The 144,179-nt window shown below is 45.6% G+C and overlaps 3 protein-coding genes across 4 annotated transcripts in view; 1 reads left to right on the plus strand and 2 right to left on the minus strand.

The window, feature by feature from the left end:
• Positions 1–3,764: 3,764 nt before the first annotated feature.
• On the minus strand, positions 3,765–6,190 carry LOC135369125 (uncharacterized). Its single transcript, XM_064602789.1, has 12 exons — positions 6,178–6,190; positions 5,992–6,084; positions 5,755–5,847; positions 5,518–5,610; positions 5,280–5,372; positions 5,042–5,134; positions 4,803–4,895; positions 4,565–4,657; positions 4,326–4,418; positions 4,088–4,180; positions 3,849–3,941; positions 3,765–3,772 (listed from the first exon to the last, which is right to left on the minus strand). The coding sequence occupies exons 1-12, from the start codon at positions 6,188–6,190 to the stop codon at positions 3,765–3,767; spliced, it is 951 nt and encodes a 316-aa protein (XP_064458859.1).
• Positions 6,191–48,788: 42,598 nt separating this feature from the next.
• LOC135369196 (uncharacterized) lies at positions 48,789–112,242 on the minus strand. Of its 2 annotated transcripts, XM_064602829.1 has the most exons (12): positions 112,156–112,242; positions 109,087–109,152; positions 99,280–99,309; positions 92,051–92,148; positions 83,605–83,760; positions 69,514–69,784; positions 64,095–64,236; positions 60,922–61,049; positions 58,743–58,860; positions 57,928–58,107; positions 53,364–53,483; positions 48,789–49,033 (listed from the first exon to the last, which is right to left on the minus strand). In XM_064602829.1, the coding sequence occupies exons 4-12, from the start codon at positions 92,124–92,126 to the stop codon at positions 48,842–48,844; spliced, it is 1,383 nt and encodes a 460-aa protein (XP_064458899.1). In that variant the 5' UTR covers positions 92,127–92,148; positions 99,280–99,309; positions 109,087–109,152; positions 112,156–112,242; the 3' UTR covers positions 48,789–48,841. The 2 variants fall into 2 exon arrangements, with proteins under 2 accessions (XP_064458899.1, XP_064458900.1); XM_064602830.1 differs by lacking the exons at positions 109,087–109,152; positions 112,156–112,242 and adding an exon at positions 100,647–100,670.
• Positions 112,243–143,202: 30,960 nt separating this feature from the next.
• The window catches only part of LOC135369127 (glycoprotein 3-alpha-L-fucosyltransferase A-like), a 1,170-nt gene continuing 193 nt past the window's right edge, over positions 143,203–144,179 (plus strand). The window contains exon 1 of the mRNA XM_064602790.1: positions 143,203–144,179. This exon is cut by the window's right edge and continues 193 nt beyond it. Within this exon, the coding sequence (XP_064458860.1) occupies positions 143,203–144,179 (977 nt within the window).

Here is a 144,179-nt window from a genome sequence, read left to right on the forward strand (position 1 = left end):
GACCTTTAGGGGGTGGTCTGATTCATAGTACTGTTTAATGAAGGACCACTGAACCTTCTGTTGAGCATTCCCAATCTGCAGGTCATGCTTCAACAGCAGGTTTCGTGTTGTTTTCATTAAATGTGGTGGATCAAAAATAAAATATACTTTGGATTCATCGACACAGAAGTAAGGTTTGGATGGGGAGATCTGAAGCTTTCTAGACAATGCACAGTTGCTGGCACCCTGGTCACAGACAACCGCTTTCACAGAGACATCCAATGATCGAAGCTGTCGAATGAGGTCCTGAATCAAATCTTGCAGTGTGTCTGGTGACACGGTAGACTTCGAAAATAAATAACACAAGGGCTGAACCCAGGATTTAGTTAACCCTGAGAGTGCAACAAGCAAAGCCGAGTTTGCCATCTGGGAGTTCCTTTCTTTTCCTGTGTCTGCAAAGCCGTAAACAGTGTCTGATCTGGAAGCGTACTGCAGGTGCTCCTTAATGGACATCTCATCGAATAACAGTACACATGTGCGATCTTTTGGTGGCAGCCCCTCGAGTTTTGTCTTCAGTCCTTCGAGAACTGAAGGCATGACTCCAGGTTCCAAAGTAATTTCCTTAAGCCAATTTCTCAATGAACTCTCAAATGGCAGAGCCAATACTTCGCTTAGGTACCTGTAAGCTTGAGGGCCCTTGAAGTGCAGATTGAGAGCAAAGCTCCTGAAATGGGGAGGCCACCTACGACCAAACTTGTGTAAGGGCTGCAGGCACAGCTGAGCACGGAACAGGCCAAGGGCACGTTTTGAAAGGTACCTAGACGCTCCATGCACTATCTGGCCCTTGGTGAGGCCCCCAAAATGCCTAGTTCCACGGCTTCTGAACAACGAACGTCGCAGGCGTTCCCTTGTTGCCTGCAGGCTGTAGATAAGGGACGCATTTCTTGGTGTTCTCAGCTTTTGAGGACGCCCCCGCCTCTGAGTAGTGGACACAGAGCCTGCGAAAATCAAAGCATACTATTATTACTGGAATGCAAAAAAGACAGGAGTGCTGGCTGACGTTAAGCTGACGTTAAGCACACATGGGCAGTATAGATAGCTACCTACTAATTTAACATAAACTATGTTTCCGTTTCTATCACCTCCTCTTACATACAATAAAGATTTACAATTTTGACATGCAAATCTTGATACAAACTGTGGTGGCGTGCTTACCAGTGCCTTCCTGTTGGCCCATCTGGTGCAAGGGTGATGCCAGAGGGGCATCCAGCGGTCCTATGCCTTCCTCGCGTGTAGAAGAAGCCGGAGGGGTAGATGGAAACCGTCTCTCGGCAGGCGTTGAAGGTCCCGCTGAAGAAAATGAGTATAATGAAATAGTCTGATCGAAATATTCCTTTGTCGCTCTCTCTCAGTCAGTTAATTGATGTGGCAATCTCATAAGACAATCTTCTGACATTGCTGTTTTTTTTAATATAAAAAAAGTTGTGCACTTACCGGTAGCATCCAGCGGTCCTATGCCTTCCTCGCGTGTAGAAGAAGCCGGAGGGGTAGATGGAAACCGTCTCTCGGCAGGCGTTGAAGGTCCCGCTGAAGAAAATGAGTATAATGAAATAGTCTGATCGAAATATTCCTTTGTCGCTCTCTCTCAGTCAGTTAATTGATGTGGCAATCTCATAAGACAATCTTCTGACATTGCTGTTTTTTTTAATATAAAAAAAGTTGTGCACTTACCGGTAGCATCCAGCGGTCCTATGCCTTCCTCGCGTGTAGAAGAAGCCGGAGGGGTAGATGGAAACCGTCTCTCGGCAGGCGTTGAAGGTCCCGCTGAAGAAAATGAGTATAATGAAATAGTCTGATCGAAATATTCCTTTGTCGCTCTCTCTCAGTCAGTTAATTGATGTGGCAATCTCATAAGACAATCTTCTGACATTGCTGTTTTTTTTAATATAAAAAAAGTTGTGCACTTACCGGTAGCATCCAGCGGTCCTATGCCTTCCTCGCGTGTAGAAGAAGCCGGAGGGGTAGATGGAAACCGTCTCTCGGCAGGCGTTGAAGGTCCCGCTGAAGAAAATGAGTATAATGAAATAGTCTGATCGAAATATTCCTTTGTCGCTCTCTCTCAGTCAGTTAATTGATGTGGCAATCTCATAAGACAATCTTCTGACATTGCTGTTTTTTTTAATATAAAAAAAGTTGTGCACTTACCGGTAGCATCCAGCGGTCCTATGCCTTCCTCGCGTGTAGAAGAAGCCGGAGGGGTAGATGGAAACCGTCTCTCGGCAGGCGTTGAAGGTCCCGCTGAAGAAAATGAGTATAATGAAATAGTCTGATCGAAATATTCCTTTGTCGCTGTCTCTCAGTCAGTTAATTGATGTGGCAATCTCATAAGACAATCTTCTGACATTGCTGTTTTTTTTAATATAAAAAAAAGTTGTGCACTTACCGGTAGCATCCAGCGGTCCTATGCCTTCCTCGCGTGTAGAAGAAGCCGGAGGAGTAGATGACAACCGTCTCTCGGCAGGCGTTGAAGGTCCCGCTGAAGAAAATGAGTATAATGAAATAGTCTGATCGAAATATTCCTTTGTTGCTCTCTCTCAGTCAATTAACTGATGTGGCAATCTCATAAGACAATCTTCCGACATTGCTGTTTTTTTTAATATAAAAAAAAGTTGTGCACTTACCGGTAGCATTCAGCGGTCCTATGCCTTCCTCGCGTGTAGAAGAAGCCGGAGGGGTAGATGGAAACCGTCTCTCGGCAGGCGTTGAAGGTACCGCTGAAGAAAATGAGTATAATGAAATAGTCTGATCGAAATATTCCTTTGTCGCTCTCTCTCAGTCAATTAATTGATGTGGCAATCTCATAAGACAATCTTCTGACATTGCTGTTTTTTTTAATATAAAAAAAAGTTGTGCACTTACCGGTAGCATCCAGCGGTCCTATGCCTTCCTCGCGTGTAGAAGAAGCCGGAGGGGTAGATGGAAACCGTCTCTCGGCAGGCGTTGAAGGTCCCGCTGAAGAAAATGAGTATAATGAAATAGTCTGATCGAAATATTCCTTTGTCGCTCTCTCTCAGTCAGTTAATTGATGTGGCAATCTCATAAGACAATCTTCTGACATTGCTGTTTTTTTTAATATAAAAAAAGTTGTGCACTTACCGGTAGCATCCAGCGGTCCTATGCCTTCCTCGCGTGTAGAAGAAGCCGGAGGGGTAGATGGAAACCGTCTCTCGGCAGGCGTTGAAGGTCCCGCTGAAGAAAATGAGTATAATGAAATAGTCTGATCGAAATATTCCTTTGTCGCTCTCTCTCAGTCAGTTAATTGATGTGGCAATCTCATAAGACAATCTTCTGACATTGCTGTTTTTTTTAATATAAAAAAAGTTGTGCACTTACCGGTAGCATCCAGCGGTCCTATGCCTTCCTCGCGTGTAGAAGAAGCCGGAGGGGTAGATGGAAACCGTCTCTCGGCAGGCGTTGAAGGTCCCGCTGAAGAAAATGAGTATAATGAAATAGTCTGATCGAAATAATCCTTTGTCGCTCTCTCTCAGTCAGTTAATTGATGTGGCAATCTCATAAGACAATCTTCTGACATTGCTGTTTTTTTTAATATAAAAAAAGTTGTGCACTTACCGGTAGCATCCAGCGGTCCTATGCCTTCCTCGCGTGTAGAAGAAGCCGGAGGGGTAGATGGAAGCCGTCTCTCGGCAGGCGTTGAAGGTACCGCTGAAGAAAATGAGTATAATGAAATAGTCTGATCGAAATATTCCTTTGTTGCTCTCTCTCAGTCAATTAACTGATGTGGCAATCTCATAAGACAATCTTCCGACATTGCTGTTTTTTTTTAATATAAAAAAAAGTTGTGCACTTACCGGTAGCATCCAGCGGTCCTATGCCTTCCTCGCGTGTAGAAGAAGCCGGAGGGGTAGATGGAAACCGTCTCTCGGCAGGCGTTGAAGGTACCGCTGAAGAAAATGAGTATAATGAAATAGTCTGATCGAAATATTCCTTTGTTGCTCTCTCTCAGTCAATTAACTGATGTGGCAATCTCATAAGACAATCTTCCGAGATTGCTGTTTTTTTTTTAATATAAAAAAAGTTGTGCACTTACCGGTAGCATCCAGCGGTCCTATGCCTTCCTCGCGTGTAGAAGAAGCCGGAGGGGTAGATGGAAACCGTCTCTCGGCAGGCGTTGAAGGTACCGCTGAAGAAAATGAGTATAATGAAATAGTCTGATCGAAATATTCCTTTGTAGCTCTCTCTCAGTCAATTAATTGATGTGGCAATCTCATAAGACAATCTTCCGACATTGCTGTTTTTTTTAATATAAAAGAAAGTTGTGCACTTACCGGTAGCATCCAGCGGTCCTATGCCTTCCTCGCGTGTAGAAGAAGCCGGAGGGGTAGATGGAAACCGTCTCTCGGCAGGCGTTGAAGGTACCGCTGAAGAAAATGAGTATAATGAAATAGTCTGATCGAAATATTCCTTTGTCGCTCTCTCTCAGTCAATTAATTGATGTGGCAATCTCATAAGACAATCTTCCGACATTGCTGTTTTTTTTTAATATAAAAAAAAGTTGGGCACTTACCGGTAGCATCCAGCGGTCCTATGCCTTCCTCGCGTGTAGAAGAAGCCGGAGGGGTAGATGGAAACCGTCTCTCGGCAGGCGTTGAAGGTACCGCTGAAGAAAATGAGTATAATGAAATAGTCTGATCGAAATATTCCTTTGTTGCTCTCTCTCAGTCAATTAACTGATGTGGCAATCTCATGAGACAATCTTCTGACATTGCTGTTTTTTTTTTATATAAAAAAAGTTGTGCACTTACCGGTAGCATCCAGCGGTCCTATGCCTTCCTCGCGTGTAGAAGAAGCCGGAGGGGTAGATGGAAACCGTCTCTCGGCAGGCGTTGAAGGTCCCGCTGAAGAAAATGAGTATAATGAAATAGCCTGATCGAAATATTCCTTTGTTGCTTTCTCTCAGTCAATTAATTGATGTGGCAATCTCATAAGACAATCTTCTGACATTGCTGTTTTTTTTTAATATAAAAAAAAGTTGTGCACTTACCGGTAGCAGCCAGCGGTCCTATGCCTTCCTCGCGTGTTGAAGAAGCCGGAGGGGTAGATGGAAACCGTCTCTCGGCAGGCGTTGAAGGTCCCGCTGAAGAAAATGAGTATAATGAAATAGTCTGATCGAAATATTCCTTTGTTGCTCTCTCTCAGTCAATTAATTGATGTGGCAATCTCATAAGACAATCTTCTGACATTGCTGTTTTTTTTAATATAAAAAAAAGTTGTGCACTTACCGGTAGCACCCAGCGGTCCTATGCCTTCCTCGCGTGTAGAAGAAGCCGGAGGGGTAGATGGAAACCGTCTCTCGGCAGGCGTTGAAGGTCCCGCTGAAGAAAATGAGTATAATGAAATAGTCTGATCGAAATATTCCTTTGTTGCTCTCTCTCAGTCAATTAATTGATGTGGCAATCTCATAAGACAATCTTCTGACATTGCTGTTTTTTTTAATATAAAAAAAAGTTGTGCACTTACCGGTAGCACCCAGCGGTCGTATGCCTTCCTCGCGTGTAGAAGAAGCCGGAGGGGTAGATGGAAACCGTCTCTCGGCAGGCGTTGAAGGTCCCGCTGAAGAAAATGAGTATAATGAAATAGTCTGATCGAAATATTCCTTTGTTGCTCTCTCTCAGTCAATTAATTGATGTGGCAATCTCATAAGACAATCTTCTGACATTGCTGTTTTTTTAATATAAAAAAAAGTTGTGCACTTACCGGTAGCACCCAGCGGTCCTATGCCTTCCTCGCGTGTTGAAGAAGCCGGAGGGGTAGATGGAAACCGTCTCTCGGCAGGCGTTGAAGGTCCCGCTGAAGAAAATGAGTATAATGAAATAGTCTGATCGAAATATTCCTTTGTTGCTCTCTCTCAGTCAATTAATTGATGTGGCAATCTCATAAGACAATCTTCTGACATTGCTGTTTTTTTAATATAAAAAAAAGTTGTGCACTTACCGGTAGCACCCAGCGGTCCTATGCCTTCCTCGCGTGTTGAAGAAGCCGGAGGGGTAGATGGAAACCGTCTCTCGGCAGGCGTTGAAGGTCCCGCTGAAGAAAATGAGTATAATGAAATAGTCTGATCGAAATATTCCTTTGTTGCTCTCTCTCAGTCAATTAATTGATGTGGCAATCTCATAAGACAATCTTCTGACATTGCTTTTTTTTTTAATATAAAAGAAAGTTGTGCACTTACCGGTAGCACCCAGCGGTCCTATGCCTTCCTCGCGTGTAGAAGAAGCCGGAGGGGTAGATGGAAACCGTCTCTCGGCAGGCGTTGAAGGTCCCGCTGAAGAAAATGAGTATAATGAAATAGTCTGATCGAAATATTCCTTTGTCGCTCTCTCTCAGTCAATTAATTGATGTGGCAATCTCATAAGACAATCTTCTGACATTGCTGTTTTTTTTTTTTTTTTTTGTCGTTGTTGTTGTGAATCGGAAAAAAAATGTTCGCTTACCAGTGGCTTCCTGCGGTCTGATGCCTGTCTCACGTGAAGAAGAAGCCGGAGGGGCAGATGGAAAGAGTTCCCCCATATGCATTCAATGGCCTGCTAAACAAAGTTATACATTTATTTATTGTGGTGCTCCAGGGGCCTTGCAGCATTACATAGAGAAAGCAAATGTTCAGCTTTTTTCAGCAACAGAAACATATTCACGCAAGGAGCTGTTGTGTAGTCTTTAAACTATATATCACTGACAAGCAGGCGTCATGCCAAGGACCAATCTCACCTGCTGTCACTGATGAACGGCTGAGGGGCACTGTAGGAATTGCTGATTGTGAATTATAACTCTGCTTAGAGCACAACTCAGCCGCACCAAAATTAGGATAGCCTCGCGAACAGATTAGGTGACATGTGAAAAGTGTATCAAAAACAAAAACGAAACTTACCTGTCGTCTCCTGGGAAACCAAACAATGAAAGGCTGCAATTGAGGCTCGAGTTCTTGGAACCTCTGGCTCGGCAGTTGACACCGCGTGACCGTTTTGGGACTTCAGGTTTCCGTTTTGCCATTGCCACTCGGACTCCGTCAAGGGACGAACATGGTGAACGTAACAGCACAACCGTAAAAGACAGACAGCAAGTGAGGAAGCGCTTAAATAACCTCGGCTGGTCATTTTGAGTCCTTTGCCGTGGCCTTGTGTTCGGCTCCTCAGTGAAGTTCCTTTATGTCCCAAGGCTGATACCCACGGATATGGTCAGTTCCCACGGTCCACCCTTTTCTAGCCACAGAGTCGGTGCCGTATTAGACCAAGGCTGAGTTGCAATCCCCGGTGTTGTTCTTTGTTGGAACTTCTCCGACGTGGGTGTGACATCTGCATATTGCTAGTCGGGTTTAGAAGAGCTTGCCGATATCCGAGAAGGATAAACACGTTTAGCCAGACATGTTATCGCTTCTTATCATGTACGCGAACAAGATATCACGTAACTTCGCATCTAGATATAGCACAGCGGCACAACAGTCCTTTCAAGCACTTCATTATAAGCATTTGACTTTGTTCCTTGCAGTGCACCAAGGGTTGCAACGAAACGGAACCGTTTGTGTCGCACGAAACACCGTGTTGTCACTGCATTCGAAAATGCGACGGTGCTCGAAAATGTTCCTCACGCTGTACCTCACCACAGCATCCCAGTTCCGAACTCGATTGTCTGTCATACGATGATATTTGTGCTAAGAAACAGTACAATACGAGCAGAGGAACTTCAGCACACGAAGAAATCAACGAAGACACTTGTCCCTCACCACAATACGATAATTCGGTGCTGTCAGCTGTCATCCGACATTGCTGGAATCGCTGCTGCGCGAGTGTACGCCCGGTCAACGGCCCGGTCAAATAGTTCGAAACTTTGTCAACCAATCGGGACACGCAACACCGCTCGGCCAATGGATATTAACTATGATGCCTGACGTTGTAATACGCAATAATACCACGTGGCTATGACGTTTAGTATTTTTTTTTAGGGCCACGGATACGGCTAGCTGAGGAGGCCTGGTATAGAGGAGGCGTTGTTCTAGCGTCTTGTGAGACGGAATCGTCGCTGCTTTAACTTTGTGATGGGAAGACTGTTTTTGGATTTTCCGTCAGGAATCTTCGTGAAATGATGACAGCAATTGATGTGGCAATCTCATAAGACAATCTTCTGACATTGCTGTGGAGGTAGTTCCTGCAGAGGTGAGGCGAAAGTGTCGTCCGGATTCGCCGTGTATGTCCAGCCTTAAAACTGCAATTGCGATGTGCAGCGTCTTATGCCCTCATGTGGATGTCGACAGGGATCGATTTCAGGTAAGCAGTTTCAGTTGTCCACATGCTTAAACGTTTGCCAGTGTTTCTCACGTCACCCATGGCACACCGATAGGAGAGCAATGGGCCCGATAGCACGGTCGGGGTTGGGGAATAAAGTTTCGTTTCTCGTCGCTCAACGGCATTCGCAGTACAGCGTTTGCGTCTTCTGAAATCCAATGTCAGAAGGTAAACTTAATGTACTGTTGCAACTGAGACCTGGTGCACATGCGGTACTCAACGAGCGCCGGATTTAGAGTGGTAGCGGAGTGAAAATTTGTGGTACACTCAGTCAAACCGTGTGCATTGCCTACATGATAATATGACGCGGTAATTTGTGTGCTGTTACATCCTTCCCCTGGTATCATAATGAGGGCTTATTTTGATTGTGACTGAGCCACAGATGACACAGTGTAATCGTGGTGCGCTTCATCTGACCGCCTGTAGCGGACTCTTAGGGCACTGGTTAATTAAGAGACGCGCTCTCATAATTAATGAACAAGCCTCTTTGAATTACCCTTCGAATTTTTTCGGCGACTGTGGAATGAAATCACTGAGAAAGGAGCATTATTGAACGATGAATACTGTTATTGTTCGTGCAATCAGGCCTAAAAGCTGAGATACTGCTATCAACTTGACATGTTATCTGTTTTGTCATCCACATATTTGACAGCGACTTTGGAGAATACGTGAAACTCTCTGATGGTGATGAAATTCCAGACAAGTCCCGAATTCGAATTGTACAAGATGCGCAGAAATTCCAGCCAGGCTGTCCAGTTTCCGATGCTCCAGAAGCTTTGAACGAAGAATACGACGTCCCATTGGGTACGGCGCTTGAGGTATGGCCCAAATATGCCCACGTACATGAAGTGGAGGGGTTATAACTGGGCATGACTGTGCTTAGCATATGGTCTCTAGCGCAGTCAGTATTACTTTTTGCTGTTTAACAAGGTGAGGGGAATTCACAACCTGTCAGTAACAATCTGTTTGATCTTCCACTTCAGGAAACCCACTTGGACAATTTACTGCAGCCATCTTCGTCTAGGGGTGCTTCTAGTTCATCCTCCACTGCCACGTGAGTTTGTACCATCATTCTTGTTTCATACATCCTTCTAAAGCCTTCAGTCAGATGACAATCTCTGTTAGCCTGTGGGTCTTATGGTCCTTACGTATATCATTTCTGGTGCATAGGAACCATATGTCTGATGATGATGATGGAAATGCTTACCACCTTCCACAACTCCGAGAGCATTTCGTCAGAAGACTACGCACGTGATTTCGCAGGCTAGGTCTCGAAAAAAATCAATTACAGCAATTACAGATATTCAAACAGCTTTTATAACCGAGGAACTTGTGTGCTCACACGATCCACACCGAAATCAATGCTCTTGGTCAAAAGTTTCCAGGACAAACGTTTATTCTAGCACACGGGGACAGTAATTCATTCGTGAGTAGAGCGCACAACCGCCACAATCCGTGGAGAAAGCTGCTGCGCGGTGTACCATGAACGAAGGTGGTGGGCAGTATAGTATTTTACTCATTGCGGTTCGCGGTCTGCTTAGCAGCCTTTTGGGCCATGTAGAAAGCGCCAATGTGGCAGGTAAACGAACTAAGTGCGTCACGGATTTTCTTGGGAGCTTTCAGGCCTGGTGTAATACATGGATGCCTAGCTCTTTTCCTGGCTCTTCTCGGGCTCCTTACTGTGTTGTTTGTATTTTGACAGCCATGCAGAGTTCAGTAGTCTGTGCCTATTATTTATAAGTATGTTTAGTGTATGTTCACATACACTGTGTACATAGATTCCTAGCATGCATTTTATATGCATTCAATATGCTTCATGATGCTTCATGCATGCATTCACGTACACTGTGTGCATAGATTCCTAGCATGCATTTTATATTTTGGATCTTCAGCTGTTTGCCCACTCTTTGTTATGTACTTAGTGCATACATGTGTACATTGATCCAACCAAGGCACGTCCTGAGGACGCCCATATGATACCACCAACGAGACAACCAGATATCCTGGATTGTCCGAATGACGTACTATGGGACATCATTCGTACTGCCATTGCAACAGCAGGGGACTTCATTTGGGCAATCCTGGCGGCGTCCTTTGTGACATTTTCAGGATGCTTTTCTGGGCATTCCAGGACGTAACTGCAGTGCGCGCCCTCCACTCGTATGCTCTACAGGGTGTCCCTGAAAACGTGTCATTGAATTCTAATAAACAAAACTACGCCACCCAGAATCACGCGGTCGACGGCATTTGTTCTTACTAGGTTTCTGTCCCTTCCTGATGTGCATGCCATGTAACCTAAGTGTAATTACGCAAATTTTTGCGAATCGAACTCAGAAATTTGCTAAGTAAAGGTCACTGTTTTACCCCACCATGAGCGTGCCGGATTTATTCAAAATCATGATAATTGACAGTGATATTCAGTATCTATACTGTCGGGAAGAATAGCCGAACATCATGCTTCTCGGCCACTGGAGTATAATGCGCAAGGACTTTTTGAACGCAGTCACTGTCAGTCCGACGGTAAGGGGTTGGAAACCCAACCCACAAAGCGATAGAAGTAGAAAATGTGACAGTTCAAGAAATTGGGAGAGGGAAGGTATTGTCACAGCCGGGGCTGGACGCGATAGCTATGTCTAAGCTATGCCTGTGTTATCTCTTTTTACCATGCCGGTGTGGGCTGCGTTTCCAAACTCCTTTCGTCGGACTGACAATGATTGCCGAAAGATTCGTGGCGCGCTATCCTCCGCGAGCTCCATAGAGCATGAATTTTTTCCGATACGATAGCTCCTGAATATTCCTGTTAATTATCGTTAATTTGGATAAATTCGGCACGCTCTTCGCATTGGCGGGGTAAAAAAGTCACTTTTACTTGGCAAATTTCCAGAGTTCAGTTCGCAAAAATTTATATTATTGAACTTAGGTTACATGACATGCACATCAGGAGGTGGCAAAAGCCTAGTAAGAACAAATGCCGTTGACCGTATGATTCTATGTGACGTAGTTTTTCTTCAGATTAAAATTCAATGACACGTTTTCTGGGAACCCTGTATGCACATCTTATAATTCAAACTACTCCATCACACAAGCCTGTTCACAGTGAATAGTAATTTTATTGAATATTCTGCATTCCCACACAAGAACATCATCTGTATATCACGTAGCAACGAGCTAGCTATGTACCATGTCAACATCAGTTCGTTGAATGAGAAACTAGAACTACGAGACAAATGGGTGAGTACCCTGAGAAACGCAGGAGGTTAATTAAGTTACAAGCATCAAAACGGGTATATAGAAGCAAGCTAGCCCAGACACTTCGGTACGCCAAAAAATATGAAAATTGCTCCCACCCTAATATGAAGATATTACAGTGTAGAGCTGACATGTAGTATAAACAGCAACTGCCACCAAGGAATGTTGGAGGCACAGTTTAAGTGGGCAATTGTACTCAAACAAATTTGCACACAATCTTCCGCTTGCCCTTTTGGCCAACCCAGCTGAACTCTGCAGCAATGCAGTCCGTCAGAAGCAGTGCTGGATTTACAGTGGTGGGGGCCCCGGGGCACTGCGCTGTGGGGGCTCGCTCGTGCATTCTATGTATTATTCTATGTATTCGTGTATTATGTGTCTATAAATGTCATCGTTTTGTTTCTAAAGGACGGCGGCCGTGTGGCACACTAGTCCGAGATTTTTCAGCAGTCAGGTTTTGTCATATTTTGAACATTTCGTAGACAAGTGAAATAAATATTCTATTCACGTCTATCCAATGTGTTATTCGGGGTCGATATGCGTGGACGGAGGACCGACTTTTACCAAGTTTCCGTCGCAAAACAGATTTCCCTTGGACAAGACCTTCACTGGTGGGGGTCCCTTTGTGGTGGGGACCCCGGGGCAAGTGCCCCGTCTGCCCTCCACTAAATCCGGCACTGGTCAGAAGTATTTTTCGTGCAGATTGCTTTACTTCACTGCGCCGAAGCCGAGCAAGCTCTTGAACCTGAAAGGTGGAAATGTTCCAAAAGCTCAACGCACCAACCAAAAAAGATTGCCACTGACTTCTGGCAACACAAAATTGAGACTTTTCCTGTTCTATGCTGACGGCTGATGGTGTCCTCGCGGTGTGACGATGTTTCCTGCATCTGTTGTATTCGGCATCATGAGCTCATGTAATCTAATGACACTAACGGTTTTACACTCTAATTTGAAAAGAAAAAAAAATCAGAAAACTTTTGGCTCTGGACTTGAGCTCATGTAAACATATGACACCTATAGTTCGAGCAGTTTCTGCATAGCAAAAATGTCTGAATAGAAATAACAGACCCGTACCACAATGCTCCTGCTCCAGAGATTACGAGTTGGCCTAAAACTATGCGATGCAAATCAGTATTTCCTAGGTGTGTACACGAAACATGGGCATTTAATGCAAATGGTGTCAGATAAACATCGCAAGATAATGTTGGAAGTTCTACAGATTTTAAAAGCTCTGAGCGGTGCACGGCTACACATCATGAATGCAGTTCATACAACAATAGATAAATATCTGGTGATTACTGCACCTGATGGCTCAGACTTGCGACTTGAAGATCAACTGTCCTACACACACCGCTTGCCCATTGTCGTAACATAGCTCGTGCAAGACTTCCGGAACAAAATGCATAATGGAGCCATCACACCATAGAAATAAAATGCCGTTCACATTCTTATGCGGTCAGAGCACGTAGGTCTGAGGAGTTGCAGGACAGAAGAAAACACAATTCAACAGGCTGCGTCGACGCCAACACGCTAACAGACGTTTTCAAGTTGAAAACAGACTCCGAGTTGATGCCGATGCTACTTGGTCGCATATAACTATGAGTGCCCTGTGGCTACGTTTAGTTTTGGTTTGAAACACTAGGAACGCTCATGACTCGCAGCAACTATTGCATAATCATTTTTTGCAACCTACTAAAGTACGTGGAGTTGCGTGCACAACTTCGTGAGCTTTCGGTTGTATATTTATTTTATTATTGTATTTGTTTTATTATGTTATGTTATTTATTTATTTATTTTTATGTGCATGAATTATTTACACACGTTTGCGCATCTCAGATAGTTTCGAAAATAGTATGTTGAGTACACAGAAATCTAATAAAGCGAAATCAACGCAGTATTCGAATTCCCCTAAGGCTGTGGAAAACTGAAGTCACTTTATATCCGAGCTGCCTAACAGTGCTGAAGAGCGTTTGACAGCATTTTATTTTTCTCATCTCACGCAACAATGAGACACGAGGAACGCTTCAATCCCCGTGTAACTTCGACTTGTCTGCTTAGATGTTACTCCAGAAATCTTGCAGTGAAATTTGCCAATGAACTGTACAACTCGGTTCATACGACGGTGCACTTGACATTAACCATTTTAATATGCAATTGTACGTGTTGTACGTGTGTTGTGCTGTCTGGAACGACACACAATTAGTGTGAAATCATTTGTCAGTGCGATCCGATTCAGGCTAGGCACCGTGCTCTATGCCAGAAAGAATGAATCATCCAAGAGATCCATATGTAAAACTACGTAAAAACATAAAATCAAGTAATCAGAAATAAAACGAGTATTGGCCAAGTATTAAACTATTTCTGTAACATGTCAATAGAGCGTAGCCGTTATGTGACACATACAATTTTGTTTGTGGATAGATTTCATTTATTCAAGCAATTTTGACTTTTTACTATACATTACGTACAATGTATTTTAATGTGGCATGAAAGTCGGAAGAAAATTACACCTACCACGTGCTTAGGGAATTCATACCACATGATTCCAATGGGAAATTCGGATATGACATGAGACATGACCAACGGGATGTCTGTAGGATATCTGCAGGACGTATGGTTTTATTGTCCCAAGGGACATCGCTAATAGACATCCAGAAGATATCCTATTTATGTCAGTTTCTGACAAAGACATATTGACCATTTCAGGACGTCTTCTGGACATCGATGGTTGTGTGGTAACAAGTGATTTTATATTTGAATTCTGCACTGCTTTCAGTAGTTGTGTGTACAACCGCCAGTGTGTACGCGCAGTTATGTGCAAGGCTAAGCGCCTTGTGCAGCTTGAAAATCGACACCGCATGACAAAACGTGCACAAAATAGCAGAAGCACAGAACACTGTCGATGCTTTGACATGCCTTTGATGCAAAAATGCTGTTGTAATCAAAGTAGAAGTAGTCATCAACAGGCTGTGTATGCACTGAACATGTAAAATGAGTCTTGGCTAATTATTAAACTATTTCTGTAGCATGTCAATAGAGCGTAGTCATTATGTGACACATACAATTTGTTTGTGTATCGATTTCATTTATTCAAGAGATTTTGACTTTTTGCTATACATTACGTGCATTGTATTTTAATGTGACATGAAAGTCGGAAGAGAATTACACCTACCACTTGCTTAGGGAATTCATACCACATGATTCCAATGGGAAATTCGGATATGACATGAGACATGAGCCACAGGATGACTGTAGGATATATCTGCAGGACGTATGGTTTTATTGTCTTAAGAGACATCGCTAATAGACATCCAGAAGATATCCTATTTATGTCAGTTTCCGACAAAGACATATTGACCATTTCAGGACGTCTTCTGAACACCGATGGTTGTGTGGTAACAAGTGATTTTATATTTGAATCCTGCACTGCCTTCAGTAGTTGTCTGTACAACAGCCAGTATGTAGCGCAGTTATGTGCAAGGCTAAGCGCCTTGTGCAGCTTGAAAATCGACACCACGTGGGAAAACGTGCACAAAATAGCAGAAACGCAGAACACTGTCGATGCTTTGACATGCCTTTGACGAAAAAATGCTGTTGTAATCAAAGTAGAAGTAGTCATCAACAGGGTGTGTATACACTGAACAAGCAAAATGAGTCTTGGCTATTTATTAAAATATTTCTGTGGCTTGTCAATAGAGCGTAGCCATTATGTGACACATACAATTTTGTTTGTGGATCGATTTCATTTATTCAAGAGATTTTGACTTTTTGCTATACATTGCGTACATTGTATTTTAATGTGACATGAAAGTCGGAAGAGAATTACACCTACCACTTGCTTAGGGAATTCATACCTCATGATTCCAATGGGAAATTCGCATATGACATGAGACATGAGCCACAGGATGAGTGTAGGATATATCTGCAGGACGTATGGTTTTATTGTCCCAAGAGACATCGCTAATAGACATCCAGAAGGTATCCTATTTATGTCAGTTTCCGACAAAGACATATTGACCATTTCAGGACGTCTTGTATGTATGTACGTGCAGTATGTACAGTATGTACGCGCAGTTATGTGCAAGGTTAAGCGCCTTGTGCAGCGTGAAAATCGACACCACATGGCAAAACGTGCACAGCATAGCAGAAGCACAGAACATTGTCGATGCTTTGACATGCCTTTGATGCAAAAATGCTGTTGAAATCAAAGTAGAAGTAGTCAACAACAGGGTCTGTATACACTGAAGAAGTAAAATGAGTCTTGGCTAATTATTAAACTATTTCTGTAGCATGGCAATAGAGCGTAGCCATTATGTGACACATACAATTTTGTTTGTGCATCGATTTCATTTATTCAAGCGATTTTGACTTTTTGCTATATACATTACGTACATTGTATTTTAATGTGGAATGAAAGTCGGAAGAGAATTACACCTACCACTTGCTTAGGGAATTCATACCACATGATTCCAATAGGAAATTCGGATATGACATGAGACATGAGCCACAGGATGAGTGTAGGATATATCTGCAGGACGTATGGTTTTATTGTCCCAAGAGACATCGCTAATAGACATCCAGAAGATATCCTATTTATGTTGTGTGCTTCAAGTGCAAATATGTTCACTTCCACCTTCTTTTTAGGAGATATATGTGGAAAGCTCCAGATGTGCATCAGGACAGCTATAGCAGCATGCATTTGACATTAAGGTCGTGGGCCCCACCTGTGTTTGCTGGAATTTGTACGTTATCCTCTCGTGCTTATTCAGTACATGGACTGTCATACTGGTTATTTTGCACATTGTTCTGTCGTGGGTATTTATACTGTTTAGAACGGCACGCGGAATTTACCTGTGATAAAAGAAAGCAAGCCCCCACATGGTCTCCTTTGTTGCACGTATGTCACTAGTGTTGATTCTTTTCTGATTACACATTGTTCATGAGGTTTTGCTCTTGGGTTTGCTTTCAACAGCGATTGTGACATTCTGTGGCTCGACATCGCGATGGAAGGAAGGTGCAGCGCGAGCGCCCTGCCGTGTTATGCGTAACGGTGACGTACCAGGTGACGTCATTGTGACGGAATTTGTAGTAGGCCCCGGAACGGATGGATGGCGCTGACGGTCTTTATCATAAATACGTGGTGGCCAATGCAAGCTTCGCTACCATTTATATTTACCTCCAGTCATTCATCTGCTTGCATGTTTACAGGTAACTTTCTCAGCGGAGCCAGAAACCCCTGCGGTGAGACAGCATGATCACTGCAACCCACTATTCAGAGCAGACAAATGCTGTGCAGCCTCCTTCCAGATTCCTCTTTGCAGCATTGTCTACCATTCGGGCCCTGCAAATTGTTCACAAGTTTCTTTTTTTTAAATTCGATTTCAGTTATCTTTATCATGTACATACAAACATGATTTTGAAGAGGCCATTTTCTTGTTGATACCTGAATAAGCAAGGTTGCTTTTAAGAGCTGCAGACGTTTGTTCCTTATGTTATAATCATTACTCAGGTGGATTACGTCGATTTGCACTCACCTGAATCGGAGTGTCATACTGTGTCATTATTTTTCTTCTCTCAAACCAGGGCGGCCCAAGTGTGTGGCAGCAAAAGTCTTCCTCCGAGGTCACATGCATGAACAGCGCCAGCAAGTGCTCTGCAGTTCTCCTCTAAAATACAGAAACCTACGTTTGATACACAATGTCGTCAGGAGATTTCGTTGCTGCTACAACTGTATACTTTGTTTCTGTACACACTCTGTTGAGTCTACAACTCTGTTCAAATTGCTCGGGGCATCCTGTAAAGTCTGTGCAGCGACCTCAACCCGTATTTGCTGATAACATTGGTGTCAATACAGTTGTTAGACGAGCTGTGTGGCAGTGTAAAATAGAATACATCCTGTGCTTGCATACGCATAAAAATTATGTATATGTAGATGTTTCAGTTATTAGCTCTTGTGTATTTTAGATATTGTACTGTTTAGCTAAATACCTCATGCTTGACAGCTGGTGTTGCTTGTGTCGCTCAGTCCATAGGTTAATCATGTATGTATTACATAAGATTGGAAAGCCTCTTGGACAATAACTGTGCTAAACAACGAAGTTATCAGAAATAAATACGATGTGCAGAATATGCTGCAGTTGAGTTTTTTGTAGGCATGCTTGTTGTTAATGCCAACTGTTCACATTTACGACGTGCTTAACATCGAATACCTCATAAAACACAAATTATTGCGTAACACATAATTTTAGGCAAACAATAAGTATTTTGACTTAAAGCTCAGCTCCGCCGATTTTCGACTGCGACAGAATGGAGCCATGCTTGGGCTGTGCGTTCGTTTCCGCACAGGGAGCATACATGTGAAACATTTTCACCCATTTGTTTGTAGTTTTTAAGAAAACAATTTTTTAAATTTCCCTGGCACGGCGGTCCTGTGGTCGGCAAACCCTGACCAATCCCGGCTTCGTCCTGGCTTAGCCGCGCTCGTGGCTTGGCTAACGCCAAATCGTCGATGCGATGGCGGAGATCTATGGGCGAAGGTGAATGTTTTGGGTGTGTTCCGTGATAATTGCTGTCGTTAATAGCCTCAAAGATAGTTTTGCCGGTCTTCTTTAACAAGCCTTACAGGATGGCCTCGTTGTGCAACGACGGCCGTCGTGAGCGGACATTCTGTGCCCGCACTGTGCTTCATGCTACCAACAAGACCTAACACCTAACGTGTGACGTACTCGTACAGGTCCCGACAAAAGTTTACGGAACACGCGAGCGGTGTATTTTCTCCTCGGTACGACACCCTAGCGGCAAGCGGAAGCTGGCGAAATCAGGCCAGTTCACTGCCTCAGAGGGGTGGACGACTGCGCTCTTAGCGACACACAGCGGTTTCGGTATGATCAGTGGCGTATCTAGGGTGTGGCAGGTGTGGACAGGTGCCATGGGCGCCAGGTGAACAGGGGCGCCATTATGTGGTCGGGTGTGAATGTGCCAGGTCAGGCACTCAACCTGGCACATTCATAAATGATCTAAAGCAACCGCCATTAGAGAGGTTGTAGTGTGAAACCTAGTGCGGACCACACGAAAACGCATCCCCAAGGACATCATGTTAACCATGTTGCCATGGGCGCAGGTAGCTCTAGATACGCCACTGGGTATGATTACTGTTGTATGTGCCCGCGAAGTGAGTTGGATTCTACTGTTGTGGTCGCCAATAACACGTGATTCAACGATTGTTGAGACAGTGAGCTCGCTGCTATCATCGTGATAACAAGGATGAATCATGGTGGCAACACTTTATGGTGTATTGCTTTTATTGGAAAGCTATGATTTGTGGACAAGAGAAAGAAAGATATCTTGTAAACAGTTGCTTTGTTATGGACGACGCGTGACGAGCTGATAAACAATTGACGCTGACATTGATAATTGATTGATTGATAAACAACTGACGTTAGTCACGAGTTGTTGACGAGCACAACAGTTAAATCCAACTCACTTCGCGGCACATACAACAGTAATCATGCCGAAACTACCGCTGAGTGTCGCTAAGAGCGCTGTCGTCAACCCCTCTGAGGCAGTGAACTGGCCTGATTTTGCCAGCTTCCGCTTGCCGCTAGGGTGTCGTACCGAGGAAAAAATACACCGCTCGCGTGTTCCGTAAACTTTTGTCGGGACCTGTACGCATTCTCAATAGCTTTGGCAGCGCACTATGCGCGGACTTGCTGCGCGTGCAGAAAGCACCACCAAAGCTATTGAGAACGAGAACGAGTACGTGCTTGAAGACGAAGTATTTCTTATAAGAAACGTGATAAAACGGTGCGGTGGTCCCCGATAGCTCGTGACAGCTATTTCAGCACGATACAGCGGCCATGACGGAGTGTAAACACAAACTGGTTGCCAGGCAGAGCTGGCTAGGTGTGGCTATCCAATCCGCACAGTTCCAAGTATAACGTCACAAGTGGAACCGCCGCCCGGTAGTTTTTCTCAAATTTCTCACGAAGGAGTATGCCGAGTTCGCCGCTGTGAAGCAGTGTTGAACGCATGCGCAGTAGTTAGTCATGCGAAGCTCAGTGCGCGTCCCGAATATCCGATGTGTTCGTTTAAATCAGTGAACATTAGGGACTCGTTCGAAAGATTCGTTCATGAATCATTGACGTTAGTGGATCATGTGACCCTGATCATTACTAGTTTCTACGCGGAGCCTCTACCGTAGCCACTGAGGCACCAAATTCGAGGTAGGCAGGCAGCGGGGACTGGTTGAAGTTTTCTCAGCGCTGATCATTACTAAGTACCTGGAAAACATGTCCGCTATCCCACATATTAGCCACAAAAAAAAAAGCTTTTTCCTGTATATCTGACAAACAACTTGGAATTATCGAGTGCAGATCACCACCAACGTTAGGTAGAGCGAGCCGAATATAAACCAAAAATCAGCAAATACATTTTTGATTCTGAAGACTTCCACCCATACGACGTCCGCCACGAAGCTCGATATCGATGCGCCGTAGCGAACCAACGCTAAGATTCCAAACGAGACTTGCAAGAACAACGCCATTATACGCAGGGATTCGCTGAGCACCGAAGAACCCATGGACCAGTGTGCCGTTTGAGAGCAAACCATTCAGCTGCTCTTCGATTCAACCCGCGAGTGAACGGTTCTCCCTCTCCTTCGATTCAGTTGACTTCCCTATCGTTCTTCGCTCCCCGGCGTCGCGACTCGTTCCCGTTGCTCCGGTGATTGAGCTCTCCGTCGTGGGGCGCGTCCAATCAGAAAGCGGTAAGCTCTCCGTGTGGCCAATCGAGCTCGTGGCCTGTCATATTCAAGCTTCAGAGGAATGCCACAAGATGGCGCCCGCACCGGAATAATAGAATAGAATAGAAATAGAAAGAAAAAAATGGAAACGTAGGTCGCACTGGTGCGACCAGCTTTTCCAGGACGCTTGACGTGCGGCAGCACTGGATGAATTTGAAGATTATATCGGTACGTATCTCCTTGAGGTTGGTCGTCAGTGCACACAGCGCAGGTTGCTGGTGCTGCCCTTGGCCAGCTCCCCAGTACCTTCTCAACACTAAATGGTCAGTTATCAAGTTTCGCGAGGGCGTCCTTCAGTGATCGCTGATTACAGTTGAAGCGTCGGCAGGTGACCAGCACTTGCTCCGTGTCCACCACAGTTCCGCAAGTTGAACAGTTCGGCGATCCAACGGCACCTATCTTATGAGGGAATGCTGCTACGAACGGGACGTTGAGCCGCAGGCGATGGATGACGGACTCTAACGGCCTTGGCATCTTCGATGGGATGCAGTTGGGGTCGATCCGCGTGAGGAATGTGTGATTCATGCAGTCACCTATCCACGTGGTCTTAGAAAGCCGATTACGTAAGGAGGCCAGCAAGTACTTCGCACCGGATTGCGTGAAGTAGATTTTAGTTGAGTAGTTGTTTTATTGTGAGTAATTCGAGCAGCCTGGTCCGCCTTCACATTTCCACTGATACCACAGTGCCCTGGGATCCACCGGATGGTGATGCTGTGGCCCTTTGTTTCAAGAGAGTTGTATGCTGCCATAACACTGTAGACAACGGCGCGAGTTAGGATATCGTCGAACCTTGCATTGCTTTGAGGCCAGATATTGAATCAGAGAAAATGACCCATGATGTCAGGATTTCCTATGACGCTATGTGTAACAGAGCTGCCTCGATGGCGTATAGCTCTGCCGCAGTTGAGGGAGTCCTGTGAGAGCCGTCATCTTGCCATTGTTGATTAACGCAACGTGGCCTACGGCAATGTCGGACAAAATCTACAACAACGTCGTCGCAGCCCACGAGAAGCTCAAAGCAGAGAGGGAGGAGATGAAACGTCAGCTACAACACTTGCCACTAACTCCACCGCGATTCCGTGCTACAATGGCGACGTTCTCACCGGTGTCACTGACTGGCTCAAAAACGTCGATCGCGTCGCATCTTTTGCTCATTGGAACCCTGCGATAACCATGCTCAAACTCTGTAACACGGTTACGCGGTGCAGCCAAGGATTGGCACAATGCATACGGTCAACATATCCATGATTGGGCAACGTGGAAGGAAGCCCTGACCGAGAGATTCAGGAGGAAACTGTCTATGCAGGAGGTCTTTGGCTACCAAGACCATAGAAAGGTTCTCCCAACTGAAACCTTGGTCGAACCGAACCAACTTGAACCAACTGAAACGCAGCGGTACTGCGGAAGTGACAAGCCCACATCAAGCATCGCAGGGCAGGACGTACTACATGCCCTATGAGGCAGTAATCGGAGAAGGCGCCAGCACGACAATGCTGCGTGTTGTATTTCATGCTTCGTCACACGATGCCGAAGCAAAGTCACTGAACGACAATTTGGAAAGTGGCCCCAACTTGAACTGTGAACACTGTGGCATTACTGCTGAACTTTAGGAAATATCGGGTGGCTATGGTCGCTGACATCGAGAAGCCCTTCTTACAGATTGGCATCACCAACGCTGACAGAGATGCACTGTGTTTTCTGTGGCTGAAGGAAGCTCCGACAAACGCTCAACCTTTGCCAGACATCGGCCAGATAACATCGGGACGTACAGAATGACCAAGGTCCCTTTTGCAGCCACGTCGAGCCCTTTTCTACTGGCAGCTGCATTACAATACCACCTGCTGAGCCTGAAAGACGGACACCTTGTCATTTGTACGATGCTCATCGAGTCGCTGTACGTTGACGATCTTCTGAAGGGAGCAGCAGATGAAGGAAGTGTCGGGAAGCTTTAAAGTGAGGCGAAGAGCACATTCCAAGCTGCTTCTACGGGGTTACACAAATGGGCGTCCAATAGTCCGACCATGAGGAACGTGTTCGAGGAGGAAGCAACAGCAGCGATGCCACAAGGTCAAGTGGCGGGTGCACTGAAAGTTCTTGGATTGTCTTGGAATCCGGCGACGGACAACCTGACATTGGCAGTGGACAGTGTCAGACAGTTCTACGAGCAAGGTAAAGATACGAAACGCTTCGTATTACAGACGGCAGCAAGGCTGTATGATCCAAGGAGATTTATTCCGACATTTCTCGTAACCGATACGCCCTGTTTTCAACGCACTTGGCAACTTTAACTTGGATGGGATAAGATTCTACCAGATGACATCAGACACCAATTGGCTAACTGGATCGCAGATACAAGTACCGCGATTTTACGGCTATGGCTGAAGTGACGTCGCCGGCAGCAGAGTGCTGCACGTCTTTGCGGATGCAAGCACGGCAGCGTACGGCGCGGTAGTGTACCTGTGTGTAAGGGACTTAACAGGAAGGACGACGACGACACTGGTTCGGAAGAAGTGAATAATCGCTCCACTAAAACAACTGACGCTGCCCCGTCTAGAGTTGATGGCGGGCCTCGTGGCATCACGCCTATTTCAGTACATCAGCGTACATCAGCGTGACCTCAAGCTTGACGTTAGCGGCGTGCTTTTCTGGAGAGACCGTATGATCACACTCCATTGGATCTAGGGCGATGCAGTAAGATGGAAACGGGAACTTATGGCCAGAAAAGCCCCAACGACACAGTTTGCATGCGAAGAACTTGAAGAAGTGAAATTCCAGATGCTAACCACAGCTACTTAAACATCCACAATACCGGTTGTACTTGGCATCAACAAGTACACCTCCGTACTCAAGCTTCATATAGGACAGCATGGGTCCTGCGCTATATTCATAACCTGAAATCGCATGTCAGGAGGAGTGGAGTACTATCAACAGAAGAGATCGAAAGGCTCAAGTTCAATGATAAGGACTGTTCAACGGATGACGTTTCCGCACGAACTGAAATGTATCGAAAAACTTGCGGGCAACTCGCCATTAAGGGACCTAACAGCATTCATCCACAACGACGGGATTATCAGGGCTGGCGGACGTCTACAGTTCAGCCCTGGAACGTACGATGAGCAACAATATCCCAGGATCATGCCTGGAGATCGTCATTACACGAAGCTACTGGTTCTTCGGGCTCATCATCAACTTTTCATGCGGGCATCAGAGATACACTCGTGCAACTACGAGAGAAGTTTTGGGTTACCCGAGCTCATCGACTTGTAAAAAAGGTCATTCACGACTGCGTGACCTGCAAGCGCTTGAACGCCAAGGCATCAAGCGAAACGGTTGCTCTTTTGCAAGTGGACCGAGTAACCGAATGCGCACCGTTTGAAGCACTTGGTACCGAATGGTACCAAGAAATGTTACATCGTCCTTTTTGTATGCGCAGTCACGAGGGCAATACATCTCGAGCTGTCCAAGGACATCTCCAGCAAGCGTTTTCTACAGGCTCTACGACACCCAGTCAACACAACATTGCAAATTCAACGCTGAAAATACGTTCAAAATCAACCATGTGAATGAAGGGTAGACGTTAACAAGTAACGTTGATTCAACCTGGCTAATGTCACAGCCAGAAACAGCGATCAGAACGCATATTCCACGTAACTGAAACGTAGTTTACGCGTGTATTCAGTAGTAAGTACTGGACTCTCACAGTGCACAACGCTACAAGGCTTCTGGACGCAATTAATTAGCAATTAGAGCTAATTGGGACCCCCCCCCCCCCATTAATCAGCACCCTCCAGGGAGCCACCACACTAATTGGGGAACGTCTAACTCGTGTCCAGACCACCCGAGCGTTGTGCACTATGAGAGTCCATAAAAAATAAAAAAATAGATAGAGATAGAGTGGAGAGAAGGAGTTTAGTTGAAGATCAACGACGTCATCGTGAAGAAAGCGGCCCGGAACGGCCACTGACCGTCGCTGGGCTACGGAGCACAGAGGCAGGTTGCAAAGCATCGCAGCTATGACCACAAGTTCCGGACATCCTGTGACGTCAGCTGTGACGACATCATGACATGTCTGGGCAGGTTAGGACAGCTCTGGACATGCAAGGAGAAAAACACTCGTAATACAGAGGCTGGGAAAGCAAGAGTATGCAAACCATCAATAGCTAACAAGAAAATAGAATTAGTTACACAACAAATGATCCCACCACAACAGGAGCGCAGAACGATGCGACTGCTCCATCCGAGACTCAGGCACAGAACTGACTCGTAATGGTTTTTTTCTCCTGTATAAAGCCCCGCAGCTGCATCCCCTAGCGGGTACTTACTCAACTAATCTCACAACAAAATTATTAAGAATCACGCCAGCGCTACTCCCGTTCCCAAGGCAGAAGATGATAGAAAATGCTGGGGATGCCCGGACAACAGCATTCAGCACCCGACGTGCAGTGGCACGAAAATCGCAAACAAAGCGGAAAGAAAGTTGGCGAAAGCATTAGTTACACAACAAATCAACTCACCACAGCAGGAGCGCAGACCGATGCGACTGGTCTCCGTGACAGCCAGCCAGAAACTGAGCGAGCGCGGGGAGCGGACGTCTGCTTTCCGCGACAGCCGGAGAGAAACTGACTGGGGCGCCGCTCCGCGGCCGCTACGCAGAACTCAGGGCAGCACTATCGTCAAGACAACAATGTTCCTTGTCAAAAGAGAAAAAATACAAAGCGTCAACAAAGGAAAACATGCATATCGGATCATGTCAGGACACGTCAGGACAAATCGTACGACTACTGGGTAACAGAGGAAAACAAACAAACACTTGAACAGAGTGAAAAAGACACTCACCATCATTTTTCCCGTTCACAGCATTCCCTCATTGTAAATCCGCTCGTCACAAAATCCACCTGCATCGTCGAACACCATTCACGAGTGACGAACCACACATCCGCACCCCATCAGAGGCAGACAGAACCCCACCGAAGTACGCTCTTCCACTGACGGCCAACGCAATTACCAGGAGCAGAATTTGCATGTCCAGACCCGTCAGTGTCCAAGAGAGAAGTGAATCCTCGCGCTCCCTGCAGGCCGTTGTCATTGGTCGTGACGTCATCCTATTGTTTCAGGGCTACCTTGTTTTTTTCGACTAATGCTCCTCTAGACAACGTCAACCTGAAACAATGGTCTCGCGGTATGACGTCATCATGCAGGTGCGTGGCTCAAGGACGCGTACGCTCTAGACATGGGACCTGTTATTTATTGAATCACTATCCCAAGATTATTTCCTTTATTCTACTATAATGATTGCATAGGGAACTATTGCAGAAGAGCACCATAGACAAGAGGAGATTGTAGCATTTCATTCCCAAAGTCTTACTGAAAACGGGAACTGAAAACTTACGGGAAAAAATAATGGTTCAGCAAGACATGTCCATCCCAGCCGAGAGTCATGCAGCTAAGTGAATAATGACGCTTTGTTCCTCCTGAATAAAGTCGCACACCTGTCCCCCTCGCGGTTACTCTCTGAACTAAATGAATCGCAATATTATTAAGAATAGCTCTACTCCCAATCAAGGCAGCACTATCGTCAAGAATATTTCTTGTACAAAAAGAAAAAAGCTACATGTAGAAGGAAAGCATGTCAGAACAAGCCCAGGCATGTCAGTGCATGTTTGTCAGACACAAGGGGAAAAAGCGAAAAGAAACAAAGAAGGAAACCAGCATCAAACTATTTCTAAGCACACGCACTCCTCTTATTCAAAAACAGTGCTCATCATAAATCCGTCCAGGGCAATACACACCATTTTTCTATTGGTACACTTTTTTTTTCCAGTGACGGTCAATGCATTGCTACAGACTGCGTGACGTCATCACATCCTGTCTGAAGAAGAAGACAGCGGCAAAGACTCCTATCATTCATTGAATCGCAAGATTATTTCCTTTGTCCTACTCTTAATGACATTGATTCTCTCATTAAAATTCAACAAAAAAGCACCCTACATATTAACGATTTTCACCCCAAAGGCTCATCATGGTCATTAGAAATACAGTAAACTACCACTGCTCTTTTAAAATAATAAGTGAGACCACTCAACATCATCACCAGGCTTATGTAATACATGACCCTTTCTATGCTCATACATTCATTGTCTGAGGGTACGTGCACGGTAACGCGTGCGCTTGGAGACTGGGAGGTCCGCGGTTCGAATCCGCGGGCCGGCTGTGCCGTCTGGGGTTTTTCCTGGGTTTCCCTCAGATGTGTAATAGGCGTATGCCGGCACAGTTCCCCTGAAGTCGGCCCATGGACGCAGCTATCCTCCCCCCGAGCGGATTCCGCTCGGTCTTCCACCTCACCCTTTCCTCTCCTCCTCTCCACCACCTTTCCCTTCCCGAGAAACATGCCGCCTAATCAGGCAGGCAGACCTCTCGGGTTCCTCCCAACGACACTCCTCCTCCTCCTCCTCCTCCCTCTTTTAAAATAATAAGTGAGGCCACTCAACATCACCTCCAGGCTTATGTAATACATGACCCTTTCTATGCTCATACATTCGTTGTCTGAGGCTACACCTGCGAGCAAAAAGGCGCGGAAGCCGGGGGGCAAAGTTCCATTCGCGCATTCCGAGCAAAAAGGCGCGAAAGCCGGGAGCAAAGTTCCATTCGCGCACGCCAACGCACAAGACAGAACGCCTTTACGGGAACACGATGGCATTCGTATACTATATTAATGATTATTGCATTGCAATTTTTAGAAAAACTACTACAAAACTATAATTTTAGGAGCCCATTAAAATTCTACTTCCTATGGAAACTATAATTGCCCTATTACTTGGATCGCTATTAATGAAGCGCTCCAATTTTTTCTCTCTTCCCCTTTCAGCCTTGTCATGCAGGGAAGCAGACTCACATCCAAAATAATTAATTTACACTGAGGGTGCCATGCTTCAGAAATTCCTATCCTGCGCTCAGATGCAAGCATTTCTTCACGGATACCTTTAACAGCTGACTTCCTCAACATACCGAGCTCCTAACAACATCTAACAAACAATCAGAGAAACCCTCTTCTCAGCTGTACCATGCGACTGTCTTCTTCGTAAAATCGGTCTGAGGACAAGAGGTAAAATCTGAGGAAAAGAGCGTGCGTGCGTGTGCTTTTTTCCTGATTTGTGACGTCATCGTGGCATGTCTGGACTTGTTTAGCAGTGTTGCAATTTTACCCGCTGCTAATATGTTGTTGGTGTCATGTTGTGCTAGCCGCGTGGCGATGTGAGGTGACCTGAGGTCTTAAGCCTTTTCCCTGCTCACCTAACGAAATTTGTGTATCCCTGTGCTGTGCTTTCTTTACGCAAGGGTAATGCGTCTGTGTATGTGGCACTATCAGATACCAGACATGAGTGTCTTTTTCTTGGTTTATTGGCATATGCTTCAGTTTTCTGAAGGCAAGCACAAGTGCGCGCAATTTTTCGCTGCTCTCTTCCTCAGATCACCGATTTTACGAAGAGGACAGTCGCATGGTACAGCTGAGAAGAGGGTTTCTCTGATTGTTTGTTAGATGTTGTTAGGAGCTCGGTATGTTGAGGAAGTCAGCTGTTCAAGGTATCCGTGAAGAAATGCTTGCATCTGAGCGCAGGATAGGAATTTCTGAAGCACGGCACCCTCAGTGTAAATTAATTATTTTGGATGTGAGTCTGCTTCCCTGCATGACAAGGCTGAAATGGGAAGAGAGAAAAAATTGGAGCGCTTCATTAATAGCGATCCAAGTAATAGGGCAATTATAGTTTCCATAGGAAGTAGAATTTTAATGGGCTCCTAAAATTACAGTTTTGTAGTAGTTTTTCTAAACTGCAATGCAATAATCATTAATATAGTATACGAATACCATCGTGTTCCCGTAAAGGCATTCTGTCTTGTGCGTTGGCGTGCGCGAATGGAACTTCGCTCCCGGCTTTCGCGCCTTTTTGCTCGGAATGCGCGAATGGAACTTTGCCCCCCGGCTTCCACACCTTTTTGCTCGCAGGTGTAGCCTCAGACAACGAATGTATGAGCATAGAAAGGGTCATGTATTACATAAGCCTGGAGGTGATGTTGACTGGCCTCACTTATTATTTTAAAAGAGGGAGGAGGAGGAGGAGTGTCGTTGGGAGGAACCCGAGAGGTCTGCCTGCCTGATTAGGCGGCATGTTTCTCGGGAAGGGAAAGGTGGTGGAGAGGAAAGGGTGAGGTGGAAGACCGAGCGGAATACGCTTGGGGGGAGGATAGCTGCGTCCATGGGCCGACTTCAGGGGAACTGTGCCGGCATACGCCTATTACACATCTGAGGGAAACCCAGGAAAAACCCCAGATGGCACAGCCGGCCCGCGGATTCGAACCGCGGACCTCCCAGTCTCCAAGCGCACGCGTTACCGTGCGCGTACCCTCAGACAATGAATGTATGAGCATAGAAAGGGTCATGTATTACATAAGCCTGGTGATGATGTTGGGTGGTCTCGCTTATTATTTTAAAAGAGCAGTGGTAGTTTACTGTAATTCTAATGACCATGATGAGCCTTTGGGGTGAACATCGTTAATATGCAGGGTGCTTTTTTGTTGAATTTTAATGAGAGAATCAATGTCATTAAGAGTAGGACAAAGGAAATAATCTTGCGATTCAATGAATGATAGGAATCTTTGCCGCTGTCTTCTTCTTCAGACAGGATGTGATGACGTCACGCAGTCTGTAGCAATGCATTGACCGTCACTGGAAAAAAAGTGTAGCAATCGAAAAATGGTGTGTATTGCCCTGGACGGATTTATGATGAGCACTGTTTTTGAATAAGAGGAGTGCGTGTGCTTAGAAATAGTTTGATGCTGGTTTCCTTCTTTGTTTCTTTTCGCTTTTTCCCCCTTGTGTCTGACAAACATGCACTGACATGCCTGGGCTTGTTCTGACATGCTTTCCTTCTACATGTAGCTTTTTTCTTTTTGTACAAGAAATATTCTTGACGATAGCGCTGCATTGAATGGGAGTAGAGCTATTCTTAATAATATTGCGATTCATTTAGTTCAGAGAGTAACCGCGAGGGGGACAGGTGTGTGACTTTATTCAGGAGGAACAAAGCGTCATTATTCACTTAGCTGAATGGCTCTCGGCTGGGATGGACATGTCTTGCTGAACCATTATTTTTTCCCGTACGTTTTCAGTTCCCGTTTTCAGTAAGACTTTGGGAATGAAATGCTACAATCTCCTCTTGTCTATGGTGTTTTTCTGCAATAGTTCCCTATGCAATCATTATAGTAGAATAAAGGAAATAATCTAGGGATAGTGATTCAATAAATAACAGGTGCCCTGTCTAGAGCGTACGCGTCCTTGAGCCACGCACCTGCATGATGACGTCATACCGCGAGACCATTGTTTCAGGTTGACCTTGTCTAGAGGAGCATTAGTCGAAAAAAACAGGGTAGCCCTGAAACAATAGGATGACGTCACGACCAATGACAACGGCCTGCAGGGGGCGCGAGGATTCACTTCTCTCTTGGACACTGACGGGTCTGGACACGCAAATTCTGCTCCTGGTAATTGCGTTGGCCGTCAGTGGAAGAGCGTAGCTTCGGTGGGGTTCTGTCTGCCTCTGATGGGGTGCGGATGTGTGGTTCGTCACTGGTGAATGGTGTTCGACGATGCAGGTGGATTTTGTGAGGAGCGGATTTACAATGAGGGAATGCTGTGAACGGGAAAAATGATGGTGAGTGTCTTTTTCACTCTGTTCAAGTGTTTGTTTGTTTCCCTCTGTTACCCAGTAGTCGTACGATTTGTCCTGATGTGTCCTGACATGATCCGATATGCATGCTTTTCTTTGTTGACGGTTTGTATTTTTTCTCTTTTGACAAGGAACATTGTTGTCTTGACGATAGTGCTGCCCTGAGTTCTGTGCTCCTGGTTACTCGTACTCTGTGTTGATTTGTTGAGTGCCTAGTCCTCTTATTTGCCGTTGATGGAGTTACGTGTTAGGATATTTTGTTCTTTTGCAAGTCTCATTTAGTAAGACTTTGGAATTCCTACGATCAGCTTTCATGCATGGTGCTCTTCTGCAATAGTTTTTTATTCAATCGTTATAGAAGAATAAAGGAAATAATCATGGGATAGTGATTCAATAAATAATAGGTCCCCTGTCTAGAGCGTACGCGTCCTTGAGCCACGCAGGTGCATGATGGCGTCATACTGTGGCTTCATTGTAGATTGACCAAAGGAGCATTAGTGGAAAAAAACAGGGTAGCCCTGAGACAATAGGATGACGTCACGACCAATGAGAACGGCCAGCAGGGGGTGCAGGAATGCTCTTCTCTCTTAGCCTCACGACCAATGAAAACGGCCAGCAGGGGTCGCAGGAATGCTCTTCACTCTTAGCCTCTCGGAGGTGATCGCCCCAGAGGGCGCTAGGAGCGCGTATGAGTAGCGGCCGCGGAGCGGCGCCCCAGTCAGTTTCTCTCCGGCTGTCGCGGAAAGCAGACGTGCGCTCCCCGCGCTCGCTCAGTTTCTGGCTGGCTGTCACGGAGACCAGTCGCATCGGTCTGCGCTCCTGCTGTGGTGAGGTGATTTGTTGTGTAACTAATGCTTTCGCCAACTTTCTTCACGCTTTGTTTGCGATTTTCGTGCCAGTTCACGTCAGGTGCTGAATGCTGTTGTCCGGGCATCCCCAGCATTTTCTATCATCTTCTGCCTTGGGAACGGGAGTAGCACTGGCGTGATTCTTAATAATTTTGTTGTGAGATTAGTTGAGTAAGTACCCGCTAGGGGATGCAGCTGCTGGGCTTTATACAGGAGAAAAAAACCATTACGAGTCAGTTCTCTGCCTGCCTCTCGGATGGAGCAGTCGCATCGTTCTGCGCTCCTGTTGTGGTGGGATCATTTGTTGTGTAACTAATTCTATTTTCTTGTTAGCTATTGATGGTTTGCATACTCTTGCTTTCCCAGCCTCTGTATTACGAGTGTTTTTCTCCTTGCATGTCCAGAGCTGTCCTAACCTGCCCAGACATGTCATGATGACGTCACAGCTGACGTCACACGATGTCCGGAACTTGTGGTCATAGCTGCGATGCTTTGCAACCTGCCTCTGTACTCCGTCGCCCAGCGACGGTCAGCGGCCGTTCCGGGCCGCTTTCTTCACGATGACGTCGTTGATCTTCAACTAAACTCCTTCTCTCCACTCTATCTCTATCTATTTTTTTAATTTTTTATGGACTCTCATAGTGCACAACGCTCGGGTGGTCTGGACACGAGTTAGACGTTCCCCAATTAGTGTGGTGGCTCCCTGGAGGGTGCTGATTAATGTGGGGGTCCCAATTAGCTCTAATTGCTAATTAATTGCGTCCAGAAGCCTTGTAGCGTTGTGCACTGTGAGAGTCCAGTACTTACTACTGAATTCAACGTATACCAATGTTGAAAAAGTGGAATAATCAACAGCAAACTGACAACGTGTAATTAACATGCGATGAAAATGCAAATTACAGGTAACTACATTTTTAATTATTATTGAATACATGTTATTTCTCGACGCTTTTATTTCACAAATAGGCATAATGTCCTGATAATAGTCGTAAATAATGACACAAGAATATGCTTGCCGTAAGGTTTTATTCTCCTTACATTTGATTAGCACTGCTACATTTTTCCATACTCTCTCTTGTGAACAATAATGGCAGTTAACTGACCGTTCTAATTGTTGATATGAACTAGAACCTCGCGGGAAGCCACGTCGTTTCGGCATCCAGGCTGTCTTCTTTCTTTGCGACTACGCCTGCATAAAAGTGAACACAAACAAAGCAAAAGATCAATTCGAACAGCTAAGAGAAAACTTACGTTACATCTGTGTACAGGCTCGCCCTTTGCTCAACATCTGCCTTTCTTTCACGCATCGCTCTCTGTCCTGAACTACAAGTGACGATAATTATCACACGAATTTGAAACGGCCAACAACGCCGAAAAACAATTCGGGAGCCCACCATGTAATAGTGACCCTATTTGCACACTCTACAAATGTAAACACAATTATGAACTCAAATTCGTCGTGCACATACCTGCGCTTTCTGCGAATCACTCATAAACCGCACACACTGGACTTGCTAGCGGCGGCGATAATCTCTGAGCCAGCTTCCTGGTAGTAGAGAGCCCGTTGTAACAGTCATAACCGATTGGTATATCCCAACAGTGAAACCTGTGCTTACCGATATCACAGTCCCCAGCCATGCCCGGTTCGAAACCAAAACAAGCCACGAAGCAAAGAAGAAGGAGCCGCAAAAGCGAAATAAACTTGAAACGCCAGCATGGCGATTACGATCTGAGGAGAATGGCGTCTGGTGCGGCTTCCCCGGTTCTCGCTTTGAAAGGAACTGAATTTCATTGGATCCTGGAAGGGATTGGATTGGATAATGCAGTTGCTTTACGTATGATAAACCAACGTGATTTCTACGTGTGCACTTTGCATGTGAAATCCTGAAGTTAAAGGGACTCTGACCAGAAACTGTGGGAGCTCTTTCGTACTTCCAGTCGATAAAGCACCCAACAAGGACTCTCCATGCGAAAATTCATGCATTCAAACCCCACGGTTTCTCTAAACTCGAATTTTAAACATTCGACTTCATCCGAGTGCAGCACGCCTAGCGTCAAACCGAAAAAACATACGTTTATATAGAATATCCACCCCGGCCCACCATCAAGATGACGTCAACACGGGGGCCACTCACAACACCCACAATTGGCTCAAACGCGTCACGTGGTCACGCAATGCCTGTCAATTTCCTTCATGAAACGGCATTTCTATGTTAATATGTTTTTGTTACAGAGCCTCAAAAAGAAAAATATACCCTGCATTTATCACCTGCAACAGTTTCTACGATTTTCTTTTCAATCTGTACACGGCGTTCCATATATGCTTCTGTATCCGGTCAGCTGTAATGGATGCCGTATGCCGAGCTTGCGAACTGCGAACTTGTGTGACTCCCGGTTCATCCTCTTTGTTCGGGTCATTGGGTTGGTGTTGGAGTTGGTCGCCATATTATGAACGTTTCACCTATCGTTGCGGTGTACTGTTCTTGACCTGCTGCGAAGCGACGAACTGCAACGGCAGTCACTCGCCTCAGCGAAATTCTGTCTGGTGCACCTCAAAGGAGCATGGGGTCCTGATGATACCTTCAACTAAAGAAACCAAGTGTGCCCTCGTGTGGTCCTGACGGAAAAGTAGTTTCAACAAGGTTAACAGATTTATTTTTCAGTAGCAAGTCTACGTACTGAAAACCGTGCAAGTGCAGTCGATCATTCTCGTAGCCGTTGTGTAACGCGTATGCTTTCTTACGTATCCCACAGAACCCTCCACTTTTTCAACCAAGTTATCTGTATGAGATCCTTCTGATGGCTTCTTACTAGGCTATGGCGCTCCGAAGCATTGAGATGACGAAGCGTCGTGGTAGCTGCACCTCTGCTTTCGAAAGATGAAACAGTCTTTCCACACTGTGCTTACTGGCTTTGTATAGAGTCTGGCAAATCCGACAGACTTGGACTGCCTTTTTCAAGAAAGTTTGAAATGTAAGTATGTGTATATTGGTTTCACATATCCACCACATATTGAGCGTGTGTATGATTGTACTTTATATGCTACAGCATATCAGCGTACATTATTATTCAACACGTAGTGTGGCAAACTCGACATCAGTCACACAAAGCCAACAATTGCCTTTTCTTCAATTGCTTATTTTTATCATATCATACCAACCAACAAAGTATATTATTTTAGTATAATCGTCTGATATTTAACAAGTCACAGTTTTACCATGGTTTTGGCGCACTATAGCCCGAGTTGCTTATCCGCCATTAAATTGAATCATCATCATCTTCAACTGCCATTATTCAATTGAAGTGCCAGGTGGATATAATGATATGGCGAGATATATTTTTTGCTGTCATCCTGGAATTGCTCATTTCAGAAGAATAGTCATCGTGAAGTTTGTTTTCGTTTTCGGAAACATTAAGAGGACTAAAACCAAACTCGTCTCTTTCAGAACATCCCTTATGCACCTGCATTGCAATTCCAATCTGTATTGCAAGAATGACAGACCACTCAACAGAGTTAACATCTGAAAGTGAAAGAGCTGGAACGAAGATACGTTAATCTGTGTGACAGGTGCTTAGTATGTGTGTTAGTCGAGGACATAGGTCTCAAGCTCATTCCTGTCTTCAGAAGAGGTGACAACTATGCTCCTTCTATCTATTAACCAGCTCCACATTTTAGGGTTCCCTGTAAACTAGTGGAGCACATCATGTACTACCACATTGTCAACCAAGTTGAGCCTGTCAATTTCTTTTTTTAAATTCCAGCATGGCTTTCGAAAAGGGTATTCAGGCAAAACTAACGTAGTGGAATTCGTTCATAGCATTTTGAACTGTCTTGATTTCTGGGTCTACGTAGATGTAGTATTATTTTTATTTTGTAAGGGCATTTGACACTGTGCTCTATGCTCGCGTGTTGGCCAAAGTAGCCTAATTAAAATTTGATCCGGCTACCTGGATATGCAGTTTCTCAACTAACCGTAACCGTGGCGACAACTCGTGAGGAGAACCTATCATATCGCCACCATGCAGCATTTGTTATGTTACAATCGCTTCACATTTTAATCTAGCCAAAAGCAAGGCCTTTTGGTGATCGGTCTTGTATGATTACATGCCCCTCCGTTATGCAACCCCACACTGGGTTCTTCAACCTGTGAGAGATAAATAAATATATTGCCAAGTACATTGTTTACTAGGCTCTTTATTCCATTTAGCCACACTACCACAAGCAATTGTTAGAGTAGTGGTGCAGGGGACATGGCACAGCGTATGCACGAGGTAGCTCCATTTCAGAAGCCTGAAAACACCCAAAGCAATTAGTGTGCTAGCATCAGATATGGTGCACAGCATTACGTATTTGCGTTTGCTAGGGCAACTAAGAAGGGTGGATAGAAAGGCAGTTACAACCTGTTTCCACAAAAGACACTCAGATTCATTAGCAATTTCCTCCAAGAGAGCCAAGGCTTTTTCTAGATTACTAGAACATGGGTACATGGTTATAAAGAACAAGAATTCATCTACCAGAGGTTAGTGTTCCTCACACCCTGCTTTCCATCAACACTATTAAAAGATGTGTCCCCCAAACCTGCACAAAATACCTGGAGAGTCTTTACTGGACACTGTTGCTGTCCTTCTCACCAGGTGCTCTCTATGAACCTGATTCAGAGTTCTGGACGCACTGCCTGAGCTAACTTCAGCATGCTTTCCAAACACGAATGGTAACTGCCATGAGGAGTGTTGTACTTACTGAAAGCAACGTGAAGTACTGTACCTTGACAGGTAATGTTGATATCCTTCTTAAGACCGTAGAGAGATGTTCCTTGCTCCCTTTATTCCAAATCGTACTATCAGACGCAAGCCCACTTGCCACCAAGCCAATGAGTTGTGCCTCACAGAGTCAGTGCAGTCAAGGGAATCTATCACTGAGGCTCAGAAAAGCTGTTTTCTATAGGGATCTGATCCAGGACTGAGTTGTGAGTAGCCCCGTGGAAGCACCAGGGTTTCTTCGAATTTTAGATGAGACAGCTTTTGTTTTCCTCCCTCTTCTTCTTTTTATGTAGTAGCTGATTACTTTAGCCTTGTACTGCTTTGGAGATTGAAGATGTGGAGATGATGTAAGAGGTGGAACTAGGCTTTAGGCAAAATGAGGAAAAGTGTGACTATGTACAAATCTTCTGAGAATGTTTATGTATCATTCACACAAAGAGAGGATAGGTGTTACATCTTTTTCCAGTTTTGATATTTATTTATTTATGAATATATCTCAAAGGCCCTCGCAGGCAGGGGGGCATCAACATGGGTCACTTAACAAATACGGAAGTTACAAGGAACATACATATTTGGAAGACAGACTCTGTTTTTCGTTCGTTCATCAATGTCACGAAAGGAGTGCTCATCTATCGTTCCGCAAGATTCATTAAAAAGGACTAGTGTTGTGTTTCAACACAACATATTGAACTCATGAACCATGCATCATCCTGAGAGCTATAAATCATCCTAAACACAGATGCTGAATTATTTTAAATGCGATAGACGAGTTGTGCGAAGAGGTACCTCCAGTTAGGATCTTGGGTACTTGAAGCCTGTGGCATTTTCTGTGGGAAAGGCTTGCCAGACCCTCTTCACTGCACAGGCTGGGATGACCATGCTCTTGTTTTTCCCAAGCGTGTGCCATACTCACCTTGCAAACTGGCGATACGCAGTGTATCTGCATAGTCTACACAGATGTACATAAAATATAGTTTAGGCAAATAGGTAACCGGTTACAGTACAGTGTGTGTGCTGTGTCATTTCTACATGTACCTGAGAGCAACTGCAGTTTACCTGCCGACACCCTGTACATTACTACACATGCTGTGTTCTTTTAGAAACCAACATTGTTTTACTTTTCACTGAATCGACAATCAAGAACACTCAGTATCGCTAAAAACCTAGGCTAAAACCTTATGCACAGGGCAATACACAAAAACGTGACTCAGGACACAGCACACTGACAATTACAAAATTGCCTATGTTGCTTTTCTCCAGTTCAGAGTTGTGTACTGTATAGTCTTTTTATGTGTTGCGCCCTGTACCGGAGTTTTTAACGACTTTAATGCAGGACCAAACCAGTTTTGGGCGCCCAAATTTTAACATGGTTCGACAAGGACACATGTGACTTACTTGTGAATATAGTCGCGCATATGCAAGAAGTAGGCTCAAGCATAGAAGTTGGGAATCCTCGTGGGTTGTAATGCACTCATACTGCAGTCATTCGGCAGTGTTCTCGAGCTCCTTGCAGCACAAGCATTCGATCTCCTTCGGTATTATGACACACCAGCCACACCGGCACCATGATCAGTAAGTGCGCATTAGATATCAGAACACGAAATTTCAGAGAACGTTTACATGTTCGATCACAGTGTGCGTTAAAAAGCTCATCGCTTACCTGCATGCCCAAGAATTAGAGACAAAACGTAAAGCAGGCTTCACCTAAAACGGCTCCCATAGAGCCTATGTATTCTGGAACGAAAAGCGCGTGCTACATATTCCGCTGGCGGCGCTTTGCATTCGTTCTCTAATGGCATCTTGCCTCTGCCAGGACAAAACCTTTGAGCAATTTTTTGGGCATGAATAGTGGCATCTTCAAGGTTCCATTCGGGTTCCAAATTTTGAACCTGTAAAGGAGCCTTCAATCGCCCCACGAACGCGTAGCGGCGAAGCCTACGTCCAAGGCCACGCGCAACCACAGGTTTGGGAAATGGCTCGCCGCAGAAGAGACTACAACAGATAAAGAAGGCAAACAAGAAATAACAATACGTGGAGCAAAGATTTGTGTGTTACTTCACGTGGTAAGGGTATAGGATATAAACAACTAAAAACTTGACAGCTGTTAGGAGAACTAACATCGTTGAGGTTGTAATAAAGAGCAAACGTGTGTACATTATGGCTGTTACGAAGCCTATTGGTATCTGCTAAACTGTGAGCAATCAAACAAAACATAAAGGTGTGGTCGGAGTGCAAGGTACAACAAAAACAATAAATGATGACGATGAGATGGGGTGTTTCACAACGGAAGTGCGTACCCTACCCCATTGCACGTCGAACATTATGTGAAGATGATGAAGGAAGACATGTACTACTTTGCATAGGAAAATGTGATATCTGAGGTTCTACGATCTGCTAGGGTTGTCAAACCAAGTTTATCGAGGAGTAATAAGTATAACTATAAGTTGAGTGAATGGTGGCTTGGATATGTCGCGGTGACGTAGATGGTGTCGTCTAGACGAAAAAAATGCTGAAGGCTGAAGGCTCGGCAGTGCAGAGATCCTACGGATACGCATGTAAGATGAGGGAAGTAGGACAACCATGCACGCACGCGCATGACGCTGAACTATAAAACCGATCTATATATTCCGAAACTCCGAGTGGCTGAACACACCGTTTGTATAGACTGCGGTTTTGTTTCTTCTTTCGCGCTCTCTCCTTTTCCTTTTTCTTCTCTTTTCGTTTTTTTTTTTTTTGTGGGTGGGTGGGGGCTTATTAATCCCTGAAGACAATTTATGATACAGCTATAGGATGTCAGGCTTCCTCGCGAAAGCGCAACTGTAAAAGGCGGTCACGTGTTCCGTTTGTATTATAACACATTACTCTGCTCTCTTTTGATCACAATAATGCTCGTTGCCTTGTCAATGTCATCTGAATTTTTTTAGATACTGTAGATATGTCGTTCGCCTGTTGTTTGATTTGCGATTTTGTGGCGACTTTCTGTTGTCGTCATCTCTCAAAATCTACCGTATTACCGCGTATTATCCGGCATGCCGGATTTTCCGAGGTCGACCAACTTTCGCGATCTGCCTGCCTGGTCTATCCCGGCATGCCGGATTAAACGAGGTCGCCGGCACGTGGTACAGAATGACTGAGACAAGTAATTCTTACAAAACCTTTATTGTACAACGACATGCTATCACAAACAGAAGGCTATATGCAATAGTACAACAAACTTATAAGGCATTTATGTCCTCGTCATCAGAAGAATCGCAACTTTCCGCGTCAGTGAGTCCAGACCCGTTTTCTTCGTCGTGGATCGGGCTGGGCTCCATCGTGCCCGTCGTCAGAACATCAGCTAAACGTCCATGTAGACTACTGGAGTCTGCTTCTGCCACAAGTCCACACTTGATAAAAGATTGACGAATCAGCTCCTCGGGAACTTGACTCCATGCCTCTTTGACCCATTGTGCAATGGTGGCATATGAAGCGGAGCGGCGTTTTCCCGACTTCGTGTGCTCCACTTCTCCATTCCTCAACCATTCCGTCCACAGGCTCCTCATCGCTGTCTTGAAGTTGCGATTCCAAGCTACGTCGGCAGGCTGAAGAAGTGGTGTGAGTCCACCAGGAATAATCGAGAGGCAGGTGGCGTAATGCTGCTTGAAGCTTGATTTTGTTGTAGTCTTCAGATGCGCTGGCGCACTGTCCATCACCAGCACTGATTTGGGTTTGAAGAAGGCACCCGGTCGTGCAGCCCAGACCTTTTGCTTGTAGGTGTTCATAAGCTCAGCAGTCATGCTCCCTTTCATTGCCACGGAAACAACAATTTCTTTAGGGAAGTCAACCTTTGGCACGTTCTTGAGTCCTTTGAATATTATCATCGGCTTCAGTTTTGTACCATCGGCCATTGCGCTGAGAACAACAGTGTATCGAAGCTTGTCCTTGCCGGTTGTCCTGCATGTTACGTGCTTGACTCCCTTAAAGTCGTACGTCTTATTCTGTGGCAAGTCAAAATACATCGGCGTCTCGTCCATGTTTCCAATGTTCTTCAGTTCAATTCCTCCAATTACTGATTCGTGAAACTTGAAAAAACAATGGCACAGCTCACGCGCATTGTCCGGAACCTTTTGCCCAACACTGGTGACTGACCTGTTGACAACTTTGTACCTTTTGGTGAACCTTTCCAACCAACCATTGCTTGCCTTGAAGTTCGTTGCACCGTCGCTCTTGCTTAGTAAGTCTTCGGCCCGCGCCTTGATGTGGGATGCAGAAACAGGAATACCTTGCTTTCGTTCTTCGGATATCCAGCTAGCAAGGCTTTCCTCCATCGCAGGGTACCTTGCACGTTTCTTTGCGGTGTCCTCGGAAGAAGGTATGCACCTACGTTTCCTGATGACCAAGTCGTCGTCGGTCCTGCACGCTTCGAGCTTGTCCTGCTGCCTCAACCAGTCCTGCACGCACGAACGAGGAATGCAGAAAAATCGTGCTGTTGCGCTGATGTTACCATGAAGTTCGGACAGCTTCTTCAGCACGTCCAGTTTGAACGAGATCGTGTAACTACGCGTGTGCGTACGAGCCGGAGTCGGACCTATCAAAGTATCTATCAAAGTTTATCAAAATAAGCACAATTTCAGACAACGAAAAAAAAAAAAGAACATATCATGCTGCGTTCCTGTCTTTTATTTTCCATACTTAATACAGCTAACGCCGTAGTGGCTCAAATCTATCCCTATTGCAGCCTAATGCCGCGTGCTTTTCGACAGCCGTACTCCTGGCTTTTCTTTTCATCAGTGGAGAGGGAGTTAGCAGGTATGCTGCTTTATCAGCGTATTTCTTCCGAAGATTTACTATCTTGATCCAGCCGTTGTACATGCTCGTGCTTTCAGCAGACTGCTTGGGACTGTGTTGTTCGCTATCGCGTCTTTTTTCATTCGGTCATCTTTGTTTCTGTAGGTGTGAAGAAAAGTTTATTGACTAGTTGATAAGCAACTGCGTGCACCACGTACAAGTCAGTTGAGCATCGATTGCTAGTACGTATGAGTGGAATAAATATGAATGAAGCACGATGAACATTTGATTTACACGTAAGAGTTAGTGACGACTTCATGTTGGGAAAAACTTCGCATGGCTGCATATGCGATCACAATGTCCTCCTTTTAACGTTGAAGCCAAAATAATCGGGGATACTTCAAACCACTTTACTCGAGTTGTGACGCAACATTTGCCTCAGCTTGCCGTCGTCTGGATCTTTGGACGTCGTTCCCGATTTCCGTTCTTAGCTCACCTCGCGTCATAGAGTCCACATCTAACATGCGTGACACGGATGCCACTGCCTCTTGGATGCCACCTTCTTCCCAGTACGTGACGTCACGTTTCTGATATCTCCTAGCCTGTAGCGCAGATGAATTTTCTTCTATCCTTTAACATATTTTAGTCCATCCCATGCTGCGTCCCATTTGTTTGTTCGCCGATTATGTAGGTTCTCTAAGGCACAATTTTTCTTTTCTAGTCCTTGGCTAGAAAGCCATCCTAGTCAGCGCTGCTGCATGTGGCTCACCGCGGCGTGATGCGAAAAAACATGTATATACGGGGTCACGCTCTACTGTCCGTACTCCTTGCATTTGTTTCGCAGATCTAGAAACATAGTTAGGACGTTTAACGTCCCCTGACGTAGATCTTTCCCTGCAGTATCTTGCTCAAATTTCTTTTACCACAAGTCTGAAAAGATCCCATAAGTGTACTAGTTTATCTCTGGTGTCTGAGGAAAGGACTGGAGTCACAAGACGTGGTAGATTATCAAGAAGTAAATCGACATCCTTTCCTGTTAATGATGTGAATTTAACAACTTCCGTTTTGCTGTCAGTGAGCAGTATGACGTTCGGCTAATATCCTTTACAATGTCCACCAGTTTTCATACGGACGTGTAATATATTCCTTGCATATTCCCATACAGATTATCGAATACCGTTTTAGCGATTATTCGTTCTATGGCGTACAGGCAGTCTGAAGACATATAGGAAGGCCCATCAGTTCGCACTCCCGTCGCAGACTCCCAGAATTCTCAGCCGCAGAAAATACGGGCACAAAAGCTCTTGCATACAAGAACAATAGCAAGAACGCGCGCAGAGCGAATAAGCTTTGGCAACGTCCTAGCATACTTCCTACTCAAGACAAGACCGCAGTGCTATCAGGTCCAGTAGATATCTTGATGAACACGGAATGATTTCATTGGATGAAGTATGGAAGAAAAAAAAAAGACACTAAAATCAAACAAAACAATAAGTCGGTCGTTATTTTCGTGCACGGGTTCGTTGATAGCTGCTTTAATTGCCCTCGCCTTTCTGTCTGTCATGTGGTTAATGCAGAAGCCGTGATGAAGCGGGCAACTCAACAAGATACAAGAATTTTGAGCAAGATACTGCAGGGAAAGATCTGCGTCAGGAGACGTTAAACGTCCTAACTATGTTTCTAGATCTGGGAAATAAATACAAGGGGTACGGACAGTAGAGCGTGATCCCGTATGTACATGTTTTTTCGCATCACGCCGCGGTGAGCCACATGCAGCAGCGCTGATTAGGTTGGCCTTCTAGCCAAGGACTAGAAAAGAAAAATTGTCTCTTAGAGAACCTACATCATCGGCGAACAAACGAATGGGACGCAGCATGGGATGGGCTAAAATATGTTAAAGGATAGAAGAAAATTAATCTGCGCTACAGGCTAGGAGATATCAGAAACCTGACGTCACGTACTGGGAAGAAGGTGGCATCCAAGAGGAAAGATGCCACGTTTAAGTGTCGAACTCAACCAGGGCATGTCACGCATGTTAGATGTGGACTCTATGACGCGAGGTGAGCTAAGAAATTTTAACGACGTCCAAAGGTCCAGACGACGGCAAGCTGAGACAAATGTTGCGTCACAACTCGAGTAAAGTGGTTTGAAGTGTCCCCGATTATTTTGACTTCAACGTTAAAAGGAGGACATTGTGATCGCATATGCAGCCATGCGAAGTTTTTTCCCAACATGAAGACGTCACTAACTCTTATGTGTAAATGAAATGCTCATCGTGCTTCATTCGTATTTATTCAACTCATACGTACTAGCAATCCATGCTACACAACTGACTTTTAGGTGGTGCACGCAGTTGCTTATCAACCAGTCAAACTTTTCTTCTACAGAAACAAAGATGAACGAATGAAAAAAGACGCGATAGCGAACAACACAGTCCCAAACAGTCTGCTGAAAGCGCGAGCATGTACATCTGGATCAAGATTGTAAATCTTCAGAAGAACTGCGCTGATAAGACATCACACCTGCTAGCACCCTCTCCACTGACGAAAACAAAAGCCAGGAGTACAGCTGTCGAAAAGCACGCGGCATTAAGCTGTAGTAGGGATAGATTTGAGCCACTACGGCGTTAGCTGTATTAAGTATGGAAAATAAAAGACAGGAACGCAGAACGATATTTTTCGTTGTCTGAAATTGTGCTTATTTTGATAGATTTTGAGAGATGACGACAACAGAAAGTCGCCAGATAATCGCAAATCAAACAAAAACAACAGAAAGTCGTGATTTCTTAACTTTTTTTGTAGTTTCGAGGTGAACGACATATCTACAGTATCTAAAAAATGCAGATGACATTGACAGGGCAACGAGCATTATTGTGGTCAAAAGAGAGCAGATTAATGTGTTATAATACAAATCGACCACGTGACCACCTTTTACAATTGCGCTTTCCTCGCTAGAGAGGCTCCTGCGTTAGCGAGGAAGCGTGACATCCTATAGCTGTATGATAAATTGTCTTCAGGTATTAATAAGCTCCCCCCCAAAAGAAAAAAAAAGGAAAAAGGAGAGAGCGAGAAAGAAGAAACGAAACCGCAGTCTGTTCGGTGTGTTCAGCCACTCGGAGTTTCGGGATATATAGATAGGTGTTATGGTTCAGCGTCATTCGCGTGCGTGCATGATTGTCCTACTTCCCTCATCTTACATGCGTATCCGTAGGATCTCTGCACTGCCGAGCCTTCAGCCTTCAGCATTTTTTTCGTCTAGACGACACCATCTACGTCACCGCGACATATCCAAGCCGCCATTCACTCAACTTATAGAACTATCGTGCCTCAAAATACCTTGTTTCTACAATCAAACTGAATGTTGGTTCGTTAGGCACACTTTAGCCCGCCAATTTTAGTCAAATCTTTTATTTGTGTATGTCTCAAATTTTGCAACCATGTCAATTTTTTAGTGTTTTTTTTTTTGTGCGCTATTTCATAAATACGATTGTACATTCGGTCTACTCGAACGAGCTTCGAATTCTTCCGGGAGTCAGTATGGAAACACATGAGGATATACAGGTTGTCCTTTGTTAGGTGCCACAGTTGTTATTATAAACTTATGAGAGTCCCGGACGTGCCGTTTGGGCGCCTAACATACCTGGCCTCTCGGATATCTTTCCTAGCCAGTCGCATCAGTGTTCGATGGTTAACTAAAATGGTATACTTAATTAGCTTCACTAATTTTCAAAGATAAGAGATTGACCGAATGACAACATTGAATCCCTTGGAGTCATTGTTCATTCTCAATGACCGACACAGTGGTGAATTATGAACCTATCCTCGATAAACTTGGTTTGACAACACTAGCACATCGTAGAACCTCAGATATCACATTTTCCTGTGCAAAGTAGTACATGTCGTCTTAAGCTGTCGTTGGTCCATTTTCTGCCATTCATTTTAGTTCTTTCATGTTCCATGTTCCAGCTCCCGTGGCTCAGTGGTTAGCGTGCTGGCCATGTCACGTCGAGACTGGGAAGTACCCGGGTTCGAATCCCGGTGCCCGCTGTGCTGTCTGGGGTTTTTCCTGCGTTTTCCTCAGACGCTTTCAGACATATGTCGGCGCAGTTCCCTTAGAAGTCGGCCCAGGACGCATATTCCCCCAGGGCGTGAGTCGTGACGTTGCCCACATACGTGAGGCCGACAACGGCAAGCCCTATCACCACCACCACCTTCATCGTCTTCACATAATGTTCCACGTGCAATGGGGTAGGGTACGCACCTCCGTTGTGAAGCACCCCATCTCATCGTCATCATTTATTGTTGTTTTTGTTGTACCTTGCACTCCGACCACACCTTTATGTTTTGTTTGATTGCTCACAGTTTAGCAGATACCAATAGGCTTCGTAACAGCCATAATGTACACACGTTTGCTCTTTATTACAACCTCAACGATGTTAGTTCTCCTAACAGCTGTCAAGTTTTTAGTTGTTTATATCCTATACCCTTACCACGTGAAGTAACACACAAATCTTTGCTCCACGTATTGTTATTTCTTGTTTGCCTTCTTTATCTGTTGTAGTCTCTTCTGCGGCGAGCCATTTCCCAAACCTGTGGTTGCGCGTGGCCTTGGACGTAGGCTTCGCCGCTACGCGTTCGTGGGGCGATTGAAGGCTCCTTTACAGGTTCAAAATTTGGAACCCGAATGGAACCTTGAAGATGCCACTATTCATGCCCAAAAAATTGCTCAAAAGTTTTGTCCTGGCAGAGGCAAGATGCCATTAGAGAACGAATGCAAAGCGCCGCCAGCGGAATATGTAGCACGCGCTTTTCCTTCCAGAATACACAGGCTCTATGGGAGCCGTTTTAGGTGAAGCCTGCTTTACGTTTTGTCCCTAATTCTTGGGCATGTGAAGACAGGCGACTCATGCTGTTTGCTTCATCTGCGACCGATGTTCGTAGAGCTCTAACTTCGTCTCGCATTCGCGGCATCGGCGACGTTTCGAAAGCCTACCGAGCTGTTCAGCACGCAGAATTTTCTTCTCGATCGCAGAAAGGTCAGAAAGAAGTTCCGGGCTCGAAGTCTCCGCATTTCTTCCTTCGACGTCCATATTGAAGATCGCTTTCCGGACGGATGCCGTCGCTCTCACAAACTCACTAACAACAGAACTTCCGGTCCGGGCGCCCAATGAAACGTGGACCTCGTGCTTTCGTCACGCACACGGAAATTGGCGGATGTCCACTACAAAGAGGCTAGATTTCGGCCCCGATTCCGCGAGTTGAGGAGGAAAAGCGAAGCCGGTTTTCAGCTCCCCGTTTGGCAAACTTTGCCGCCGCGCACAGCCAAAATATTTCGCGTGTGGCTTGGAGGCATATTATACCTTCGTAATAGATGCAAACGAAAGATTTGTCGAACATCTGGTCAGAGTCCCTTTAAACTTGTGCAGAAACAACGTTGTTCGTTCTACGTTGTCGGTTACGTTAAATTCCAGCGTAAGTATCAACGCTGTCATAACGTGCTCCATTCCACTGCTGGTATATGAGTGTTGAATCAGCGTTGAATTCCTGTATTACAATTCGCACGTTGAAATTTTACGTAAAATCTGCGTGAAATTCATGTTCTCAATTCACGTTTCACATTGTTCATCGATATTCAACGTGGATTTTACATTCTGTCAACCATGTGTGTTGACTGGATGCAGTTCGTCTCACGGAGAGGGCTATGCCGTATTGTGTATTCTGACAATTTCTTATCGTTCAAGAGAAGTAGGAGCGAACTGAAAGAGCTGTGGTTGGTCTTAAGGGATCCGATGGTGAAAGATCATTTCTCGATGAGCAATATTGAATGGCGGTTCATTATGGAGCGGGCGCCCTGGTGGGGCGGGTTTTACGAACAACTTGCGCGATCCGTCAATACATCGGTGAAGAAGGTACTAGGAAGGAAGCTCCATTATACGAAAGAGATAATCACCATCCTTACTGAAGTGGAAGCGGTGAATAACTCACGGCCTATAACGTTCCTCTGCAGCAACAGCTCTGAAGAAATGTCAATTTCCCCTGCGACTTCCTCGTCGGTAAACGTCAGACGTCTCTACCTACCCCACAATACAGAGAACTTACCTCAACGAAACTACCATTAGACGAAACTTGGACAAGTTGACAAAGCCTTGCCCACTTTGGGAAAAGATGGCACAAGAAATACTTGGCCGAACTGCGGTCAACTCCTTCGTCGAGAGTTTTCAACTCATCAGCGCTCAAACCTGGCGACATAGCCATCATCCACGATGAGAAACAAGCACAGCCGCTCTGGAAGTTGCGTAGGATTGTGGACGTATTCTGCGGCAGAGATGAGAAAGTCAGGGCTTGCACCATACGCCTACCTGATGGGGCTTTGCGAAGAAGACCGATGCAACTGCTGTATCCGCTAGAACTCGCCGATGGTTAAAATGCGCGTAAGCCCTTTTTTTTTCGGGGGGGGGGGAGGTTGTTAGAACGTTTTTGCGTGTAACAATTTTGTGCTGGTGGATGGAAACGTGTTAGAAAGGGAAGACGACAACGACCTGCAAGGGCACGTGAACTTTTTGTGTGTATGTGTTTGTTGCTTTCTTCCTTCAGGTACCGCGAGACATGATCGCAAATAAATGATGCTGCGATAGAATGCTTGAGTCCCTGTCTTTGAGCGAATCTCCCCAACGAACGATTTCACACCTTTCTCCTGGCTCGGTAATCATTCTTCCGCTCGTTCTGTCCCCAATTATGTGGGTAACTGGTAAAACTGGTTTACGGCGGCAAAGAGACAAGGCGCTGACCCCTACTGACCTGCAACCTAGAATTAGTTATCCTTACGTCATCGGTGATGTGACATCATACTTTATCGTCCCCGTTATACACGGAGTGGCAAGCTAAGGGGGCGTGCACACGGGCAGATTTTCAGCACCAACTCAGACCAACCCGAAGCAACGTCTTTGGACCAACTTCAACACGGTACCGTCTCCACGTTCACACGTACCAACTCGTTAGCTCCGCCCACAACCAACCTTACGACAATCGGGGTGTATGGGTTCAAGTACAACCGCTGGTGACTTTCTTTTAACTGTCATTAATCAAAACGAAGCCTTTTTATTTCGCCAGAAGGTCACCAGTATCTCAAAAAATGCCTATTCATATGTTTATATGGCGCTAGTAACAAAAAAAAAAAAAAAACTAGTACCCCTGCAGGATTTGAACCCATGCCAGGCAGTACGACGGGAATGAAATCGCTTGACGCTCTCGAGGGTCACGTGGCAATGCTCCTCACGTTAATTGGTTAGACCACCACCAACTCTCCGAAGTTTTCGCTCGGCGACAGATTCCCAGCAACTCGAGTTGGTCATGGTTGGTGATGTCGGCCGACTGCACCAACTCCAAAGTTGGTCCAAGTTGGTGTAGAAAGTTTGCCTGTGTAAACGCCCGCCAAGGGTGAATGCGCAGCGCCATGTTTGTGTGTTTGTGTGTTTTTTTCTTGTAGACAAATTGCACACACCAAAACCTTTAGCGCTATTCAGTAGAGACACGTACTTTCAAGAGACGTCTTAATCTGAGAAGTTTAAGGATGGCCTTCTGTATTCCTTTAAGCACATATAAAAAAAATGGAATGTGGGAAGTGCTTCCTGGTTGTATGGAGTAAACATATGGAGTAAACAATATAATAACCGAGTTTACGTTGCGAGACAACTGAGTGTGGAGTACACAGCACAGTGTGATGTTCCTCATTCTGGCAAGTGTGAGGATAGCTCAAGAAGTGGGAACTGTGGCACAACTCATCATAACATCTGTTGGGGCCAGGGAACAGGACGTGCATACCGTGATTTGAAGATACTACACTCCTAAAAATGAACTTCAGCACATAGCACGCTCCTAGCCAAACCATCATCCCGAATGACAACGTTCTCGGCTCTGATTTGTTGAAAATAGGAGGCGGAGCCTATTCTGTGCCGTGCATAATGGCCATAGAGTAGTATCCGCCTGCCGTTTCCAACAAATCTTGGGCGAGAACGTTGCCATTCGGGATGATGGTTGGCTAGGAGCGTGCTAGCGAGAAAAGATGATGACAACTTAATCGCAGTGAGAGAGACAGCAGACCATACAACAGAGGCTAGCAGACACTATGATGGGCCTGCGGAAAGGTCCTCTGAAAATAATGACTCCACGTGGGAGCTCTCATCACTACAATTCGGAGTTCTGGAAAGACAATCAACTTTGGAAAGCATCCTCCGATTAGGTTGGACTCGTTATGAGTAATAAGAAATCGGCTGTAAGTACCAAGAAAACAACAAATCGTGGACAAAAGTACCTCACATTTCTTCAGTTTCTTCTTTTATTTTTTGCAGTCACAATATAAAAACAGCTAGTGATGCGGAGGAAGGACATCAGCGCCCTCCGCTTTAAGGAATTCGATGACAGTTTGCAGACGATCCCTGACTTTGTCGTTGTTATTCGGACAATTCCAGTCGAAAGAGTCTCTGTCCACGTCGAAGATCGCCCATCCTTGTCGTGGGAGCCCAGAGATGTCGGCCACTGCTTTTTTCACTTCTCGGAGCTAAAAAGAGGTAAAGTCCTTGTGTGAGGGTAGAGAAGAGGTAGAATTTAGGTTCGTGCTTTCTTTTTTTTTTTTTTTTTTTCCATTTCCCTTCAAGATGGCGGTGGCCCCAGGAAAAAAAGCTATATTTCTGTAGATTGAGAACACCTGGGGTCCGCGATATCACATGGCAGTGCTGGCGAGAAACGCATGTTTTACAGCAATATGGTTCACCAAAAAGGACAAAAAAGGAAAAGCACTTTTTAACACTGTGAATGAATAACACTATAAATAGGATTCACATGTAGCGATGACCTGAAAAATAGGAACACTAGCAGTATTAACAACACAACTTAAGCCTCTACGTACACTCTAAATCGTTTCACACCTTTAAAGGTGTAAAATATGTGTATTACCAAAGATCACACCCCTTTCACACCCTACAACTTCGTTTTGGAAGTTCCTGAGGGTGTAACATTGGTGTACTACACCCTCAGGTGAAATATGATGATAGTGTGTCGCCTGGGTGTAGAAAGGGAGTATGTTTGTTTTCGTTCACATGAAGAAAAGTAAATATATACAACAACAGGGAACAGGAACTTACATTACAACAGTGCATGGCCTGGATTTACAACAAGTCTACCATCTGGTAATGCATGCAGATTTAGAAGATCTGTTGAGATAGTGCTTCAATTTCTTAAAACACGTTGCTCCTCATTGCAAGACAAAACAAATACATGATAGTGCTCATCATACTCAACTGTAGTTAATGTTTGAGTGAGAAAAATGGTATCAGAGTTAATAACATGTATGCCTGCAATCTCAATGAACACGGGTAAGTCCTCCTCTGAAGATTCTTTGGCAACAACAGCCAACAGCAAATGTGTTATCATTACCAACCGCACTTTTCACATAGACTATAGATTCTGCGTGAATCTACTTGGAACTATCAGTAGATGTGGCATTTGTGATGAAGGGCTGCGACCACACATACATTTGATAAAATTGATGTCTTTTTGCTAATGAAAAGGTTATGTTCTTAAAATGTTGAGTTTTTCTAGCAACATCTTTAAAATGCTGGTGTTCCCCCTCGAAATGCGTACAACCATACCGACAGGAAAGGACCAAACATCATGATGAGTCGCGGATAATGAACAACGTAATGCATTTTACAGGGGTTAGATATTTGTGGGTACAACACTTCAAAGCCTTGAAGAAACGAATAAATGCAGCGTTCTAAGTAATGAATATGCATATGGGGGAGGTGCCTGTCATGAGAAGGTCTACAGTTTCACGAAAAGCTATATACAGCTGCCATGCTTCATTGCCATGCACAGCTGCCATGCCATACATGATTGTCTATATGTCGGCTGTGCATGTTTACACACATATTGAATCACCTTGATGTGCATACATATATGGACCTCAATGTGATTATACGCAATATGCTGGTAATTGTGTATACACAGTTACCAGCTTATTGCCAAAACCCAGCAGTTTTATTCGGCGTTACACCCTTTACACCCCAATTGCCATGAGGGTGTTAAAATACACCTTAAAAGGTGTGCGCCATGAACATTTTGATTTGCACCCTTTAAGGTGTAAAACGATTTAGAGTGTACATTGCCCAGTACATGCGTAGCCGTTTCTTAGTGATCCTATTGAACTCGGGCATTTCGAAAAGGCGAATGTGTTTGTTTAGTAACGTGAGAAGCTGGTATCGAAGCATGTAAGGCCCGTATGCCGTTCTACAACGTGGAATTTTCCTCCCTTCCGTAATACGAGTTTGAAAGGCTTGTTCGGTCCTTTAAAGGATTGCAATGTGTTAGTGAAATGAGAATCAAGGAGCTTTACAAGGGGGTGTAAGTATGCATGTGAATCCACGTTATCACAATTCTTTAAATTTGGATATCACCATAAAAACCAGGAACGATTATGAAATCCAGTTGAACGTTTCCTCTACCCATAACCCTCCGGCAAGTAAAACATTGACGCGAATAACATGAAGCTACGCTGTTGGCCCGTATTTGCCATAATTGCAAGCAACTGCAAGATCCTCTTTCTATCTACACGGCTTATGTTGTACCTCATGTTGGATTTTCAGTCTCTCGCCTAATGAGGGGCACTCTCAGAAGAAGCACCAGGCTTTCGACCCATAATTACCAGCGTAATTAATTGCCAGTGACAAAACATGTTGAGCAGCTTTGCATTCGCCATCGGAAGCGACTCCATCGTCGCCAGATGTCCCATGTACATGAAATATTGCGGCTGTGCTGTGCGGGCAATTGGACGCCACTAATCGCGCACTACAAAAAAAAAAAAAAAGCTCCCGTGGCATAGTGGTCAGAGTGATCGCTGTCCACGCCGAGACTAAGAGGTGACACGGGTTCGAATCCTTTCCCCGGCTATGCTGCCTGAAGTCTTCCCTGGATTTTCCGAAGACTTTCCAGGCGAATGTCGGCACAGTTCCCCTGAAGTCGGCCCAAGATGCATACTAACACCCTATCCCCCACTCCTTCCTGCCGTCCTCTTTCCATCTCTCCACGTCTGTACACCGCTCATAGCCACAAGTGCTTCGCGGACTAACACGGAATGAAAAACTACCGCAAAATCAATCGAAAAAGCTCAGATGGAATTGCAGCGAACCTTCGCACATCGCCATTGTCTATAGAACTTTCATAGTGACTGGAAACCAAGCTCGCGAGCCGCAAGGAGTGAACTGCATTGATAGATACGATAGGCAAACACGTTAAGTACGATATCTCTCACTGACGTAGCCACAGGGGTGTGGTTCAAACCCTTCGAGCCAGAAATTGCGCCTTTGGTAGTGCGCTTGGGAAACGAAAATGGGGGTGAAATGGTCCTTCCCCAGAAATGTCCCCACGGAACTCATCCCGAAATGTTCTCCTGGATAGACCACTGGTATTTCCAACAAGTGCGCCCTTCTCACATGTCGCAGCACACACTGTTGAAATTGAACTTCACCACAGTGCACGCTCCTAGCCAACAACCATACCGAATGATATCATTCTGTGTCGTGATTCGTTCAAAACAGGGGAAGGAGCCTATCTGGGACAAGCATAATCTGTCTGATAGGCGCCTCCTCCCATTTTCAACAAATCAATGCACAGAATGATATCATTCGGAATGATGGCGGGCTAGGAGCGTGTCACGTGGGGAAGTTCTGTTCCTGACTTGCTGAAAATGGGAGGCGCATATTATCTTAGCGCACATTATCTGGGACACATTATGCTCGTCTCAGATAGGCTCCTCCCCATGACTTGAAGGAATCATGACAGAGTATGATATACATTCGGTGTGGTGGTTGGCTAGGAGCGTGCTATGTGGTGAGGTTCTATTTTAACAGTGTGGAATTCAATTTGATACCAGGGTGCCGAAGCGAATTGACGTTAACGCGTGGAAAGGCCATGGCCCACTGCCCACTCTGTCGAGTTTGGGGCCTCCAAGAATTGGACGCTGTCACAAAGTATCGCCTTGCTCTCCCCGATTACTCTCACTCTCTCTCCCGCCTTTTTTTCCAGCCTCTCTCCTTGTGATTGTTATATGCCATTGTCGGGTACCTCTGCACCTCAGCGCGACCAGCTGAGGTCGCCTGCGTTCATACAGGGTGGGTGCTCTAAAAAGTCAGTCACATTTTCGTGCATGACCCCACACTTCCTTGACTGATACCTCTTTGGCGCGCAGACTTCCGCTACCTCACGGTAAAGAATCTATGCCAGCAGAGAAACCGGGGGGGGGGGGGCGCGTTTGCTAGGGACAAGTACCACGTGCATGCTGGGATTCGTCCATTGAACACTATGTTCGAGTCTGGAATTGAGGGGCGTGCGGACAACTGAACCCCCTCCCCCTTAGATGCGCGCCTGAGTACAATACGATCTCTTCGCAACGGAGCAAAAGAAAGGAAAGGCTGCGGCTCAGATGCGAGCAGCTAAGCTCGTCGAAAGCGACACTCGTTCTCATTGTTCTCGTGGTGTTCTCTGGTATCAACGAATGTCCGTATCGCGGTACGTTACTTGTACTTCGCCGTCAGTGAAGCGGTTCGAGGAGGAGCGGTTCGCGGTCGAAACTGTTAAAGCTCGGTAGTGTCATGCCTTTGCAGGAAAGACGTCAACACGAATAAGTCGAACAAGCTCGCATGATTCCGATACTTCGACACGTGACCTATAGCCGTATCGTGGTGTGAACTGGGATGATATATGTTCCCTGTAGCCGTTCGACAACATTTGCAGGCACCCTCATAACTTGGTTTCCACTAGTTTGCGTGAATCTTCGTCACGAGATTATAGCAAGTAAAAACAAAAACATATGTGAAAGGAGAAATCCAACTAACCTTTATTAATAGGGTTTGTTTGTCGTCGTAGATGACCTGGTATGACTTCATGTTGTTATAGGACACCATGTACTTTTCCTGAGTGGACATAACCGGTGTTGCGAGATCAGTGGAACAGGCCTGCAATATAAAAAACGTCCCAAATAACGCAACATGAGGTTATCCTTGCGTAGAAGGCGGGATGAGCAGCAAAGGACCCGGGCAAACAACTAAACATCGTGTTCATTTTCTAAACTTTCTCTCCACGACTCAGCATGCGAAGGGAAACTTCGTTTCGTTTGGTTTTGGTTCGTTTGGTTTTTGGTTGGTTCGAACTTGCAAAGATCAGTGTAAAATGTGTTTTTTTTTTTTCGCTCGTAGTTCGTGTCTAGGCTGAACTGACGCCTTCACAATACACTGCGCTGCAGGAAGACAACCGGATTTCAGCAATGCATAGCAGCCAGTTATAGTGAATCGGTTTTAGTCAAAAGAATCGCGAGATGCTTTTGCGGATGTCCAATGAGAAGAGGGACTGACTCAGAACAGAATCGTGCGATTGGAAAGGGGGCCCGTTCGTGAACAGTTTGAGGGAAGATAAAAAAAAGCACTGGCGATCTAGCGGTAAATGAGAGAAATGCGTTAATATTAACCGCCTTTTTTGGTCCATGCTTGACTTCCAGGTATCCACTTCCCGTTTAAACCCAACTTCCGGTTGTCCACATCTTGTGTACACCTGACTTACTGTGCCAACTCCACTTCTGGTCTAACCTGACTTCCGGATTCCCACCTCCAGTCAATGCTTGATTTCTGGATTGACACTTTCAAATACCATGTGTAAGTACACTAATTAATTAATTAGTGTAACTAATTACACTGGAATTAATTGATCCTTAATTAGCCTCGATTACTTTCAATTACCCTTTAGTTGCCCGTTGACTACATAAAATATTGAAACAAACTCAGCATAGTGTGAAGAAGAACAAGAGACGGAACAAATGGAACTTGCGGTCAGAATAAATAGCACTTGCGGTTGAAACCATTACATCCAGTCTGTGGGTTGATAAGGTTTGTTCTGGACGTAATACTGATGGACTACGCGATCGTTACACAGATGGCTCCCCCCTAGACAGACCGTCTCAATAAGGATGTCAAGAGGGAGCGGAAGAGACAAGATGGAACTAGACCAGTACACACGAAGTTGTCGTGTTCGCTTCCCAGGGCCGAGGAGGGTTGAGGCTCGGGTAGGAGGCGCAGGGAGAAGTGACGATGTCGATGGTTGCTCTGCAGGAGCAGCATCGTCAGCATTGCAGGCCAGCTCCAGCTTGTCAATGGAAATGACATCACGACGACCACTAATGACTACAACATATGTTTTGGCTGTGCTCCCCAGAAACCTGAAAGGGCCATCATAGCGTGGGTCAAGTGGCGTACGGGTGGCATCACGACGGAGGCAAGAGATGCATGCAGGTTGTCAGGTCCTGGCTGACGAAGACTTTGACATCAGCAGGAGCACGCGGTGGTGTCGGTCGCAGCTGGCTCGTTGTCGCGCGAAGCCTCTGCTGGGATTCTGGAACGTGCGCGCCGGAGGCATGAGCGGTAGCGTGTCGGGACTGTCCACGCAATCGGAGTGTGGTGCCGTAAACCAGCTACGCACAGGAGCGGTGCAGGCCAGTTTTCAGGGAAGAACGTATGCCAATGAGAACCACAGGAAGAACTTCCGTCCAACGAGTGGTGTCTTGGGTGCGAAGAGAAGTCTTCAGCTGCCGATGGAACTGTTCAACGAACCCGTTGAGTGAAGGATGGTAAGCTGTCGTGCGGATCCGTGTCATGCCAAGTAGATTCATTTGGTCGGAAAAAGTAGATTCGAACTGACCTCTCAATGTTTTAATGATGGACGGTACGCAGAAACGTGCAATTCATCCGGCGACCAGAGCTTGGGCAACGGTAGACAGGTTGATGTCTTCTATCGGGATCGCTTCTGGCCAGCGTGTAAATCTGTCCACGCAGGTTAGGAAGTAGGTGGACCAGTTGGATGGTGGTAAGAGACCCACGAGGTCAACGTGAACACTACGAGTAAAACGACGGGACGGAAGCGGAATGTCGGGCACAGGGGTGATGGCATGGTTTATTCTGGTAGTAGTACTGATGGACAGCGCAATATGCTCATGTGCGTCAGCTGCACTACAACTGTCGTCGTCGTCGCTACAAAATAAATGGAGCATGCGGTTGCGGAGACCGATTGTCCAGAGACTCCCTATTCGGGTGGAGCTGAGAAGGGTTAATCTAAACGTTATGAAGTCAGTACTCGGAGCACCGTTGACCAATCGCAAACACACATGACATACTCCGACCTGCCTGTATTCCGCGCGCTTTATTCGCCGGCTGTATTCCACGGGCATTGCTAGGCCACCCAGGGCCAACTCAAGCAGGAGATATATAGCACGACAGGAAATAAAATACACATATGGCTTTGTATTCCCCGAGTTCGTAACAGTGACTATCTTCAGGACTAGTGATCAACTCATTGATGATTAACCGTAACTATGGCAGGGTTATCTCGTTAAAGGGGCAATAAACAGGTATGCAAGGTGCACTTTTTTCTAATGCAGTGTGATTCGTTTCCTACAGTGACGTTTAACAAACATTTTTGTCGCAAGAAAAGTAAATAATATCTCCGAAACGATCGAATATTCACTGCACTCACAGCCCTCATAAGCCTCATAGCCCTCATAAGGCGTGCTGACAATACAGCAACGGCGTACGGCGACCGGTGACGGCAAGGCAAATTGCGCCATTTCCTCGCCGTTGTGATGCCGTCATAGCCTCCGCGGCACCGCAAAAGAAAGCTGAGACGTAACTTCTGGCGTGCCGTGACATCGCCCACTCTCCATCGACCAATGGGTGTTGCGCCATGAAAACTGCCCCCGTGTGTAGCCATGGGAGAGAAGGAAGGGAAGAAGATGGTGATAATGAAGGACCCATGTTGATCGGATAAGCAGGCGACCACGGCAGGAAGATAGGCAGTGTGAACAACAGCGACAAGCGGCCGCGGCACGGCGCCTTGCCGTTATCGTTAGCCGTCTATGCCGTTATCGTATGTGTGAACCAGCCTATACCCAGCCTTGCGATGCCCTGGCGAAAATAACCACACTTCATTCTGACGTTGCGCACCATCAGTACCATTCAAAATGTGGGAGTTCTGTGCATTGATTTTGTTGTAATATCGGGAAGTAAGGTCAATTCTAAACATATTTACACTCCTCAATCCCAAGGTAGCCAGATCAAAAGGTACCAAAAGCCCACAATGCCCATTTCATGTGCGCACTATGTTTTCAGCGCTGTATTGCTCCGCGGGGTCACAGCGATGTTCCCACAACCGGTTCCCCCCCACCCCGATGCTTGTGTCAACGTGGCCCGTCATTGGCCACGACTCTGAAATCTCCCCCATCTCTAGTGACCCGAATGCAGCTTTTCTATACAAGTTCCGCAGACAGCGGCAGCCCGTGACAGCCAACATACGGATGTCCCTCTGGGTCGTCTTTTCAATGTACAGAGTGTTTGGTTCACAGACACGATGTCTTTGGATGTCAGCCGACAGATTATGTTTGTTGTTGGCCCAGTGTGACACCGCCTTTACAGGCCATGCCTCTTCAATGCTCCTTCAACCCCAGATACGCAGAATTGGTTGCCTTTGTTTTCTTTAATTTTTCTTTCTTATAGATAACCTTGGAGGAAATACGTTCCACATAGATGAAGCCCCCCAGAAATATGTTGGGTTTTTTCAACGACTGCAACCCATTTCATTCTCAGTTTTGTGCTACCCGAATTTCCTGTTGTATTTGCAGAAGTGAAAGCCACTGTCAACCGTGGACAACTCTTGTATGTTGAATTCTGCTATTGTTACGTTCCCCTGCTTCCACTGTTACCTTCCCCGTAACGCGCAGGTGTGAGGAGACACTATTCCATTTCACCACGCTACCGAAAAAAAAAAAGCCGTTTAGCACGCCTCCTGGTGATGAAGCTCCACAGTCATAACCACAAAATGGAGTTTCTTGTTGTTTCCATCTGTATGTGCGGCAGAAGAGCTACTATGCGGGTATTGTAACGTATTGTATTGAATTGTATTGCGAGTACTGTGTAGTAAGTTCAACTGCCATACAGCGCCATTTCTGGTCCGCTCTTTGGAACGGTGAACGCTTTGCTGCTTTATCTTTGACGCGCCGTGGGTCACAATCACTGCTACATCATCTCCAACGATGGAAAATGAATTCCACTATTAGTTACTGAAATTTCACAATTCTAACTTTCGATAACCTAATATTTACTGCAACATTTTTTTTTTACTCAGAGGGATTGCAGTCTTGAAATCTGATCCCAGCTTGCAGCTTTGCCGTACTGACAGACTACGATGAACACATGTCCGCATCACTACCTTTGCATTAACTTCATTACTTACTTGTCATAACACAATTCACCAGTCTGTACCAAGAATTTTTCTACAGCTACCGTTACTTGCCAGCAGGACCAAGTTGCATCATTTTTGTCACATGCTCATCATAAACCAATCGACGATTTCTCTACTCACCCCGGTGTAATCAGCTACTGTCATGCTCGTTGCCTTCTTGCTTGAGCCGGTCGTGGTCGAGCCAGAAGGCCAGTCAGACGGAAGGCGAAACATCTGAACTGCTAGACCGAGCGTCAACATGTAAACAGGATTCCTGCTCAGGTCAAAGCTCGTGGACTGCAAATCTGAGATGACTGCCTTCTGCAATGGAATATTCCAGTTTGCCTGAGGACCCGTTCTCAGCGTGCCACAAAATAATGTTTTACTTTCCATCACTTAATGTTGATGTAACACAGGAACCCGCGTACACAGAAGAGCACCTTTTCGCATGCTAGAGAACACAATGAAGAGAGCACAATGCAAAAACTAGAATGTACGTGAGGAACAAGGTACCCGTGCATCCAGGGGGGTTCCATCTCACGTGTAATATGGTTATTAATTCTTCCTCGTTCTCCTTTGTTCCCCTTCGCCGATTTCTATATAGGTACATAATTTGGATATAAACCACATCCCTATGCTTGGTGGTTTGCTTGTTTTTCCTGGTGTTCTCTGGATTCCTTGTCTATCATACACGAGTACCATGTTGGTTGCCCAAACCACCTTGTACAGTGAACACCACTCACTTCCATTACATTGATGGGGAAACGCTTCTACCTGGTATATATCTTAATTTATGTAACGATATGAGGAACACCAGTCAAGTAAGCAGGAATTACCGCAGCACTGTTTCTCCTGCCATAAGCTCCGTGAGCACGAACTCACTGCGACACACACAGAAGCGAAAGAGTAAATCCAATAATCAATCCTCAATCGATATAATATCAATATGATCTTACCATACTGCAGTGCTGAAAGGATGAGCTGTCCCAAATACTGGCCCCAGCGGTTCCAGTGAAGCTTGTGGTATCCCAGTAGGATACGTGGGTATGGATGAGGATGATATCGTAAGGGAAACTGAAATATAGATTATATTTTTGTGTATGTACGCCACCGTGATGTACGCGAAACATGAATATATAATTGTCATTCCTCATTGTTCCTGAATGCCGTACCCGGACGTTCCGCACAGCATCTGCCTGCAATATTTTGACTCCATTATCGGGGCCCTTGTAACTTTAGCGCGGCCCGTTCGGCTGTGGCAGCATCATCACAGATGTGATTAGCTCCGACCCGCGCATTGAATAAAGGTTTCCGGCTTCGTAAAAATTAAGTTGACATTCCTGTAGACGTTTAGTGTACTCCCTGTACCTCTTGTCTGCTCTTTCTAGACACGTAGTCTATTGGGGGTTTCACTTAGTACGTAGTCACTCTGTGCATCCCTGGTACACTGTAAAAAGTGGCGTTATGCGTAAAAAATACGTTCGCGCGACCGTCAATTGCGGAATCAGTTGTTGGAGCGCAGCGAACCGGGAGAAGAGGGGAGGCTGGCGGACGCCAGAGGTTGATGCACATGACGCGAGTGGAGTGCAGTTGGTGGCACATGAGGCTTGCTTTTGCCGGTTGCTGGTTTCTGCCATGTCAGATTGAGTGCGAGTGTCGAAATCCAAAATGGCGTGGCTGTCGTTCTCGACAGGTAAGTTGGTTATGTTTTGTCCGTGCCATTGCTGGTCAAGATTTTTCCGTACCCATGTAGCACATTGCGGGATGATAAGCCTGCACGTTTGCGGCGGGTGAGGAGAAACATGTATGTGATGTTAGACATAAGGACCGGTTCGTGGACTGTGCCGTGGCCGTGGCTCGCTTGATCTCTTCCCCGTGGGGAAAGGACTAGGTGAGCAAGACTTTGAGGTGTCTGAACGATAGAATTATATAACACCGCAACAAGGTGGAGAAAGAGGGTTCACGGTTAGGTAGTTATGTGCCGATGCCATCTAGTGTATAGTGTATTGTTTCATTCAAAGGATTTGCATCATATAGGCGTGTCATAGAAACAAAAACAGTTGCACAGAAGAAAGAGAGTTGTATCGACGAGAGCTTTTTCGTGGCATGTGGAAAGCCATAGCTCAACAACCAGTGTCTAGGGGACAAACAAACGACAACACAAACAAGGACTCTTTCTTCCGAAGCTGGACGCCGAGGAAGCAAAACTCAGCTTGAGCGGTGGCAATACTGTGGCCAAGTTTACTCAGTGTGTATCTTGAAGACGAAGAGACTGGAGGTCGGATCCAGAAGGCGGAACAGAATACACAGGAGGAAGATGAGGGACGAAGCTTGCATGAGGAATCGATAACGAGAGGATAGAGAGGTAGCAAGCGAGCTGGTAGTATAGACCCATAACTTAAAAACCCGAGACAAGGTCCTTGTCTGTGTTTTTTTTTTTTTTACCCCTAGTCTCGGGTTTTTAAGTTATGGATCTATACCATCAGCTCGCTTGCTACCTCTCTACACTCTCGTATGCGGAAAGCGATCGTTGCATCAACTCTTATCAGCACTGCGGGAAGCAGGGTTGTCACGAGGCTTCGAAGAATGGAACGACGGCCTCCTCTGAGCAGCCCAATACTCGTGCGTCTACGAGACCAGAGAGCTACACCACGGCGCTGCCGACCTGTTCATTCCCCACGAGACCACAATAGGGCAGAGCCCACTGGGGAACAAACCTATGCCCTGCTTCGTACACAAGGTGGTAAGCCATTAACAGAGCCGTCATTAGGATGAGCCTCGGATGAATCTCGTACGCCAGCATTTTCAATAGCTTGTAGTACAGATTTTGAGTCAGTGAACACTGCCAATTCCTGCGGGGTAAAATCAACGATGTGCTGCAGAAAGAAAAGAATGGCGTATTATTCTGCAGCTGTTGATGTGGTTGGGTACGAAAGGCGTTGTTTTTGCACTACGACTTCGGATGGCGCGACGAATGTCGAGGCGGACTTGCCATTCCTGAAGGCGAGGTCGAGAGCTGGATCCGTGGAGCTTCGGTGGCAAATCCAGCCATTTCGTGAGGGACCGCACCTTGCTTTTCGAGCCACCAGTCGAGGTGATGCAAAACCATTCACGAAAAGTTCGAGCCCCACTTACTTCTTAACGTGCTCCATCCATCTCTTGAACTGGTTGGCCCCTCTCCGTGCTGTTATGCCGATCACGATGAGGCTTTTGTGATTAACGCCGGGATTAGGATCGTGTTGGTCGCACATACTTCGGAACTTCTGCAAGCCGAAAGAGACGAGCAAGTGCTTACAGTGCCCCCACACATCCACGTTACATACATACCTGTTCATTCTATTTACATCTGCTCTTGATAGATATGCAGGGTGTTTCATCAAGAGTGATCAAAAATTCTTACTGGCGACGTACGCTCAGCAATTACCTTCTGTAAGCTTTTACCACCACTGAGGAAGACTTTGGGACCTTAGACAGTTTTTAGTTGCGGGATTTTTTTTTCGATCGAACATGGAAAATTGGCAGGCCAACCTGCTTTTTTTAAAATGATATATTAACTCCTCCACTGATAACCGCAGACCCAGCAAATACTGTGCGCAGTGTCGCGATAGAAATAGTGAAAAATAGTAAAAATGACTCTTTAGCGCCGCCTGCCTGATTGTTGCAAAGAAGAGTGCACAGAAGATGCGCGGAGATTCCCGTCGCATGTTTGGCCTTGATGCTGGTCACAACTGTGTTATCACAAAAGAAACAAAACTACCTTAAACTTATCACAAAGAAGGCATAACAAATGAAGGCGGGGACATTATATCCTCAAGATGCACGTTTCGCGTGCGCTTCTTTGCGAAAATCGAACAGACGGGGGCTAAAGCACGATTTCTACCATTTTTTAATACTATTTCTGTTGCGATACTGGGCATGGTTTTTGTTGTGTCCGCGGCTACCCTTCGAGGATTCCATATTTCTGTTTAAAAAAGTGAGGTTCGCTTGGCAATTTTCAATGTTGCATTGAAGAAAAAGATTTCCCGCAATTCAAAACTGTCCAAAGCCTTCCTCAATGGTCGCAAAAGTCTCACAATCCTCCGGTGAAAACGTCGCCAGACTTATTTATCACTTTTTAAGTGAAACACCCTGTACGTTTTTCAGCAAATGATATTCGTTAAACATGAGCAGTCGATCTGGTTCCGTATATTCGAGATCTGTTCTTGGTACGAGTATACGCACATGTTTTTTAATCATTTTGATATGCATACATTTAGTTTCTCCAGTTGAGCTACGGTCAGGCAGACATTTTATCCAAGAGAGTATGCAGCTACAAAATAGCTAATTACCTAAAATTATTCATTACCCCTCTGAGTACGGCACTTCGGACAAAATCAGGACAATTCTCTTTGAAAGCCATTCTATCGTTTAAGGTTGTGGAACGAACGTGTGCCGTGAAATATCTGTTGCGAAAGATACTATGTCAGTTAACCGAAACCAGAACCATGCGCCTCAGTGACCTCGAGAGCAGAGAAGCGATTAGGTACGGCTGGTGTGGGTTCCAAATTGCAGATGCATGCTCTATAGTTTTGGTCTGACAAGGGCTACATGTGCTTGATGGCGGACATTCGGAGTAGAAAGGTGAATACGTTTTGGGTAGCCTAGTGTACTGTTCGCTTCTGTGGTGATACAACAACAACAACAAGTTTATTTTAAGGTGATGAATGGATAGTTTCATCGTCAGAGGCGATACTCAACTCCTTTGATGGTGGTGATGTGGGGAATGAAATAATGAGCACCTTCACAGTAAGGAACGAAGTGCGATTGTGTCGAGAAATATCAAATGAGGATTGAGCGCAGACAGTTTGGTGGTCTGGATTCGGCCCAACCCAAACGAAATCATTTGTAAGTGTAACTCCAAAAGTACTTGTACGTTTCAAGTAACTGTTGCATGATCAATCGTATACTTGTGGTGTACGTCCTTGTGCTTCCTTGAAAAGTGGGCTACTTTGCACTTCGAGCTATTGAGTTGCATCTGCCAATTCGAACACCACTCCGCTGTGTTTGAAAGATGCAAAAAAGCAACCATTTAATGAAATTTACAAATTTAATTATATGGTTGCTGTGTTGAGAAAGTGTCGTATTGTCTTTTTTCTGTTCCGCGTCAAAGGTTCATCGTCGTTATACAATGTACCAGCTCGCCTGCACCCTTGCACTTCTACCATGGCAAGGGAAGTTCGTTGATATAGAGCAGGAAGAGCAGGATATCAAGTATGGTTCCTTGTGGGACGCCGGAAGCAGAGATGTAATCCTGCTCCTTTGTTTTTGCAGCTGGCTGCATGATACTGTGCATGGGGGTTGTCAAGATGCTAAGCTATACGTATATCCACACGTTTCAATTATATTTTTGTGTTCTTGATATTTGACAAAGAATTTTAGAAATGGCGGAAAGCGTTGGCTTGCGGTACACTTTGTCAGAAATCCGAATGGCAGAAAGTAATGAAAAGTTTGCCCACAACTTCAAGACATATTTTAACACTACCCTCTGCAGATATACTTCAATCGAGTTACCAACTTTGTTCTTATTTCTTGCACTTTTTCTGAGCAATAAAATTTTGAAACATCAATTTTCCTCTAAACTTATTTGCAACGTGCATTTCTCGTAGAGTTTATCCCGACGATATTAATGTAACGTGCAGCCGAAAGTTCGACCGTCCTTTCGACAACCACGAACGCTGGACTGTTTTCAAGAACCTCTAAGTACCTTTCTTTTCTGAAGGGCGTGTAACACGCGGAGGCGAACGAGTTACATTATGAACAGTTCCGCCGTCCGGAATCCATTGTGCTGCTATCAATCGGTTCTCTACCGACGCATATGCGAACGGCACTTGAGACTACTCCACTTTTTGCATAATCTAGCGAAGGTACTACTCAATGAGTAACGAACTCTACGATCCACGGAATTCACGAGTTTTGTAATGTGCAAAAACGACGATAAAACCAGAGACACGGAACAGAAAAAGACAACACGACACGTTCTGTTCCGTGTCTCTGGTTTTATCGTCGTTTTTACAATGTACCAGCTCGCCTGCACCCTTGCACTTCTACCATTGTAATGTGTACACAGGCAAAGACGACGCTCAGTGATCTGGTGTGAAAATCATTCTGTGCGTGGTCGTTGTCGCATATCTGCAACGTCCACTGTTAACACCCTTATCTAGACGGACATTGTTCTTGCTATGCAAAACGGTCCAGTAAACTAACCCGTTATCGTTACAAACGGTCACAACAGTCTAAAAGAAGTAGCCATTTACGATTGTTGGACATACCTGGAGTAGGTCGCGCGTTGTTGTTTCTGAGCCGCCAAAAACACTCAAAACCCCAAAATGCTTGATGTTGTTGTCGATAAGGTGGTTAAATTCGTTCGCACCAAGAGTTGATTCGAGTTTACTCTTAAAGGCTCCCAAGAACCTGTAGGCGAAAAAAGACAAACTTTCTTAGGGGCCACACGCAAAATTAGAAATTTACAGGTTTTCCGAGATAAACTTTGGGGTTTCGAATGAGAATATAACAAATAGGAACAGTGTTGGGAAAGCTAAAGTAGATGTTAGAGGACGTATTATGCCCAAAAATGTCATGTCGATACTGCCACTTGCTCCGTTTCTCTGCGATAAATCGTGAAAATTAAAAAAACGCCGCTGCCTAATCGGCTATACCTGTGAGCTCCTTTTCGTCAGATGGCGAAATGCTGCGTTGCAGACGACATCGAAACCAAGGCTGCGTTCCAATACCCCGGTTAGTCGACTGTCTAGCGGTCTAACAGGAAATGCCGCTATGTTAAGTCTCGTTCCAAATCTCGCCAAGTCCGCTATTCAGTCGGCTACCGCCTAGTGCGCATCGATGCAGTCTAGTTATACGCCTGACCATCTGACAGCCGGGATGGCTGACAGCGGGAAACGCTAGTACCTGCTGCGCTTGCGCCGTACGCATTTCTTGCGTGAGCAACCAGATGGCGCCACACGCGCAGCAAGGCTAGGCTAGGCAAGGCAAGGCAAGCCTGTTCCAAAAGTAACAAGCAAAGGGTCTACTCAGCTGCCTAGTCAGGCGGCTTCGCGGGCGCGAGCTATTGGAACGCAGCCCAAGTGAACAAGTGGAACTGAATGCAAACTCGTACTCTGCAACGCCGCGTTCGAGTGTCTCCCCGTCTGACGGAAAGAGGCTGGAACGCAGGTACAGGCGATTAGGCCAGTGGCGTTTTTCTTTTTTCTTTTTAATTTTAACGATTCATCAGCAAAGAAACAGACCAAGCAGAATTATCGAATAAAATTTTGGGGCACAATAAGTCTTCTAACATGTACTTTGGCTTTCCTATACTGTTCTAATTTGTTTTATCTTCGTTACAAACCCCGAAGTTTATCTTGGCGAACCCTGTAGATAGCCCATTGAAAATGGCGACATGTTGCCTAATGTGATTTGGGACACCCTAACACTAATGTTGACATTTGATATGGTAATGTCGACGTTTGCGGCAGGCCACTCCTAATGTCGGCATTATAGCATTAGACATCAATCATAAAGTCTGCATAGTGTTACACATTAATCGTACCTGAGATCATAAATCAGCATTGCAAACTCACATTTTATGTCAAAAATGAAAATATTGGAAAGAAAATAAACTGATTATTTTTATCAAATCTGGTACTCAATATCTTGAACAATCAGGCAGCGAAGAGAAATGGTTCTGCAACATTAAGAGACATAATCATCTTGCTGTGCTGCATCAGGAGATCAATATCACAATACGGCACGTAGCTGTCACATTAGGGACACCTCATGCCATACTTGGTAAGCGAACTGCCACACTAAGAAGACATAGCACCACATAAGGAAAGTCTAACGTCACGTTAGAGAGGTCACAGTAAGAATACCTAACACCACAGCAGGCAAGTTAACTGTCACATTAATGAAATCTGATGTCACAGCAGGAATTCCCAATGTGGGATTAAAACAAAAACAGTTTTCAACTACTCATTTTCGATAAGGTACGCGTCAGCTGTTAAAGTATTGATACCGATTGCGTCACACCAATCTCAAAAGTAACGTGTCGACGGGCGAACCCCCTTAAAAACACCGTGTATGCACGTACCCCCTGGTGCGAGAATCTTGCGTTTACCTTAAGACTGCTGCTCTACGGACACTACCTCTAACAGCACCTGAAGAAATGTCACAACATTTATCGCTTCTGTACGACGCCAAGAATACGCCTTGTATTGACAACTGTGAGATGGGACAAGCGAAAACTTGCCCGCATCGCACTTATAAAATAGTACCACTCTCGTCCTAAAAACGAATAGCAGGACAATCTTTTTTAGAAAAACAAGCGCCACCTGTGGTACGCAAGGGCTCCTGGGAACTTAGAGCGTCTTACATCATTACGAGGGGGCCAGAGGCCGAGGTAGAAAAATAACATTCCCGGTGAGCGGAGCAGCAGCGTCAGACGGGGCAAACCATAACCGAAGCAGACGACTGAGCCGTATGGTGGCGTGCGCATAGTTTTTAAAATTATCTATTGTATGGCCGTTGTATGAGTAGTGCGGGAACATGTTTCACTGAGTACACAACTAGGCAATAAGAGGACCACACCAAGGGACACTATCTCGGCAGCAAGGAAAAGTGAAGACATTCATGCATTCGTGATTTATGCACGAAGGAAATGTTCACGATGAGATAAGTGCAGGCACAATTATCATGCGGGGGCCAGGGGGGGCCTATGTTGTCCGTTTTGCATTTCAGCGAGAAAAAAAATCGCAAACTCTCCTGTGATGGTATGCATAACTTGCGGATTATTAGTGTGTCATGCCAAGGAATTTCGCCAATATATTTCGCGTTCCGCGTCCATTCACACTGTATGCCAAAGCCCGATCTTGTCGTTATCGCCACTCCGCCCGCGATTGGCAACGAGCTCTAGCGCGATCTTACCAAAAGGGAACGCCTGCTATGTCAGAGTTCAGGATAGGGGCCTTGGTCACGGAGTAAAAAGACGGAGTTAGAAGAGGAAACTTCACTCTCTCCCGTGACAATAGAATGTACGAGGAGCGCACGCTCCGCGCCCCAGCACACAGTGCCATCTGTTGCACAAGGACGCAAAATTTGCCAAGTTTGCAGACACGTGGTACCGTCGCTTGTAGGGCGGCGCGATTAAAACACGTGAATCAAACCCTAGAAAAGAAGAAGATGAAAAGCTTTCGCGGAAATCGTGCTCCCGTGGTCTGTCAACAGACAGAGATACGAAAGGATTGTTAATTGTTTTGATAATTGTTTTCCGCTGATTTCGCTGAACAAGAAGCCCCGTGTAGTTGACAAGCGTGATCTTTATTGCCAAGACAAACATCGTTCACGTTCATCACTTTGTCTGCACCCGTAGAGGCTGCCGTACGACTCGTGAAAAGAACTGTTTTCCTCATCATCCCCATCAGCTTGATCACAAGACATTCCAACGCACTTACAAACATCAAAGCCATTCTACAGAAGCACGAGCCCCTCCTCCAAAGCTGTGACCGACTTAGCAATATATTCACCCATCCCATACAGGTGACAAACCGACGCGCAAAAAACCTAGCAGACTCCTTGGTCAATACCAAAATCAGCAAAACGAGCACCCCGTACACGGGAACACGACCCTGCAACCTCCCGCGCTGCAAGACATGCAAGCATGTTCAACGCGCTAACTCCATCAAAAGCACTGCGAGTAATTACACCTACCCCGTTAACTACGCATTCACATGCAGAAGCTCCAATGTCATATACTGCATTGAATGCGGCGACTGCTCTATGCAATTCATTGGTGAAACCGGCCAACAAATGAACAAACGCCTTACCGGACACAGAACCAACACGTCCAACAAACTCCCCAAACCAGTCGCCGAACACTTTAACGTTCCTGGTCACAGTTTTGACAACATTAAACTATATATTCCAGAAACCGGGTTTAGATCCACACGTGACAGACGCGATAAGGAGTCTTATCTCATATAAAAGTTCAACGCTTTTCACCCTCCGGTATCAACAAATCACGAGGCACCCTAGAAACACTTCACAAATAAAATATGCTTTTCCCCTCTACCTCCATTATAATCTGTTATGTTCTGCATGGCCACTTCTTCCTGCTTTCTTTATTGCATGCCACCCACAACTTCGCATTACAAAAAAAAAAAAAAAAAAAAAAAAACATTGCTCGTTCTGGAATTTTCCCCACGTAACCACTAAAATCCTTATCTTTCGCTACGCTTGCCAATTCTTGCCTGTTGTCCCGTTTCGTCCACGTGTTCGTGAACCTTCCATTTTTCTGTAACCGGTCTGTAGCCTAGATCACTACGTTCACATAATCCCCTCCACACTCTAACAAAGCAGCTATTCACTCCGGCCGTAGAAACCCGTACGGACCCTTTCTTCCCTCCGGGCTGTTGACCCACAATTCGCATGAACCTTTAAACACGTCACACCTAACCCTTTAAATACCATGCCAATGATGAGGACGGTGCCCAGAAGAAGAACAGTCTCTGTTCGAAATATCGGCGGCTTCTGTGCTGAGGCAACTCCCTTCGTGTTTTCCCCATAGCTTTCCATGCAAAAGCGCAAAACCGAAGACAGCGCCGCCCCACCATCCGTCGCGTAAAGTCAGCAACTGCTTTTTTCTCTTCCCCAACGTAACAGTCTCTTGCTCGCGCGCCTGCGCTTGCTTCTATGGACAGTTCCATCTCCTATCCTAACTCCGTGGCCTTGGTGCGCTTTAAAATGTAACGTACAGTAATGTAACGTGGGCAGAGAAATCTTACGAGGCAACCAAAACAGCCTTACGTGCGACACAAGTGCTTTCTGTTTTATTCTAAAAGCGATAAACCCCCAGTGCAGGGGACACGGACAGACGTCTCTAATCAAGGTTACACCAGCCTCCAAAGTAACACAGACGAAGCACTGAGCTTGGTGCTCCTGTTTGCGTTATAACTGGTGTGATTACAACATGATGGTCTTGGCTACCACTAGGGGTCGGTTGTATGCAGATGGTGTACTTAAGCGGTGTCTCCGCAATTAAAGGTGTTTTTCAGTCAGTGTTTCGTCTGTGTTGTGTCTGTCCGTGTCCCCTGCGCTGGGGTTTCGTCGCTTTTGGAATGTACCACCAAACAACCCGGTTTTTATCGCTTTTTAACATACTTTCTGTTTCGCTGTAATTTATTATGCCCTGCAAGCAGGACTGAGGCATTTTCTTCTTCTGATCCTCGGTAGAAACTGTGCGGTGTAGGCGACGCTTCTGGAGGACGGCGTCCTGCTACTGTTGCATTGTGCCAGTCGAGTGCCGATAATTTGCTGATACACTCTTAGAAATGAACTTCACCACATAGCACGCTCCTAGTCAACCATCATCCCGAATGACAACATTCTCGCCCTCGATTTGTTGAAAACGGGAGGTGGGGCTTATTTTGTGCCTATAGTATCCGTCTCCCGTTTTCAACAGATCAGGGGCGAGAACGTTGTCATTCGGGATGATGGTTGGCTAGTGTAGGCTTGTGTAGGTTGGAAGAGTGTAGCTGCGTATCGATTGTATATAGTGATAGCTTTCTGTCGACAGTCGGATATTGATAGTACTATGGGCGATAGTACCATAGTCGGCTGTCGACAGACCATAAGGATCTTCGATAGCAGACTACCAATAGCTACCGTTAGTTTTCTTAGTTTTGCACCACTACTTACCCAGCGTCTACGGATATGCCAAACTGCGACGAACGCGGAATCTGTTTTGCAGAATTTGCGAAGTCCTTGAAGACCTCAAAGCTGGAGCTGGTGGGCTCAAACTGCTTGGTGGAAGCCCTGATCTTCGTGGTTGCGTCGTCGAAGACAACGTGTGTGAAGAAGATCAAATCACAGAGCGCCAAAGAAGGAAACCTTGCTCTTGTGGGGACAGGTAGTGTCACCGTGCAGAGAGATGGCTTCGATCGCAGCTGAGGCTTTTCGGTTGTCGTAGCTGCATCAGGAAAAAGCAACTACCCATGTTGGCTTACCCGAGCAGTTTAACAAGTATACGCTCTGTACGCCTGCCTTCCTCACCACCAGACTTGTACGAATATCTTGAGTACGTACTCAAACTACAGTATTTTAAATACTTTTTCCGGGTATTTGGGTACATTTCTTGCGAGAAGTATTTTTAATATATTTGAAACGCTTTTTGTTCAGTATTTGCTACTCAATACTCAAAATACCGTTCTTCCTCATCAAGTCATATCCAGCACACCTCCCGAAGTGTCCAGATTTTCAGCTCACTGGAACTTGACCCCGCGACACCCCACCAAAGCAATGCGGTCGAAAGATCGAACGTACATACAGGAGCGATTAGGAAGTTTTTTAGTCAAGACATATATACAAAGTATACTTGGGTTCACCAAAGTTCACCAAACATTACTACTTGACACTAAGACTTCGCAACTGAAAGAAACGCTGAAGCAATGCTGAAGAAGTTTATTCCTTCCACTTGTAAGGCTACGCGTTCAGAATACGCGTTTCACTTACTCCCAATACCTTACTACTTGCTTTTAAAAGTAGTAAGCGGCAAAGGGTACCGAAAAGTACTTTTTAAAAGTATTTTCAATACTTCCTAGAGTATTTAGTGCTCAAATTACTTTGTTTTGAGCACGTTGTGCTTTGTTTTGAATACTTTTTTGAGCAGCGTATTTTAAATACTTCAGCATTTTGTACAAGTCTGCTCACCACACATCACCCGCTTATCGGTACGCATTATGGTATCTGCCTAGCGGTACATGTGTAGGGCAGACCCTCCTTCGTACGATAAAGTGCACGCGTATCAATTTTTTCGTATCCAGCAAGATGAGGAAAAAATCACTGATTATATTTAATTGATTGCGGCTTACGTAGTGAGATTCATTTCGCATACTTTTCGTAGTAGACTCAAATGCGTCGTGTTTGGAGCGCACATTATGATTAGACTTAACACTATTAAAAAAAATGAAAGAATGGGATCCACAAGGATCACCCCATATGTGATTATAACGGTGTGTCTCATTCAGTCCAGCCTTATTAGGTCTCATTCAGGTGGTCCTCTAGGTTCCCATTGGTTGAGGTCACAAAGGATGATATTTCATTGTGGTCCAAATGTGGTCTATTTTTATGTGACCTAATGTGGTCTGTTTAATGTGGTCCTGCAGGAGCAGCTTTTTGATGAATCATGTACGCAGGACACACAGGCATCAGTAACAGGGTTTTATCAAACTTTGTTACAACTTACAAGTGACAGTAGAGACAGAGACAGTGATTACAACTTGCTGAACTTAACGAGTCTCTCTTGTAGTCTGGTTTGCGGGGCACGTCGTAGGATAGTCGCATGTGCACTGTCCGCATGGCAGTGGAACTTCCACATCAGTTCTCCTCTTCATCACTGTGACTTCTGCAAAATACGACGACGAGTACTTTGTTAGCTTTGTTGGCAAGTGTTGTTAGGACAATCTGGTAGTAAACTCTGACCTGAACATTGCTGGTATCACACAGTACTCAAGAGAGAATAAGCTCGTATGTAAAATGCACATGATCTGGTGGCAGTTGGCCTCTCATGATTGAAATAACAGAAGCGTTACAAACAAAGACAAACGTTCAAAATTAAAAAAAAAAGTGAATACCGTGCTGATCGATTGCCAGTTGTTCTTCTCGGACAGTTAACTTTTATAAGGGAACCTACCTCCCTGTGACTTTGTTGGCCAACAATTTTCGTCTCCAATCAAGGTTACACCAGCCTCCAAAGTAACTAGCTTATCTTTGCGAATGACGAATGTATAACTGATACGAGCAGGTGGTTTATACAACTATAAAAGAACTGAGAACAAAATAAAACGCGGATATAAATAGAAATAAAAAGCGCTCCGGTATTGCTTGTCGCATTTCCTTATTTCCGCCTTTTAACGACTGCGTCATGTAAGGTGTACAGGATATCTGCTCTATTGCGCCGAATACATATACTTAAATCTCACATACTGTACACCTGAAGCTTTCAGCATTCGTGTCTGAGGTGCTTGGCGATGTCAAAAATTATTTTTGGTTTTCAGCAAAAATAAATCCCGATTTTTCAGATTACATTCCTCAACTGGTCAACTTGCCGTAACATTTTTTTTTTTAATGGGAATGGAAAGCCCGTGCCAGATTTACCCGGAAAGGTCACGGAGTGCATTCTATGCCATAACAAAGACAGTGAAAAAAAAACAAAAAAACGGGGAAATGGCGCAGATTGCAGGTGCAAATATTGTCGGCCACAATCTGTTCACTTCACGACCGGACATGGATCCTTTGCTCCCCCCTTCAGATTCCGTATCCACACAAGCTGCTTTTGTTGACAACGTCATCGGTGCATTGTGATTTGACCTGTCTTTCCTGCTTTCTGTTCTGTCATTTTCAGTGACATGGACGAGAAATGGTAAGGCCTTCTCAGCAGTAAACAGATAGCGGCTGACAAACTGTTCGACTGCAATTTCCGCGTTTATTTTTTGCTTTTTCTCGGTTGCAGTAGGGAATGCACTCAGTCACGATACTAAATAAATCCAAATGGGCTTCCCTTGTATGAAGAACAGCCGCAAAAAGACACAGAATAGTATCCGCCTCCCGTTTTCAACAAATCAGGGGCGAGAACGTTGTCATTCGGGATGATGGTTGGCTAGTGTAGGCTTGTGTAGGTTGGAAGAGTGTAGCTGCGTATCGATTGTATATAGTGATAGCTTTCTGTCGACAGTCGGATATTGATAGTACTATGGGCGATAGTACTATAGTCGGCTGTCGACAGACCATAAGGATCTTCGATAGCAGACTACCAATAGCTACCGTTAGTTTTCTTAGTTTTGCACCACTACTTACCCAGCGTCTACGGATATGCCAAACTGCGACGAACGCGGAATCTGTTTTGCAGAATTTGTATGAAGAACAGCCGCAAAAAAACAACGCCAAACGGAAGCACTCAGGACAACATCCATTCGCCCTTGTCTTTTTTGTGACTTTTTCATAAGATGTCATACCAGCTACCCCAATTCTACTCCTTAGTATGGCGCTTTCCATTTTAGTAAAAAAGAAAAAGACAAACGCCAGGCTAACTTACCAAATAGAATTGTTGAATTCTGTAAATTTATTTCAATTGAATAGTTGCTAAATCTTTGTTGTTATGGCACATATACCCTGGGATGCGTGTCCAAAGCCATGTTTTTTTAAACCTGGCTTTTTTTTAAACATGTTTTTTTAACAGGTTCGGGGGACCGGAAAATAATTCATATCATCAGTGCACGTATCATCGAGATCCTACTGTATTTTTTACCCTACTAATATATTATATTGGCTCTCGCATTAAAATCCGGCTTTTGGAGTATTTTTGCATCTATTCAATCCAACCATGGTTCAGCTGCCTTAGGCAGTGTGAGAGAGTACTGCAACCAGGCCACAAAGATTATTCGCTTGGAATGCCATCAACGCTTCAACCAAGAGTGCCTCAAGCATAAAGTTTACCCTCAAGCTCTCCGTTGTCGGCTGCCTGTGGATACGCCGTACGGCCGGAAGCTGGCTCATAACCTTCGGCATCGACTGCTTGAAAGCCCGGGTCCTCGAGAACAAGTCCAAACTCAACGACTTTATCACCGACTTGACTTAGCCGAGAAAACGTTGTTGCGGACCCTTCCACCCGACGAGATGCACCAGATTTTCAGCGCCCGGAAACAGGCCGAGCTGCTTGAGAGACAGAAACGGACCGATATTCATGACAGGAAAGTGTCCCTGCTCCTGCCGAAGAAACCTCTCGTTCGGGACTACAACAATGCACTCAACTTGTCATCGAAGACACTTTCCGACGGTCATGCGAGTCTGCTCTCGAAGGGCTTAGATTCCGCCATCGCGCCCCGCTCTGTGCCAATAAGGGAGATCGCAGTGGAAATCGAAGACAACCTCCGCCACGTCAAGGACTCAACTGGTGTTAATCTGGCACGTAGCCGCATCGCGACCACACTGAACAACGTGAAAGGACTGCCTTCCAATCTGTCCGAAGAGCAACATTCGGCACTGCGTGACCTACGCTCAGATAAATTCGTCATCGTCCTTCCAGCTCACAAATGTAAAGGTACGGTTGTACTAGACAGACAGCACTACGATACAAAGATGGAGGAGACACTTGACGATGCTACGCATTTTGTCGCCTTGCCGCGTGACCAAACTCAGAAATCGGAACACTGGTTGGTTGACCACCTACGTAATTTAAAGACGGACTGGCACATAGATGGTGCTACATATCGTCGCATTTTCCCCTCGGACGGAGCCACCCCCAAACTCTACGGTCTCCCAAGGTACATAAGCCAGAATGCCCCTTGAGACCTATTGTCTCATTCGTTGGGTCTGACATACAACCTAGCCAAATACTTGGTGGAACTCATAGCTCAGGTCACCGGTGACAACAGCCTGACGTTTGTACAGTTGGTCCGGACGTTCTCAATGAAAATGAGGTTATGGTATCATTTGATGTGGTGTCTCTGTTCACCAACGTTCCTAAAGATCTCGCGATACAGGCGGCGGAGGCAAGACTACGCCAGGACAGCAGCCTGCCAGCTCGAATGTCGCTCACAGTTGAAGAGGTGGTTATTCTTTTGAGGCTTTGCCTCAATCAGACGCACTTCACCTTCAACGGCAGAACTTACCACCAGATCGAAGGTTGCCCGATGGGTAGCCCCGTGTCATCTTGTCATGGAGCATATTGAAGAAGCTGCCATGGAACGATTTTGCCACCCGGTCAAGTTCTATCGCCGCTACGTCGACGACACGTTCGTGATTCTCAACACGTTAAGGAGTTCCACTCGGTTCTAAACAGCATTCAGCCATCGATCAATTCCACGTACGAGATGGAACAAAATGGCGAGCTTCCTTTCTTGGATGTGTGCGCGCGCCGATGTAGCTCGGGAGGCATTCAAATGAACCGAAAGCTTTGTGATGCCGGCAGTTCCCTTGGTTTTGACTCGCACCACCCCACGGAGCACAAACGGAGTGTGGTTCGAACATTATTTCACCGATCTGAACACTTGTCATCTTGGACCGAGTTACGGGCTTCTGAAGACGCGACGATCGCCGATTACTTGGACAAACGTGGCTACCCACGCAGGTTTGTTGAGGACACTCGAAAACGCATGCAAGCATCTGGACCGCAGGACGGGAACCGCACCCGTCAGACATGCGTCGTCATTCCCTATGTCAAATGCGTTTCTGAATGTATCCGCCGGGCTTTGCTTCCGTTGAATATCAGGACTACATTCAAACCGCACAACTCCGAAGCCTCATATCAAAACCGAAGGACCTCGCCCCCCCGGAAGACCAGTCTGGAGTAGTCTACAATGTACAATGCCAAGACTGTGACACGTGCTACATTGGCGAGACAGGCAGGAAACGGAACACTCGTTTCAAAGAACATAAGCGGGACGTAAAGAGCGCGACGCACGCCACACGGTTTAAGAAGCAACTTACAGAACGTTGTTGGGACACGGGACATTGTGTCGACTTCGACAACGCATTGACCTTGGCTCGAGGACAAAGATGAGGACCCAGGAAGCTTCTAGGGTCTTGGCACATATGCGGTGACCCCTCGGTTTGTAACAAAAACCGTGGCCCCCTTCCCGAACAATACTCTCACCGCCAATACAATACAATACAGCCACCGGTTGTGTAATCTCTCCTTCAGTTTGGCACTGATGATGTCCATCGCATGACGGACGAAACGCTGAGTAAACCTTGTTATTTTGTTATGTGAAGTCGGAAGTCTCTATTTTTTTGTCTTGTTATGTCGTCTCCCGGCTTTTGGAGTATTGTTACAGTTAGTAGCTATAGGTTTTATTCACCGTTTATGAAAACATCATGCATGAAAGCTAAGAAAAATGCCTGTAGCAATTAAGCACGCTAATCCCGAAGACTTACTAAATGACTTAATAAAAAGCACCCTTACTTCTTTAACAACACCAGTGAAATTCTACTCATTACGAAAACTACTGCATGTCCTCTCTAGAATATATGGGAAACAATAATAAGTGAGGCTGTCAAAAACCCGACGCCATCACTAGGCTTATGTTGTAGGCATGAGACAATGTTTTCTATGCTCACATTCTCATTTTCTGAGGCTACACCTGCAACGATGAGAAAGAAGGCGCGGAAGTCTGGGGGAGGGGAGGTTCCTTTCACACATGACCGAGGACTACACAGAACGCCTGTAACTAGGAACATATTTATGATGTGGTTATAATCCTACTATTAATGATGGATCCATTTGTTTCAAAAATACGGTTCATCACATTTTCAATTATGTTGGATGTAGTGTGCTTAGTAGGCATGGTGGAAGTCCTTATTTTGGGCAAGCTAATTTACCAGGATTTCAATCAACCAATCAATCATTTTTTTTCTATTCACAGCGATTTGTGAGCTTTCGACGTGGTTCCTGTTGAACTGAAGTGAAGTTCCTGAAGTGAATACACTGCTCTTCCAAGTGGCATGCGTCGTTCTTATCGAGTCGCTCATGTCTTTAGTGCAAACTGAAAAAGCCGGAAGCTGAAACAAAGGGGCCTGTGTTTGCCTTGTTGTCGCCTTTTGTCAGTGTCAGTGTTTGGATTTCTCGTGCGTTTTCTTAGTGATACTTCAGAGAATATGGTGTTATGCTGTTCAATAATTTTCTGATAGTAGAAAATGATGTGTCTCTTTATGGGTGTTTTGCCATGCTTGACACTTTGCTATTCAAGCAATAGTTTGGGTAATTTTTCACTGTCCACTGAATGTCTGCCCTTGTTTTTCATTTACATTATGCAGTAGAACTCTGTGCCACTTGGTCTTCCTAAATAGTGTTCTATCAGGAGAAATGGGTTTCCTTGTTTGTCACTTTATAGTTGTTGAGTGTTTGTCATGCTTGACAGTATTCCCTTTGCTCGATCACTATGATGTTGATGAAATATGCTGTGCTTATTTTTTGCAGTTATGGGTATTCGCTAATTGGGCAGAAATGCTGGTATCTCAGCGGTGGGATAGAAATTCCTATCAAGCACGTCTCCATCTTTTCACCCTCAGTGATATTTGGTACATTGATTAATCTTCCTCCTTCTGAGTGCGAGTCAGCACTACTGCATGACAGGTAGTGGGACATCTTGGAGAACTTGAATGCTAGAAATTTATGTGATAGCGCAATTATTTTATAGAGCAGCAGCAGCAGTTCCATAGAGAGTCGAATTTTATGGCTCCTAAAATTTTAGTTGTGCTTCATATTGATTAAGTATTGTAAGAGCCTTTTGTTGTAGCTTTTCTGAAGTGCAATGCAAGAGAGAAAATCATTAATAGGAATATAACCACATCATAAATAGGTTCTGAGTTACAAGTGTTCTGTATAGTCCTCGGTCATGCGCGAATGGAACTTCTTCAACCCCCCCCCCCCCCCCCCCCCCGATACCTTCACTCCTTGCTGACATTTCAGGTGCAGTCTCAGACAATGAGAATGTGAGCATGGGAAAGGTTACATCTCACGCATTACATAAGCCTAGTGATGACGTCGGGCGTTCCACACCCTCACGTATTATTTTTCTTCTATGTATTCTAGAGAGGGAATGTAGCAGTTTTCGTAATGAGTAGAATTTTACTACTGTTGTCAAAGAAGTGAGGGTGTTTTTTGGTATGTCTACGTTGTCTTTGGGATAAAAATGCTTAGCTGCTACAGGCAGTTTTGTGCAGCTTTCATGCATGCTTTTTCCATAAAGAGTGAATAAAATTGATATTTACCAAAATTATAGTCGCATATACTGTCATCTACAGTGGCTAAGCTGCTTTTCTGTAAGAGTTACAAGAGTGAATATCATTAATACTAAGATAAAAGAAATACGCCCATGACAGTGATTCAATAACCTATAGGAGGGTCTAGCTGCCTAGCCTCTCCGCCGCTTTCTAGTACAGACATACGCATCCTTGGACCATGCAGGTGCAGCCACAGACAGGATGTGATAATGTCATGCAGTGGTGGTGTACCGCTCCATTGTTTCAGGTGGACCTGTCCATAGCAGTTGTATTTACGGTTACCGTTCCGTTTGCCTTTGGTGCGGCACAAACATGTGGCTCGTCACTGGTGGATGGTGTGTGCCCATTCTGGTGGATTTCGTATCGAGAGGACGTACGACAAGGAGTGTTTTTGACTGAGTACTCTGGATGTGGAAATACTTTGACGCTGGTGGGTGTCTTTTCCACTCTACTCTTGTAACCAGTGCTTTCTCTATGCCTGCATGCTTTACTTGGTTGCCTGGCAGTCGTGTGAGGCTGTATATTACCCCCATGTGGCAGAACTCCTTGTGTAGTTTCCAGATATGCCCAGACCTGTCCAATCCGCATTATGTCTTATAATGCGTGCTTTCGTTTGTCAACATATCTAGCTGGTCGCTGTATATATATTTTTTTACGAGAAACATTCTTGTTAAAATAGTACCATTCTTGTCTTAAGGCGGTGCATCATAGCCGGCACTTCGTCGTCTACAATCGAGGGATGGCGCAGCGAGCGAAATGGTTTGCGCGGTCACCGCTTCACAACATTTTGGCGCTTGCTTGGAAATGCAGTACCGCTGATGTAACGTCTTCTTTTTGTGTTATTTTTGTTTTCTCATGGCGCGCGACGGGTCAAGCGAAATCTTGTGCAAACATATGACCGATCGTGCTCACCCATGCCAAGTCCAATACTGTAAACACGCATATCGCGCTCAGCCAGACGGAACAATTAGTGGCGCGGCTTTTGAATGCGCACAGGCTGTCCAGCTGTCTCCTGAACTTCTTAGTTGATCTGTTGCTGTTCCGTGCTGTGCTGTTGTCGGGCGAAGGGTTAGTCACCAGTCGTTTCGTGTGATTTCTGCAATGCTTGGGCATATAATAAACGAAATCTCTCGGAACACAAAAAGCCTAAGTTGGAGAGGACGCGGTTGAAACAAGTTTGTGTCGACATGTTATAGCCTACCGACATTACTCGGAAATTGCGGAACGAAATCGCAATCTGTTTTCTTTATTTCCTGTCACCCTGGGGTTACAAATTTCAGACCACGTCGTGGTGGTGCAAAACGCTTCATTTACTTGCACAGTCAACGAAAATGACTGCAAAGAGGCTTCATATAGCATTTCCCATATCATTGGACATCAGTGGAGGAGGAGGAGAAAGGCAAAAGAGAAGAAGAAAAGGGAAGAAAAGCAGAGTAGAGGAAAAAAATGTGTGTGCGTGGACCATACAGCTGCTTGGAATGTAAAGTGCGAATGGAGGTTTCCAGTTTGGTCGAGTATATAATTGGGGTCTGTTGTGCTCATCCTGGTCGTCACTAACCACGGCCGCAGACTTCGCCCATGTACAGATCAGCAAGCCGTGAACTGGGTCTTTGATGTCCCATTCGGCTGCAGGTGACTTTCAGCTCGTGGATCTCGGAGTGAGAGCATTTCATAACAAACTGTCATTGTGAGTGTCACCTTGCCTATCCGCGCAGGAACTTCCAGAAATCCACTCAAGCTTTCTTTCTCGTCCTCGTCGAGGCTGCCGACATCACATGAGCTTGTCTCGATTAGCAAAAGGTACACGGTACACTGATTACAATTCTTCTGGCTTATCGTACTTCCTTCAGTAATCGGGAGCCCTAATTCGCATGCTTCGAGGACAGCGAGGGTCAATAGGCTCTGGCAGGAGGTAGTCGTTATAAATTCGCGCAAGGTACACCACCCTTTTCTCGTTCCGAAAGGCGTCGTCCAGTACCTACAACGAAGAGGCAGTACTGCCGGTTGGTTATACGTGGAGTTGGCCGTGGATCTGGTACAGCTTGGGACAAAAGTTTACGGAACACGGCACTGGCGTATTTGTTCATCGGAGCGGTCCCCTGTTAGCTCTCCAGAACAGATCGAATAAGAAACAGGTGACCGGCTATTGTATCCATCTCTCAGTATGTTTGTCTGCTCCTGTTTGCTGCTATGGTGTCGCACCAATGGCGAAATGCGACACCCCGGTGTTCCGTAAACTTTTGTCCCAAGCTGTACCAGTAGACATGCGCGCACTTCCACAGACCGCACTTCCTCAGTTCCGGTACGTGACTCTGTCCTGTACGCTTGCTACCATCCACCAGTTGGTCCTGATATTTCGCGAATGTTCCGATCACCATACACGGCATGCGTAGTGCGGCACATAACTGATCATCAGCTCAATATGCCGTTCCACTAGAGAGGACTCCCAAGACTACAGCGGTGTTCACGTCCATATGATCTTGCCCGATGCTTGGTGGAACCTCGGTGTCAGCCACACCCTTTAGTGTGCACATTTTGCACTGCAGTGTTAGTTCACTGCGCAGTCCTTTTCTGCGTTCAGAAACGACTTCCATGTCCGCAAGTGCACAACTGAATGGGTGATAGATTCCGAGCGCCTTGAAGCTACTGATCCGCATGTGAGCATCCAGGTGTTGTAATCTTTGCTTCATCGTGCGAGCAACTACACATGTGTAACTTTCTGAGGTACCACTAAAGTATTACTGGCATCATATGCTCACGTTCATCAGTATCCGCCCTGACGCCCTCATTGTGTAACGTTGTGAGGAAGACGGCACTGTGGGTTTGCGGTGCCGCGGTTTTTGACGCTTCTGCCATCCCAGTGCTCGCTCATGACGTCGTAACGCTGATATTCATTTCCCAATCTGAGGGAGCCAACATTTCTATCCATTTATTTACCGTACTTCGACCTGGGTCCCAAGTGCTCCGATTCCATTTCAGCTTCCAGTCTGATTCAACTTCGATCCTGAATAACTTTTCTCAGCCGAAGCATATTTGCACACTTGCCCATCAAATTGTCCGCTGTACCTTATTGTACACTAAACGATATGGACGTGTCTGAAATCTGCCCCAACCAGCTCCATCCGCCGCCCGAAATTCCAAATGATTAGAGTCTAGGGTACTTGATCCGCGCTCCTAACCACGTCATGGGACGAGGGGTTACCCAGTGCGGTTCAAATAACTATTGTAAAGTTGTCCCATGAAACAATAGACCCCCCTTCCCGTTGACACCCTACTGGATGAGTGCTAAAAGCGCCGCCAGGTTTCCGGCATCCAGTGTAAAAGAAAAGATTTCACTGTATAACCTATCCAGCGCCACTATTTTTTTTTACAAGCATGATCCTTGCACATTTCTGTGGCTGCGACTGGGAATTCCAAGACAAATAAGTTTCATCTACTGTTCCCCGAGAAAATGAGCATCGTTGAACAAACAATAAACAAAATTTGGGGCTGGGCTACGCTGCCCGTGCTCGTGCTCCCGCTTCATGGTCAACGTCGACCTCGTCGTCTTCCGGCCACGTGCAGCGGTATATCATTTCCAGCGGTGAAATTGTTGTTGCTTGTGACGACACACTCGATGATAGATGGCAGCACTGCGCTTCCCATTCTGAAGGGACGTACTCGACGGATGACCATACCTTGCCGAGTCCACGGCTTAACATAGATGACATCTTTTCGTTGGTATTGGTTCCTGATATGTTTTTCTTGTGCGTGATCGAGCCAGATTTTCGATTTTGGCCGGCTCTATTTTGTAAGCGAGCGGAATCTCGAAATATAGCTTTTCCCAAACCTTTCGACGACGATATAAAAATTTCTGAGTCTAAAACGCAAAATCTGCTTCGATCACGCACTAGATCTAAGCATCCTCTTCCATTTAAGAGCAGTTGCACGGAGATCAACCAGATTTTCGCGGCCCTACGATACTTCAAATATGTATGGGGATTCCCATAGAGCGTCGGTGGTGATGCACCGCCTTAAAGATAACAACAGTGCTGCCACAGCCCTGTTCCAGAGTAGCGCTGGCATGGTTCTTAATTCTTAATATTGCAAAGCATCACGATTGTGCATCGCCAGGGGCGACACTGCTAAGACGATCTACCCAGTGCGGGGAATGAAATAATGACTAGCCCACAACTCACACAGCCCTCTGGACAGGTGTTTGGTGCTCCCCAATTAGTGTTGTCACTCACTGGATGGTCCCAATTACTGTGGGGGCCGTAATTGCTAATTAAGCGGTCTTAGTGGCGTACAGAGGGGTTTGTGAGTTGCGTGCAACGCGCAGCAGTAAATACTACTGAGGTATAATACATTACTCACCATTTCTGCAAACGAGTTTCTGTACAACTGTTTCTCTTGACTGGTCAAATTGATCACATTGGCGATAAACCAGCCCCAAAATGCCGTGTCTCGTCTGCCTCGTCGCCAGCATTCTAAATTTTACACAGCAATAAGGTACTAGACGAGTAGAAAAATGGTCCCACGAACACTGAGACACATCTGATCCGCACACTGCAGCCATGCGCTCTTGAAACAACAGTGGTCACGTTGGAGACAGCTTGGTCGTCTGAAAACGCGTTCACTTTTTCTCATACTCACTGTAGTATTTGGGTGCGGATTTGTGAACATCTGGTCGACACAAGTGACTGCACACTTTTCCGCACTCCATTAACTGGCATAATCGGCAGCACGTCGCGGTTCGGCCAGACTTGTGCGCATTGGCCGCAGCAACAGCGCCACGTCTGTAACTTTTATGCTTTCGCGTTCAAGTGGAGCACGGTTGTTTCGCTTACGAAGTATCGAAGTACGAAGTATACTCGTGTCCATAGAAGCCCAATGAAATTGGCCGACCTCGGGACTATTTCTCGGAGCGGGCTGTCTATTTCACTAGTTATCATAGGATTTGCAGTCGCCGCGAGTGGATAAATAGCGAGCTACGCTTCCGCGAAAGAGGCGTAAAACCGAAAGAATTCAACATTTTTCTTAAAAAACACCATGAGCATAAATTGCTAAGTTATATTTTTATTTGTAGGGACCTACCAGTACATTCCACCGAAAATGTTTGACGCCAGAAAATTAAACTATTAGGCTGTAAAAAGATGCGAAAATCGGCAGTTTTAGGAAAAATCGAAAAAGTGGCATTGGTGGACGCGCTAAGGGAACGAAATTTCCGCACAAATGTAGCATAGTTTCCCAGTTATAAGTACAAAAAAGTTCTCGTGTGTTTTTTTATATACGACCGCGACGAATTTTTAAGTTTACCCTGGTGCGCCTCTCACGACGCGCCGCATGAGGTGGGCGGCGCCCTCATTCTTTCCGCACAAAAGTCAGCGCAGGAACACAAGCCTCGATAAATTTTAAATCGTTATTTAACTCTAATGCACGATTAAGCATTTCTGACACAGACGGTGGTCCTAGCCAGGGAATAATAGTAAAGCAAGCAAGGTTTTCCGAACACCCATTTGCGGCCCTCATAAAAGGGGCTTTGGTGGCTAACCAGCTCCAAAATTTGTCTGTTTCACGTTGCGTCGAGGGCTTTGAACTTCGAAGCGGAAGTTCAAAGCCCCCTAGCGTCGATTCCGTGCGGATCCCGAAAGAAATATTTCACACAGAATGTATGTACGTCAGTGAGAAGGACACATATTTTTTTTTTGTCAGGAAAATCGGCGATGGTCGAGCCACGCCATCGGGACGTTTGAGCTGGAATGACCCTGGGGGGAAGTACACCCGTTCGAAACCATTAAAATACCTTTGTGTAAACCCCCGCTGTGGGTGACACTCAGCCAGTTTGGAGCAAGCGCCTGCCGCTACGTTCCTTGTCAGCAGAGGCGGCGCGATGTACGAGAAAGAAAAAGCGCACAGCGAGAGTGATGCCCCCCTTCGCTTCGGGTTGCAACCAAATCAGGTTCGCCGGGCTCCAAAAATTCTGTCATATTTAAATGGGATGATCCGCGCACCATATTCGCAACTCACTGGTTGTCGTAGTCGTCGTAGAAGTGCTCGTCGTCGTCGTCGTTGTTGGCACTATAGTCGTTTCAGCCGGTAGAACATCACTGCCTCCCTGGCTTCCGCCTGGCTGGTAGTAGTCTTCCGCCGCATCATCAGTGGTGTCGTCGCCTCCTGAATCCTCTAGGACAGCATATCAAAAAGTGAAAGCTGAGCAGGAGCTTATACAAGGTGTACCAGAAAACGTGTAATTAAATTATAATCAAACCTACGCCTCCTAAAATCACGCGGTCAATGCCATTTTTTGTTGTTTTTTTGGCCCCTCCTGAGGCGAACGCTATTTAACTTGGAGCCATTTTCTAACTATTATCACGTGAGTTTTTACGAACTCAACCTGGAAATTTCCTCTCGCTTTTCGCAGCGCCAACTGTTAATATACGAAGGTTTTAGGACATCGCCGTGGGTGCGGAACAAAAAAAAAAAAAAAACTCGTTTCTCCGCGTCTGAGAGGAGGAAAACACAAAATGACAGGTGTTGAAAGGGCAAGCGACGCGAGAGAGCTGAAGCTGCTTGCGGGACAGGGAAATCAAAAGAAAGTACCCATTGGGGAGTTTGCACAAGGGAAGCGTTGCCCGGAAAACAAAGGAATCTTTCAAACTCTCAAGATCAGCGACCAGCCATGCAAGAAATCGGGTGCTTGGCGTACCATATTTTCGGAACGGTTATCGTAAACACCTTCCAATACCCTTACTCTCTAAGACAAAAGGTGCTTTCTGGGTGCAAAGGGGACGTACCACTTACACACCACGTTTCCTAGTGCTCCCGCTGGTGTAACGGAACACCACTGGAGAAACTTTTTTTGTGTGTGTGTTCAACGAGTGTGTAGCGGATCTGCAGCCATCGTCATCCGCTACCGTGATGCGCCGACCAGGACTCATGTAAGGGAACACCACTTCCTCTACATTTGGTGACCCGAAGAACGACCACCATGTTCGAAGTATACTTCGGCCATCCATAATCCCATTTTTTCGGCAAACCGGCAGCGAACCACCCTCTGGCAGGTGAGTCGCACCGGGACCCCAGTTCCACCTGGGACCCGCAGAGACATCACAGCAAGTTCAGCTTCCGTCCTTCACTTGCTTCATGACGTCCTCCCCGGAACTTCTCTGGTGACACCCAGCATCAACGCTCTCGTATGGGTCGCGGTACTGCCGCCCACTCAGCAACGCGCACACACACAGTAAACTTTTACACTTTTTTGGTGTAAGTGGCTTATTCCATGGCGCAGACCTTCTCGGTGCTGCCTTTACAAGCGAATCAATGATGTTGTCCAGACCACGCTTTAATTAGGTGTATTCCTCCAAGACACTCATATAATGAGCGTTTAAATACAAAGAAACGCCGTTAAAAGAGGAGTATTCTATTGAAAACATCTTTCAGGATGGAGTTGTTTTATCGACAATACTCCCTCTCAAATGTCTAGTGCAATACAAGCTCCTGCGGCAGCACACCGAGACATACGGTTCGGCCTTGCGTTTATGGCAAGCGCCACACTGTACACTTCAGGCCTCCAGCAGTGTGGTTCCATCGTACAACCTAACCCGAAGCACAATGCGCCACAAGCACGCCGGGTTAGGAAGCTTGAAGTGACCTCGGCACCCTCGGTAGCCTATATTGGCTTATCGGATGGAACATATACTGTAATACAATTTGTTGGGAGCATGTTCCTTATGTGTAGCAGCGCGGAAAACGTCTGTAGCGGTGACGGAAATTCGTCCGTGCAATTAAAACGTACGGCTGCAAGGAGTAAAGGATAGCGTCTAAATTCCTGACATCCTTTCCTATGAAATAATGTGTTTTTAACTTTAGTTATCTCTTTTAATGTGGTTGACTACTGAGTGGAGGTGTGAAAGCAGTATAGCTTCGTCTATCGCGAATTAAAGCACCATTTTCAACACCATAGTCAAAGTTCAACACCAAGTTTAAATAGGGTGTAAAAAAGTGTATAGGACGTAAATAGCCTTAATGATCGACATGGGACAGAACGTAGTGTATTTGTGTATGTCGATATTCCAATGCTCTTTTCACACCATTTGCTACACTTTTGGGATAGAAATTGATGTTTTTATAAGAATACGCCTGTGCATTGCCGTGCACCCACCACCAATCAGTGCCCACCAGGGGTCACTCAACGCACGCAACAACCGCTCAACTCAATCAGCAGTCACTCAACACAATCGCCAGCAACTACTCAAGCACCCAACCACTCAGCACTCACACCTTATCTCTGGAACCCGCCCGGACTGCAGCGCTCTTGTTCCCGCCACCCCACTGCTGCTGCTGCAATTGCCACAATTACAAGCCCCGTCTCCAGTCGTGTATTATCCACGAGTCGTCCTCATTCGCCTCCTCGTGGTATATTCCACGCGGACCTCAACCGCATCTACCGCTCCGCGTATGAGGGGGGGGGGGGGGGGGGGGGGGGGGGGGGTGACGGCTCGTACGACAACGACGCGCGCCTGGCAGCCAGTTCCACCGGCACCGTCCTGGTGTAAGGCCACGGATGTCTGCCCGCTGGGACATACCATCATCCCCGGCAAGGACTCGTGTAGAGGAACACCACTTTCTCTACAGGTGTCTGGTGCACATCCTGCCAACTACACCAGCGAGCGCGCAGTACGTGAGCATGCGCAGAACATGCGGAGTAAGTGGGCATGCGCAAAAGGCAGTCAACTTTGGGACGCGCGTGACATTACAGTGCGAATTGCTAACGGCTTCAGATTGTCCAACGTTCAACCTTCACGATCCTTGTGTGAGAAAGAGAGATTATGGTTTAGTCGCACAAAGGCGTCACGCAAGTTTGAAAGTTTATTTTCACAATGCGTGATCAACCGTGTAAGAAGCCTTACCGCAAGTGTTGCCGCCCTGAAGTCGGTGAAGGCCCATTGGCCCTGACGTCTGGGAAGGAATATCTTGTGACAGATATGCTGGATATTCCCCAGGGTTAGAATAGCATGAAAAGACGACGTATGTAACAGACGACACCATTGGTCCTGTCGTCTGCTAGGATGCGCGTCGTGTATTTCAGGGAATATCCTCCAGCTTAATCACAGGATATCCCGTGACGATGTCAAGGCACTGGCATTTTTGCCGATCTCGCAATCGACAGCCTCTTTGTGGAGGTACTGCCCTTCATGTCTCATAATATACTATTTACATTAACTGTCGCTTTAACTTTTGGACTTTTCACTGAACTTTTTCCCTGACCCTGAGGAAGGACGGACTCCATGCGAAAGTTTATTGAAAGAAGAAAGTGCCATTATTTAAATGTTTCAGTTCCTTATGCTTATCTTATTCACTTGCGAGCGCTAGACTTTTCCCATTTTTGCCTTTTAGTTCATCGTGAAATAGTACCTCGGACCCAGCGAACTACAACAGGTAAAGACCTACAAATATCTTGGCATCCACCTCACTTGTGACATGACTTGGATTGAACACGTTACATACATCACAGCGAAAGCTTACCGCTCCCTTGGGTATCTTCGCCGTAATCTTTGTTATTTTCCACCCATAACAAAAAAAGCTGCCTACACGAATCAGGCCCATACTTGAGTATGCCTCCCCCATCTGGGGTCCTTCCCACTCCAATCTTTCTTGTGCAGTTGAGGCGGTGCAGAACAGCGCAGTTCGATTCATTTTAAATAATTTTTCTCCATATAGTAGCATATCAACAATGAAGTCGTCTATTGATATCCCAACATTAGACTTACGTAGGAAGGTATCCAGTCTCTGTCTCTTTCATAAGGTCTTCCACAACACAATCTTAAGCACAAACTCTTTTAAGAAATGCGGCGTTCATCTCTGCACGACTGGATCATGACTACAAGGTTGAACTAATCCCCCCCCCCACACACACACATTGCCACCATGATTTCTTCCTTAACTCATTTGGTTGTTACATAGCGAAATGTTGGAATGATTTACCTCGTAACATTGCAGTGCTTCATGATCCTTTAGAATTCAAAAAAGCAGTCACCGCGCTCATCATGGTGGACAATGAAAGAACAGTGTGTAGCTGAAGTCGGTACTTTTTGTGTCTTTGTAAACTTATAATTGTATAACCCATGTTAACCCATATAGTATGTACATAGTGTGTTACATATTCTTATAGGTTATTATATGTGCTGTGTCCGCCGTCCGATATGTAGTACCCAAGGGCCTTTAACGTACCACGAAATAAATAAATAAATAAATAAAGTATTTCATCTGTGTCCATCAGGAAACTGTGTGCGGTGCTCTTTCGCATTTGCGTCCCATTCGTTTCTGCTTTTAGACATTTTCTCAGCTTAATCCGGTTACAACTACTCAAGTTGCTGACTACCCAAGCTGATTTGAACTACCCAAGCCATAGCGGAGATCCCAGAATGCTATCAGAAGGAGAATTCGAATCCTACAACAATGTTATAGAATATCTCTCTCTTTCTTTCTCTGCAGAATCTCTTTGCTCCTTTGATCCTCACGAATACGTATATTTGAAATGTCTGTCAGATATATAGAGATTTTTCGAGTCCGAATCCGAATTCGAAGGAAGGTTCCACGAATCTTACGAATCTCGAACATTTCGAAGCATTTCCTCAAAAAGAGTTTAAAAAAGTAAAAAAAGAGCAACTCTTCAGGTGAAAAGTGTTTTGAAACAGAATATGGTTAATGAAAAACGAAACTTAATAATGCTTCATTTTCAGGAGAATATGTACCCCCATAGTACTTCTGAAACGTCTTAAACGCCTTACACTGTTAGAAGAAAAGGTATAGAAGGTGTATAACGAAGGTATAAGCCAGGACTAAACTACCGTATTTATACCTCATCATCAACGTCTATACCACGTTTAAATCATGTGGGAGGTATAAATCGCCGAGGCTATACCTTCCACACGAGTTGAGGGTATAATGAGGTACTTTTGTCTTGCCTTCATACCTTGGTATTTTCTATACCTTTTTTGTACCTGTGGTACCACATTAATTTGTGGTGGAGACAGTACCATCTCAGCTAAACAGTAATTTAATTAGGAAACACAGTGAGTAATAGAGTTCCATCGCAATTACTAGGGGGGTGGTTTATTGCAGCGTGCTATTTCTTCCTGAAATGACCAAATCTACACGTCCTCTTTTTTTTTTCTCACTCATATAGTTGCTCGCAGGGCGAAGGCGCCTCACATTTTGCGAAGCCACGATGCATTATACCAGTATCTGTTCTCCACCAAATCCTCCCAAGTTGCTTCTTGCGTGGCGAGTATTCTGCAGGAGCTCTCCTCTCCGTTTAACGCCTTCACTTTATGAATATGTTGTTGTGGGTACGTTTGTGTGTGTGCGTCTCCAGGTATTATCTTTCGCGCTTTCCTTCTCGCGGTAGTTGTTATTAAAGGACTTGTTGCTCAATATTATTTTGTTCTAATTTTGTTACGAGCTGGATCAGGAAAGTGCGACACTTATATAACGCTGAAATAAATCGAATATTCCAGTTTTTCATCACTACACCCCGGCTTTAAGTATATACTTTCAAGGGTATATATGTTTATACCATGAGGTGCAAATAATATACCTTCAGGGAGGTATAAAGTCCCTATACCTCAAAGGAGGTATAGCGTTTATGCCTCAAAAGGTATGCGCCCTGTGACAAACCGTTTATACCCTAAACGGTATAATTTTTTCTAACAGTGTAGAACAGGGTGTCGGAGCGAACCGAAAACCGGAACCGAAAACCGGAAAAAAAACGCTGTTTTGGTGCGAACCGGAACGAATCGAAACCGTATACGTTTTTTTTCGCTCAGGAGGGAAACCGAAAAATATATTTAACGGTTTTCGGTCCAAGAAAAAACTTCCCCGGTTTGGACTCCGGATAGGCGAATGAAACAGACGTCGTGAACAGAAATACGTCAGACGTCAGAGATACGTCTGACGTTACGTCGTGTGCTTTGAAGTCATGTCATGGATACTATACGAGGGTTACGGTTACGGTAGAATGTATGTCGGTAGTGACCCTTAGGCTCCCTTTGTAATGGTTTATGGTTCGCGCACGCACACAGACTTAGAGGTACATGTGGCTCTCTAGCAGTGTGCCGTAGTGCTAGTTTTAATTTGATCCCCCCAAACTCTCCTCAACTAAACAGCGACCCAAGGGGGCTGCATAACGCCTTATTTATCGGTAATGTCGCGCAACGCGTCCCTTGTTTGAGAGCAGCTAAGTTGAATACATTTACGTATACGCGAGGGCAAGCCCGTGCTAGTGGCAACTCTTTTGTGGACAGGACACGGAGAAAATAAAACGGAGCCGTCGAACGCGTTTGTGAGTGAAGGTGTTCCTCGATTTGCGTCGTACTCGTGCGGCGGTGCTTGCTGGCTAGACAGTAGCAACAGATATTCGGATGGGACCCGATCGCTCCAACCCAGCAAGAAAGTACTTTATGTATGACATCACGACAAACAAGTCCGTTTGTAGCATGCACTTCAAGAAAGGAGAAAGCCCATTTGAACAGAGAGTAACCTACAGGAAGTATAGGAGCTACCAATTTCACAGCTGTCTATTAATATTAAATACCATGTATGCGGAATAAACGGGTTTACATTTTGTAACCTTGATTTTTTTTGTGGGGATGAATATTCCTAGCAGAAGCGGAACCGGTTCAAAAACCGGTATGAACCGTTATTTTTTTGCTCCGGAGCAAAATGTAACCGGATGATTTATGATGTAACCGGAACGAAAACCGGAAACGTTTCGGTTCGACACCCTGGTGTAGAAGGAAATAGCCTGTACATAATGTTCATGGCGGTCTTCAGTGCGGATTGGACCAGGTTGAATCAGGTGGAAACCTGTTCACGTGGAATTTCTTCCATGCCGGTAACACGCTGCCGTTTTTCTGGTCCGCGTTTTTAACGAAATCAAAATGGGTCCCTTTGAAAATACGGGGCTGGATTGCGTAAGTTATGTTCTATGGCTTCAGAAGCAAACGGACGACAAATACGTAGTGTGAAACCGATGTTCAGATGAGACGCACTACGTGAAAAACAGCCCAGCAGACAGCTCCGATCGCCATAACCGTTCCCACGAGGTAACAGTCGACCATAGATTGAGAAGTTACCCGTCAAAAAGAACTCGTTACAAGTTACCGTGTGAAAAATGTAACTAAGTTAATAACGAAGTTCATCAGCGTGAAATGTAACTCGCAGTTACTGAGTTACTTAGAAAAAGAACGAGTTACTTCCAAATTACTTCGTACACAAAATAGCGTTACGCATGTGTAGCGCGCGTGAGCAGCTGAGTTAGACCTTGAGTTGCCTGCGGAGGAGTGCAACACGCTTAGATCGTTTTCATTTATGTCCAGCAGTAGACCTGTCCCTGTCTGTAAACAAACGAAGTCATAGTGTTCGACTGCGCCACAAATTTGGTAGAATTGAACTACGCTCGAAGCTAGAGGTGAACAAGGTCGCGTCCGAAAGCCACGGTCTTGAGCGGGCTACGATATGGTCCCTTAAAGGGACAGTCTAGCCCCAGATGTGAAGTAAATATATAATTCACTGAATGATATCATTCTGTGTCATGATTTGTTCAAAACAGGGGGAGGCGCCTATCTGGGACAAGATAATCTGTCCCAGATAGGCGCCTCCCGCCTATTTTGAACAAATCATGACACAGAATGATATCATTCGGTATGATGGTTGGTTAGGAGCGTGCTATGTGGTGAAGTTCTGTTTTAACAGTGTAGTTGTTAAAAACGGGAAGCGTACGCCTTTTCTGTGACAAATATGAACAGCATAAGTGTCACAAAAAAGGCGCACTCCTCCCGTTTCCATCAAATCAGGGCAGATAACGATATCGTTCGAGATGATGGTTGGCTAGTGGCGTGCTATGCGGTGAAGTTCATTTTTAAGAGTGTAGAAACACTGAGTTAACGAACACGACAGAAGCTTCACGATTTCAATTTAGCACACTCTAAAAACATAACAAGTAGTGTGCCAATCATTGCCGCGAACGACAGGGTTATCGCTTTTGATTCGAAGAGAGAGGGAGCCGTACGTCTTTTTGTGGCAGTTACCGTACATTATTAAAAATGAACTTCACCGCATAGCACTCTCCTATCCAACCATTATCTCGAATGATATCGTTATCTGCCCTGATTTGTTGAAAACGGGAGGCGTAGCCTCGGCTATGTGGTGAAGTTCTGTTTTAACAGTGTATACCCAAATTGCCACAAAAAAGGCGTACGCCCCCTTCTCTCCTCGAATCGGAAGCGATAATCCTATCATTCGTGGCGATGGTTGGCGCACAGCGTGCTATGCGCTGACACTCTGATTGTAGAGTGCACTTCTGCATTGCTTTCCTCTCGTTCGAACGAGCAATACAAGTTAGATCCGCGTATTTTTTCTGGCACAATACCAGGGTACCCGCGCAGATGCTGAAACGAAACCTTGAACTTACTGGAGGAGCCGGACGTCGCTACAGCCACGATTACTACAATCCCTAGCAACAGTAGACAGAGAACGGCCGCGAGCATCTTCACTTTCTTCTTGTCCACTCTGAAAATATTGGAGATGATTTTACTCAGTGGAGCAAAGGCACGACACTTTCAACACATGAAGTGTTCGGGAAGTGAAGTGAAGTTCACTCCGGGCACAACAGCGGTGAAGTACAAGGTGAATTTAGCAAAGGCAACACATTTGGTCCCGTTGTAAAACTAGAAAATGTCGTTTCCAGTGCTTCAAACTTTGCATACTGATTGTCATTCGCCTCAAGTTTTATTTTTTTTTTAATGCTATCACTTTGTAGAAAAAAGCTTGAAGCAAAGCAAATCCGCATGGCACGAAAAACTAGCCGAACCGAAATCGGGACCGAACTTTTTTGTTCTGTGCACCACGGTAAGCTACCGAAATGCACCCCGAATTTCGGCCGAAGACTTCTGATCTTGGGGGACATCGCCTTTCAATCATCCAGCTCACTGAGATAATCCCTTGTATTCATAGGGATAAAAGTCGCACCCACGGCAACAGTCGACCCGATTGCTTCATCATCGTTGCTGGTTCTCCTTCCGGCTGAATAGCCATTGGTTGCTTCTACTTTTTCGATTGGCGTCACTTCCCATTTCGGAGGAGAAATCTGGCTTGGCCAGATCGGGCCGAACTCTGCCCAAAATTCTGTTTTCCGAAAAATTATGTTCTCCAGTTCAGTCCCGAATTCGGTTCGGAAACAATTCGGACGCTTTTCGGGCGGTTCACGCAGAATGATTCTCGTGTGCCGAATGGAAATAAAATGCCGTAAACCCATTTCCTGAATAGATCAAATTTCCACTCCAAGATCAGTCGGTTGATGCGGTAGAACTCGCGACGACATGACCTGAAAGTATTCACCGGTTCCATTATGTTTTACACAACTCTGTCTCATGTGTGCCATGAGCTGTACTTGCCACATTTTTGCATTAGGACAGCCTCGGGTTTTTGGAACCCGGACATGAATTGTGGTGAGGGTGGGGGATGAAAGGGGGATCTGGAGTACCCCTGAATCTAGGACGTCGCGCCGCCCCTGTACCACAGCGATGCTTTGTTTCACTACGCTTTCAACGATTCCGTTATCGAGACGACGTTAGGGTTACAGCCTCACTAGTTTGCTAAGCATTGCAATACAGTTAAAGAAATATCTTACTCTTTTTCTGCAACGGAAAAACGCATGCGTTAGAATACACGGCTACCACAGACGAACATATAGGATAGAGTGGTAGCAACATTTGCTATGATGTCGCGTACTGTTGGGTAGCTACTGCGTTGCGCAAACATCGTTGGTTACAGATAGTAGGGTGTCATTTCCGTTTCCGTGCACTCATTAGAAACTTCCTTTAAAGGGACAGTCGCATACGTCGCAGTCCATTCTGACACTACAATGTCATTTTACTCCCCCTTCGTCACAGACGCCGAAAACACGATGTGAATTAGTGGACAATAGGAACAATCCGGGGTAGTTGATATAGATTAATTATGACGAAAAGCAGCAAGAAGACGAGGACAGTGTAGAAGTAGACAAGACGACTGCAGACTCTCAACTGAAGTTTAATCAAGGAACCCAACATCTTAAACGCTGACGAATCTATTTAAATCTATTATGAATCTAGAAAATCTATTTCCACATCTGCTAACATGACAGAAGGGGAGCTGACACATCTGTCTTCACAAGCGGCAATAAGAAATGCCTCCATTATCTCCCGCACCAACTGATCTTTATGAACTGCCAGCACAACGGTCTCATTAAAGTCACGACATACACTTACAATCGCGGCAATGGACGCTCAAGTGACCGGATGGGGTTCTTTCAAGTCTTCTCGAGGCATGTTCCATAAGCCTACTGTTGAGACATCTACATCATTTACCAACATAGCATCTGCCACACTGAAGCGGTATGCGATAGACGATATCAAGCTTGCAATCCACGAATGCCTGTCGATGTTTCACATTACATTCTAAAGGCCTATGCCGTAAATTTATTCTTGCGCAAAAAGACTGCAATTTCAACGGAGCCGTAAATATAACATTCACTCTACATCGCGCAGCCACATTTTTTTTTTTTAAATTGTGAGATACCCTGTGGATATATAGGATGGCTACTGGCTTACCAGTTATGCCGGACTGCCCTAGCGGGTAACTGATGATTACTGAACTCCCTCAAGAGGACCTCCGCTGTTGACAGCAACACTTGCTGAGGGTAGCTCGCATTCCTTATTCTAGAAAGTTGCATCAGAAAACTGGAGGGGGCAGTGTGCACACAGGACCTAATGAGAGAAGGTCTCATAGCCGACTTAACTATTGCCCTCTTGACCACCTTGGAATGATCTGACCCATAAGGAAGCAAGCCCTTTTTTGTTCTAGGATTATACATCCTGCACCTATGCTGTGGCGTTTTCTCCATGTGTAAGACCAAAAATTGGAAGACATCCTCTTTAGGGAGCTCAGACGTCAACCTGAGCACTTCGGCACAATTCCTGAAGGCATCCAGCACTGCCTCAGCTCCTGCCTCAGCGGCTTCATCGTAAAACACTAGGAAATCACCCACGCACCTAAAGACATGGCACTGACATAAGTTGTTCAATTCCCCCTCAATGCGTTCGTCACATTTGCCAAGAAAGATTTCACAGAGTATGGGCGAAATATCTGAACTGATGGAAGTTCCGCTTTTTTGGATGTAAAACATGTCATGTTTGATCACTGTAACCGCAAGGTAGGTAGACTGTAATTCAAGAAATGAACTCGCGGACATACCAGCAGCATTCTGAAAACCCACCAACCCCTGTCTCTCTAAAAGAGCTGCCGGCGGAATAAATCCTCGACACAATACACAAGAGGTCCCATCCTGTTGCACCATCCCGCTGAAGAAACTGCACAACAGCGTCAGCAGCCGTGTTTACATGAATGCGACACAAGCGTATCGAATCGAGTCAAAACCGGAGAGAAGACGATACGCCACCGTTTACATGAATGCGCATCGAGCCCAGACCGGAGGTGGCGCCACCCCGTGTCATATCGGAAAGTTAGAGGCGCATTTCCGCAAATACTGCCGTTTCCGGTGTCCCGCCACCTTCGCACCAGGTCCCCCAAACTCACCTCGGAAAAGCGTGCAACGAAGAAGGCCGCCACTAGATACCCCACTGTTGCCGTTCCGGATCACTTCAGCGCGCTAAGTTTAGCGGCAACATGTTTTTGTTGTTTCTGCGAATGAATCTAGTCTTTATATGTCCAAATAAGACGCGTATAACAACTTTCTCTGTCGTGTTTCACTTTTTGGTCCCGTTTTTAAACGTGTTGAGCGATCGGAAGGATCTAGTGCACGGCTGCGTGCATCACATAGCGTACCTGTCGTACCAGGCGCCGCAGGCGCTGCAGTCGTCCATTTTTCCTTCGGTGACTTGGCCTGGCTTGGATTGTGCTTGAACTGGATCTTTAGCGCGCTACAATCCACGCAAGCCAACGTCTGGTAACAATGGGGTATCTAAGGGCGGCCTCCGGCATTGCACGCATCGAGATAGGAACAAATACATGGGAAAATGGCGACCTTGGGGGACCTGCTTCGCACCGAACGCTGAAACGTAGAAAACGTAGCATCTACGTCCCATTTTCAAGCGTACTTCAGAATGAATTCTGTTATACGGCTGCAAGCCCTGCTGCTTCTGTTAGTGTAGACTAACCTACATATCCAAAACGTAGCGTAGCTGTGAACTCCCTAATATCATCATTCCGTGATCCCGACTAGGAGTAGCAGACGACGCAACTAACCCGCAGCCGAACGCCGCTTCCCACAATCCTCTCTTCTTGCCTTGATGCGCATCGTCTGTTTACATCCACAGTCTGAATGCGCATCCACCGTCTCGATCCACCTCTGTTTAACGAATTGAATACGATACGCTCTCCTAGCGAATTGACGCGTTTACATGGGTGGATTCGATTCGACAACTGGATACGATACGCTATGTCGTATTCATGTAAACGCGGCTAGCGTCTTTCACTACAAACAATGAACGGAACAACGGAACAATGAAAAACTCTGACGCTGTTGCGCAGTTTCTTCAGCAGAATGGTGCAACAGAATGGGACTTGTCTATAGATGTCCAGGATTTATTCTATTTAATCCCACAGGCAGCTCTTTTACAAGCGTTTGAAACCCAAACTGAGAGACAGGGGTTGGTGGGTTATCAGAATGCTGCTGGTATGTCCGCGAGTTCATTTCTTGAATTATTCTCTACCTACCTTGCGGCTACGGTGATCAAACATGAATATATGTTAAAATGCGGAACTCTCATCGTTTCAGGTGTTTCGCGCATACTCTGTGAAATCTTAATTGGTAAATGTGACGACCGCATTGAGGGGGAATTGAACAACTTATGTCAGTGGCCATGTCTTTAGGTACGTGGATGATTTACGATTAAGCCGCTAAGGTAGGAGCCGAGGCAGTGCTGGATGAGTTCAGAAATTGTGCCGAAAGGCTCAGGTTGACGTCTGAGCTCCATAGAGAGGATGTCTTGCAGTTTTTGGACTTACACATGGAGAAAACGCCACAGCATACAAAAATGAGCTTGCTTCCTTAAGGGTCAGCTCATTCCAAGGTGGTCAAGAGGGCAATAGTTAAGTCGGCTATGAGATCTTCTCTCATTAAGTCCTGTGTGCACACTGCCCCCTCCAGTTTTCTGATGAAACTTTCTAGAATGAGGAATGCGGGTTACCCTGAGCAAGTGTTGCTGTCAACTGCGGAGGTACTCTTGAGGGAGTTCAGTAATCGTAAGTCACCCGCTAGGGCAGACCATCATAATTGGTAGGGCAGTAGCCAACCCATATATCCACAGGGTATCTCAACTTTTAAAAAAGTGGCTACGAGATGTGGAGTGAATGTTATATTTAAGGCTCCGTTGCGTTAAGGCAGTCTCTTTGCGCAAGAATCAATTTACGGCATAGGCCTTTAGAATGTAATGTGAAACAACGACAGCCATTCGTGGATTGCAAGCTTGATATCGTCTACCGCATACCGCTTCTGTGTGGCAGATGCTATCTTGGTCAATCATGTAGATGCCTTAACATTAGGCTTATGGAACATGCCTCGAGAAGACTTGGAAGAACCCGATCGGGTCACTTGAGCGTCCATTGCCGTGATTGTAAGTGTATGTCGTGTTTTCAATCAGACCGATGTGCCGGCAGTTCATAAAGATCAGTTGGTGCGGGAGATAATGGAGGCATTTCTTATTGCCACGTGTGAAGACAGATGTGTCAGCTGCCCTTCTGTCACGTTAGCAGATGTGGAATTAGATTTTCTACACATAGATAAGATGTTGAGTACTATGTACCAGCCGACAGCACAAACCTTGCCCTCTCTGTACATATTTAGGTGATAGTCAGTGACCTAGATGTTAGCGTTTAAGATGCTGTGTTCCTTGATTAAACCTCAGTTGACAGTCTGCAGTCGTTTTGTCCTCGTCTTCTTGGTGCTTTTCGTCATCATGAATTAGAGGAGCAGCTTCATTCTGTGCAGCTTCATGGAATGCATTGGAAGAGTCGAGGACGGAGGTTGAGGGTATATACCAGAATTGTCTCCGTATAAATTGAAGAAAACGTCCCTCGAGTAGGGCCAATCAGTGAGTGCCTTAAAGGGCCTTATCTGCTTAGAGTCTGTGACGGGCTTGTGAAATTTTGCTTCTGGTTAGCGTAGGACGTGTTCGTACTAGAGCAGTGCACGGGCTCGAGCTTACGCAATAGTCTGGTCTGCCCCATGTGGCTGTATGGGCCCAGAACGGTCCCGAGCATTGCCTATCTTCGATCGGGATCAAACCGGTGTTAACCCACTGTTAGTTAGCCGTGGTCAAGTGGTACATTTGAATTACGACACTTGAAGAGAACGTACCAGCAGTGGGATTCGAATCCACATCCTCTGTCAGAGACGGCAAATTTTTTTAGTCTCTCCACATCTATGCAACTTTTACAGCCGGCTACACTAGGCTTGGGCTTGGGCTTAGACCGGGCTTGGACGCGTCACCTATAAATTTATCCGGCCTGCGCCAGACCCTGGCCGGAAATCTATAAAGCTTGGGTCGGGCTGGGCCTAAGAATGCAGCCTGTGCAGTGCTCTAGCTCGTATAGCGAAGAGCACAGCACCGTGTTCTAAGCAACGACGCCGCGTCAGAACTCACACTAGTAAGCAAAGTTGAGTGCATTTACCGAGGATTCCGGCGTATTCACCGTGTGACACGTGATCATGGTGTTAATACCACAGGGACTTTCTTATCCGCAGAGGAAGTTCAAACTTTTACTTATTAACTTGTTTACCTTTTACGTTTCCATTTTATTTTTAATTTGTACATTTAATATGCGAGCCAGTTAAGTGTGAAGTAGCGCCAGACATTACGGTCTCAAAGACACGCTTCCGGATGCGAATGTCCGTTTAAGGAGAACACAACGGGAGAAAGTCACTGCATTATTCCGGTCGGTCGACCCTAAACAGAGAGCAGAGTAACGATACTGGTTGACAACATATGGATTACCGCACAACAATCATGCACGCTTCTCTATCCCATAGGGAGCATTACGGTAGCAGTCTTTGATCCTCAATTCGGGATGGTACCGGTGTGGTGCGGAAACAAGATGGCGCTCCTGTTCTCCCTTTCAACTCAGTGTCGATACTGTGAAGCGTAGCTTATTTAGTGACTCTACCTGGCAGGAGAAAGCACGTGACTTGATTGGATTCGCGAATAATGCACGGCGACGCCCAGTGAAAAATGAATGTGATACTCTGCTTCCCTATTTAGTCACTTCGGGACGTAAGGTTGGTCGGTCCGTGTATTGATTTGGGATTCGTTAACACTTGTCTCAACTCGACATCTGCCTGCACCCTCGAAATTGCTGAAATGTATGTGCATGGCATGATGCGGGAACCTAGCACTAGCCCAGTACATCGTTATGGAGGTATGATACGGTGATGAATATATATTCAAGCACGATGGACGTCGTACCTTCTATTCCTAGTCCTGGTACAGCTCGTTAACAATATAGCAACCGGGGGAAGAGTTAGTACTCTTCACGCCGCGCTAGAAACCACTTGATTCCAAATTAATTCGTTCGATATATTTTTGTTTTCAAATTCACCTTGATGGAAATGATTGCAAACTACTCCAAATACGACGTACTTACTTTCTTCAGCACCTCCGGTTGTGGACATTTCTTAAACACAGAGGATACATGAAATGAAATGGATATAATAGAATGTTAGTACTGGCAGGTGTTACTATGAAATATAAAGCCCCTGACCTACTGAGGAGCATCCTTGGCACTGCATTTCCTGGCACTCCTATGTGAGTTGTTAATCACAGAGCGTGACCTCACTTGCAGTGTGTTGTCACGCCAACACGGACTACGCGGAGTCATATGACCTGAAGGGCTCAACGAGCCTCAGCCCATGACGCAATAATGTTGATCACCACTCTGAATCCCATTATGTAACTTAGTGCCGCATAGGAACCGCAGATCATATAGATGCATTGTAGTGTAACCTTACATTGAGTTCGATGTTGCGCAGTACCATTGCTACTACAGTTTTTTTTTTTGTTGCAACAAATTAGAGCAGCATGGACGCCACTTTTACGGTTAAAGGTCAGATATACCGATTTTGAAGTGCCGCAGAACTGAGCGACACTCTCTGTGTGTTCGTTAGCGAAGACTGAATAAGTGTGCGAAATATCCTGGTCCAACTGTTCGTAGTTTTTTAGAAAACATTTTTGTAGTTCTCAAGCCCGCCCGTCAGACCGTCGGCAAACCCTGCGCACCGACGTCACTGCTCTCGGTTTATATGTCTTTGGCTTGGCATGAACTCTTGGCTTGGCCACTTGGCTTCTTTAGTTTCGTCCTCTGTGCATCGTACGTAAGCGAACAGCTGTTATGTTATTGCTAAGCAGGAAACAAAGCATGTGAATATTTTTTTGGCACGGCGTCGTCTGAAAAGCGCACTTCCTTGTTCTGACCTTGCCTTTTATGGGCTAGAGCGATATGATACGTGATATGCCACGGCGAAGTTGTCGAAGATGCGACGGTGCTACGCTGTTAGAACAATTCATCGGAGCATTCAAGTGTTACCTAATTTCCACTGCAAGGATTTCGCCCACGAATGTTATCATAGGTTACGCGCGACTCCAGAGGCAATTTGGCACGAAATCGTCTGATGGAAATCTGATGTGCCCGACGCAAAACATTTTGAACGTGCCACGGAGGATCAAGGCAAAAACGAGAGCAAAAAATGTAAGTCGAGGTTGAGATATAAAAAGTAGCAAGCTTAATGAATCGATTGTGCAGCTGCACAATACCTACTGCACCTACTCCGATATAACCACGATTTACTACACAATAGTACTGACAACCTAACTTCTAAATTATCACAGGTGCACGCTGAAGGCGGAAATGAAGCAGGATCTGGGTTGCATCTGGTGCATGAAGAAATTGCTGACACGCCAGTTGCAGTCTACATCCACCAACAGACAATGTAATGTTATAATTTGAGTATTCACCTATGCTGAACTTTTCATGTGCGCTCGCATGCAGACATCTTAAAACACCACCACTTTTAAATCTGCCCTCAAAGTTACAACCTGTGCTTTCAGGGTGGAAAACAAAGGTCGCCGTTCCGATTAGCTGCTATCTCCCAGTTCAAGCACTTTTGAAAACGGGAGGCGTACGCCTCCCGTTTTCAACAAATCAGGGCAGATAACGATATCATTCGAGATAATGGTTGGCTAGGAGCGTGCTATGCGGTGAAGTTCATTTTTAAGAGTGTACAGTCCGCTCTACGGGGCCCTCGTGTAGACGAGATAACGTGCTTTTATCGCCAAAACGAAGAATGTACGCACGAAACAAACAAGCAAAACAAAGGAGTGAAGCGGGGATTCTGTTGTTGTCCTGAGCTTTCGTACCATGAAATAACAAGCCTTCTGACCAATTGACCTTCTATTCACTTTCAATCTCGAAGCAGGAGAAATTATGCGTATCATGCCGTTTCCCCACTTGGTTTCGGCTCTGTAATGTCATATTCTCTTAATGTCCATAGACGACCATTGGACGATGTATCGACGGTGGTGTGACAGTGCAGCGAGCGATATGCTCCTTATGCAGTGCCACGATGTATTCTTGTGCTTGCAACCGCAATGAAGATTCGTTCTTCACTTATAATGAAGGCAACCTCCTAAGTTCAAACTACAAAATTAGGAAAACTCAAATTTCATTTATTGCGGCACAGAAATCACAGGACGTGTTCAAAATGCCTTCCTTCCGCGGCAAGGTACATACGGAGCCGCTTTTCAATTGATTCCACGGTTTCTCGTAGCTGCTCAACGGTTATCTGTGTGCAGCATTCCTCGATCCTTCGCCTCAAGTTTTCCGGATCGGTGGATCGGTGTCGTACACTGTCCTTTATGTATCTCCACAAAAGAAAGTCCAAAGGAGTCAGGTCAGGGCATCGGGCTGGCCAGGGAACAGGACCTGTTGCGCCTATCCACTTGTCTCCGAAAACGGAGTCTAACCATAGGCAGGACGTCCGCGATGCATCAGCTGGGGCGCCGTCGTGCTGACACCAGACGCCGCGTCGGTCGGACAAAGGCATTTCGTCGAGGTAGTCACGGACAACGTTCCCGAGCACTTCACCGACGTACCTATGTGAAGTTAGGTGCCCGTCAAAAAAGTATGGGCCAATGACACGGTCACCATGAATGCCACACCAGACATTAAATGACCACTGCCACTGGTGCTTACCAGGCAGTAGCCAGTACGGGTAAGTAGAAGCCCAGTAGTGCCGATCCTGGGTGTTGACATTTGAGTGGCGCCCAAATCGCGCTTCATTGGTCCATATGACTTTTGATAGAAAGTCCTCGTCGCCCTCTAGCATGGCAAGTGCCCAGTTCGCGAATTCCGCTCTTCTGCCGTGGTCAGCCTGAATGAGTCCTTGATGTATGTGGGATGGTAAGGATGTCAACCGGCCTTTTTCAATATGCGCCATGTTGTCACTCGGCTCACTTCAAGGGCAGCTGCTGTGGAACGGACACTTGCATGTGGATGATCGCGGATATGTTCGAGAACACTGGACGTGACCTGCTCGTTCCGAGCAGATGGCTCTCTCGTGTGGGGCTTGACGAAGGTGCCGTAAATTGAAAGATTTCTGTAGACGGATAACATTGTGTTATGATCCGGGTGGCGCTTCTGGGGAAACCTCTCTGCGTAAATTGTTGCAACCAAAGATGCGTTCCTTTGAGATTCCCCGAAGGCCAGGATCATGTCCACTCGTTCTTCGTTGGCGTAGGAACCCATATCTTGACATTTGACATGGCGCAATATTCCGGGGTTTTTATTGCCTCTAAACCGAACCCAAGCAGCACAGTGTACTGAAAGTCGAGTGCAATAGGGTTGGACGGGTAGGTGGAAGGCCTTGAACAGACTCGTGAAACTGAAGAACATTGATAAGACACATACCGTCATACATTGCACACCACACACATACCACCACATACATACATAGCATTGGCTGCTTGGGAAGTTGCGCTCAATGAAAACAAGAAGACATATCAATGTCACATGTGCGATAAAGTGCGATTTATCCTACCCTATCAATGCCATGTACGAAGTCAGGTGCTGGCAGATCGCGTTGATCAAGGCCAGTCTCACTGTGTGCACACCTTGGTGATATCAGCACATCATTGTCAAGACAAACTTGACTTCACCAGGGGCGTCACAACGTACGGAGTTTATTGGGTACCTGCTAAACGGTGCCCCCCTCCCCAGCCGAGACACAACCACCATGCACATTGAATTCATGCCTATGTCCCGCAAACTCGAGCTAGTCTAAATAAAGAAAAGAAAATGAAGAGTGGCAGACGCTTTTGTCCTCGGCACAGGTTAATGCGGCGCTTCTTACATGCACTGCGGATTAGTATCCCGTTTCGAGCTCTGGCACGGTGAGCCTTTACGTGAAAGTCCATACTCTTACTGCAAAGTCACAGTACGTAGAACAGCAATGTGCAGGTATGCTGCGATAGAGATTCACAACAGAAAGAAGACTGTCGAGAGCATCTAAATTTTAATGAGAAGAGACTTTCGTGCACAAGGCTGCTCTTGTTAATGTCTAACATGAAGTTACAAAATCCCAGAATATATAAAACATGTTGTAATGTAGAGAGCGAGGGTTGGTACAGACATAAAAATAATGATACAATCATATATAATAAAATAAAAAGGGGGTACAACTCCCCCTCAACTCAACTCGACAACTCAATAACTCTACTTGTTCTCTACCTTACAACATGTCATTACAACAATAATATCTGGAATTTTGTAACTTGAGGTTAGACCTCAAGAAGTACAGCCTTCTGTGCGAAAGTCTTCTTTCTGTTGTGCACAATCATTATATAGTAAATATGGCTATCCATTTCTTGTCATTAAATGCTTCTTCTTTTTTTTTTTTTCTGCAGTGATGACCAACCATAATTACACATGCCAGAAAGAGTCTCTTTGGGATGACAAACCCTCATCACTTCATGAGGACACAATGGTTGACGAATGGTTCATGTTCTCAAGCACATCTAAACTTCAACAAATAATTCCTGAAAAAGCCAGTCAGTGCTTGCACCAGGAACTGAACGTTGACCGTCCTGGCTACCAGTCAGAGATGTTACATTTCAGGCACTCATTGGCTTTTGGTGAATTACTTGTTGACTTTGTCCCAAGGTGGAGCTCACCACAGCTCATTTGCCTATCTGTTAATGTTGTGGCATGTGTTGAGTTTTTCTCTTTGTGTGTTCCAGACTCAGAACGGTTAATTTGGATCAGGTCAGGTACGTTTCATTTAGACATGTCAAACATAAAGTGGTGCTTCTCAACACAACTTAGCAGTGGCCTTCGTGCATTACTGCTACGCCCATTAAAGGGACTATGAAATTTCCCGAACCCCCATACTTTTTTTCGATGAAAACTGTTCTTCCCGCAGAGAAACTAATATGCCACAAATTTTTCCGGACGAAATCGCTCCACTCTGCGAGGAGCGCGCGCTGGAAATGTCTCTTCCGCGTTCCTCCTCTTCCGCGCATATTTCCCTGCCGATGGTGTAACTGTACGGACCGCTCTTCGGTTCCCCGTTACGTCACCGGTGTTGCACAATGGCAAGTAATGCCGCGAGCTCGCGCTGTGGCTGCCGCCACTGTCGAAATCTGCCGATCGCGCGAAAGCTGCTGTCATGGAGATTTCCACTCGCGATGAACGCATACGCGGGATCCTACGGCGCATGCTCCTGGCGGGATTCCTCGGCTCGGCAACACGTCACGATGAAGTGTTGCTGAGCCGGCCGTGGTCGCGTCAAGTTACCCGTTGTGTCTCCGCTCGGCAGCTCCTCACGGCGCGGCGCCAGCTGTCCTCCCTTCGCCGCTCCGTTTAAATTCGCTCCCGAGAAATCCGCTCGCGCGACGAAAGTAAAATTTCGGTTCTAGACTCAGAAAAATGTCTTCTTTCGAACGAAACGAAGAGAAAAATCGTTTCATAGTCCCTTTAAGCATGAATGGAAAGCTGCACATTATGCATGATGTAAAACCCCAAGACTAGGGACGGACACAAACACGTCCCTTTGTGTTCCCAACTCTCGGGGTTTTACATCATGCATCATCTTCAACTCGCTTGCTTCCTAGTCATTTTTTCTGCACATTATGTTCACTCTACTTTTATCGTGTGCTATGTGATCCTGTTTAAGTTCTGTCAAACGAGCGTGTAATGCTACAAAAAAATCAGTACACTCATTATGTGGGTTGAATGGTAGCGCATGAATGCAGGAAGGAAACTGTCATGTTATGGCAAGTGTTTATGTATTGTACATTTAACTACTAATTTATTGGTTCACTTTCGCCGGCGTATCATGTCAAGCCATGTTGTATTAATTTGGAACATATTCTTCTCAGTAGCCAGAGCACCTGATACACAGTGAGAACATAGCCGGTGTGTGTTTGTCTTTTTCACCGCAGCCCTTGGGTTTCCTCCCTGACGGCTACACATGTCAGGGATAGGTTTCAGAACCGGCAGTTCCAGCCAAGTGTGAATTTCTTTTCAGGGGATCATCACGCTGGCAGATGACACATATGGTTTAAATTATTTGCAGGACAGGAATTGCGTAGCTTCACACAAATACTATTACTACGACGTAAGAGTGGTTTCAAATCAAGCTTTTTTGTGTTCCTGACATTATCGCACAAGATGTAGAATCCACTATGATCCTTTATATGGAGAGTATGTACAGTGCAATCAACATATGCTATTTACAAATCTGTGTTTCCTACTGTGTTGAAATGGTATGTTGAAATGGTATAAGTTTGTATCTGAGAGCCATAGTGAAACACAGGCAGCCAAGGACAGAGTTTTGATGCCCTCGAGAAACATAACACATTACAGGGACTCTGGATGCTGCCTAAATTTCCAGAACACAGAGCTCAAGGCAGCGGCTCAACAACAAGTGGTTAGAGAAGTCCAAGACAGTTGCATGTGAAAGCAGTCCGCTGTTGGATTTGCTTCTGTCCGAGATACGTTATCTCAAAGGGGACGCAGGGGCACACTCAGAATGATACTAGGGCAGCCTGTGAAATAGAATGAGGAGAGGGGGAGATATATAACCCTTTTTTCTTATCTGTTATTCTATTGGTTAAATTGTCATTTGCTTAGCAGCATATATGTGTATATTCCAGGGTCTGCTAATAAATATATCAGTTGAGAGCTTGCAGTCATATTGTAGATGTCTCATCCTGTCCTTGGCTGCTTGTGTTTCACTATGGCCATGCTTGCTATTACAAAAACAGAAAACAAAAAACACCATAGAAAAACACGAAAAGAGCGACCTAAAAAGTTGCCTGTTCTAGTGCTCACATGGAGGCAATGCAATGAGGTAACATGTTCCATTCGCGCATAGTAGTACATATCACAACGGTAACCGATTATTCAGATTTTTCTTGAAGTACTTTGTTTTTGTTTTTAGCTTTGTTTGCACAGTCTATTATTGGAGCTTTATGTGATTCCCCTCTTGAGATACTTTAAGATTGCTGATGCTGTGCAGTTTGTTAATTTCGAAACTGTACTGTGCTGAGGTACAAAAAGAGAATTGTCATATCTGCATTTGAGCACATAGGAATAATTTGTAAGTACTTTCCTCGTTGACATTAACATTTGCACCAGGTCACAACATAGTTGATTGATGGAAAATGTAAATAAATACATTTTTTTGCTTGCCAAACAATGCACAAATGTCTTCTTTTCTAGTGATATGTCCCCTGTTCACGAGACATAAATGTGGAAAAGTTAAAGGGGCACAATGATGGTAGAGTCTAGCATTGCTTTTTGCCACTTGCCACATATTCACTGTTATTCGTGTGCACATGTAGGAATAGGAAGGTAGAGCATGCGCATAAAAAACTTCGTATGCAGCCACACATATGTTTCAGAAGACTTATCAAATGATGTCCAAGCAAATATAATTGTGCTTCATGTGCCATGGGTATGCTAACGCATGCTTCTAAGAAGCCATTTTTTATAAATTCTTTTGATAAATCTTATTTTTTATTTTATATAAATTTTATATTACACGGCCCCTGTAAGAGTGCACTTTGCAAATGGTTTGGTAACGTGTCTCTAAGGTAAGACGCGATCGAGAATGCTGCAGACGGGGTTCCAATTTACATATTGCTTATCATGTCCTATTGATCAATATTAAATACAAAGTGATTTGTACAATAATTCATGAGCACGGAATTAATTCTGAGGCTGGCCAGTGATGTCACCCAGGACGACAAGTCATATAATTGCCTTTAACACTTTTACACCCCATGGGCTGAGTTGTGAATTGAAACAGCACTCTTCAGAAGGATAAGGTGCACCTGATTTCTAGGATCTATGCCATGCCCTAACTCTTCAGACCCCACATTTCTAAAAACACAATTTCTAAGTGGCAATATGTGCTCTGGTACTTCTTTTGCGTCTGCATAGTGTGCAACTACATGGCTTCTGGAGCTTTCGTGTGCATGTTTTTGTGCTACGATGCTCATTACAAACATATCCAGATGTTAGACATAAAATGCAGTAGTTTGTAGCGTGCCACACAACGCAGCGTGACATGGGAGTGTGTGATTCAAAGAAAGCTTCTGGAAAATGCACAGAATCCCACAAAAAGTTTAAAATGTAATTTGTATTTCGTTTTACGTCTCTCGTCGTTACATACCATCGTAGACGGTGTTGCACATTGATAAATCGTACGTAAAACTTGTCCCATAGCAGTATGCGGTTTCTCAAATACATAGCACTAGTTTTTCGTGCAAGAATAAAACGCTGTCGGCATTTTCTTGCTAAAACAGCTGTCAAAACATCAGTCTCTACAATGGGCAAGCGCTCTAAAGGGGCTAACGCAGACGCGACTTGATACAAATTGTACATGCTCACAAAACACAAACGCCGAATTTCAGTCACAACATCGTACAGAGGTTGGTTCGCGAACGAGTTCGCAGCTGTTGCACTGTTTACTTATCGCGGAACGGTGGAACCCGGCTGTCCGCCATCTTCAAGCACAGATACGTGAAGCCGCGAGAAGCCGTAGCTGAAATCCACTGACAAGTACGAAGGCGCGTACACGTTACAATGCCCATTCGGGTACATCTACGTCACAAAAATGGCTGCGCCCATGTGTGTTTCGGAATGAATTATCTATTTTTTTTTCACGTCGTACCGTACCGAACTGAGAGAATGAAGGTGCATTTTGGGGAGAGCTGAATGTGGGCTTTCAGAATATCCCAACCGTTTCGACTATTTGGGATATAGCTCACCTTTAAGTTATACGGCCCGGTGGACACAAAGATGTAGCATGCCTGATTACCGTATAGAGACCCGGACAACCGTTTCCTTGGATGGACCGTTTATTGAGCTTGCGCATCCTCTTTGTCGCTCACATCCCTTCATGGATGGTAGGGTATGATGTTTTCCGCTGATGCTGTTTTGATACGTTTGGTCCAGTATAGGTGGTGGCCTTCAGATTTCCCCCAATTTCGACAAGTTTCTTGACGGGGTACGGACCCTTGAACGGGTTTCGGCTGCCCCTCAAACCATACCGAACGAGAATCATGTCGTCTACTTTCAGCTTCGGCAGCAAGTTGTTGTGAAGTCGGTCGAAGTTTCTCTTCGTGCGTCGCCTGTATTCTGCCTCCATCTCAGTTGTCAGTGGACATTCTCTATGTTGGATCTTGTCTGCAATTCCCAACTCCTGGTAGGCCCTGAACGTCGGCGCAGTTCGATAAACCGCGTAGTGGAGACTACAACCTAATGCTGCGGTGTGTCACCTGTTATGGTGGTGCACGGCTCCTTCTAACGCACCCTTCCAACCTCCTCGGTGACCAGGGTAGACGGTCATGTAGAACTTAATGTTGCGTATCGCTCGTTCAGCCAACCCATTTCCTTCCAGACGGTACGGTGTCGTCGTGCGCAGGGCTATGCCCCTTTGCGTTGCCCAAAGTCACAACTTTCTGCTACGGAACGCAGGTCGGTTGTCCTATAACTTTGGTATTTCTGAAAGCCTCGCGCTCCAGTAAACTAATTACCGACTGGGCGTCCACGTTCCCGGCGCGGACCGCAACCATCCTGCTCTGTCATTGGTTCCGCTAGGCACACAACAGCCACGTTATCAGCGGTATACTACCGCTTGCTAATAAGGATGCAACTGCGCGAATCCATGGTGTGACCGGTAACCGTTTCACTGCTCGCATCCCTCCCCCCCTCCCCAGTTGAGCCGCTATTGTGCGTCCAACATAGGGAGCCACATTTTGCTGGTCAGCAACACCTTCCACAGGGAGTAGACAGTCAGTGTTCCCGCAGTGTGCGTGACGCTCTTTGCGAACGTCTCACGTGACTAGCCATCAAATTCGCAATGAGCTAGAAATACTTCAGCTGACTTACCGCTCATGCCGGACATCTCCGACATGCTTGACATGCTTGACATGCTCGACATGCTCGACATATCAGCTGCAAAAGAGGTCAGCCAAGAAATGTTATCAATGTGGCGCCCAGTTGTCCTTTCGGGCTGACATAGGCGGTACAGATACCATAAATGCATTGCAGCGAACGGCAAATATGCAGTCATTTAATATACAGACCCTCTATATACAACCCCAAGTGTTGGGCGACGCCCTCTAAATTGTTACCTGTGTACCTCAACAAGGGTGGTCTTATTATTTTAACTTTGAACGCATGCCTGTAATCATATCCTAAGCATTCGTTCGTTGATCCGTCGAATCAATGCGTTCGATCTGATTTCTTTGCACGCACACGATATGATTACAATGACCAATGCTTCTGCGCTCACTAGGTTGTCTGCTCTATGTGCAGCGTTTAGAGCAACATACTGGACCACAATGAAAGCTAAAAGAACGTTATTTTACATGTTGTATAATGCTCACAGTCACTGCACCAATTATTTCGAATAAAGTCGCTGCCAATTATTTCTGGTTGAATTTGATAGACAGCCCTTTCGCTGATGTAACATCAGTATCAGTAACGGTTTCTGTTCAGGAAAGATGTCGAGCCACCGTTACCAGGCGAAAACTTGCTGAGTACATCTTATCGTGCCTCAAAACAGTCCTTATTTTTATCTTGATCGCATGCACGTCCGCCAAGGCGAGACAGCTCGTGCTTGCCTCGCAATAAAACAGACACCGAATGTATAGGAACGTCGTTCATTATCCACATTCATCTCAAACAGTCCGACGCTGGACCGTATTTTACGTACGTGGCTTCCTCACGTGGTTCCTCTATACTGGTCCTCCGAAGAACGAGGCAATAATAAATAATGACATCTACAATGAAGTAACTTACAGTCTGATACGTGTCTAATAACGCACTGACTCGGTAGGCCCCCCATAAAGGGACTCGGTAGATGTCCCTTTATGGCTTTCTTACCGGCAGAAGTCTTACGTCAGACTGCAGCCGTTTTAGCGTTTTCGCTTTTACCCAAGACATTGCGCTGATGAACAAGTTTTATTCGCGTAATTAGCGCAATCCCCAAGTTTGGCGCGCACTTACTTTTCCTCCGCGTTTTTCACGCACCCAAGTTCAGCACGTACACCCCATGACAACCACGACACCTTACAGAACGAGTGCCTCAGAAATTTCGTCGCGTAACAAGCGTATCCCCTCTGTGGTGCTATACGTTCTTCCACAAACTAGAGTGCGTCAATTACACGAGTAAATACGATATAATCACATCACCAGCAATTTTTACCACTACGCCAACCGGGCGGCCTGGAGTAAATATGTTTTTAAAAAATAGGAACTGGGACTGGATCTGCTTCTTGTAAGGATCAGTAGGAATAACGATGTATCTGTACGATAAAACTGGGCACAACTACTTGACTATAACTCAAACTAGGACAATTCGCTCTTTGCACCGACCGGCATTTGAATTGCACTAATTAAAGCAGAAATCTGGAGAGCATTTTCGAAATTTTTCCGCCGCAACAAGCGCCAGTACAGAACCCATGAAGATTATTTGTGCTTTTACGGGCCCTTCTCTCACTCCCAAACCTAACGCAACACAGTGAAAACTGACTTAGGAACTTCCGTAAACTGGCTCAGGAATGTGAACTTGAACTTACAGCGTCGGAATAAGGAAGAAAAAGTCCGAATCTGATTAGGCAACGGTGGCGTGAGGTGGAGCATATCAACACAGTCCCCATTACGTGAAAAGAAACGCGTAGTTGTTTACTCTAAAATTTTATACACCTTCTAGGGTGTAATTGGATGATACCGTACGTTTTCGGTGTAGATCAGCACCTTAAGATGGAAGTACGTCCTCCAAGAGAGGTGCTAATTTGATACCATCAGGGGTGTAACTAAGTGGTACACTTAAACAATGGCGTTACGTGTGCAGCTTTGTTTCCATAGAGAGTGTATCATGCATACCAAAGAAAGTAAATGCATAACATGAAAATGTAACGCATTGTAGACAAATTTTCCCAATTGCAATTCAGCTCCGGTGCCTTATTGGATTAATATGCAGGTCTGGTATGCAGATAAGGATGTACGCGCTTAAAATTAGTTATAAATTGGGAACATCGCATAAATGGTATAACTAACCAAAAGTTCGCTTAGAATGGCATTTCCTCTCTAAGAGAAAACAGACACTATGTAAGTTGCTGGTCTTGCGCGCGTCTGCAAGTTTGATATCCCTCCTCGTCTTCCAGTCAAAACGAAGGGTGACATGTCTATGTTTAATTTGATTACATCCACAAAAGAACACTCAGGTAAGGAACTCCTTGGAGTGTCAACTCACCATCAAGATAACGTCTGTGTTTCTTACTGGTTTTGGTATGAGGGAAAATTTAGACTCAGCGTACACGACATTCATATCCCAGGACAATGTTGAACAGTTTCCTCAGTTACACCTTTTTCACGCCAGTAGCCACAGGTGCCCACTCACGATCAGGCTCCGTAACTATTACACCCATATAATGCCCCCATGCAAACTTTTCTTTTGCCCAGAAGGGTGTAACAGGGGTGTGCAAAACGATTTAGGCCCAAATTACACCCCATTTGCACTGAGAAGGGTGCTCACAATTTTACAGTTTTACAATATGTCAGGACTGCAGTGAACATAGCCAAGCCCTTGCGAAACTGTTTATGCGAATTCGCAATCAAACACACCCACCTTGTACATTGTCATAAGCTACACAGATTGGTCTGGCACAAGAAATGTTTGCGGAAGGGAGGTCTAAATGACAAAAAAAAGGAAAAAATGAAACAAATTTTTGGAGACAGTGACGAAATTTTAAGCCCCCGGATTGCTCGTCGCTAGTCTTGTCGAGAGTTAGTAAGAGTGTTGAAAACGCAACGTCAGCGCATCGTACGACCTGACATCATTGTGAGAAGTAACAGTATACGGACGTAGTTGTGAGCCTTCTCTAAGTAGCGGACCTCAGAGGCGCTGTTTCTAAGCTATTGAAGTTCGCTGGAGTTCACGTGAACACTTACCCATTTTGCTTTTGCAAATGAAGAATCAAACGGCAGACAGACTTCTAAACAACTGGCTTCTGAAGAACCGAATTAATTGCGTGTACACGTGCACGAGACCATTCAATGCGTCTTCTGCTTCCGCGGGTGGCTCAGCAGTAGAGATATTATGCATCGTATAGCAGGTTGCATATAAATCAATGCATTTACATCCAGCCTCCTCGTCTTGTCTTGGGGCATACTATATAGTGAATCGGAATGTCGATGGTATCGCCATAGTTTTTCAAACTACCGATACTATCATGATATATGACTGGCTAACTGTAAATATAACTGTGAATATACCATTAACTATGGTGGACTTTAACCAGCTTCACATCACTTGAGCAGAGCCAACCCATCTAAACCTTGCCAATCATCGAAACTTCAAGATATCTCGAATATTTCTTAAATGTTTCGCTAGACGGCTACTATAAATAAGAAAAAGTAAAGTGCCTTATACTGATTCCGGACACCACAGGAATTAGTTCGGAATCTGAGTTGTTGGCGCGTACAAATCGATAATGATCACTCAAGAACGACTGTATCCAAACCAGTATTTCGAGTTTATACGTTGAGCGCCACGGCCTGCGACAACTTTTTGGCACTGGCGGGTACACTCCGATCTTTGCGCCCCCTCCCAACCCCAGCACCCCAGTCTACCACACAAGTTCTTGGGCCGTGCGTTCCGGGGGTGATCAATATGCGCGTGACGTCCCGAGACGAAACACGGCACAACGCAATGAATGAAAAGCGTACCACACGACATCCATGGAGCCTTTCATATATATATTCTATTCTATTGAAGGGATAGGCTTGTGCACAAGGCGTTAATATATGACTAGCAAAAGTGACACTTGTGACTGGCTAACAATGCGGCAGAGCTCTGCAGACGACAGACGACTGTCATGGGTTTCTGGGACGCCAAACACTCCCAGCCAACCGGTCGTCATTTTTGCGCCCCCTCGGCGGACGTCTGGGGGGAAATTGCCCCTCCCTCCTATGCCCTCCCGTAGACGCCGTGTTGACTGTGTTGACAGTAGCTAACTTTAGCAACAAGAGGGTATGCGGAACTTTGATCGACAGCTTTTTGCTAAAGAAATCAAGGAACATACAATTAGTTTGGGAGCCCCAGTGAAGTGAGTCATGCAGCTCGTGTGTTAGTGAAGTCAGTTGTGTTTCACAAGATAATGTCTTCTTGAAACCAAAAATGAGTTTGTATTAAGAGCAGTGCCATGTGCGAGCATATAACTTGCGAGAGAACGTTGTGAAATACTAGTCAATAAAATGGGGCGATATAATTGGTAGGACAAAATGGGTGTCACCTTGCGGATTTTCCAATCATCAGGCATTGTTTCTTCTCCACGAGAGCCATGGCAGAGCAGGTTAGGGCGTCCTGCTCGTATGGGCGAGCCACGGTCGTGTTGAAGGCTGGGAGGTGGTGGGTTCGAATCTTACCACCGGCTGTGCTGTCTGCGGTTTTCCCTGGAGTTTTCCGGAGACTTTCCAGACCAATGTCCGCGCAGTTCCCCCTGAAGTCGCATTCTGACCCCCCTATCCCCTACTCCTTCCTGCTGTCCTCTCTCCATCTGTCCATGCCTGCACGCCGCTCATGGCCACAGTTGCATCGCGGCAATAGCACGGAACAAACAAGATACTCTTCTTCTACTGACTGGCTCCGTATCTGCGCAAGGAATATAGGAGACGACGGAGACAAAGTGGGAGAATTTTAACTCTCCCGTCGCTCTCTGCATCGCCTTTTCATCACTACCGACCAGGGTTTCGGAATGGGATCACCCATTCCATTGCATTTCCACTCCGAGGGATGAAAAGGTATGGCCAATTCCCACTCCTGGAATGGCCTGGCAACCCCATTCCATTCCTTTAATTCCATCAATAAAAGAAAAGGGGCCGGTAACCGTGCTGATAGAGGAGATTGACATCACCCATCACAGAAAAAGGTTATTTCGCCCTTGACCGTGCGGCACCCAGACCATTCTATTCCAGTTCCATTCCGCCTGCGAAAAAAAAGCCTAATTCCATTCCATTCCTAGGACAGTTCCCGCCATTCCATTCCAATTCCATTCCGGGTTCTGATAAATCTGGAATGATTCCCGAATCATTCCAACCCCGGAGTGGTAACTCCGCAACCCTGCTACCGACTCCATTGCCATTCAGAAAAAAAAAAGAACAAAAACAGATAAGGGGAGCAAACGAAATGTAGACGATTCTTCCGAACAACACACGGTCGCTGTACGTTCGTGAGCGTTCGGTTGTGGAAGGTACATAACCGCTTAGAGAGCTCTTCTTTGTCCGCTCCGAAATTTTGCAGCACGGTCCATAGAGAGGGATAAATCGAAGTATTTTTAGGAACTTAGAGTCGCTTCACAAGATGCAACATTTTCTACTACGTCACCCCTGCAGCAATTGCGCGCAATTGAAGTTGCAGAGAACGGGTTCATTTCGCTCGATGAGCGATTCGCCGCATCGTGGTGTTGAACGAACTTGTAATGTGGCACCCCAAAATTTCATCACCATCACCTACGTCCGATCGAATGAAGTCGAAAACTGAAAATCAGGTTGACAGTTTGCGAGGACATATTGAAGAACACGTAGCGGTTCCAGCGCCATCGCCATACAGCGCCATCGCTATTCTCTCGCACCGAGCCGTTTCCGGCACGATCTCCTCTCGAATAAATCACTTTCTCGAATATCACGCAACATGAAGGTTGTCCCGCCTGGTGACCCGAACGTGATATTCAATGGAATCTCAACCAGCACCTCCGAGCATCCCTCCCGGGCAGGACGTTCCATCACACGGTGATAGGGCTCATCAACCTGTACTGCACGCCCTCACCGTCAAGATTCCCCCGTTTTGGCCGGCTGACCCAGTCCTCTGGTTCGCCAACATTGAGGCACAATTCGCACTCCGCGCTATTACTGCCCAGTTGACGAAATTCTATCACGTCGTTGGAGTGCTCGGGCTAAACGAGGCTGCTGAGGTGCGGGACATCATCACCGTCCCCCCAACGGAGCGCCCATACGACGCCCTCAAAACAGCCTTGACCCGTCGTACCACAGCTTCTGAACAAGAGCGCCTCCGCCAGCTGCTCACTGCCGAAGTCCTGGGCGACAGGAGACCCTCCCAACTTCTCCGTCGCATGCAGCAGCTCTTGGGCGATCGTGCTTCAGCTGTGGACGAATCGATTTTGCGCGAGCTGTTCTTGCAGCGACTTCCGAACACCGTGCGCATGATCCTCACGACGTCCTCCACTGTGTCCCTGGAAGCCTTGGCAGAGATAGCGGATAAGATCATGGATATTGCTCCACCAGCCATTTCTGCGGTCTCTTCATCCTCCGCCCCCGTTACCCCCACCTTGGCTGACTTTCAAGCTCTCCGTGATGAGGTAGCGCGACTCACTACCATGATCTCCACCTCGCTTCACATTAGCCATCGTCCCCGAAGTCCCAGGCCCCGCAGCCCTCGCCGCGCCGGTCGTCGCTGCAGCCCCTTGCGCCCACACTCTGCTGACTCCACAGAGTGTTGGTATCACCAAAACTTCGGCGACAACGCCCGCCACTGTCAGCCTCCTTGTTCCCGCTCGGGAAACGGGAGCGTCAGCAACTGACGGCGACCAGTCTCGCTGACGCAGTTACCAGTCGTCCACGTCTTTTCTTCATCACCGACCGCTGCTCCGGCACGCGGTTTCTAGTGGACACTGGCGCTGGGGTGTTCGTCATTCCAGCATCCGCTGACGACATTCGACGCCGTGCACCTAATAACACCCTGCAAGCCGTCAACGCAACACCTATCACCACGTTCAGCGAGAAACTCGTGACCCTGAATCTCGGACTACGACGTGTTTTCCTCTGGGTCTTCATCCTCGCCAGGGTCCCCCACGCCATCCTGGGAGCTGACTTCTTGGCCCACTTCGGCCTACTTGTTGACATGAGCCGCCGCCGTTTGATAGACACCACCACTAGCTTGTCTGTTCAGGGCGACGTTATTTCAACACATACCATCGGACCAACCCTCCGGCGGCCGCCACCTCAAACCCCGTACGAGGCCGTTCTTCAAGACTCTCCGGCGCTTACTCAACCCCCTAACTGGAAGTTGCCGGCCCAGCACGACGTCGTGCATCACGTCGTGACCACCGGGCCGCCTGTGCATGTTCGCCCTTGCCGCTTGGCTCCGGAGAAGCTGAAAGTGGCCAGAGCAGAGTTCGAGCACATGCTCGACCTCGGCATCGTCCAACGATCCTCCAGTAACTGGTCTTCACCTCTCCACATGGTCCCCAAGAAGACCGGGGATTGGCGGCCATGTGGAGACTACAGAGCCCTGAACCGTGTCACGGTGCCGGATCGGTACCCCATTCCTCATGTGCAAGATTTCACCGCTCATCTTCACGGCGCCAGACTTTTCTCGAAGGCCGACCTGATACGTGCGTACCATCAGATACCGGTCGCGCCCGCGGATGTCGGCAAAACAGCAATCACCACGCCGTTCGGATTGTTTGAGTTTCTGCGGATGCCGTTTGGCCTGCGAAACGCGGCACAAACCTTTCAGCGGTTCATCGACTCAGTCATCAGGGGCCTCCCGTTTGTGTTTGCATACATCGGCGATCTACTTATCGCAAGTTCTACGCCGCAGGAGCATGTCGAACATCTCCGTGCCCTTTTCGCCCGGCTCAACGACTTTGGCATCGTAATCAACGCCGCTAAGTCCGAATTCGGCGTAGAGCGGCTCGAATTCCTTGGCCACCTTATCACGAGCGCCGGTATCACCCCACAACCAACCAAGGTTCAAGCCATCCGAGACTTTCCCCAACTGCCTTCGGCATGCAAGCTCCGGGAATTTCTCGGCCTTGTCAACTTTTATCGTCGGTTCATACCCGGCTGCGCATCAACCCTTCAGCCTTTAGAAGCATTACTCGCCTCAGCCAAGAGTCGCTCTGCCACCCTAGACTGGCCGCAGTCCGCCATCGACGCATTTCACAAGGTTAAGCTCGCCTTGGCGAACGCCACTCTTCTGGCGCATCCGGTACCCGACGCGCCCACTGTCCTCATGGTAGATGCGTCCGCCTCAGCCGTCGGCGCTGTCCTGCAGCAGCAAGTTTCCAACCAATGGCAGCCTCTATCTCTCTTTTCGTGCAAGCTCAAGGACAGGGAGGTGCGGTATAGCACGTTTTCACGTGAACTCCTCGCAGTCTTCCTAGCCGTGAAACACTTTCCCGATTTTCTCGAGGGTCGGCCCTTCATCATCTACACCGATCACAAGCCGTTAACCTATGCCTTCGTGTCATCCGGCACCAAGTACATCCCTCGAGAAATCCGCCAACTCTCATTCATTTCTGAATTCTCCACTGACATGCGATACATCAGCGGCACGGACAATACTGTAGCGGAAACCCTCAGTCGTATCAACGCCTTGTCACGAGACCGGCGTCTTGTCCCCGACAACCGTTTCTCCCTCGAAGGGTTGGCAAATCACCAGGCTTTAGACGAAGAATTGGCCACGCTCAGCGCGGATCCCAATTCGACGCTCCATTTTGAGGACCTCTTGCTTCCAGGAGCCACATCGACTATCGTTTGTGACACCTCTCTTGGCAACCCTCGGCCTTTCGTACCGGTCGCTCTCCGCCGGCAAGTTTTCACCACCCTCCACGCGTTGTCTCATCCGGGCATACGGGAAACGCAGAAGTTGATCGCCTCGCGATACGTCTGGCCTCGCATGCACGCACAGACCAAGCAGTGGACACGTTCCTGCTTGCACTGCCAACGGGCGAAAATACACCGCCACACTTCGGCACCTGTAGCAAGTTTCCTTCCGCCAGATCAACGTTTTGACAAGGTACACGTCGACATCGTGGGCCCTTTACCGCCTTCGCAAGAGCACCGCTACCTGCTTACTGTTATTGACAGGTTGACGAGATGGCCCGAGGCCGCACCTATTCCCGACATCTCCGCCAGCACCGTCGCCGCTGCCTTCGTATCGACGTGGGTGTCCCAATGCAATTTGTGTCCCAACGGCAATTTGAATCGTCCATCTTTGCCGCCCTCACTGCGCTCCTTGGCACCCACCGCACTCGCACCACCGCCTCCCACCCCGCGTCTAACGGCCTGGTGGAGCGGTTTCATCGTCACCTTAAAGCCACCTTGCGAGCCCACTCCAACTCTTCAGCCTGGCCTGAAGCCTTACCAGTTATCCTTCTCGGCCTGCGGTCGGTTTTCAAGTCTGACTTGGGCTGCACTACCGCGCAGCTGGTGTACGGCACGACCCTTCGCCTTCCTGGCGAGTTCTTCGCGCCTGCGTCCGCCAGCACCGTTCCCGACCCCACAGACTATGTTTCTTGGCTGCGAGCCGTTTTCGCCGACCTGCGTCCGACGGCCCCGCGTCGCACCTCTGGCGCTAGGGTCTACGTTCATCGGGACCTGCTCACGTGCACGCACGTCTTTGTGCGTATCGACGCCGTACGCAAGCCACTTCAACCGCCCTACAACGGACCCTACCCCGTCATCAGCCGTACACCGAAGCACTTCATGCTCCGCATCAACGGGAAGGACGACCAAGTTTCTATTGATCGGCTCAAGCCGGCTTACACGGAAGCCTGCTCGCAGCTAGGCTGCACCATCCCCAAGCGCCCGCAAGTCCCTGCCCTACAGCCTCCGTCCGCCAGCTTCCGCCGCGCCGCAAGGTCTCCTGGGCGCCAGGTGGTGGTGGTGATGGCGAAAGGGCTTGCCGTTGTCGGCCTCATGTATGTGGGCAACGTCACGACTGACGCACCAGTACTCTGCACGCACCATTCATGGACTTCGCCCATTCACTAGGAGGGGGGCAACTGTAGCGGTTCCAGCGCCATCGCCATACAGCGCCATCGCTATTCTCTCGCGCAGAGCCGTTTCCAGCACGATCTCCTCTCGAATAAATCACTTTCTCGAATATCACGCAACATGAAGGTTGTCCCGCCTGTTTCCTTCAAACATATTCTCGCAAAATATTTTGCACGAACCGCCGGGGAAGATTCATGCTGCTATAGCATCGCCTTCGTAACCCGAGCCGGCTGGGCTGGGGAATTTGTGTATCGGAAGGGATGCCACGACAGACAGCCATTGCGATTGTATGTCTACAGAGGAGGAGCTGAGTGATGATAAGTTTGTAAGGAGAATCGCTCGCGGGGCTGTGTACGTGCTGCAATTCTAGTAACCGTATTGCGCAACCCGCTCACAGGGGCAGCTTAGCTGCTCAACTATGTTGCATCGCGTGAAGCCACCTTAGGAGTTGTTATTTATGCCACAACTACAAGGCACCTTCAGAGAATTGATTGTGCTTACAATATCAAATGTATTAATGATGATTGGTGCCATAGCCACAAAGCCACAAGGGAAAGGGAGTTACATCGTATTCGTCACAATGTGAGAACTCACGGGCGAAAACATCAATTAGCATATGCAAGAAGCAGGCTCTTACTGGGATCACGAATTTCCTTACACCCCCAGGTACATCCTCCACGTTTTTTGCAACCCCCCTCCCCCTGGAATTTCTGAGATTATCCAATACCGCTCGGCTGCCAATACCTTCGAACTGCGCATCTTGTGCTGTATACACCAGAGAGTCTAACCGAAACGTTTAACGGTCCGGTTCGGGTTTAGGTTCGGCGATAAGGGTTCGGATCCGGTTCAGGTCCAGAAGGCAATTATAATGGTTCAAACCTGGTGTTTCCAAACGGTTCGGTTCCCGAACCGGTTCAGGAACGATGGGTGCGAATGAAGCACAACAGACAGGTTAAAAGAAGATTCCGTGTGTGTGTGTGTGTGTGTGTGTGTGTGTTTGAAGTGGGCAGGAAGGCGTCAGTGGCCGTTCAGGATTTTGAAAGAGTTTGTGCGACATGAAAGACAAGATTAGTAGCGGTTACAAGAAGAGCATACCCATGAATTACTGTTTTGGGTTGACTTTCCCTGCACGTAGCTCAGGTCGCGGGGTTGTTAGCGGAATCTCACCAGGAATATCTGTCAACCAAGGCTGCTACTTTGGCCTAAGTCAAAGTAATTGAAATTATTCGTTACCAGTCAGGATCGCGAATACACGTTAATCAAATAACGATGCTTCATGGTATGTAGTTGGATTGGGATGGTGCGATCGTGAGCTCGGGGACTTTATGTGTAAAGGGCACGTTATTGTGTCAGCACTGACCGCCGCCGTGCTCGGCGTTAGCGTGAAGTGTCTGTGGAACAAAGACAAAGCAGGTGCAAACAGAGAGTTCCGACTCATTTTAGACCCACTGGCGAGTTTTAGATACTGTGTCAATATGGTCGTTTTTGCTTCTTTTATTTTAAATCCACAAAGAAAGCCAACTTGGAATGTTCTTTTCATTCTGACCAGCATGAGTGTGGCCGGTGCTTTACTTTCTAGTACCCTAGGCACGCGGCAAACTTAATGCTTTAAACGGAATGACAGTAACTTCACCTCCTGAGCAACCATCGTCCGAATGACTCGACTTTGAATGACTTTTTTCAACACGACCCTGCTTTCAACAAGCCAGGAGAGAACGACGCCACACAAGAATATAGTTGGTGAGGAGGTGAACTTACCGTCATTCCGTTTCATTAAGTGTGGCTAGCGTATAAGGGGCTTATGTAAGTTCACACGAGCACGTTGGGAATTTTGCTGCAGCGTTGTATTCACGAATACGTGCTAGAGCCGAGCTCAGGTAGTTTGCTTTCGCAATGCATTACGTGCAAGAGAACAGAAGAAGAAAAAGAAAAAACGAAGGGGATAATATTTGAAAGACCGAAGGTCGCACAGCCGACGACATATAAGTCGGTTGGTCCGCGTATTGGTATTTATATACAGGATCCCTACTGAAAAATCCTATATGTACATCCTCATATGATGTTATTGGATATAGGACCTATAAGTGGTGTAGGTACCACAGGAGTTATAGGTTTTATAGGAGCAATATAGGTATTATAGGAGATGTAGGACCTGCGTCTCCTATATGATCTGTACACTGCGAGTATGGGGACACGGTATGAAATTTGGCTGTGGCGATACATGCATACCCATGCAATGAACAAAAATAATAAGAGAGGAGTACAATAAAATACCATCTACTTCCCTTTATTTATTAATACCATTCTCAATTTTTTTTACATTCAAGGACACAGCTGTAAAGGCTTGCACTGCCGTGGAGCAGATGACGGAGTTGCATGTGTGAGGCGTAGGCCTCATCTGTTTCACAGTGAACACAAATCAGTGAAGAGCTCTGCAACGTACTTTGACGCGACTTACTTGATGTCTTTCAACATTTCGGTGACGTATTTGTTCATTTTCTCACGTCGTGTGTGTGCTGGCTCATCTGCGTTGTTCACGAAAATCGATCCGTGAAAAGCATCTGAAATTCACAAATGTGACATCTTCACCCTGATTAGCCTTGGAGGTTTACCAATAGGGACACTGAGCTAACAGATAGAAATAAGGTAATAGGAATCACAAGCGTAATATTCACACTGAGAGCATAAAGTAGGAGGAACCCACATGCTGCAAAGGATACTGAACAAAAAGCACGAAACATGACACTACTGGCACGCAACTAACCTTTACTTCACCAAATCTAAGGGCTTCTGGACGTATCTTCCAACACGCACACAAGAAAGCACGTCCAGGCATCACCTGTAGAGCAGTATAACACATCCACAGCAGTTCGGTGCACCAGAGGAGCCCGGAGCCACAACGTAACGCGAAAATCCGGATGCGAGCACAAACGCGTCCGACCTCAACGAACTTTGCAAGCGAAATGGACACCAGAGCGCCAGAGCCCCGCCTGGTGGCGTCGGTGGAAGGAAAGGAAGATGCATGCTGTTCAGGGGTTCAGGCGCTCCTCGCACTATGGCAAGAGAACGGAAAGTCGCGCGAAGGCGGGCTAATACTGCCGGAAAGAGGACGCTTTCCCCGTCAAAAAGAGACCTCAATCGCCTTTCTACGCCAACAAAAACCCGATATCGAGAAAAATGCCCCTGGTCATATGTATAAGAGGGCCGCCGTTGCCACGATGTCCTAACTCAGGAACGGAGAGGGATAGAAAGGTGCCGCAAGTTTCTACGCGTTGCCTATGTCGAGTGCGTTTATCCATTAAAAGGAAATTCGCATCCGCCGCGGGCTTGAAACCTGAAAACGGAGACAAAGTCAGGAAATGGTGGTCGGTGTCACGAATTTCGAGAATGACGCCTTAACCGCTGGAAATGGACGGGTGGTTTGAATGAGAAAGTTGTAGAGCAGAGAACAGAGCACATGCACAAAAAAATTCGACTGAATCGGACGTCGGGTATGCGAGTTGAGACTCCGAACAGTGGGAAGCGTTTCAGAGTTGGGCTAGCCAGACTGGCCGCCTCGTCTCTTAAGCCGATATCGCGAGAACGGAACGTCGCGCGTCTACGCGATCAACGCTGTTCGAAAGAGCACATCGAGACTGTCACAACGAAGGGAAACACGACCATGTCGCAGCAAGGGGAACGTTTTTTGGGGGGAAAAGCCGTCGGTCCCATGTAGTGGGAGGCCAGTAAGCGCGGAAACCTCTAACTCGAGAACCGCTAAAGTTGGAAAAGTGTGGTAAATTTTACCACGTGCATCGCGTCGATAACAGTATGCTCTCCAAAGATACATCATGTCAGACGTGAGCTTATTTCCGAAAAAGGTCCCCGAAGTTTTAAAAAACGGCGTTTCTAAAGCTTCTCCTCGTACAACTTCTAAACCACTAGAGATCAGCTGCTAGTGTGATTTGAGCGATCGTAGAGCTATTCCAGACCTGTTCGGACCTAAATTTTGGTCTCGATCCGACAAACGGGGTGAGAGGTACGGGACTTTGGAGGTGTCGGAAGCACCGGCAGCGGCCTTGAATTTCCAAATATCTCGGCAACTGTCAGGATTTCTCACAAGCCATGAGCATGCAGGCGAAGGGGGAAGAAATGGGAATTCGTCACAAAAACCCGCGTCACGATATGACAGCTGCAGGCCGAGATATTAGATCCGGAAACCCATCTAGCGACAAAGCAATATCGCTGGATGGGGTTCAACAACCACTGGACGGTTGAAAAACGCCAAGTAGTGTAATATGCCAAATGTGTGCATGGAACGCACGCATCATTTTATGTTTCATGTTTGGTCGATCAATAATGAACTTGTATGTATGTTCCAAAAATGAAAAGAACATCAGTTATTTTAAGCTGCAGCTTAAAATAACTGATGAAACCCCCCCCCCATATCAGCTCTGCTAAAATCAGTATAACATGTAAAAATTTTATATTGATTTTAGGAGGGCTGATAGGGGGGGGGGGGGGTCCTGCACGTTCTTCCTTGATTCAGGGACTTATAACTGGTCGACAAAGGATGACTCCTATGTGGCCGTATGTGACCCTGTATGACTCCTGCATGGTCTACATATAGGACCCGTGTAACTCCTACATCCTCAATGTAGGAACTTATGGGTCCTGCATGGTCCTACATGACTCCTGCATGGGCTCGTTTAGGATCCCATAATGACCTACACAGGAGTTATATAGGTTCCTAAATAACCCATAAGGATCCTGTAGCATCTTATATAATTTTACACAGGACCTATATGAATTACTTATGGTTTTTTTCAATAGGGTTCGTATATGAACACAGCTAAGTCGGAAAGTATCCGATCACTTGTAACCGATTACTCAAAATTGTAGTCAGATTACTTGAAAAACTGCTTGCTTGGAAGACTAGTCGATTACTCGCAAAATTACTCGAAAAAGTAACAGATTACTTGTAGTGGTAATTACTCGCAACGCGTTACGTACAAGCCTAGACTCGTGACTCACCTCCCTAATTTTTTCTTCTATCCATCACCATCACAATACAACATCCTTCTTAGGTTCCCAGGCAAAAATCTGGACTGGTTCCAGAATGGGTTCCAGTTGAATCTGGACTGGTTCCGGTTGAATGTGGATGGTACCGGAATGGTTCCAGTCGAATCTTTCTGGTCCAAGCTGGATTCGCAAATGGGGTGGCTGGTTCCACATTGGTGAAATCAGTGGTACCACTCCGGCCCCAAATGGTTCCAGAACTTACAGTGGGAGCCTCACAGGTACCATTTTGTTCCCACAATGGTCAATTGAACCACTTTAGATTCCAAGCTGGGCAGCTTCCCCCTTTGAGATCCGTTAGCGGAAGAAGAGTCTACTCTTGTCATATTCGCGATTCCAGTGAAGCCGTAGCCACCTGACGGCGATTTCGAAAAGCTGCGAGTGGAGGTCCGAGCGCGCGTCCGGACAGGGAAGCGGTACACGTTTCTCTTGCTTATGTACAGAAAGCCGGAAAGAAAGAAGGTATCGAAATCGAAAAGATGAATGTTGCATTACTAGTTTCTTCTCAGTCTGTTAGAAATACCGCACGCTTTCTTTTAATAGTCTTCTAGTCAAGAAGAACGGAACGGAAGTCCCATGTGTCGACCCATCGCAGGAGTTTCCTGATTAGCTCTGTGACCACAAATTTATCTTAATATTAATCTTAGTAATACAGAACGAGCAACCAGAATTTCTCTGTCACGTTGACATGTATGCATTTTCGGACCTCAGGCAAAGTAAACAATATCAGCGTACTAATGCGGTATAGCCGAGCATCCACTAGACGGTCTCTGGGAGAGACAGCTTCTGTCTGGTGTCCCACACGCATCAACGAATGACTCGCAAAGGTAAAACTACCACACCAAGTTGTGTGTGAATACCAAGAGCAGTGCCGAAAACGAATACTTCAATTTGCCAAAGCATCTCTTGCAGCACTCAGATGTTCACCGCAGAGCATATGACATATATGTTAAATAGTTACACACGTATAATGTTAAGGCAGGGGGGTCAGATATACGCATGAGTGCCAAGGGTTTTCAAAATGTGTTATTCACGTATAACGTTGATATACAGTCACACAGTTCTGCGAACATCGGAGTTAAACCTAACATCACATGAGCACGTTTTGTCACCACCACACCAAACAAAGAAGTGTTCTCTTGAGCTCTTGCAAATGCCCATGTAAACGTTAACTTGTGCATTACAATTTTTATGATTACGTGTATCTTAAAGGTCCAATCGAATTCCTAGAAACACTACACTTCCAATGGACCTGTTGCTGCCTTGCAACGCTCACATCTAAATACTACGGGACTATCGAAGGAGAAATTCTAACATATATTGCCTTGCAGAATACTAATCCAATTCCAAAACACGTGCTATGTCACTCTTCTCAGCAACTAATCCCTGCTTTGCCTTCTTAGATTCTAAAATGTCTCCTTTGTTCGCTCGACTCCCGACGTATGTAAACAAACTCCGACGACGGAAACTGTTTGCCTATATTTCTTAGTTGAGCTGCACAGTATGAGATGACCAGCAGACAAAATTGATTCCGTCTTCATGAAACATGTCAATTTGTTGGTATTAAACCTGAAACAGATGAAAATAATTCGGCCGACACCGCATTCCCTATGCTGGCTTTGCTCTGAGACCTCCTTCCGTCCGCCATCTTGGAAGTTTGGGGCGCCACCTGTAGTTCACTGGAATCGCGAATACCCTTCTGGTTTTTAGCCATTATTTTTATGTATTTTAGCACACGTATGATCTATATTTATTGTTTTTTATCAGTCTACGTCTTCGATAAAATATATGGTGTAACTTCGATTCGTGTTCATATTCTCATCTAAAGGCAAATGTCATGAAAGGTACCAGCAAATGCCAAAGGACAATCAAAAGATGACACACTCCGCCAAATAATTAGAAGAACTCAAAAGAAAGAGGTAATTGCACGGGCTGACCCAAAGCAGATGCATTATGAGGCCGCCCCAGTGCGGCGGGAGACTTTGAATTCAAATTCGAACGGCGGCCGCGGCGAGAGGCGATATGGAGCAGAGAGAGAGCGCCAGTTGGAACTTGGACGCATTGTTGCAAGGTCGTTTTTTCTCTTCGGTTGCGTGGCAGGGATCGGGCATCTCCTGTGCACTATTTACGTGTTTTAGTGCATTTTCTAAGACAACGTAATGACAATGAGGCATGTGAAACATATTCGCGAAATCTCGGAGAAGTTTTGACGCTAGGAAGACACGGCGTCCGCAGAAGAACTGGACGATCGCCAAACGGACTGCACAGAATGCATGTTCCGATGTTACGAGGTATAAGTGCTTACCGTGGTACTTCGATTACTACTGACCATATGTTTTACTTCAGGAGCTAGAGGAACCTGAGAAACATGGTTAAGACGAGTATAACGATTAGGATCGTTTGGTGAAGAGGAAAAGGGTACATGTCGCGACCTACATGGACGGAGGTGTCATCTTCTCTGAGAAAATACACGTGTGAGGTGGTCAACAAAACACCATGCGCCCTGTTGTCCGTGAGTGCATCGCAAATTCAACACAAGCACATGCCTCGTGTAGACGCAGTGAGTGATTACCCGTGTGCAACTTAGTACGTGAGAGATGTATCGATTATTTCTTTATTCTTAGTGTATGCTCATAGCAGAATAAACAATATTTACTTGAACAGTATGTGCTTTACCTTCGGTCATGCACTCAGTGGTCACATCTGCTAAGTGGTCGGATCCGAGACCACTTAGCAGAGGGGATCACTGTATAAATTCCACTGGTTCCACTTCAAGTGGCACCGCCGTGAAACTGGTTCCACTTTTAACTGGTCTCAGCCAGTGAATGGTTCCACATTCCAAGTGGTTCCTGCCCAATAATCCACTTTGAAGTGGTCCCACTCCAGATTTTTGCCTGGGTTTGACGCGCAATTACGGCTGATAGCATTATTTCTACGTATTATTCGTGAAACTCAACTTCTAAGTATATCAGGGAAGTATATTAGGCTGCTGAGATCTAATTATGGCTCAAGGTCGCAGGGTAGCAATGTCGGGGAAAGTGCACAATGCTTCCAGCACCTGTGTGTCGGTGACCGCGTAGTCCTGCCCTGTCCTGCCATATCCACGCAAGTGTGGGCCGACTCCCCTTACGCGTAAATGTATTCCCAACTATTTTTATTATTATAGGACTTAATTTACTTGCTTGAACTCTTGATAATCAGACGGCAGAGGAAGCCCCATGATGGTGTGCTATCGACGTAGAATAAAGCATTATCGTTCTTATGCTTGACACACAATTACTGCTGATAGCCTTATTTCAATTCGTGAAACAGACATATTTTCTGGGAAGTATCACACTGCTGAGATCTAATTATGTGCTCAAGGTCGCGGGTTTAGTCACGGAATAGGGCGGTAGCAATGTCGCGGGAGGTGAAGAATGCACCCAGCGACCGTGTGTCGGTGACCGTACTCCTGCCCTGAGGCACATAAACACGAAAGTGTCAGCGGACTTACCTTATGCGTAAAGCTACTTCCAACTATTATTATTCTTGTATTTAATTTGTTGCCTGAGTTCTTGATAATCAGACAGCACAGAAAGCCCCACAAGAACAAAGCAACATTGTTCTTACGTTTGACACACAATTAAGGCTGATAGCCTTGTTTCTACAAATTATTCGTAGAACAAACGGATTTCCTGGGAAGCATCTGGTTACTAGGATCCAAATACCAATTAGTAAAGCAACATTTTACAAACGGCAGCAGAAACCCCCATGATGGTGGATTAACGACACAAGAACAAAGCAACATTGCTCTTACGTTCGAAACCAACAGTAATTGGAAGTATCATATAAGCAGAATCTAATTACTTGCTTGTAGTTTGCATGGATGGAAGAGGACAGGAAGAAGTGCTACATAGTAGTAGTAAAAGAATAACACAACTTAACGAGTAATTTGAAACCTTCCTCCTCTCTCACCCCCTACCACCCCCAATTTTGCAATTTCCACCCCCACCCAATTTTTAATTTTTTATTTTCGATTTTTTCACTTAAAATCGCTCATATATGCATAAGAATGTGATAATAGAGCGTAGAATATAATTTTCAATTAATAAATTTAATTACTATTCATTCCAACGTGAGAGAGAGAGAGTAGGAAAATATCAAATTATCGTTAATTGTATTTTTCTATAATGAGACACATGAAACGAAGCGCACATACGCATGAATACACTTTCTAAACTCATTTAATAATTCAAGTCATTGCTATACATATTCAATTCATTAATGTGTCAGTCCCGGTTCGGTAACAACATCAGCCCATGGGCGCCGCCATTTGCAAAGCGTCACACCAGGCAGGTCGGAAAGCATCACGTCAGGTGGCAGCACCGCTGTCATCATGGGGACTTCCGTCATGCAGAAAAAAACAAAACGAAAAAGTGCTAACGAGGGGAAAACACGAAAGAAAACAGGCACACACATAAAATTTTCACCATCGCGAACATGTGCGGGTATGCACCCACGAGAATAGCAACAAGGGAATTGCGAATATGTTTGGGCATGCGCAGACAGGAATAACAACAACAACAAGGGGAAAACTTTCTGCTAATCGCAACAAGGTAAATCGCCAAACATACACTACTCCAATACACGCTGACAAGTAATCGCAGTTAGGGGGTAGGTAAACGCGACAACAGAAGAAGAAGTATTAAAACGACAACTCACCGGCACCGAAGTATTTCCACACACATCACTCAGTCAAAAACAGTCGCTCGTCACGAAATCCGTGGCGAGGAGAGCACCAACAGCATGACCGCCACTCAGAGATCCACCCGAAGCAATGAAGCGACCGTTGATTTCTCCGCCAGGGCATCAGGAGCTCTGCTCTGTCACTGGTCGTGACGTCATCCGTTCCAAAGGTCGTCCAGAGAGGAGAGCTTCGCAAATCCCCCTCTGTTATTCATTAAATATAGTAACATATTATGGAAATCTTGCATTAAATCGAAATCCAGACGGGTGCGCACCTACACCACAACCGTTGCCCTAGCTTCCCCTGCGAGAATGAAGCACTAGTCTACCAGACACCGCGCTGTTTGACGTCATCATTTCCTCCCATTGTCTGAGGCTGCTCCTGTGAGCACCCAACCACCGCCCCAACGGTCAACGTTTCGAAGTTCGCTCTTGCTATCAGGAGTGAAAAATGCGCGCCACACAGGAGTGCTTCATGCTCCCTTCTATTAATTGAATTTACACCGCCATATTATTTTTTTTACTGCGCCATTACTGATTTTCATTCTTACATGAAAGATTACAAAAACTACTACTACTACAAAAACATGCCCTTGCTCCTGTTATTGAAGATCATATGAAATTACTCTAATTTTTAACAGTCATAAATTATATTCACGCATAAAAGGAAACACCATCCATGCGCAAAGGCTGAGAAAAGAAACTGAGCCTTGCAATTAAGCGCTATTTCCTCGAAGACTTACTAAATGACTAAATAAACATATCAAAAAGCGCTTTTTGTACTTTCAATCATTAAGAACCATATCAACATTTTTGTACAACAATTCAAGAAACTAATCATCGCTCTATTTATGGACGCTGTTGCTTCTGTTTAAAATAACTGCCCCTATTGAAGATGAGAAAATAATAAGCGAGCCTGGACCACTCAAAGTCATCAATAGGCTTACTCAATGCGCGAAAATCATATTTTCTTTCTGATTTTGCTCTCTAAAAGTAGCGCAGTATCCACAAAGCGCGATCTCAGTTGTCTCGCGACGTAAACCCCCAATTATTATTATTATCCATAAAGCGCGCCAAGTTTTCCTCAACCCCCATTTCTGCTTGCTACATGATGTGTCATGCAGTGACACACGGCAAGAATGAATAAATTTAGCATATGAAACGCATTTTCACCATCCATTTCGTTTTGCTGCTTGCTTCCATGAGCAGACACACAACCCTCCCTTTTTTGGTTCACGTTCGCTATGAACTTTAAATATTATTACTTGAAATGCAACAAATTGCAGCAGATTCGTCTCACAGAGACGGAAATTTGCATTGAACGCTCAGATACCCGATTTTCTGCGCTACGACTGCAAAATTAAGCACCTTCATCAACACATAAGTCATAATGCGTGTCATGCCTTATCGAGCAATGCGCATACCGACAAGCATGACAAAACACAGAACAAACACACACTCCCGTTTCTACTGTCCAAAAATTATTGACCCTTGTAATACTACGCACCCTGAATTTTACCAGGAAATCTAAACTTGAACAGAGCTACAAGCCCGACAAAAGCTAACACTGACAAACAACAACTGAAAAACAACAATTAACAAACACACCCGTTCGTTTGCGCTGTCTGAATTCGCGCTAAATGCGTGAGCGATTCCAAGAGCAAGCACACCGTTTGAAGAAAGCCTAACAAATGTAGCTCAACAGAGCCCTCGCCACAATAGCCGGGTGGGAGGGGGCACGATTCACAAAAAAACGACTTCTGTTTCTGATTTTGCCTTTAAAACACGGTTAACTAGCAATTAAGCGCTCCAAGTTTTTCTTACTTCTCATTCCTTCCTGCGACTTCCGCGTCCTGTCATGCAATGAAGCATGGCAAGAATTAGTAACTTTAGCATACGAAAGCCATTTTCACCATTCCATTTCGAAATTTGCTTCCATGGGCAGGCACACAACCGTCCGTTTTTTGTTCACATTGGCTATGAAAATCCAATAATCATACTTCCAACAAATTGCAGTGAAATCCAGATTCGATTCACGGAGACGATAATTTCTACCCTCTGCGTTAAGCGCCCAGATAACCGTATTGATGCTGGAATTGTAATAGCTATGACTGCAAAACTTAAGCACCTTCACCAACATAACAGTTATAATGCGTGTCATGCTTTATCGAGCAAAGGGCATGCACAAGAATCGTGAAGCATGACAAGATACACGCTAACAAACAACAACTAACAGACACACACACATTTCTCCATTCAGAAAATTATTAAGCAGCATAATACGACATACTCTGAATTTTACCGATAAAACTAAGCTTGAACACAGCTAGAAGCAAGACAAACGCGCAATCTATCAACCTAGAACAATAACTGACGGTTAACTAACAAACACACCATTTAATTCTACGCTAAAGGCATGAGGGATTCGATAAGAACAAAGCACACCGCTTTATGAAAGCCTAACAGCTATGTAGTTTTAATACGGCCCTCGCTGCGATAACAGCGTGCAAGGCTCATAAAATCGGTGCGAATCCTTGAAAATTAGCGTGCCCAAAACAAGCACTTCACCTTGCCCGCACGGCATTCCACGAAGAACTCTATTCAAAAACGCGCGCGATAAACCTCATTTTTTAAACTAATATTTCGCGCAATCGTACATAACTTCTTCACTCGACTGACAGGAAGAGGCATACACAAAGAACTTACTTGGGAAGTGGGGTCCCCGCATAAAATACGCCCGCACACAACAACAACAATAAATGATGACGATGAGATGGGGTGGGGTGAGGCGCGCACACAGACACACATACAGACTCACATTTTTCATTACACACAACGAGCGTCGCGAGTCTTCACAGTCACAGAAATCCATATTATTTCTCTAAGTCAATAATTATTCATGGCAAAACACTGCCCATATATACTATGAATGCAGCCATGAAACAATAGAGCTTCGGTTCGGATGAAATAGGATTCACCGTCTGCCGACCGACGCGTACGAGAGAGAGAAAAAAGAAAGAAAAAAAACGAGTGAAAGCAGGCCAGGAATGCGCGTTGGCTATGGCTATGTGTACAGAAAAAAAAAAAAGAAACGGTGACATCATGCTCATATGCAGCAACTCTAACACATGTCCCTATTATTATTACTATTTTCAACAACATCAACACCATAATACAGATGGGCTACACGAAATTCTGATTATTTCCTTTTACTTCTATTCGCTTCCACTAAAATAAATTGAAGGAATAATATACAGTGGAACAGGAAAATGAGAACAGAATTTCAGCATACGCTACACGCTGCAGCTCTAAACCATTTTTAAAGCAAACCAGATTGTATTCATTAATAAGCATGCTATCTTTCCCTAGATCGGCGAGTGGCTCACGAATAATATATATATAATTCCCACATCATTGACTGCAGGTTTCAGTACTATAGACAGCGCAGCGGGCTTTGCGACCCCTCTGCTCCCCTTGGGTCCACCTAACAAGCTCGAAGGCTTTCTGAATATATCCTGCAGGTACGGGAATAAATATTTATCGCAAAGATAATGATCTGCTGCACGTCGTATTTTTTTTAAAGTAAGAGATGGTAAAAACACTCGCTCTCAGCGTGTTAAACGCTATATGTAGCAAATGATAACAACAATATCAGAGCATTTTTGTTCTTTATTTCGTTATTTCCAAGAGCTCATTACTTTGTGCGAGCCATCGAAAAATTAAAAATTTCTGCTTTGCTGCCATTAAAGTAGCACGAAAGCGCACTCGAATAGCAAAGTGCATACTGACAAGCATAACAAATGCACACGCTAACGACAACAATAACTACTAACAAACACAACCCTTCATTTCTACTGTCTGAATTCGCGGTAGAAGCGTATGTATGTAGGCGTACAGTATGTAAGCGTACAGTATGTAGGGACTGATACCATCGAGGGCAGGGTAATTTTTCTTTATTTATTTATTTTATTTTTCTTTAGAGTTTATTACTTTGTTCGAGTCATGTAAATTTAACCTGTCTGCTTTGACGCTGTTAAAGTGATAAAACAGTGCGCGTGAACCGCGTCCCCCCGCGAGCCGCATGCGGGCCCGTTCTCGCGGTTTGAACACGCTGACGCAATCGCGCACGCGATCTGTTAAGGGCTAAACGCATGCAGCGTTTTTCTGACGTTTTGAGGACGCGCGCGCGCTCGGCGTACATGTTTACCTCGTAAAAACCAGTTTTTCAACGCGCGCGGAGGGCGTACGCCGGAATCTGTCGACTACAGATATTCGCGCGCGTCTGGGCGCGTTTTCCGAGAAGTAGACAGAACCATGGCCGTCGTGCGGCAGACAAGGTGGCGTATGAGCAGCTCGCATAAATTTTTGGGACATTATTCATCACTCTAAATTTACGTGAACATTTTAATGGCATCTGGAATGAAGGAACGCAGGAACAACAGGAAAGAAGAGCATCTGCACATTCTAACAGATATTTGTGGTCGACGAATATAGCAACAGTGGCGTGCGTCACTCGCTCCGTACGCGTCCCATGCGTTTCGGGTGGTCGCCTCGCTGGCGTTTCTTCGCCGCGTGTTCAAGGCCATCGCATACGCGCGACGTTTTGACGCTGAGAAAACGTCCAATGCGTTTCGCCCTTTACCGATTCCCCGTGCGAGCGCACCGTTTTATCACTCTAACAGCCGCAAAGCAGACAGGTTAAATTTAGATGACTCGAACAAAGTAATAAACTCTAAAGAAAAATAAAATAAATAAATAAAGAAAAATTACCCTGCCCTCGATGGTATCAGTCCCTACATACTGTTTAACACGACGAGAGTGAGGCTCATTTGGCGTCTCTTAAAAAATAAAAAAATACGACGCGAGGCAGATGATTATCCTTGCGATAAACATATAAACATTTGATTCCGGTGGCAGTAGGATATATTAAAAAAGGTATCATATGTGTTCGAAGTGAGTCCAAGGCATACTGATGGGCGCGCATAGCTCTGTTGGGCACTGAAGCTTGCAGTCAACGATGTTGGAATGACAATTTTGTGACTGTCATTAGCAACTTACCTATTTAATGAAAGGCCGTATGCTCATGAACACATGTCAACTGGTTTGGTTTAAAAATGATGACAGCTAGAGCGTGTAGCTTATGATGTTCACATTTACACGTTCCACTCTATAGTATTCTGGCAACATATATGGGTGCAACGAAATAAAAGCAAACATAAGTGAATTCCCTTCTGTATCATAATAGTTGCGGGAAAGCACGGCACCGTTTCCTCTTGGATGTACAGCGAACATGCATTCCTTTCTTTTTTTTTCTTCTTTTTTTTACGTTTATTATAGCATACTAATGAATACATGCAATCTCGTTTGGTTTAAAAATGGCTTAGAGGTGCTGTGTGTGTATAGCGAATCCAGATGTATTCTTTTCTCAATTGCTTGACTCACTCTGTAGTATTGTTCCAAATGTTTTTGTGCAAGTGAATAAAGCAAGAGACAATGAATTCCAATTCTGTGTTATTCATATCTTTTTATTACTGCATGGAGCTCGACGTCTTTCTGTACGCAACCGCAATGTTCATTTCTGAGCTGCTTTATTTGTTTTTAGCTGGTGTCGTCTGCGTGGAAGTTCCTATTACATCCGGTGCGAAGACGCGCTGTCCTTTGTACCACTGGCGCATATATGTGTGTTTCGTATTTTGTCGTTGGATAATTATTGACCTCAGGAATAATGTGCACTTTTGTGGCTGGGAAGACACTTTTGGGAGTTTGAATAGGCGACGCTCGTTGTGTGTGTGAAATATATGTGTGGGCGTGTGTATTTGTGAAGCTAGGAAGTCACTTGAAAAGTAAGTAAGTAAGTAATCTCCGCATTGTATACGCCTTTTCGTGTGAAAGAAAAGTACTGTAGCGCTAAATATTGATTAAAAATAAAGTTTATCGCATTTTCTGGAAAGAGATGGGTGCAGGGTGGCCTGCAAGCAAGGTGAAGTGCTTGTTGTGGACGCGCTATTTTACCTGGATTCGAATCGATTTTATGAGGCTTCCACGCCGTCATCAGAGCGAGGGCTGCATCAAGCTACATTTGTCATTTAAGAGCAACAACAACAGCAAGAACCGGAGTCCTTGTTCTTATGCTGGCACTCACTTGACGCGAGTTCAGACGGTATCAGTGCAAGCGTGTGTTTGTCAGTTTTTTGTTCAGCACGTGCGTTTGTCATGCCCGTAGCTGTGTTCAAGCTGAGTTTTCGGGGTAAAATTCACAAGTATGTGGTATTATGCTGTTCAAGAAGTAGTCACTGCTCACTGAATGTGTGAGCCCTTGTTTTGCCGGGGTTGCTCCGTGCCTCATTGTACAGCTCCGTTCTGTCACCAGAAATGGGTGTGTTTGTTCTGTGTTTTGTCATGCCTGTCGGTATGCACATTGCTCGATAAGGCATGACAGGAACTATGAACTTGTTGACTTTTTGCAACCATAGCTATTTTGCTATTTGAGCAAAAATGCGGGTATCTGAGCGCTTAACGCAGAGGGTAGAAATTCCATTCCCCGTGAGACGAATCTGCAGTAATTTGTTGCATTTTAGGTAATAGTGTTTAAATTTCATGCGCACTGTGAAGTTGTGAACAAACAAGGGAAGGGATGTGCTTGCTCATTACAGCGAATTGCGAATCGGTATCGCAAAACATTTTTTGTTTGTGCTAAATTTAGTAATTCTTGCCCTGCTTTATTACATGATAGGACGCGTCATATAGCAAGCAGAAATGTTATGTGCGAAAAACTGTTTCAGCTACGTTTTTAAAGCAAAATCAGAAAGAAAAGACGGCCTTCAACACGGTGATTGTGGCGAGGGCCGCGTTGAGCTACATTTGTTATAGACTTTCTTCAAGCACTGTGCTTGTTCTTGTGGAATCGCTTATATGCTTCTACCGCGAATTCAGACAGTAGAAATGAAGGGTTGTGTTTGTTAGTAGTTATTGTTGTCGTTAGCGTGTGCATTTGTTATGCTTGTCAGTATGCACTTTGCTATTTGAGTGCGCTTTCGTGCTACTTTAACGGCAGCAAAGCAGAAATTTTTAATTTTTCGATGGCTCGCACAAAGTAATGAGCTCTAGGAAATAACGAAATAAAGAACAAAAATGGTCTGATATTGTTGTTATCATTTGCTACATATAGCGTTTAACACGCTGAGAGCGAGTGTTTTTACCATTTCTTATTTAAAAAAAAAATACGACGTGCAGCAATCATTATCTTTGCGATAAATATTTATTCCAGTACCTGCAGGATATATTCAGAAAGCTTTCGATCTTGTTAGGTGGACCCAAGGGGAATTATATATACATATATATTTTATTCGTGAGTCACTCACCGATCTAGGGAAAGATAGCATGCTTATTAATGAATACAATCTGGTTTGCTTTAAAAATGGTTTAGAGCTGCAGCGTGTCGCGTATGCTGAAATTTTGTTCTCATTTTCCTGTTCCACTGTATATTATTCCTTCAAATTATTTTAGTGGAAGCGAATAGAAGTAAAAGGAAAGAATCAGAATTTCGTGTAGCCCATCTGTATTATGGTGTTGATGTTGTTGAAAATAGTAATCATAATAGGGAGATGTATTAGAGTTGCTGCATATGAGCATGATGTCACCGTTTCTTTCTTTTTTTATGTATACATAGCCATAGCCAACGCGCATTCCTGGCCTGCTTTCACTCGTTTTCTTTCTTTTTTCTCTCTCTCGTACGCGTCGCTCGGCAGACGGTGAATCCTATTACTTCCGAACCGAAGCTCTATTGTTTCATGGCTGCATACATAGTATATATGGGCAGTGTTTTGCCATGAATAATTATTGACTTAGAGAAATAATATGGATTTTTGTGAATGTGAAGACTCGCGACGCTCGTTGTGTGTAATGAAAAATGTGAGTCTGTATGTGTGTCTGTGCGCGCCTCACCCCACCCCATCTCATCGTCATCATTTATTGTTGTTGTTGTGTGCGGGCGTATTTTATGCGGGGACCCCACTTCGCAAGTAAGTTCTTTGTGAGTTTTTATGAGCCTTGCACGCTGTTATCGCAGCGAGGGCCGTATTAAAACTACATAGCTGTTCGGCTTTCATAAAGCGGTGTGCTTTGTTCTTATCGAATCCCTCATGCCTTTAGCGTAGAATTAAATGGTGTGTTTGTTAGTTAACCGTCAGTTATTGTTTTAGGTTGATAGATTGCGCGTTTGTCGTGCTTGTAGCTGTGTTCAAGCTTAGTTTTATCGGTAAAATTTAGAGTATGTCGTATTATGCTGCTTAATAGTTTTCTGAGAGGAGAAATGTGTGTGTGTCTGTTAGTTGTTGTTTGTTAGCGTGTATCTTGTCATGCTTCACGATTCATGTGCATGCCCTTTGCTCGATAAAGCGTGACACGCATTATAACTGTTATGTTGATGAAGGTGCTTAAAGGGACTATGAAATTTCCCGAACCCCCATACTTTTTTTCGATGGAAACTGTTCTTCCCGCAGAGAAACTAATATGCCACAAATTTTTCCGGACGAAATCGCTCCACTCTGCGAGGAGCGCGCGCTGGAAATGTCTCTTTCGCGTTCCTCCTCTCCCGCGCATATTTCCCTGCCGATGGTGTAACTGTACGGACCGCTCTTCGGTTCCCCTTTACGTCACCGGTGTTGCACAATGGCAAGTAATGCCGCGAGCTCGCGCTGTGGCTGCCGCCACTGCCGAAATCTGCCGATCGCGCGAAAGCTGCTGTCATGGAGATTTCCACTCCCGATGAACGCATACGCGGGACCCTACGGCGCATGCTCCTGGCGGGATTCCTCGGCTCGGCAACACGTCACGATGACGTGTTGCTGAGCCGGCCGTGGTCGCGTCAAGTTACCCGTTGTGTCTCCGCTCGGCAGCTCGTCACGGCGCGGCGCCAGCTGTCCTCCCTTCGCCGCTCCGTTTAAATTCGCTCCCGAGAAATCCGCTCGCGCGACGAAAGTAAAATTTCGGTTCTAGACTCAGAAAAATGTCTTCTTTCGAACGAAACGAAGAAAAAAATCGTTTCATAGTCCCTTTAAGTTTTGCAGTCATAGCTATTACAATTCGAGCAGCCATACGGGTATCTGGGCGCTTGACGCAGAGAGTAGAAATTATCGTCTCCGTGAATCGAATCTGGATTTCACTGCAATTTGTTGGAAGTATGATTATTGGATTTTCATAGCCAATGTGAACAAAAAACGGACGGTTGTGTGCCTGCTCATGGAAGCAAATTTCGAAATGGATTGGTGAAAATGACTTTCGTATGCTAAAGTTACTAATTCTTGCCATGCTTTATTGCATGACAGGACGCGGAAGTCGCAGAAAGGAATGAGAAGTAAGAAAAACTTGGAGCGCTTAATTGCTAGTTAACCGTGTTTTAAAAGCAAAATCAGCAAGAGAAGTCGTTTTTTGTGAATCGTGCCGCCTCCCACCCGGCTATTGTGGCGAGGGCCGTGTTGAGCTACATTTGTTAGGCTTTCTTCAAACGGTGTGCTTGCTCTTGGAATCGCTCACGCATTTAGCGCGAATTCAGACAGCAGAAACGAATGGGTGTGTTTGTTAATTGTTGTTTTTCAGTTGTTCTTTGTCAGTGTTAGCTTTTGTAGGGCTTGTAGCTCTGTTCAAGTTTAGATTTCCTGGTAAAATTCAGGGTGCGCACTATTACAAGGTTCAATAATTTTCGGACAGTAGAAACGGGAGTGTGTGTTTGTTCTGTGTTTTGTCATGCGGTATGCGCATTGCTCGATAAGGCATGACACGCATTATGACTTATGTGTTGATGAATGTGCTTAATTTTGCAGTCGTAGCGCAGAAAATCGGGTATCTGAGCGTTCAATGCAAATTTCCGTCTCTGTGAGACGAATCTGCTGCAATTTGTTGCATTGCAAGTAATAATATTTAAAGTTCATAGCGAACGTGAACCAAAAAAGGGAGGGTTGTGTGTCTGCTCATGGAAGCAAACAGCAAAACGGAATGGTGAAAATGCGTTTCATATGCTAAATTTATTCATTCTTGCCGTGCGTCACTGCATGACACATCATGTAGCAAGCAGAAATGGGGGTTGAGGAAAACTTGGCGCGCTTTATGGATAATAATAATTGGGGGTTTACGTCGCGAGACAACTGAGATCGCGCTTTGTGGATAGTGCGCTTCTTTTAAAGAGCAAAATCAGAAAGAAAATACGATTTTCGCGCATTGAGTAAGCCTATTGATGACTTTGAGTGGTCCAGGCTCGCTTATTATTTTCTCATCTCATCTTCAATAGGGGCAGTTATTTTAGACAGAAGCAACAGCGTCCATAAAGAGAGCGCTGATTAGTTTCTTGAATTGTTGTACAAAAAATGTTTATATGGTTCTTAATGATTGAAAGTACAAAAAGCGCTTTTTGATATGTTTATTTAGTCATTTAGTAAGTCTTCGAGGAAATGGCGCTTAATTGCAAGGCTCAGTTTTTTTTCTCAGCCTTTGTGCATGGATGGTGTTTCCTTTAATGCGTGAATATAATTTATGACTGTTAAAAATTAGAGTAATTTCATATGATCTTCAATAACAGGAGCAAGGGCATTTTTTGTAGTAGTAGTAGTTTTTGTAATCTTTAATGTAAGAATGAAAATCAGTAATGGCGCAGTAAAAAAATAATAATATGGCGATGTAAATTCAATTAATACCAGGGAGCATGAAGCACTCCTGTGTGGCGCGCATTTTTCACTCCTGATAGCAAGAGCGAACTTTGAAACGTTGACCATTGGGGCGGTGGTTGGGTGCTCACAGGAGCAGCCTCAGACAATGGGAGGAAATGATGACGTCAAACAGCGCAGTGTCTGGTAGACTAGTGCTTCATTCTCGCAGGGGAAGCTAGGGCAACGGTTGTGGTGTAGGTGCGCACCCGTCTGGATTTCAATTTAATGCAAGATTTCCACAAACAGTGACGTCATAATTGGTTACTATATTTAATGAATAACAGAGGGGGATTTGCGAAGCTCTCCTCTCTGGACGACCTTTGGAACGGATGACGTCACGACCACTGACAGTGCAGAGCTCCTGATGCCCTGGCGGAGAAATCAACGGACGCTTCATTGCTTCGGGTGTATCTCTGAGTGGCGGTCATGCTGTTGGTGCTCTCCTCGCCACGGATTTCGTGACGAGCGACTGTTTTTGACTGAGTGATGTGTGTGGAAATACTTCGGTGCCGGTGAGTTGTCGTTTTAATACTTCTTCTTCTGCTGTCGCGTTTTACCTACCCCCTAACTGCGATTACTTGTCAGCGTGTATTGGAGTAGTGTATGTTTGGCGATTTACCTTGTTGCGATTAGCAGAAAGTCTTCCCCGTGTTGTTGTTGTTGTTATTCTTGTCTGTGCATGCCCAAACATGTTCGCAATTCCCTTGTTGCTATTCTCGTCGGTGCATGCCCGCACATGTTCGCGATGGTGAAAATTTTGTGTGTGTGCCTGTTTTCGGTCGTGTTTTCCCCTCGTTAGCACGTTTTCGTTTTGTTTTTTTCTGCATCCCACGGAAGTCCCTATGATGACAGCGGTGCTGCCACCTGACGTGATGCTTTCCGACCTGCCTGGTGTGACGCTTTGCAAATGGCGGCGCCCATGGGCTGATGTTGTTACCGAACCTGGACTGACACATTAATGAATTGAATATGTATAGCAATGACTTGAATTATTAAATGAGTTTAGAAAGTGTATTTATGCGTATGTGCGCTTCGTTTCATGTGTCTCATTATAGGAAAATACAACTTAACGATAATTTGATATTTTCCTCCTCTCTCTCTCACGTTGGAATGAATAGTAATTAAATTTAGTAACTGAAAATTATATTCTACGCTCTATTATCGTATTCTTATGCGTATATGAGCGATTTTAAGTGAAAAAATCGAAAATAAAAAAATTAACAATTGGGTGGGGGTGGAAATTGCAAAATTGGGGTGGCAGGGGGTGAGAGGGGACGAAGGTATCAAATTACTCGTTAAGTTGTGTTATTCTTTTACTACTCCTAGTAACATTGACCTGGCATACCCGCGATTATGCATGGCTAATTATTTACACATACTTAGTAGTAATTAACCTAGCAGGAAATAGCAGGGTTAATTGGCAGCACAAACAAACAAGCAAAGACCCACTTGTTCGTATGTTTTATCTTCCACTCATAAAAGAGCCAGAAGCTGCGAGCTCAATCCAGGGTTGTACTTCACCTGTAATGCTTCAACTGTCCTTGAACTGTCGGCAAATAAATGTTCGTGAATTACACATACCTTGACCCGCTTTCTGAGATTGGAGTTCGCGCCTTTGGACAGAATAGGAGCACAACAGCACTTTCTTATGAGATTTTCTTGGTGTAAACACATTATTCATTTGAACAACACATTGTTTTCATCTTTTCTTTCCATCATTATGAACATTTCCCAAAAGCTGAAGCCATGGCCATAAATAAGAAGAGCTAATCCTAGTGGACATGACAGTGTCGAAGAGGAATCGCAATCACGAACGACCTCTCTGTAAATGTCTTATCAAGGCATTGACCTCTCAGGTTTTCAGGAGTGCTCAATCATGTTACATTCGGATATTCCATCCCACTATGTCGCTTGCGGTCGGAATGCGTTAAGGTGTCCCCAAACACTCAAAATGCATGTGTGGAATGCTGTTACAATGACCTGAACTCATGGTAGTGGAAAGCAAAGCAGATAGGAAAGCGTGTGATGGAGCCTGTGGGTTTGTGTCGTATATGAACACAGCTAAGTCGAAAAGTAACCGATTACTCAAAATTGTAATCAGATTACTTGAAGAATTGGTTACTCGGAGAACAAGTCGATTACTCTCAAGATTACTGGAAAAAGTGATTCATTAATATTAGTAGCAATTTTTTGCAACGCGTTACGTACAAGCCTAGACTCGTGACTCACCTCCCCAATATTTCCTTCTATCCATCACCATCACAACGCAACATCCTTCTTAGGTTTGACGCGCAATTACGGCTGATAGCCTTATTTCTACGTATTATTCAAGACAGCTTTCCTGAGAAGTATCACGCAGCTGAGAGTCGCGAGTTTGGTCCCGGAAGAGGGCGGTAGCAATGTCGGGGGAGGTGAACAATGCATCCAACGACCATGTGTCGGTGACAGTAATCCTGCCCTGTGGCACGTAACTACGCAAGTGTGGACGGACACACCTTATGCGTAAAGCTACTTCCAACTATTATTGTCACAGGATTTAACTGCTCGCTTGAATTCTTGATAATCACACGGCACAGGAAGCGCATTAAGAACAAAGCAACATCGTTCTTACGTTTGACACACAATTATGGCTGATAGCTTTATTTCTACGAATTATTCGGAGCAGATCTCCTGTGGAGCATCCGGATAGTAGGATCTAATTCCTTGCTTGTCTTGCTAGTCTTGAAAATATAAAGCAATATTTTACTGACAGCAGCGGAAGCCCCATGATGGTGTGCTAACGACATTCCTCTTACGTTTGAAACAAACCGTACTTGGAAGTGTCATATGAACACAATCTAATTACTTGCTTATGGGAAATCAAGTGTTAGTGAAATTTTCTGTGGGTGGAAGAGAAGAGGGAGAAGCACTACACAGTAACATTGACCCTGCATACCCAGAGTTAAGCATGGTTAATTGATTACACCTTCTTAGGAGTAATTAACCGAGCAGGACTTAGCAGGGTTAATGAACTGGACAAACGAACCAGCTAAGACCCACTTATTTGTATGTTTTATCTTCCACCCATAAAAGAGGCAGAAGCTGCGAGCTCAATCCAGGGTTGTACTTCAACTGTCCTGCTTCAACTGTCTTTCAACTGTCGATCGCCAGAACGAAGCTCTCTTCCGTGCTTTTTGGTCTAGGCCTTCTTCTGATCATGACGACTGATTACGCCGTGTAAATATAAACCCCCTTTTCAATATTTTCTAGCGTTGAGACGTAAGCGATTCGTACTTCTACTATTATATATATATATATATATATATATATATATATATATTTATGTAAGAAACTTTTGTTCTTCAGGGAGGCTGTGTTGTCACGACGGGTAGCGTTTCAGTTGGAGTGGAGGTTCCAAAGTATGAAATGATATGTTGTGCTCGATAAACGGAGACACTGTGCGATCTCGCAAGGGGTGGAGTGTACGTGTTTGCGTTGGACATGGACGCAACCGATATCAACGTAGAGCAACGTCGTGGGAATCCCGCGATGTGCAAGGTTCCTGGTGGATCGTAAGTGTTTCGCATATCTGCGGTATACAACTGCGGGAACAACAACTGATCAACTTTCATCCACTCCAGACGTTAGATGGCAGTTCTTCTGCCGCGTTTTGTCGTGATCTGCTTCTCACAAGTTGATGCATATGTTGGAACCACGGAGTACTCGACACGACGACATGGTTACCCGGCGGCTTGTGCGATACTTCTGTCGTGCCCTCATTATCCTCAGCACTGCCGTCGCTGGATACTATTACCTTAGCAGAGAAACACTGGAAGAGCAATTAGCCACCCTGACCAGACTAACTTCTTTTAGTACCCATAATGAAACCGAAATTAATGAAGCCAACTCGTCACAACGTCCCGTCGTGCTCATCTGGGACAGTTTCTACGGAATTCCCGTTAATCCCTTCTTTACGCAAGAGATGGCTGACAAGTGCGTTCACCGCTGCATTTTCACCCGGGATCGCTTCATGGCTCCCCGGAGTGCCGCCATCGTCTTTCACAATCGCGACTTCAATTCGAAGCAAATTCCACGGAGACAAAGTGAGAAGCAGATTTGGGTGCTTTTTGGGATGGAGTCACCCGTCTACACTCCGAAAGAGAGTGTTGCGCTGAACGGCCTCATCAACTGGACGGTGACTTATCGACGTGACGCGGACGTTCCGTTTCCGTACAAGCACAGGCTCGTTAGGCTTAGCAGAAACAACACCGTGGAACGGGCGCCGAATGTGACGAAGGACCGGATGGCAGCGTGGTTTGTGTCGCACTGCAACGCTCACAGCGGCCGACAGCGATTCGTGAAGCATCTCCAGAAAGTGATCGACGTTGACATCTACGGTGCGTGCGGGAAGCATAAATGCACTCCCTCCCGAAGCCCCGCCTGTTACCAGATGCTTGCGAAGAAATACTATTTCTATCTCTCTCTCGAGAATTCCCTGTGTCGCGACTACGTCACGGAGAAGTTCTACAATGTACTCGCTTACGATGTAGTGCCCGTGGTCATGGGGTACGCCAACTATTCCGCCTTCTCTCCACCCGGATCGTTTATCGACGCGCTGTCCTTCGATTCGCCTCAAGACTTGGGAAAGTACCTGTGGAACACTGTGCACGTCTGGAAGAACTACAGTTCCCACTTCGATTGGAAGCGGCGGTA

The sequence above is a fragment of the Ornithodoros turicata genome, chromosome 9 (genome assembly GCF_037126465.1).
Source record: "Ornithodoros turicata isolate Travis chromosome 9, ASM3712646v1, whole genome shotgun sequence".
In the NCBI taxonomy this organism is placed as follows: Eukaryota; Metazoa; Arthropoda; class Arachnida; order Ixodida; family Argasidae; genus Ornithodoros; species Ornithodoros turicata.

What these genes read in the sequence shown, in the direction of transcription:
- LOC135369196 (XM_064602829.1), bottom strand. Translation starts at nt 92,126, where the DNA reads ATGCTCGCGGCCGTTCTCTGTCTACTGTTGCTAGGGATTGTAGTAATC. An exon ending in TACGACGACTACGACAACCA is followed by an intron (nt 69,785 to 83,604) that starts GTGAGTTGCGAA and finishes TTCCTGATGCAG; the next exon opens with CTACGACAACCGAAAAGCCT. An exon ending in AACAAACCCTATTAATAAAG is followed by an intron (nt 49,034 to 53,363) that starts GTTAGTTGGATT and finishes ACCTCTTTTTAG; the next exon opens with CTCCGAGAAGTGAAAAAAGC.
- LOC135369125 (XM_064602789.1), bottom strand. An exon ending in AGGACCGCTGGGTGCTACCG is followed by an intron (nt 5,848 to 5,991) that starts GTAAGTGCACAA and finishes CATTTTCTTCAG; the next exon opens with CGGGACCTTCAACGCCTGCC. An exon ending in AGGACCGCTGGATGCTACCG is followed by an intron (nt 4,419 to 4,564) that starts GTAAGTGCCCAA and finishes CATTTTCTTCAG; the next exon opens with CGGTACCTTCAACGCCTGCC.